Genomic DNA, 144,179 nt, shown 5'->3' with positions numbered 1-144,179 from the left:
GAGAGAGAGAGAGAGAGAGATGGTTGCAGCTATAGAAGGAGAAGAAGCAGCATGGAATAGCATGGATTATATCAGATAACAGGAATACAAAGCTGGGCTTCACAAGCCATGGTGAGGGTTTTTTTTCTCTTTAAAGCTCCACCTTCCTGTGAGCAGCATGCAAGTACTGCAGGGTTAGTGATGAAAAAGTAATGTCTTGGGCAGGTGAGAGCTGAGCTAAACAGCAGGGTTGGAGACACGCTGGGAACAGATGAGATCAGATCAGAGAAAAGAAGTCTTGTCCACCTGTATGAAAGTCAATCACAAGAGGCAGCTGCTGCAGAAACAGTTATTCCCTAAATAATCAATATTTACACATGATATGACTGTTTACCTGCAGTTAAGCAAAGCCTGCTTGAGCCTAATTGGTCAATACTACTCAGACTAGAAAAGGAAACCAGAGCATTTCTGATACCAAAATCTTGTCACTTGCATACAGGTTCTATATTTATATGCAGATGTCTGTTTTAAATGATTAAAAGTTCAAACTACCTCCACAAGCATCATTAATCCAGTATCAAAATACAATAGGGGTAAAAATAAAGTGGGATTTGCATCGTAAAAGTTAAACAGTCGGATTACATTTTCAAATTGACCTACAACAAATAGACATGCGACCTTAAATGCCGAAAAATAAACTCATGTATTTGTGTTTAGCGAAATAATTACACTTATTATTTTGCTGGGTGATTAATGTTAGTAGTGGGGGTATGGAGCTGAAGGTTAAATGTCTGAAAGGATACAGAACTGTGAAAAGTTTGGGAACACAGTCATGATCGATGATAAAACTCTGAAATGGGCCATCCTGCTGCATAAAACTTTTACTTTTTAGTTTAAGACTTTACCCTCTGGAGCTGCAGATCACACCGGTGAAACTCCATGACAGTTTTTGTTAATGATGATAGGCCAAGTAAAACCGGAGGTAAGGTCAAATAATATAATAAATAATATAATATTTAGCATAAAAGTATAGAATGCTATCCTCATTTTACTTCTTATATGATATATTTGCAACCTGTGGTCACATTTGCAACATTTAAAATTCTTCATTGAGCATGATTGTGTTTTGCCAGTAAAAAAATCCCTTTATTTTGAAAATCTGATTTTATGGTTTTTTTTGGGGGTCAAAATTAATAAAATAATTATCTGGTCATATAGGTGAGGTTGGGCTAAAAATGATACCAACATGGTGTGGTACACTTTTTATTTAAGTGGTATAAACAGGCAGAATCAAAAGTATTCAAAGATGCCTGAATGGGCCAAAACTCACAGAGAGCTACAGCTGCACTAATCAATATTTACATATTAAAAATGGGAAAAGTACACGGAAAAGTACACGGTTGCTCATAAAGTTGGATTATTATTATTATTATTATTATTATTATTTTTTTTTTTTTACCTCTTTCCATGACATGAAAGTGACAATGTGATTTATTCTTGACAGATAAAGTGTATATCTTCTCAAAACTTTATTAATCAATCTCTTTCAAACATATCACAATGAAAATGAAACTAGTTAACTGAGGATTGTGTCTAAAAACAACATTATTCCAACTTTATGGGCGGCCGTGTATCATGTGAAAGGGGTCAGTTGTAGCGATGAACCCTCTGAGAATTATCACCCAAATCTGCAGCAGCCACTCATTTCTATGGAGCATTTCAGAGTCTCTCAGCTTCTTCTTGTTTTTTTTTGCCCCACAACTTTACTGTCACAGACAGTCTCTTCAACTTTTAGACAATGTTGTCTTTAGAGTTTTTGGGTGGTCTCAAAATTTAAGATCTCTTTGTTAAATGATTTGTGCCTTTGTAACAAATCTGAAGAATTGCTCCAGGTTATCACTATTGATGCAATTGAAATTACTCATGTGATCTAAAATATCAAACTTCTGTTAGATACTTGCCCAAAGTATGCCTCTAACAGATGTCAAGACTTTGGACCAATCAAAACAAATGTGGCATTTTTCCTTAATGTACTAACTTTCACAAAACTTTCACAATAACATCTAAAAACTACACTGAACTAATATACTGAAACATTTCACTTATTGCCCATTGCAGATATATTTTTCCCGTGCTGACACTACTAGTTTTTTAGTTTTAGATTGGTCTTGGTTGTTTTTGTATTTTTTACTCTATACTGTTTTTATACTTTATTTTTATTTTTAATCTTTATTCCATTTTATGTTTATTATTCTATTTTATTTTTATTGCCTTAACATGTTTTTACTCTGTACTTGTGCTGCTGCAACACCTGAATTTACCCCATGGGGAATCAATAAAGGAATATCTTATCTTATCTTAAATAGTCTTTGGGCACAAGTGGTTTCTGCATATTTTGCTGATTATTATTATTTACTTTAACTTAAAGGTGCAGTGTGTAGGATGTCAGGCTCATTCTGAGCTAACAAAAACACAACAACTATTTTTTTCAGGTGATTATACACTAACCAAAACATAGGTATGAATATTATATTCCATTTTGCATGCAGGACTTCTGCTTGTGGTGCTGTGTTGTTGCACTGTGGCATTGCTACTTTAACTCAAAAAGAGATTAGATGGAAAAAGCGGAGAAAAGAGGCTCTCTCCACCTGCACAGGCCTCCTCCTCAAGAGGCAGCCGGTAATAGAGACATTTAGTCCCATTAACTGAAGTTATCGGAAATAATCGCTGGAGTCATTCTTCATGAGCAATGACTCAGATTAAAGCTCATTTCGGACTAATCTGGATCATCAAATGCCAGTTTAGGCAGTCGGTGTCCTTTATTCTCTCTGCTGCACTGTATGGCCAACATGCAAATACAAACACTCACACTAAATCTCACACACACTCCTTCTCCTCCTCACCCTCCCTCCTTACACTCCCTCTCCCCAACCCCATGCTGAAGCAATTATGTCCAGTGTGTGAGTCTTCTACAGGCAGTGTGAGGGTGATTGATGATGCTGTCAGCACAGGGAACATGTTTTAACGTCAGAATAATCTCCCTGCTAATATATTACATCCACTGGATAGGGTTCAATCATTACTAATAGCGCTGCTAAGTTGGTGAGAGGGGAGCTGGTGTTGTGAGCACGTGCCTTCATGTGTGTGTGTGTGTGTGTGTGTGTGTGTGTATCTCATTAATCAGAGCAGAAGTAGAGGCAGGGAAATCTAGTAAGGCCAACCAATAAACAAGTGTGCCCGTGCAAGGTGGAATAAGCAGCCAGCGAGAAGTGTTTACTTCTTACATAATTACTCACACATATCCTATAGTCAGTGAATCGACTGAGACGCTGTTATTGTGAATGCGAGAGTCTTACCACCACTTGATATAATATCGTCTTTTGAAATGAAAGAAGTGGAAAGAATGGAGCACAAAGGCATCTGACGCTTCAAAAAGAGGCAGCCTTGTGGTGTCTAATCCGCGCTGTCTAATCTCTCAAATTGCTGTGACGTTTGATGAAGGGGATCGAGGCTGGTGTGAGGAGAGAAACAGGCCCAGTCAGAGAGAGAGAGAGGGAGTGTGTGTGTGTGTATTTTTTTTGCTGATGTACAGTACATATCCAGCTGCGCCCTCCGCGTCTGAACAAATCCTTCTTTAAATACGAGCTGTGTTGTTTACAGCAGTTCTCTGCCTCCAGACACCATCCTCTCTCTGCCTACACTGCCTCTGTTCATTTGACACTGCCTCCTCTCTTATCTGCTTTACGTACTGCTGATCAGATGCACCATCCCCCCGCTTTCTATAGCTGGCTAGAATATGCATGTTGTTGCATGTTGCATGCACATGCGTACACATGCATATACACATCTGGGAACACGGGAGAAAGAGGAAAAAAGAGGGAGAAAGAAAAAAGAAAGACTGTGTGTGTGCAGGAGAGAGAGTCTGTGGGGATTGGTGTTATATTCTGCTGGTGTCAGCTGGCTCGTGGCCTGCAGATTAATGTGTGTGTATGTATGTGTGCATATGTGCAAACAAAGGCGCCCTCACAAACACCCGTAAACAGATTAGCTCGTCTGCTGAGAAACAAAGGGTTAAGAGAGAATGCAGATTTCACAGGGAAGGGGAGGGAGCCGAGGCTGTGCGTCTAGTTTTTTTTTGGGGTGTGTGTGTGTGAGGGGGCGAGCGGGGGCCAGCGCGGCGGTGGAGCGTCGTGATCCCTCTCCCTAATACTGTGTGGAGAATCTCCTCGCTGGGCTCAGCTGCCAATTCTCTCCACTGTAACAGTTCCATTCTCCTCCTCAGCCGGTGAAACAATACGGCCATGCCTTTCTGTGCATCTCCACACAAAGAGCCCAGCGCTGAGACAGACGCTCAGAGTGAACTGAGACACAGCACCAGGACAATAGACTGAGAATGGTTTTGTTCGGCATTGTGTTGTGTGTTTGTGGAGACAAACAATAAAGAAAGTTCCAAGGGACGAGCAACTTTTCCCCCCATTGTTGAGACTTTAAGAGGATGCACAGTTTACAGAAGTGGGAGCTGGGGATTTGCTTCTGTTGGTGAAACTTGTATCAATCGTAGCTCAAAGGACGTTTAGGTAACTCCACTTTGAGTCACACTAGGGGAAAAAAACTTGCTTTTCCCGCCTGAAATATAACCCAGGTATCTTTTCTATTGCAAGGCCTGTATCACTCAAACACTCCTCTAAAAGCAACAGAAAAAGACACACACTTACAGGGACACACACACTGGACATCACAGTGGCACACACAGGAAGTTCCCCCTCTACTGGTGGCGGCGGATGCTCAGGCGTACTGCCCCAGAGGACCACCTCCCTGGGACCTTGAGCCAATCACGACAGCCGAAACAAGCCCTTTATCTACAGGGGCTTATTAAGCTAATTGAATTAGCATGTTGTGGTTTCTGAACCCAAATACGATTAGCCTGTTATTACTGTGTTATCAGGGTCCCTTGTTACAGTAACAGCAGGTTACTTTTGGCTGCTTCATTGGCTCTTTTTCTCTCTGTGTCTCTCTCTGTGCCTGCATAACACCGCAGCTTCTCACATATTCAAATATCAGCCTCCTTATCTGCTAGCTACCTGGCACAGTTACAGCGTCAGAAAAAAGCAAAGATAAAGAGCTTCTCATAGCAGTTAATGCTCCACCTGTGTTCATGTGTGTTTGATTTATTGACTCGGGCAGACACTACAGGGTCCTTAAAGCACTAAAGAGCAGGCAGACATAGCTAGTATCCAGCTAGTGAACACAGTCGAGCAGATGTTTCCTTTAGGAGTTGGTAGAGACCAAAAACAGAGCTAAAAGGACTGACTATTGGTCTTACATTCATCAGGTGGATAGATATAGACTTCAAATTAATGCTGATATAATATGTGTTGACAGCTTGCTGCACTGCCTCCAAATACTCTCTGGTAACAGATACACTATATGGACAAAAGTATTGGGACGCCTGACCATTATACCAACAGGGACTTCAATGACATTGTATTCAAATTCATAAACTTTAATATGGAGTTAGTCCCCCTTTTGCATCTATAAGAGCTTCCACTCTTCTTGGAAAGCTTTCCACAAGATTTCAGATTGTGTCTGTGGGAATTGGTGCCCATTCATGCTGTAGAGCATTTATGAGGTCAGGCACTGATGTCGGATGAGAAGGCCTGGTTCGTGACTTTTACACACCATGAGTCTTAGCAGTCACTGATCCAGTTCTGTAATTTTACGTTGTCTTCTGCTTTTTGTGGCCGAGATGCTTTTGTTCCTAAACGCTCCTACTTTCTGATAGTATCACTTACAGTTGACCGTGGAATATCCATCAGGAATGAAATTTCCCAAACCGTCTTATTGCAGAGGTAGCATCCTGTCACAGTACCACGCTTGAAGTCACTGAGCTCTTCAGAACAACCCATTTTGCATCACATATGTTTGCATATGGAGACTGCATGGCTAGGTGCTTGACTTTATACACCTGTGGCAAGAGGTCTGATTGAAACAACTGAATTAAGTAATTAACAGGTGTGGCCAAATACTTTTGTCCATATAGTGTATCTGCATGATATAGGCAACAGGGCAAGGGTTTGGTAGCGAAACATTCTGGTTTCTGTTTGTATTCCAAGTACTAATGACCAGTGATGGGCAGTAACGTGTTAGAAGTAACGCGTTACTGTAATTTCATTACTTTCTTCAAGTCATGAGTAAAGTAAGGGATTACAATTGCAAAAACAGTAATCAGATTACTGTTACTTTTCCACAAGCAGGCTGCGTTACCAAATCGTGATTTTGTTTGTGAGAGTGTCTCATGACAGTCACATAGAGAAAACACATAGAAAACTTTTCTCTACAACGAAAAATTCCACCTTAAATCTGAGCAAGCACCTAGTAAGCCGGCACAGGAATGTGAAACTCGTTGAGACAGCCCTGGATCCCCCCAATGACATGACAACTGCAGCTACCACATCCAATTCAACTGGGCAAACAGCTGAAAATAGACTTAAGAGTGACTTGGTGCCGCTGAACTGAAGAAGCTTGTCGCTGGCTATATTGTCAAAGACATATTATTATTATTATTTCCACTGTAGACTTTGAATCATTCCGACGCATCGTAGAAAAAATGTGCAGAAATATAAGTTGACAGAAGAAAGATTTGCTTAATTTTATTAAAATATGCTGGAATGTGCAGAAAAAAGATTTAAATGTTCAACAATTTTCTTCAAGTCACAGATACTGCATTTAATGTATTTGTTGAAAAGAGACTGTTTCATTTGATTCAATTTTACATAATGGAAAGCGTATTCAGGATTTGCATCGTGTTTTTTGAAAAGTAACTAAGTAAAGTAATTAAAGTAACTTATTACTTTTGAAAATAAGTAATCAGTAAAGTAACTGGATTACTTTCTTGGAGAAGTAATCAGTAAGTAACTTGACCAACACTGGTAATGACCAATAAGTGGGCTTTTCTTGCATGTAGGTCAATCTTTGAACCCATCGGATTGAATTTATTTGTTCTTTTTTTTAAAAGAAGAAAGCTTTTACCCTTCTAAGATAATTGGCTTCTATATTAATTTATTTTATAGTGGACAACTTATTTTGGAATTACACTTTTCTGTCATTAACATTAATGTCTCATCATTGTTTTTCATTTACTGTGGATGATATTACAACACCAATAAAACAAATAATGTCTTGGAGAAGCAAAAACATATGACATTTAAAGTAAGATTAAGATTAAGATTAAGATTTCCTTTATTAATCCCACACCAGGTAAATTTCCAGTTACATCAGCAATAGTAGCAGTGTAAACTAGAAATATAAGAAAGGTATTAGCAAACAAACATGTAAAAAATATTAGTACAAACAACAATTTACAACTAACAATTTAAACAAGTAAAATATAAAAAGTATTAACAATTTTAACAAGAATAAAATTTAGGAACATTATATAAAATGCAGACATAGTCAGCAGTTGGATATGGACCATTGCACAGAGAATATATTGCACATTAAATCAAATTAGTTAAAATTAAAAGAGGAAATACATTAACTGGGTAAATATAAGCCTTGTATATGTTCTAGTGTATGGACCTAAAGTAAAGGTTTTGAGAGAAAAAAGAAAAACGTCAGTGTTTAGTATCAATGAACCTGTGTGAACACAGCGCTCCTTGTGCACCGAAGCTCCCTTTAACCAGCTGGGAGAGGAGTCATAGAGGCCGGCTTCAGTGGGAGAGTAGGAGGTGGGCAGACTGGGTGGAGGGAGGTGCAGGGGTGAGGGGAGGGGCGCGGGGAGCTGGGTGAGGGGGCTGAGAGACCAGGTTGGGGAGTCAGCTGGTGTCTCAGAGCCTGTGATTAATACACTGGGGCTGCTCTGCACCACCTCCACACCACACTGTCCTCACCTCCAATTAGCATGCTAATGAACCTGCACATGTGTGACTGTGTGTGTGTTTAAGTGCGTGTGTGTGTGTGTGTGTGTGTGTCACCTGAGGGCTCTTTCTCACTGTGCAGCATAAACAGAAACAGGCTGGCATTCAGAGGAATGACTGCTGCTCTGCTAATTGAGACTGTGTGTGTGTGTGTGTGTGTGTGTGTGTGTGTGTGTGTGTGTGTGTGTGTGTGTGTGTATGAATGTGTGTGTGTGATGGGCTGACCTCAGTCTTACTCGCTGCTGTTATGGTAACCGGTTGAATAGGAATGTTTTCTCTGTCTAGTTATACCTGTCATGGTGACCTTTGTTCTCTGTGAGTGCTGAGAGGTGGACATGAGCAGTCACAGCTCGTTCTCCACGGGTAACATGATTTACAGGTCCACCATGAAACAGGAGGCGTGTGCAAATACACACACAATACACAGTCAACAGTTACATGCAATATCAAAGTATCTGTCAAGGAAATCCTTTGACACCATTTAAAAATAATTGACTTAAAGGTGCAGTGTTTTTCATTTAAATCAATTAAATACAATGTCCCAGTTTAGTTTCTTAAAGGGACAGTCACCCTTAAATAAAAATACATATTTTTCCTCTCACCTGTAGTGCTGTTTATCAGTCTAGATTGTTTAGGTGTTGGTTGTTGAGTGTTGGAGTTATCTGCTGTGGAGATTATTTTTTTAAAAACTCAACAGCAATGTCTTTTTCCACAATCATGACCCTGTTACTCATGATAATCCACAGACTTTGTTGGAAGCAGTTTCATGTAAGAATTAAAAAAAATATATATATGGTTCCTACATAAAAAACAGCTAAATAAACAGACTGATAGATGGGACTATAGCTAAGAAGACATTTTTTTGTGTGTTAGGGCACTTTCACAACCCAAGTCCGTTGGGTACGTCTGAATCAGAGTGAAATTGATACATTTGGTTCATTCTGTATTTAGTCTGGTTTGCTTTCACAGTGCAGAAAAAATAAATAAATAAAAAGTTTTGAAGAGGGACGTGTAGGAAGGTGAGCCTTGATGCTCCTACCACAATCTGCTTCTACCACGAAGGTAAGTATTAAGTTATTTTGAGCAATGTGTTGATAATTCTGCAATGACAAATTAGCTTTAGCTCACTGGTAGCCTACAGAGTGAAACTGACTGACAAATTTCACCTTTGTAATATAATCTGTGTACATCTCACCACGCCGGTAGCCCACAATCCACTTCATTTTGGTTAATTTCCTGTAATTTGGTTGGATTATGTTCACAGTGGAATTAAACCGCACTAGGGTTAGTTTGGAAACAGACCGAGACCCTCTCTGCTAGTGGTCTGGGACTGGTTGTTTTGGTGCACACCAGAATACGATTGGAATGTTCAAGGACTAAACCACACGAGTTCGATTAAAACTTTAGTAAACTTTGGGTTGTGAATGCACCCTTTTGTTGAGCAGATCTGTTTGTTATTGTGTCTAACAAAGTCTCACTAAAGGAGAAGTCTTGCTATGAAATCTTGTGTGGCCTCTTAGCTAAATATTCAGCCATGACATTGAAAATATTTTAGGTAACACTATGTTATGCTTTAGCACAACAAACTCTTTCCACCACTCTACAACTCTCTCATCATTTCACATGTTGTCTTCAGGCATCAGGTCAAGACTTCTCCTTGAGCAAGATTTGGTCAGAGACAGTAACAAACAGATCATTCATTCATCTTAACCATGTATCCGGCTCGGGTCGAAGGGGGCTGGAGCTGATCCCAGCTGACTATCACAGGGCAGACACACAGAACAAACACATCAGATCAAGTGGAAGGTAAAGAACAATTTTTTATTTCTCTTTGAGCCCGTCAGTGCAAAAATAACCACGTTTAGTGGATGTACACTGACAAAAGATAAGATTGCAGACTGTTTCAGCGCCCTCTCTCACCATTAGACCAATTTATAAAATAATTTTCTGTATTTGTCACTTAGACACAAAAGCCTGGCAAAACAGCAGAAGTTTCCCTTCACATTATAAGGTCACTGTGCATTGAAAATTACATTATTACATTATTTTAAGCCAAAAGATTTACATAAAAGCTACGTAGAAATAACTTTTAACATCTTTGTAACTACACTGAAATGGCATACAGCGCAGCTTTTCTTATTCTTGTTTTTACAGATAACCAGGGGTTTTATCGGAAACATGGTCTCTATATATTTAGGCAAACACAAGCACTTGTGTGTTTGACTTCCTTGTGCTTTTGTTAGTGGTGCTGAACCAAAACCATAATTTCACAGTGCAGCATCCAGCATGCAAAAGGTGGAAGCCACACATTTCATCAGCTCAAAATACACACATCTCCAGTTCACCAGTTTATTTTTTGCAGTGCAAAAAACAAACAAACAAAAAACAATCCTTCTGCCTTTTGTCACTAGAATAAGGACAAATTCACATGCTTCAGGGTCAGTTACTCCTCTGTGTTTCCATTTGGGCCCATTGGGTTCACATGTATGTCCAGGAATGTGCATTTAAGTGCCTGAGTGTGTGTGCAGGCATACTGCTTGTGTGTGTGTACACACACAGGCTGGGAAACAGTGAGCAGCAGTGCTACAGTAACCTTTGCAATAATCAGTTCTGTCTGATGGGCCTCTTTAATTAACCTTGTAGGAAATTAATCCCAGTGTTAAATGGACAAGAAAAAGATGTTTGATTACCACCGTGAGCCAACTGGGACTTCTCCCTCTGTCTAATTGCCCAGGAAGAGAGAACAAGAGAAAAAAGTAGCAAGAATGAGGAAGGGAGAAACAGATAGGGAGAGAGAGGAGAGAGGGGAGAGCGGAGAGCGGAGAGCCTCCAATCCTGTGGTGTCATTAGCGTCTGTGTGAATGTCAGTTAGTCCCTGGAGCACTGATAAGGCTTCACCAAGAAGAGAGAGCAGAGAGAAACAGAGAGGACAGGGAAGAGAAGGACACTGAGGAAAAAGAAGGAAACATTTTGTTACACTGAGTGGGACAAAACACTTTACATAATGTACAGAAATTCTTGAGTAGTTACTGGGGAATAAGTGAGGAACTAACTGTTCATTAGGCCAGGCTAAGAGGCAAACACGTAGTAAAATAAAGGCCTCAGTGTGGCTTCAAACTGTGCAGCATGTCGTCTGAATGTGCTCTAAATGGCCACACTCAGAAATGGGGTGAAAAGCTTGCTATCATAGCCTCCTCCTGGCTGCATGTACTCTGTATCATCCTGGTTTCTTTGTAACAGGATGATCTTACTAATAGGAATAATCTTCTCCGAGGCATTCATTGCATTTTTCACTCAGTTACATGAATAGTGGTATAGATTTTGTGTGAAATTCTTTGAGAGAGAGTAGTTTGCACACCTGACCCCTCTTGTAAGGTGGCTTTGGTTATGCATATCCTCAGAAGCTCATGAGGACTTCGTAGCATACTGAGGACCTGGAATCAAGGAGCATATGGTACATTATAAGTCACTTGAGAACAGACACATATATTATTAGTTCATGCAAAGTTACAAATGTATTAGAATTAGAATTACAATTACAATCTGATTCATTAAGATAATATCTAGAAGTTGATTCTCATTATTTATATATAAACTCTGGAGTAAGTTTATTTCTTTGCGGAGCATCAGAGCTGTGAGAATGTGATAGCTTGACACAGAAATAAATGCTGTGTGTGGAGAAAAGACATCTATAGCATCAGGCAGTGATTATGTTGCAAGTGGTTTGATCAGTTTTTATGGGCGTTTAATACATTTGTAGGAGAGTATTACATGCACATCACGCACAGGTGCAATGCAGCCCAAAAGCATCAATGAAAAAATAAAAGAGAAAATGCATGCACACTGACTCACAGGTACAAGTTTATTGCTGACAACGTTTTGATCTACATGGATCCTCATCAGGCGAGAATGTTTGAAAGAGAGGATCACACCCATATCTCGCAAATCATTGTACAGATGCTGGTACCAAGAGTGACAACTGAATTAGGTAAGAAAGCTTTTAGTTACGCCCCTTTATCATGGAACAATCTGCAAAAGGAAATGAAATTGTCTGAGTTGATCACAACTGGTGAATTTAAATCGATTCTAAAGGATAAAGAAATAATTTTCCTTGGTCAGTGTGACTGCTCCGTATGAGTCTCTACTTGAGGCTCTTTCACTGATGTTGTGATGGCTGTATTTGTATTAAATTGTATTTAATTGTTTATAACTGTGTTTAAATGTTTTAAACTTTTTATGCTGCTTTCTTGGCCAGGTCTCTCTTGAAAAAGAGATTTTTTAAATCTCAACGAGACTTTTTACCTGGTTAAAATGGTTAAATAAAGGATATATATATATCACACCAGTAGGCAGGTTCTATGGTGGCAGGTGTGGAACATCATCTAAAAAACTGGAAGGTGATTAACATGAGAAAGAATAATACTAAACAATTCCATAACAAAACAATAGTTATATAAACATTTAATAGAGAGATACAGAAAAATACAAAACTACATAATTACTTAGGACCCCAACCTGAACATGTCATACTCAAACATTATCATACAGAAACAAACCCTAAAAAACAAATGAGGTGGGTTTTCTGAAGGTTAGAAATGTGGAAGCTCTCCCTTTGCAGCTGAGGCCCCGTTTACACGAGGACGCTTGCGGGTAAAAACAACAAAATATTTTATCGGAAGTGCCTTTTTTTTAGACGGTGACGGCGTTTTGGGGGCTTAAAAACGCAAAAATCTGAAACCACCTTCCAGAGTGTAAAACTGTAATCCGCTCCGCTGTAGCGTGTCCGTCTACACTGCCAAGACACAAAACTCTGCTCAGATCTGCTCACGTCACGTACGCGTTTACGTCACATACATGTGCCAGTACAGGGAAATAAACAAACATGTGGGATTATTATCAGACCTTCAAGCTGCTCTGGCAGCTCTAATAAACTTACAGGAGTCTTTCCACCAAATGTACAGGATATGTACAGATAGTATTAGTGAACAGAGAAGGATCTGTAATTACCTCTATCACATTTTGGATGCACCAATTGGTGGGAGGCGAGCCAGACAGCTTTGGATGAGACCTGGGAGATCTAGTGGATGGTGGAGAACTTTGTGGAAGGAGTAGCTGATGAAAATGTGTGGCGCAAAAACTTCCACATGCCCAAAGATGCTCTTGTCGCTTTAAGTGATGCCGCCTGGCATGCATACCCAATCCAATCCACACACTTTTGAATCACAGTATGCACGCAAATTTCCTCCCGAAAATGCTCGTCTAAACGCGGAATAAAATGTGAAGACGTGACGCCACTTTTGCGTCTTCTGTTCAGACCGTCATCATGTAAATGAGCCTGAGTCTATTTGAACCACCACCCCCCGGTGGTTTTACATGCTCAATGCCAATGTATCTCAAAGAGGCCACTGGGTGATTGTTCTCTCTGTTTACTACATAGCTATTGTCCTACTATTTATAAAATGTCAATTTCTGGCGGAGCTTTCTGTAATTCGACGCATTTTCCTACACACTAAGAACAGAGCTGTTCCTTAAACGAGCTATGTTTCTCTTATAACACAATTGTTGAGAAATTCTGAACCATTAAAAAAAAAATTCTAAACAATTTCAAAAAAATTCACACTAGAAACAAACAGACTCATCGAGACTTTATCAGACCAAGGTTCGGCTGTTTCGTCTCATACAAATGTAATTTTGTTGGTGATCAAACTGGAAAGTCAGAAGGTCCAGACCAAACCATGTACAGGTTCATCTCAATACATTAGAATATGATGGAAAAGTCCATTTCCAAGTATTGAGTCATATAGACGGACATACTTTTCAGAGGCCATTTTTTGAGACGCTGAATTTTAGGTCTTCATTCAATGTAAGCCATAATCATTATAATTAGAAGAAATTAGATAAATGAAGACATGAAATGTTTCATTCTGTGTGTAATGGATCTATATAATGTGTTATTTCCACTTTATGAATTGAATTACTGACATAAATAAACTTTTGTTTGATATTCTAAGTTATTGAGATGCACCTGCAGGTGTGAATGACACTCAGACACTGAGAGGTTTAACTGATGTAATACAGATCACACTTGCAATATAAAGGAAACTTTACCACCTAAAAGTTTTAAATCTCACCTCCATCCTTGTTCTAATCTACATCCCTCTAGTTTCCTCACAGCTGCTAATCCCCCCTCCGTCTCTGATGATCCCTATGAGGCCTGTCGAAGCAGGTGCTTCCCTTCTCTCCTCACTAATGTCTCCAGATCTTTGCACTGACCTCAGCTATCCATGACTCATCCCGCAGCACGCCGGCTGCGTGTGTCAGTGCATGTGTGTTGGCTGTGTTCATCGGTGTGTGTCGACTTCCCGGATCCCTGCAGGTGTCTGTATCAATAATCCACAGGGCAGAGTGAAGGGAACCAGCGGAGGCTACGTCCGCTGTTTTCACTTTGGGCTGTTTAGTCTGTCCATCAAGATATGTCTCTCTCAATGTTATGTCACACAGTTTGGCATAGTGGTCTCCTCATTTTAGACACTTTATGATAAATTATAGGGGAAAATAAGTTGCCTAGCTTTAGCTCTCTGTTCCTTTTACATCTATGAGTTAGATTTTATTCAAGGGAATGAACCAAGAAAGATAAAATGACTAAATTAAGATTACTATCGATGCACAATTTCTTACATGACTTTATTTACCAACAAGTGCTCCAACCTAAACGACAAGTGGTCGTGTGTCAGTACCACAAATTATGGTATTTATCTACGTATCGCGGCTCCCGTTTCACGGGTCACGGTACAGCGGCGCATTCTAAAAATAGCACACACGTTTGCGGTTGATAAAAAGGCTGCAGTTTCTGTGGATTTATGTTATAAAACAACAAGTGTAGGGCAAAAAACTTCCTAGTAAGGCGTTATAAAAGACAGTTTAAACAGTAAAAAAAAGTACGTAAATGCCAGAAAGTGAAATAGTTACAAGGGTCATGTGACTTTTGCAAGTTAAGTTACGTTCAAAAACATGACTCGAGTAACTTAAGTTAAAATGAATTTACTTTTGATTTCACACGGGACATATACCCTGATCTCCTGGGTGAAAGCCTGCTGTTTGTTCCACCCATCCACCACCCCAACCTCCAATCTACTTGGGAATCCACTGTTTAAAACTTTGCTTGGCTGTCGATCACTACTACGTCAGCAAGATGGAGGCGGATGCTTTACAGCGGACGGTGAAATACGTCAATATTGCTCGTTTTTTGCTGCCTGTACACACAGGGAGAACAGTTTTTTACTCAGCCCAGTTTGCAACAGCTCTGAAGCCTCCACACATGCCCACTTGTCGTATCTTCAGTACACACATGGAGCAATAGAAAATAAGACAATGTGGCCTACTTTCTGGATATATTTTATGGTCTTGAGCAGATAACCTTGGCTCAGCCCTGGTAACTACACATCATGCTCAAGGAATTCTGTTCTAACTCTGAACAAAACCAGGTAAAACCACCTAACGAAGGCTCATCAGTGGCTACTTAGCACACAGAGAAGACAGAACGTATTAAACGCCACCACCCACCGTCCTCTAGGTCCTGCACCAAACTAACGTCCTTTAATAATACATGGACTGAGACACAATTCATATTCAAGCCCACAAACCTATGGGTGACATCATAGTCATGATCAGAGTGAATACAACATGAGGCGTGACCAGTGGTGGAAAAAGTATTCAGATCCCTTACTTAAGTAAAAGTACTATGGTAGTACTTTTTCTCAAGCCAGGGCTCATTTTAACTACTAAATATACTGTTATGTGGTTAAATCAGAATAAAATAAAGTTTCTAGTCACTTAAATGTATCATGTTTTTTATGTTACCTGTAACTAAAGCTGTCAGCTAAATGTAGTGGAGTAAAAAGTACAACATTAGCCTCAAAATGTAGTGAAGTAGAAGTATAAAGTTTCACAAACTGGAAATACTTACAAGTAAGTAAGTACAAGTACCTAAAAAATTGTACTTGAGTAAATGAATTTAGTTACATTCCACCACTAAGTGTGACACATAATTTGAGTTTCCTCCTCAACTATTGTCTAGTCCCGAAGGGTTGCTTCAGTTCTAATAAGACATTGCGTTTAATTGATGGAGCACCATGGTTGGGTAGTCACAAATTATGTGTAATCTGGATTCCGTAATCAGATTACAAAAGTCGGTAACGTAGTAGAAGTAAAAAGTAGAGGAAAAAAAAATAAAAAATTGTATGTGTCCATTTTTTCAGTTAAATATTTTAAAGTAATGCAAAGGTAAGCCAAAATGATACCAGTTATTACATGTTTTTATAATCCAATGAATTATGTTACTTTTTGTTTGTTGTTTTGACTCAATACTGACATTTAAATAATCTGTATAAATCAATAGTGTGAGAGAGTCAAACTTCTCCTTTCAGACAGTGACAAATACAGTGGCAGGAAAAAGTATGTGAACCCTTTGAACTTAGTTTTCTATTATATTGTAACTATTTGTGTGGTATTAGGTTAAGCACATTAGATGCAGATCAGATCACATTTTATGACAAATTAATGCAGAAAACCAGGTAATTTTAAAGGGTTCTCTTATTTTTTTCTTGCCACTACATCTAAAATATTGATCTAATATGTATCTAATTAAAAGGTAGAAATTATCTTTCTCAAGTCTTGGTAACTTATTCACTGATTATCAATAAAAAAAGTATTATTTAAAAAAATACTGACCATTACCTGACTTGGTAGACTTCAGATCTGCATTTAAAGGTAAGTAAATTTGAATAGCGTCAGTGGAGCATCCACAGCTCACCTTGCCTTCTCCTCTTTAGCAGCTCGTTAGTGTTAACTCATCAGCAGGGTCAAACACTGAAAACACACATTACAACAGCCAAAAGATCACATTACACTATTTGAATAAATACAAGGCAATTTGTCACTGTCATGTCAGAGTTTCCCCTTTCTCTGTGTGCCCTCGCTGGCTCTCTCATCCCGCTCCTCCCCACCCTCGGCCTCCTCTGCCCCGGCACAGCAGCAGGAAGCCGTAATGGTGATTGTATTAACCCCTCGTAGAGAATGTGACCTTCGCTTCTGTTCAGCTGGAGGTAATCGTCCAGGAGCACACACACACACACACACACACACACACACACACACACACACAGACACAGACGTAGGTTGAATGCATACACACACTCACAAAAAGATTCATGCAAACTTTTAACGATTGAAAGATGAAATGGACATGAATTGATAAATGATTGATGATATCTGTCTTGATCACAGTCTCTTCATTTCTGAATTTCTTTAGCTTGCACAGTGCTCCAAAGGATTATGCTAAATGTCACTCACCATATTCGTAATCAAAGATTAGTAAACTAATCATTACTAAAAAAAAGTTATGAAAAAAAAAAAGATAAATTTAAAGTGATTAGACATTTTTGAATTAAACCTTATAACAGTATATTAAGTAGTTAAAATGAGCCCTATCTTGAGAAAAGTAAACACTGCTTACATAAAAACATCAAAAGATAATAATCCAATAATAAATTGGAATATATAATACAATGTAAGTGGGCCATTCTGCATAACGAGTACTTTTACTTTTAATATTTGAAGTACATTTTGATGCTGATACTGTTGTACATTTACTTCAGTAAGTTTTGAATGCAGGGCTTAACTTGTAGTGGAGTAATTTCCCAGTGTGGTATCAGTACTTTTACTGAAGTAAGGGGTCTGAATACTTCTTCCACCACTGACCATGCACCACCTATATGGGTTTTGACAAATGGTCATTTGGGTTGTTATGAGTGATATTCACAAATTGAATAGAGATCTTATTACTTAATTCATACCTGTTTAGGTCGGAATGACCATTTTCTCTGTAAAGGAAGAAACATGACCCTGATTAGAAGAAACCAACCTTTGGGAAATTAAAAATGAACAGCATGTTATATTAAAGTCTGACACGTTTTTGAACAATCCATCCACCAGTGATGGGGTAACGATGGAGCATCTACTTGCTAACCGCAGTGGCTGTTCGGCTATGCTTCCTCCGCTGCACTTGGTCGCACCCCACTGGCTATGGAGAGCTGCACTTCTAATTCAGTAAGCCTCGCCACCAACACAACTACTGCACTAAACATTTGACACACTGCCCAGGAGAGAGAGAAGCTATTGCTAGCTGCTGAGCTAAGTGGCTAACAGAACTGAGTAACATTAACAATTGAGGTTATCGATAAAGTCTCTACAAGAAGGAGAGAGATATAAATGCTGAAGCAAAACTAGCGTAGGTGTAAATACAGCGGACAACAATCTGATATAATGTGTAACTTTAACAGAGTTAACTGTACAGTCATTAAAAAAAATTACACCATTGTTTTCTTCAATTTATGTTAATTTTAATGCCCAGTACAACTAAAGGTACATTTGTTTGGACAAATATAAAACTCATAAGAGTTTAATTTAAGAGCTGATATCTAGACATTTTCCATGGTTAACTTTAACTTAATAACCAAAATCATTATCAAGAAAACCATAGAAAATATCTAGATATCAGCTCTTAAATTAAAGTCTTATGAGCTATTTTTGTTGTTGAAACAAATGTACCTTTAGTTGTACCAGGCATTAAAATAACAAGAAATTGAAGAAAACAAGGATGGTCTAATATTTTTTTTCATGACTGTATTTAGCAATGTGCGCTTGACAATGTGGCAGATAAGAAACGTTTTTGTATGTTTAACTTTTCTTTTGATAAGAGTTGTAGTGTGGGTTTTTCTTTACTGAGAATTTATTTTTGAATAAGAAACGTTGAAAGAACTTTATTCGTTACTTTCAATTATGAGTAACGTAGTAATGTAACTAGTTACTCTTTTAAGGGAGTAACTAGGTAAAGTAACTAGTTTGTCTTAAAAGTAACTTTCCCCAACATTACCATCCACACAGGACATTTTATAATAACCTCTTTTTCTCCTGATGGACAAGAGTCTCCTACAACTGGTAGAGGGTCAGTAGACCGTGACAACAACTTTTGTTTCTCTTGTGAAGACAGTCTCTGGACGTCAGCTACTTTGCTGTCCCTTGTTGGTCTGCACACTGAGATTGTTACATACCGAATTTCCTCAAATAGTAGCCGGGGCTTCTATTAATAAAAAATCAGTTTGGGACCTGGCTAATAATAAGGGCAGGCTATTATTTGAAGGAGGCTTTTATTAAAAAAAGAAAATCAGAGCAGCTCTGACCGGCACCTTTTAGATTGTTTTACACAGCGCATTGTAGCCAGTTACCCGGATGTCAGCCATATTGGAAGTACTGGGATGTAAACAAACAATGAACAGCACGCTGAATGTTAATTTTAAGCAGGATTTAAAATGTCTAAACTACTAAAAAGCACAGAAGAACTTACCTAAATGGCTCGACAGTGAATGACTAGGACAGCGGGAGAAACAACGATATTTACCTACAGTACTAACTCGTGTGGCGAAACTTCAAAATACAGGTGTTGTGTGGAAATCTGTTACCCGTCAAATGATGTTTCCTGAATGGTGTTCTCCGTAGCATCACCTCCACGGTTGGAGTTAGGATTTAAGTTTAAGGTTAGGCCTTGTAGAGAGAACTGTTTGGGGTTAAGGTAAACTTGGGCTCATGTTAACAACTTAAAGGAGGACTGGTTGGGGTCAGGGGTCAGGTTGGTGCAGGTTAAGGTAAGGGGGACACATATTGACGGGGGAACAGACTTTGACATAACACCGGTAAGACACCCGGCTTATAAAAGAGGCCGGCTTTTATTTACTAAAAATTGTTCTTACACCTGGTTACTAAATGAGGCCGGTCATTAATAGGGGCCCGGCTTTAAATTGAGGAAATACGGTATGTGCTGTTCACACACACACACACACACAAACACACACACACACACACACACACACACACACACACGTTCCGTATTTTAGACTGAATCACCTTTCCTGCCAGGTGTGTGTTTGTATTAAAAGCCCATGCAGAAGATCTTATGTTGCTTGTTGTATTTTTTTTCTCCCATGTTTTGCGTTTAAGCTCCTCTGTAATTGGCTTTAATAATTAGCTAGATAAGGAACACTGTGGGCTTATGTAGGCTGTTTTCGTATGACACAGATAAGAGTGGTGTGTAAGTCATGGTGATACACGGCAGATACTGAACTCAACATTTAATTATTATCTGTAAATTAATATTGAGTGGTTCGTTGTACTCCGCTACGCTATTATCTGTACTTTGTATCTGAGTATATGTTTTGGAGTACTGTCTTGTAATAAGAGTATTTCAGATGTGAAGTACAGTTGTTCACAAAGCAATCTTTAACACTTTGAACTGACTGGCTCATTCATGTAGCTTTTACCATTAAAACTGCTGTCACTGATGCTGATGTTGGCTCAACTATGACACACTGTATGTTACTGCCTGATTAGAAGCTTATAATTATACTTAAATTATTATAATGTAACTAGAAAATTTCTAAAGAAATTTTGATTGTGTGCTTGCCTCTGGACCGTGACTCTCGTGGCTTATCAAAAGGGGTAGGGATTAAACAGGGACTTTCTGCTGAGTGCACTGACACCTCATACAAGTCTCTAGGACAAACGGTTCATTGGTTATGAAAGGGGGCGTGGCTAATCAAAAAGGGCGGGAATTTATGAAATATTGTTATGTATAAGTGGTCAGTGATGAACCATCATCATGCTTGACAAGTTTGAGGAAGATTGGACAATGTATGGTCAAGTTATAAGGTCTCATGTTTTATGAAGAACAACATGTCTGTTTACTTAGAGTAAACTGACAGTTATCAGTTAGAATGTCTGTGTTGGAGGAGGGAGGGGGGAGGGGGGGAGGCTTTGGTAGCTAAGCAACCAGGTGGCCAGGTGGAGTCGACCAATAAGAGCAGAGCAATCAACTGAAATTAACTGACAGTTCCTTCACAGTGAGCAGACAGAAGTCGACAAACTGAAAATTCTGGCCTCGAACAGAAAGCATTTTTGGCAAAACCATAATAGCTATCATTGATCCGACTTCACTTTGAGCGTCCTGAGTTCTTCCTGAACATCTACATATATTTTTTTTAAAGAAAGATGAAAAAATAGCTTTGTTAGAGCGATTTTAAAAAACTGTAAAAAAAATTTTGGGGAGAAATCTTCCTGCATTTTTAATATGGGAGCCAATGAGGCAGTTGATGTGTTTTGTTTGTGCATCTGTGCGTCCTGCGCCAAAACTATAACTCTGACAGCTTTACCAGAGGATTGTGAGTGAGAGGACAAATTTTCCTACGTTTCTATGTATAAATTATTTCTGTAGAGTGAAATTTGCGGCCTGGAGCGCAGTTTTCAAATTTATTTTTTGACAATTCGTTCTCTCCCTCTCCACTCTGTTTGATTACATCACCACTCTAGAGTCTCCATAGGGTTACATTGGGGGGATTTTTTGACGTGTTTTTGCCCAATAATTTGAAAACCGTTTGTCGAAACCCTTATAAAAGTCATAGCACACTTGTCATGGGCGAGCCGGTCGATTTGATACCTTTTTTGTATATGTGTGACCAAAACTCTGGGAGGAGTAGTCGACCGAAAAAACACCACGGAAGAAACGGAAGAATAACTAGAAAATTTCTAAAGAAATTTTGATTGTGTGCTTGCCTCTGGACCATCATTCTCGTGGCTCAAATCAACAGTCAAACAGTGACTCTGTCCTGAGTTCACAGACACCTCATACAAGTCTGTAGGACAAACGGTTCACAAGTTAGTAAAAGGGGGCGTGGTCACTCAAAGGGGGCGTGGCTTGAATCAGCAGTTAAACAGGGACTCTGTCCTAAGTTCACAGACACCTCATACAAGTCTCTAGGACAAACGGTTCATTAGTTATGAAAGGGGGCGTGGCTAATCAAAAAGGGCGGGAATTTATGAAACATTATTATGTATAAGTGGTAAGTGATGAACCATCATCATGCTTGGCAAGTTTGAGGAAGATTGGACAATGTATGGTCAAGTTATTAGGTCTGTTCACTTAGAGTAAACTGACAGTTATCAGTTAGAATGTCTGTGTTGGAGGAGGGAGGGGGGAGGGGGGAGGCTTTGGTAGCTAAGCAACCACGTGGCCAGGTGGAGTCGACCAATAAGAGCAGAGCAATCAACTGAAATTAACTGACAGTTCCATCACAGTGAGCAGACAGAGGTCGACAAACTGAAAATTCTGGCCTCGAACAGAAAGCATTTTTGGCAAAACCATAATACCTATCATTGATCCGACTTCACTTTGAGCGTCCTGAGTTCTTCCTGAACGTCTACATATATTTTTTTTAAAGAAAGATGAAAAAATAGCTTCGTTAGAGCGATTTTAAAAAACTGTAAAAAAAATTTTGGGGAGAAATCTTCCTGCATTTTTAATATTGGAGCCAATGAGGCAGTTGATGTGTTTTGTTTGTGCATCTGTGCGTCCTGCGCCCAAACTATAACTCTGACAGCTTTACCAGAGGATTGTGAGTGAGAGGACAAATTTTCCTACGTTTCTATGTATAAATTATTTCTGTAGAGTGAAATTTGCGGCCTGGAGCGCAGTTTTCAAATTTATTTTTTGACAATTCTTTCTCTCCCTCTACACTCTGTTTGATTACATCCCCACTCTAGACTCTCCATAGGGTTACATTGGGGGGATTTTTTGACGTGTTTTTGCCCAATAATTTGAAAACCGTTTGTCGAAACCCTTATAAAAGTCATAGCACACTGGTCATGGGCGAGCCGGTCGGTTTGATACCTTTTTTGTGTATGTGCGACCAAAACTCTGGGAGGAGTAGTCGACGGAAAAACAACACGGAAGAAACGGAAGAATAACTAGAAAATTCCTAAAGAAATTTTGATTGTGTGCTTGCCTCTGGACCGTGACTCTCGTGGCTTATCAAAAGGGGCACGGATTAAACAGGGACTTTCTGCTGAGTGCACTGACACCTCATACAAGTCTCTAGGACAAACGGTTCACTAGTTAGTAAAAGGGGCGTGGCTTATCAAAAGGGGCGGGGTTATCAATCACCAGTTAAACAGGGACTCTATGCTGAGTAATCTGACATCTTATACAAGTTTCTAGGACAAACGGTTCAATAGTTAGTAAAAGGGGGCGTGGCTAATAAAAAGGGCAGGAATTTATGAATTATTGTTATGTAGAACTGAAAAGTGATGAACCATCATCATGCATGACAAGTTTGAGGCAGATTGGACAATGTATGGTCAAGTTATAAGGTCTCGTGTTTTATGAAGAAAGCCATGTCTGTTTACTTAGAGTAAACTGACAGTTATCAGTTAGAATGTCTGTGTTGGAGGAGGGGGGGGGGCTTTGGTAGCTAAGCAACCACGTGGCCAGGTGGAGTCGACCAATCAGAGCAGAGCAATCAACTGAAATTAACTGACGATGGAGACAGTTCCATCAAAGTGAGCAGACAGAGGTCGACAAACTTGAAATTCTGGCCTCGAACAGAAAGCATTTTCGGCAAAACCATAATACCTATCATTGATCCGACTTTACTTTGAGCGTCCTGAGTTCTTCCTGAACATCTCCATATGTTTTTTTTTAAGAAAAATGAAAAAATAGCTTTGTTAGAGCGATTTTAAAAAACTGTTAAATTTTTTTTTTGAGAAATCTTCCTTCATTTTTAATATGGGAGCCGATGCGGCAGTTGGTGCATTTTGTTTGAGCATCTGTGCGTCCTGCGCCAAAACTATAACTCTGACAGCTTTACCAGAGGATTGTGAGTGAGAGGACAAATTTTCCTACGTTTCTATGTATAAATTATTTCTGTAGAGTGAAATTTGCGGCCTGGAGCGCAGTTTTCAAATTTATTTTTTGACAATTCTTTCTCTCCCTCTACACTCTGTTTGATGACTTCCCCACTCTAGACTCTCCATAGGGTTACATTGGGGGGATTTTTTGACGTGTTTTTGCCCAATAATTTGAAAACCGTATGTCGAAACCCTTAGAAAAGTCATAGCACACTTGTCATGGGCGAGCCGGTCGATTTGATACCTTTTTTGTGTATGTGCGGCCAAAACTCTGGGAGGAGTAGTCGACCGAAAAATGACACGGAAGAAACGGAAGATTAAAAATAATAAAAATAGTCCCGGTGAAGAGTAGTTAGTGTGCTTTTGCAAGCAAGCACACAAAATAATAAAAATAGACACGGTGAATAGTAGTTAGTGTGCTTTTGCAAGCAAGCACACAAAACTAGAAAATTTCTAAAGAAATTTTGATTGTGTGCTTGCCTCTGGTCTCATTTTCGTGGCTCAAATCAACAGTCAAACAGTGACTCTGTCCTGAGTTCACAGATACCTCATACAAGTCTGTAGGACAAACGGTTCACAAGTTAGTAAAAGGGGGCGTGGTCACTCAAAGGGGGCGTGGCTTGAATCAGCAGTTAAACAGGGACTCTGTCCTGAGTTCACAGACACCTCATACAAGTCTCTAGGACAAACGGTTCATTAGTTATGAAAGGGGGCGTGGCTAATCAAAAGGGGCGGGGTTATCAATCACCAGTTAAACAGGGACTTCATGCCGAGTAATCTGACACCTTATACAAGTTTCTAGGACAAACGGTTCATTAGTTATGAAAGGGGGCGTGGCTAATCAAAAAGGGCGGGAATTTATGAAACATTATTATGTATAAGTGGTCAGTGATGAACTATCATCATGCTTGGCAAGTTTGAGGAAGATTGGACAATGTATGGTCAAGTTATTAGCTCTGTTCACTTAGAGTAAACTGACAGTTATCAGTTAAAATGTCTGTGTTGGAGGAGGGAGGGGGGAGGGGGGAGGCTTTGGTAGCTAAGCAACCAGGTGGCCAGGTGGAGTCGACCAATAAGAGCAGAGCAATCAACTGAAATTAACTGCTGTTGGAGAGAGTTCCGCAGACAGAGGTGGACAAACTGAAAATTCTGGCCTCGAACAGAAAGCATTTTTGGCAAAACCATAATACCTATCATTGATCCGACTTCACTTTGAGCGTCCTGAGTTCTTCCTCAACGTCTACATATATTTTTTTTTAAGAAAAATGAAAAAATAGCTTTGTTAGAGCGAATTTAAAAAACTCTTACATCTCCTTTTTTGAGATATCATCCTGCGTTTTTAATATGGGAGCCAATGAGGCTGTTTTGGGGTTTTGGTGGTGCATCTCTGCATCTCACGCCTAAACTATAACTCTGACAGCTTTACCAGAGGATTGTGAGTGAGAGGACAAATTTTCCTACGTTTCTATGTATAAATTATTTCTTTAGAGTGAAATTTGCGGCCTGGAGCGCAGTTTTCAAATTTATTTTTGGACAATTCGTTCTCTCCCTCTACACTCTGTTTGATGACATCCCCACTCTAGACTCTCCATAGGGTTACATTGGGGGGATTTTTTGACGTGTTTTTTCCCAATAATTTGAAAACCGTTTGTCGAAACCCTTATAAAAGTCATAGCACACTTGTCATGGGCGAGCCGGTCGATTTGATACCTTTTTTGTGTATGTGCGACCAAAACTCTGGGAGGAGTAGTCGACGGAAAAACAACACGGAAGAAACGGAAGAAGAACTAGAAAATTCCTAAAGAAATTTTGATTGTGTGCTTGCCTCTGGACCGTGACTCTCGTGGCTTATCAAAAGGGGCACGGATTAAACAGGGACTTTCTGCTGAGTGCACTCACACCTCATACAAGTCTCTAGGACAAACGGTTCACTAGTTAGTAAAATGGGCGTGGCTTATCAAAAGGGGCGGGGTTATCAATCACCAGTTAAACGGACTCTATGCTGAGTAATCTGACATTTTATACAAGTTTCTAGGACAAACGGTTCATTAGTTAGTAAAAGGGGGCGTGGCTAATAAAAAGGGCGGGAATTTATGAATTATTGTTATGTAGAACTGAAAAGTGATGAACCATCATCATGCATGACAAGTTTGAGGCAGATTGGACAATGTATGGTCAAGTTATAAGGTCTCATGTTTTATGAAGAAAGCCATGTCTGTTTACTGAGAGTAAACTGACAGTTATCAGTTAGAATGTCTGTGTTGGAGGGGGGGGGGGGGGGGAGGCTTTGGTAGCTAAGCAACCACATGGCCAGGTGGAGTCGACCAATCAGAGCAGAGCAATCAACTGAAATTAACTGACGATGGAGACAGTTCCATCAAAGTGAGCAGACAGAGGTCAACAAACTTGAAATTCTGGCCTCGAACAAAAAGCATTTTCGGCAAAACCATAATACCTATCATTGATCCGACTTCACTTTGAGCGTCCTGAGTTCTTCCTGAACATCTACATATGTTTTTTTTTAAGAAAAATGAAAAAATAGCTTCGTTAGAGCGATTTTAAAAAACTGTTAAATTTTTTTTTTGAGAAATCTTCCTTCATTTTTAATATGGGAGCCGATGCGGCAGTTGGTGCATTTTGTTTGTGCATCTGTGCGTCCTACGCCCAAACTATAACTCTGACAGCTTTACCAGAGGATTGTGAGTGAGAGGACAAATTTTCCTACGTTTCTATGTATAAATTATTTCTGTAGAGTGAAATTTGCGGCCTGGAGCGCAGTTTTCAAATTTATTTTTTGACAATTCTTTCTCTCCCTCTACACTCTGTTTGATGACTTCTCCACTCTAGACTCTCCATAGGGTTACATTGGAGGGATTTTTTGACGTGTTTTTGCCCAATAATTTGAAAACCGTTTGTCGAAACCCTTAGAAAAGTCATAGCACACTGGTCATGGGCGAGCCGGTCGGTTTGATACCTTTTTTGTGTATGTGCGACCAAAACTCTGGGAGGAGTAGTCGACGGAAAAACAACACGGAAGAAACGGAAGAATAACTAGAAAATTTCTAAAGAAATTTTGATTGTGTGCTTGCCTCTGGACCGTGACTCTCGTGGCTTATCAAAAGGGGCAGGGATTAAACAGGGACTTTCTGCTGAGTACACTCACACCTCATACAAGTCTCTAGGACAAACGGTTCACTAGTTAGTAAAAGGGGGCGTGGCTAATAAAAAGGGGCGGGGTTATCAATCACCAGTTAAACAGGGACTCTATGCCGAGTAATCTGACACCTTACACAAGTTTCTAGGACAAACGGTTCATTGGTTATGAAAGGGGGCGTGGCTAATCAAAAAGGGCGGGAATTTATGAAATATTGTTATGTATAAGTGGTCAGTGATGAACCATCATCATGCTTGACAAGTTTGAGGAAGATTGGACAATGTATGGTCAAGTTATAAGGTCTCATGTTTTATGAAGAACAACATGTCTGTTTACTTAGAGTAAACTGACAGTTATCAGTTAGAATGTCTGTGTTGGAGGAGGGAGGGGGGAGGGGGGAGGCTTTGGTAGCTAAGCAACCACGTGGCCAGGTGGAGTCGACCAATAAGAGCAGAGCAATCAACTGAAATTAACTGCTGTTGGAGAAAGTTCCGCAGACAGAGGTGGACAAACTGACAATTCTGGCCTTGAACAGAAAGCATTTTTGGCAAAACCATAATACCTATCATTGATCCGACTTCACTTTGAGCGTCCTGAGTTCTTCCTGAACATCTACATATGTTTTTTTTTAAGAAAGATGAAAAAATAGCTTTGTTAGAGCGATTTTAAAAAACTGTTACATTTTTTTTTGGGAGAAATCTTCCTGCATTTTTAATATGGGAGCCAATGAGGCAGTTGGTGCGTTTTGTTTGAGCATCTGTGCGTCCTGCGCCAAAACTATAACTCTGACAGCTTTACCAGAGGATTGTGAGTGAGAGGACAAATTTTCCTACGTTTCTATGTATAAATCATTTCTGTAGAGTGAAATTTGCAGCCTGGAGCGCAGTTTTCAAATTTATTTTTTGACAATTCGTTCTCTCCCTCTACACTCTGTTTGATGACATCACCGCTCTAGACTCTCCATAGGGTTACATTGGGGGGATTTTTTGACGTGTCTTTGCCCAATAATTTGAAAACCGTTTGTCGAAACCCTTATAAAAGTCATAGCACACTTGTCATGAGCGAGCCAGTCGATTTGATACCTTTTTTGTGTATGTGCGGCCAAAACTCTGGGAGGAGTAGTCGACCGAAAAAAGACCACGGAAGAAACGGAAGAATAACTAGAAAATTCCTAAAGAAATTTTGATTGTGTGCTTGCCTCTGGACCGTGACTCTCGTGGCTTATCAAAAGGGGCGGGGATTAAACAGGGACTTTCTGCTGAGTGCACTCACACCTCATACAAGTCTCTAGGACAAACGGTTCACTAGTTAGTAAAATGGGCGTGGCTTATCAAAAGGGGCGGGGTTATCAATCACCAGTTAAACAGGGACTCTATGCTGAGTAATCTGACATCTTATACAAGTTTCTAGGACAAACGGTTCATTAGTTAGTAAAAGGGGGCGTGGCTAATAAAAAGGGCGGGAATTTATGAATTATTGTTATGTAGAACTGAAAAGTGATTAACCATCATCATGCATGACAAGTTTGAGGCAGATTGGACAATGTATGGTCAAGTTATAAGGTCTCGTGTTTTATGAAGAAAGCCATGTCTGTTTACTTAGAGTAAACTGACAGTTATCAGTTAGAATGTCTGTGTTGGAGGAGGGGGGGGGGCTTTGGTAGCTAAGCAACCACGTGGCCAGGTGGAGTCAACCAATCAGAGCAGAGCAATCAACTGAAATTAACTGACGATGGAGACAGTTCCATCAAAGTGAGCAGACAGAGGTCGACCAACTTGAAATTCTGGCCTCGAACAGAAAGCATTTTCGGCAAAACCATAATACCTATCATTGATCCGACTTCACTTTGAGCGTCCTGAGTTCTTCCTGAACATCTCCATATGTTTTTTTTTTTAAGAAAAATGAAAAAATAGCTTTGTTAGAGCGATTTTAAAAAACTGTTAAATTTTTTTTTTGAGAAATCTTCCTTCATTTTTAATATGGGAGCCGATGCGGCAGTTGGTGCATTTTGTTTGAGCATCTGTGCGTCCTGCGCCCAAACTATAACTCTGACAGCTTTACCAGAGGATTGTGAGTGAGAGGACAAATTTTCCTACGTTTCTATGTATAAATTATTTCTGTAGAGTTAAATTTGCGGCCTGGAGCGCAGTTTTCAAATTTATTTTTTGACAATTCTTTCTCTCCCTCTACACTCTGTTTGATGACTTCCCCACTCTAGACTCTCCATAGGGTTACATTGGGGGGATTTTTTGACGTGTTTTTGCCCAATAATTTGAAAACCGTATGTCGAAACCCTTAGAAAAGTCATAGCACACTTGTCATGGGCGAGCCGGTCGATTTGATACCTTTTTTGTGTATGTGCGACCAAAACTCTGGGAGGAGTAGTCGGCCGAAAAACAACACGGAAGAAACGGAAGAATAACTAGAAAATTTCTAAAGAAATTTTGATTGTGTGCTTGCCTCTGGACCGTCATTCTCGTGGCTCAAATCAACAGTCAAACTGGGACTCTGTCCTGAGTTCACAGACACCTCATACAAGTCTGTAGGACAAACGGTTCACAAGTTAGTAAAAGGGGGCGTGGTCACTCAAAGGGGGCGTGGCTTGAATCAGCAGTTAAACAGGGACTCTGTCCTGAGTTCACAGACACCTCATACAAGTCTCTAGGAGAAACGGTTCATTAGTTATGAAAGGGGGCGTGGCTAATCAAAAAGGACGGGAATTTATGAAACATTGTTATGTATAAGTGGTCAGTGATGAACCATCATCATGCTTGGCAAGTTTGAGGAAGATTGGACAATGTATGGTCAAGTTATAAGGTCTGTTTACTTAGAGTAAACTGACAGTTATCAGTTAGAATGTCTGTGTTGGAGGAGGGAGGGGGGAGGGGGGAGGCTTTGGTAGCTAAGCAACCACGTGGCCAGGTGGAGTCGACCAATAAGAGCAGAGCAATCAACTGAAATTAACTGCTGTTGGAGAAAGTTCCGCAGACAGAGGTGGACAAACTGAAATTTCTGGCCTCGAACAGAAAGCATTTTTGACAAAACCATAATACCAATCATTGATCTGACTTCACTTTGAGCGTCCTGAGTTCTTCCTGAACATCTACATATGTTTTTTTTTAAGAAAGATGAAAAAATAGCTTTGTTAGAGCGATTTTAAAAAACGGTTAAATTTTTTTTTTTGAGAAATCTTCCTGCATTTTTAATATGGGAGCCGATGAGGCAGTTGGTGCGTTTTGTTTGTGCATCTGTGCGTCCTGCGCCAAAACTATAACTCTGACAGCTTTACCAGAGGATTGTGAGTGAGAGGACAAATTTTCCTACGTTTCTATGTATAAATTATTTCTGTAGAGTGAAATTTGCGGCCTGGAGCGCAGTTTTCAAATTTATTTTTTGACAATTCGTTCTCTCCCTCTACACTCTGTTTGATTACATCACCACTCTAGAGTCTCCATAGGGTTACTTTGGGGGGATTTTTTGACGTGTTTTTGCCCAATAATTTGAAAACCATTTGTCGAAACCCTTAGAAAAGTCATAGCACACTTGTCATGGGCGAGCCGGTCGATTTGATACCTTTTTTGTGTATGTGCGACCAAAACTCTGGGAGGAGTAGTCGACCAAAAAATGACACGGAAGAAACGGAAGAAAAATAATAATAAAAATAGTCCCGGTGAATAGTAGTTAGTGTGCTTTTGCAAGCAAGCACACAAAATAATAAAAATAAGCCCGGTGAAGAGTAGTTAGTGTGCTTTTGCAAGCAAGCACACAAAATAAAATTAAGCCCGGTGAATAGTAGTTAGTGTGCTTTTGCAAGCAAGCACACAAAATAATAAAAATAGACACGGTGAATAGTAGTTAGTGTGCTTTTGCAAGCAAGCACACAAAATAAGCCCGGTGAATAGTAGTTAGTGTGCTTTTGCAAGCAAGCACACAAAATAATAAAGAGACATAAGCCCACGGAATAACAATTAGTGTGCTTTTGCAAGCAAGCACACAAAATAACTGCTAATGTTGCCAAATAGCTGTGTGCTGAGCTATCAACCTTATAAACCCTTCTTGTATCATTTTGTAAGGAACTGAATGTAACAGCTTGAACCTTTAACAGGCTGAAACTGAGAACTATCACAACTTTAAACCACAACTTATAAGAGAAGTGAACATAGTCAACGGGACTTCACCTGATGGTCTTTGGACTACTGTTTGATTTCCATCTGGTACTTTTGGAGCCAATATTTGACCATATTTGGACAAAGTGGAACTGACTAAGAAACTGAGGACAGTATGCATGCCCGTCTATACTGGTTGTTGGTTCCATAATTCAAATAAACTAAAAGAAGTTCACACCCATTGCTGCGGTTTATTCTGATTGATCACCATAAAGACACTCTTCAATCACAAAGTATCCCCACCCTAAAACATACCCTGCTTTATCATCTTTTTTTTTTTTTTACTCTGAATAGGCCATGATTTACAAAATAAACATCATGCTGTGAAAAAAGAAGACTTGGAATTAGTGACTGAGAACATAAACTCATTATGAAAATATTTATTGAGGTAATAAATTAGGTGAGAAGTATGGCCATTTTCTCATAGACTTCTATACAATCTGACTTCTTTTTGCAACCAGTGGAGTCGCCCCCTGCTGGACGTTTGATAGAATGTTGGTTTAAGGAACTTCACTTCTTTTATCCAGTCTACTGTCACAATCAGGGCTGAAGGTCGTATATGGGGTATACATGGTGATGCATTCACTGCCTGATGTTCCCACTGAAGTGTATTATAACACTGATGTGACCACTTTGAATAGAAAAAAATCTATTGTAGAATATATATATAAAATCTAAATAGAATCAGGACAGTCAATCATAATTTATACTTTTAACCTGAAAGTGTTACATTTCCTTCTAAAAACCACCAGCAGTGTCATTTTCAGCTCTTATTTTCCTTCAAGGGCTGTCTCACTTGGCTTATTCACATGTTTTCCCACATCACACTCCTGCAGTGCCAAGGACAGTGCTCTCACTAGTTTCAGAGTTAATATGACTGGCCAGGTTGACAGAAGATCAGTGTATCTGTCACCAGTGACTCCCTGTCCATGTGATATCTTGCCAACACATCACTCACATTAACCCTCGGCACTTTTTCCTCTTCAGACCTGCAGTCTTTTAATGGACAAAAACAGAGAAAAGGGCTGTTGAAACAGTGTAAATCACTTTTGGTCTGGAACAAACTGTCTGAAAGGAAGTTCTTTAATAAAAGAATTTCTCAGAGATGTGTGTGGGTCGGAAGTTACGCGGGGCACCTCCGAGTGTACGGGGGTTAGCACAACAGCTCAGACCTCCTGCACACTTTCATGTGGCTGTTTCAACATCCCTCCATCCCCTCCACCCTTCCCCACTCCACTCTCTTAAACAAATCCTCTTCTTTATGACAAGCTCACACACACACACACACACACACACACACACACACACACACACACACACACACACACACACACACACACACATTCTTGTACTTCTATCTTTGTGAGGACCCTCATTGGAATAGTGAATTCCCTAGCAAGGTTATAATAGTTTTGGATTTTTCATTAGTTTTAGTTTTAATTTTTTTTGTGAATTTTTGTTTTCAAATTCAGTTAGATTTTTTTAGAGTGAGTTTGCTAGTTTTAGTTTAGTATTTATTTATTTATTTTTTAAGTGCTTCAGTTTTAATTTAGTATTTGTTAATTGTAGTTTTTTGTAATGGGGTATTTGTTGGGTGGGAGTTTAAAAGAGGTCACAGTAAATTTTGCCTTGATTTCCTTTGCCTTATCCATCTTCATTATGTATGAAAAAAGTTGACAAAGACAAAAACGAAAGACATTTTCACTATAATTTTAGTTAGTTTTGTAACCACACAAAACAGTTTCAGTTAATTATCATTTTTTGTAACCTTAACCCTAAAACAAAGTCTGAAATCTCAAAAAAGCCTTTAAAGAAGTGAGGACCGCCGAAATGTCCTCACTTTGCAAAAATGTCCTCACTCTGTTGGTTAAAAACCTGTTCTGGTCCTCACTATGTAGGAAGTACAAGAACACACACACACACACACACACACACACACACACACACACACACACAGAGAGCCCCGGGGCAGAGCTGTGACCTCTCCAGACTTTGACCCTGTGTGGGTGAAACAGTCAAAGTCCTCTTGGACCCAGATGTCCTCTTGGCTTTTAAAAGCTCACAGTCTCTCTTTTTACTTTCTTTTCTCCCCTTCTCTTCCTCGCTCGCTCTCCTTTCCCTGCAGCCCCTCTGGAGACTCAGTGATAACCAGGGTAGACGGGAGGAGGAAGGGAGCGGAGGAAAGAGGGATGGAGGGAGGGGGGCGGCGGTGGTGAGAGGGAGTTGTGATGTCCCGACTCAGGGATATTTAATCCTCTCTGTGAGGGGCGAGCGTCTCTCTCCCTCTGTTTGGCTTTGGGAGATCAAAGAGGCAGTTCAGATCCTGGCGAGATCGCTCGCTCTCTCCTCCTGAGTGGACCAGACACACACACACACACGCTTAAGTACTTGGGGTGACTGGCGAGGACGTTGGTGGTGGTGGTGGTGGTAATGAGGCAGTGATTGATGGGACTTTATGCTTCTTTACTGCACTGTCTTAAACCACCAGTATATGACTGCGCTCCAAGTAAAATCAAATCTGTGTGCAGAAGAAAAATGGCTGGTTGAGACAGAGAAGAAGACCCACACTTGGCTTCTATCAACAATATCATGTGATTTCGTTTCGGGTTGAATTTTAGCTTCATCTCCGTAGATTTAGTTAAAAAGTTAACTTTGTGCTCCAGCCGGCTCCCCCTGTGACTCAGAGGCTTCTTCTTTTGGCACTGACACAATCAAACAAACCTGCAATTAGTCAGTAAGTGGTATTTGCATTCATCTGCACCAAATACAGTTTTGTTTTAGAGTATACTGTTGGCGTCTGGCCATAATGTTAATGTGGAGAATGCATCCTTTTTTCTGCTTTGGCCCTCCACCCACACCAAGTTCATAATTCATCCAGCAGAGACACATTGTTCTCCAAAATGAAAATATTAAAACATTCTGGTCCCACATTGTCAAAAGGGAAAGGTGAGTTTTTTAAGAACACAGATGTCTGACTGTCAGATGTCAGATCACTTGGTCCTTTTTTTTAAGAAACCTGACATTTTGGTCCACTACATTTCTTTTTACAAGAATAGGTCAAAACCTGGTAAATGGCTGGCTGCATTTGGTCATTGTGATTTTGTTGCATTGTGTTACAGGAATAGTTAATGGTAATGTCTATGATATGAATGTTTTGGATATAAGTAGTTAGCTTTTGTCCCGGTGATACAAACAAGTAATAATATGCTTGATGATATAATAAACCTTTGAGGAACAATAGCACTTTTTCACCACCCTGTGCTAATAATAACCTTCAAAATGAAATAAATGAAGTAAAAGCACTTGAGCAGCCCCACCAGCCCGAACATAGTGCGACCTGTCTCTCACTCACTCAGTCAGTCACATACATAACCTTGTGTAGGACTGACCTCAACAGTCAGCCAAAAACTCCATAAAGCAGAGGTGTGCCTTTGGCCTAGTGGTAGCATGTAATCAATTGTTTCATTCTGGTTGGCATCCTCTGTTGCATATCGCCGCATGAACGACTCTATATCAGACAATGTATATAATTTACAAATGTGTGTGTTATTTCAGCACAGCAGACAGCACTGTAGATTTATCAATAGACAGCACAGTTCAGCTCCTGATGTTTACGATGTGGCCAGAGATTATAACAACACAAACCTCAGTTAAAGGCTCAATGACTCAGGCAGACTAAACCCAACAGCTGGTTTTGCTGCTACTAGGGGATGGAGAGGTTGGATGATAGGTCAACAAGAGTGATGCATTCTGGTCATTTTAATGCTAACTTTCTAAACTAAAGTTGTGTTTCCATGTAAGTCGAAGCTAATTTTGAAAAGTCGCATGAAAGAAAATTCAAATTAGTGACGTTTCCATCAACTGCATTACATTTACATTTACATTTAGTCATTTAGCAGACGCCTTTATCCAAAGCGACTTACAGGAAGAGTAAAAGCAAACAATCAAGGTATAGTGCAATAAGAGCTATTAGTGCATCAATAAGTGCTAGTGACAATTCTTTGAGGAGTAGAATTATCGTGTGGAGCTAGGAGAGAAGATGCTCTCTGAAGAGCTGGGTCTTCAGGAGTTTTTTAAAGGTAGAGAGGGACGCCCCTGCTCTGGTTGGAACTGGTAGTGTGTTCCACCAGCAGGGAGCAAGAAGTGCAAAGAGTCTGGATTGCCTTGGACCAACGGGGGGTAGAGCCAGGCGCCGTTCATTGGAAGAGCGCAACGGTCGTGAGGTAGCATATGTCTGAATCAAGGTTTATAGCAAATAAACAAAGCTGCACAAACGTACTTTCATCAGAAGGTGGCGGTGTACTGTATTGCTGTAGGTTAATCCGTCAGTAGAAGAAGAATTGGGCAACCTATATTTGTTTTTCATGTCAGCTCGTCTTGACCAGCAGAGAGGAAACAGCTGATAAGTCATGTGAGCTAAATGTGAGTTAAAATTTTTATATGTTAGAACTTATTCAGAAAAGTTTCCATCTCCTGTTTAGAGCATTAACTATTTAAAAAGAGAAGACAAAAACACCTTAAGCCAGCGTAAAAAAAATGTATGCGCATTTTCTAAAGTTTGATTGAATTTTTGTGTTTCCATCAAGCTTTTCTCATGCAAATCTTCAAAATGCGCAGAGAAATTATTTTATGGAAACACGACAAATGATGGTTGACATGTTAAATATTATACCTGCTGAACATCAGTGTTTTAGCTTTGTCACTGTGAGCACATTAGTCAGGTGTCAGTTCCTTTTCTCTCTTCCACTGCAGAATGTGCCGTCTCAGCTGAAGCCTTTCATTGGTTTCCAAAAAGAGGATTGTCTGCAATTCTAGTAAAGGCTCAGCTCACTTGGAACCTCGACCAAGGTGGGACAAGAAAAGTACCAGGTACTATCCACAAGTTTTGCTAATAGAAAACCCCCCAAAAAGTGTTAGTCTGCATTTGTCTTTCTTGAAAAGTAACAAAAACACTGGGAAATTGTTAAAAAACCCAATGTGGATTTAGGAATTCATAGCTGATCTGTATAGTTGGTGGTCTATAGGATCAGGTGTTATCCCTGGTAAATCCTAAGAACTTGGCTCAGAATTAATCATGTTAAACAACTCTGTGAATGTACTCATCAAAGGCGAAGCGCTTTATTGTTGAATGCAATAATGTTTCTTCAAATCTAATGCCTTAAAACGAGTTTCACACCCATCACAGTCCTGCCAAGTGTTTATAATATTACTTAAAAGATATTCTCTGAGTCATGAAGTGAGTACATTTCAGCGCTTTCTGTTTCATCACCCTGGAGGAGTTTGTTAACAGTGGGAGCTATAAACCGTATAGCTGGCGATAACAAAAGTGATGATTCCAATGTTTCCTTTCTATTTGTATTTTAATTTTATACCAATCCCCTGAAACTCTCTCTCTCTCTCTCTCTCTCTCTCTCTCTCTCTCTCACACACACACACACACACACACACACACGAATGTAAACCCACGGCTCCCCTGCCACTCGGCTTCTGAGGTTTGCAGGTCTCTGATAGGAAGCCTCTGAAATGGAAAAGAGATAAGAGTAAATAAACAAACAAATACAATAAAACCGAATTTGTGCTGGTTCAGTGCACACAGAGGGAGAGGGGGAGAGGGAAGTGGAGGGAGTGTGCCGTGCAAGGCCCGACGACGAACCCCACAAAGATGCATTCTCTATAAAGCAAAGCAAGGTAAATACCTAAGTGAATTCATGCAACTTCCATTTATTCAGTGGAATCTGTTGAGACTGTGCACTGATAGAGGGAGACACCATTTGGCTCTCTAACAATGGAGCTATCAGTTACTGCCTCTGTGTTCCCTCGATATGATCTCCGTCCATTTTATACAACTGAATCGCTCCAGAGAAAAAAAGAAGAAGCATTTGATTTCCATCACAATAATGTTATATGGTGTTGTCAGCTAATTCTCAATGGCACAACAAGCTTCCTTTCTCTCCTTGTCGATACGTTAGCGGAGGAAACCAAATGTTCTGCACAGCCAGTCTGCCTTTAAAGCAGTGCCACGGGCTTTGATGTGCGCCCACACCAACACGCCACTCCAACAGCCTTTCTTCTCAGATGTTGCTTAATTACACTATCATAGTCTGTTAATTACCTTATCAGTGGTGCATAATCCCATGGTCAGTGTGTGAACACCATGTATCAAAGCAAAGCGAGTGGCTTTCATGTGGTTTTTTGGTCCTGATTAGTGAATTATGTGGCTCCAAACTGAAATGTAAAGAATGATAAGATATGGTGGTTTAGGCTTCATATTGAACATGATTTTTGATTAACAGTTAAGTGCAGAGAGTGTTGTCTGCAATTCCAAATGAATAATCTTGATAATTGAACTCAACACGCAAATAAACATCTCTCTGGCCCAGTGGTGGAAAAAGTATTCAGATCCCGTACCTAACTAAAAGTACTAATACCACACTGTAAATTACTCCACTAAAACTAAAAGTCCTACATTCAGAACTTAAAGTATCAATAGTAAAATGGCTCGTTATGCAGAATGGACCCACTCAGATTGTTTATTACTACATTATTCATATTGATGCTTTTATGTAAGCAGTGTTTTAATTTTGTAAAGACAGGGCTCATTTCATTACTTAATATACTGCTATAAGATTTATTTCTTAAAATGTCTAATCGCCATACATTGATGATATGGTTTATGATATATTCTACCTGAAAAGTAACTAAAGCTGCAGCTAAATGTAGTGGAGTAAAAAGTACATTATTTGCCTCAAAATTGCACACAAGTACAGTACTGGAGTAAATGTACTTAGTTACTTTCCACCACTACCTCTTGTCAGTGCTCTTTCTTAACGTTAGCATGTGTCAGATTTACCTTTTCTCTCCCATGGTCTTTCCTCTGTCCTGTGCATGAGGAGGAACACGTTTGAGTCATTTTATTTTTCCTCACTTACAGAGCCAGGGCAGTGTATGAACACTGAATTGTTTTCAGCACACACAGAACGGACAGCTTGCGGTGTGTGAAGGGATATTTGCTCGATTTGACAAACAGTGTATCTGATTCGAATCACTGACTCCACCTTAAAGGGCAGCATCTTTGGTGTCAGTAGGGAAGGCTGGCATTGTACGTTCCTGCAAATCACAGAATTTTTTAACCTGCTGTAACTGCTTCTCATTCCCTCTTGTGATGGTAATAAAGCATTGAAAAAGATTGAGACCATTAACTCATTAGCAAAATGTTTACTGAGGTAATAAATCGAGTGAGAAGTAGACTCATTTTCTCATACACTTCTTTTTTCAGCCAGTGGAGTCGCTCCCTGCTGGCCATTTGAAAGAATGCAGGTCCAAGGACCTTAATTTAATTAAATTCATATTTGTGAATTCAAAGCAACAACTACTTGATTATATTAAGGCACCAAAACAACACTACAACTACTAATTTAGTTTTTTGTCTCCCTATAGGCCAGCCTGTACAAACCACAGTGTCTAAATATATAACACTTTCTTAGTATTGCACAGCAGCAGCAGAAACTGACACGTTTCAGCCCTCGGCTTTCCTCAGTGTATCTGTAAAATAATATTATAATAATCAAATATTTAAAAGTGTTATATATCCATCTGTGAGTGCTGACGACCTCTTTTTCCACTGAGTTTCGGGTCGGCGCCAGTTTCATTGTTTGAACCTGGTTAACCCTTCTGTGCTCCGTTTTTAAACCAAAACTGTTTAAACAGTCACTGAGATGCTGCTCGTTTCCCTGTTGATTAGCCAAGCAACAAAACTAAACAATGGACCTCTGCAGGAAATTACAAACAAACAAATGTCCTCTTATTTATGATTGTATCCATAATTTGTTCTTATTTTTTTCTGCACACATTTATGAGTGTTCATGAGCACTCAGAGATGAGAAGATGCACCAAAAGTGCAACAATATCATATAATGACAAATAGACTGTTATATATAAGATATTATACTATTACCCTATCCTCTACTGTGGTCTTTTAATTGACACTGATTCCAGTTACATCAGCTCTCTTTACATATAGACGATTTCTGCTGCCTCATGTTAATGTTTCAGTAGAGATATACTGCACAGTCATGGATAGAGCTAAAAAACAGTAAACCTTTAAATACTAATTTAGCAATTTTTTTTTACATTTTAGGTACTGAATTTGTAACAGCAGCAGTACAAATTGTAGTCATGATAGTAGCAGTATAGATTTATAGTACACAGTCGCCCATGCAGTTGGAATAATTTTGTTTTCAGACACAATTCTCTGTTAATTGTGGTTTCATTTTCATTGTGATATGTTTGGAAGAGATTGATTAATAAAGTTTTGAGAAGATTACACTTTATCTGTCAAGAAAAAAATCACATGGTCACAATCATTTCATGGAAAGAGGTAAAAAATATTTAATTACAACTTTATGGGTGGCCATGTATTTAAGATAATTATGTTGTACCCGGCTTTTAAAAAATATATTATTATTATTGTCGTTATTATTATCATTCTTCTTCTTCTTCTTCTTCTTCTTCTTCTTCTTCTTCTTCTTCTTCTTCTTCTTCTTCTTCTTCTTCTTCTTCTTCTTATTATTATTATTATTATTATTGTTGTTGTTGTTGTTGTTGTTGTTGTTGTTGCTGTTGTTGTTATTATTGTCATCATTACCGAATTTCCCTTCGGGGATGAATAAAGTAATCTATCTATCTATCTATCTATCTATCTATCTATCTATCTATCTATCTATCTATCTATCTATCTATCTATCTATCTATCTATCTATCTATCTATCTATTATTATTATTATTATTATTATTGTAATGCCACCACAGATGCTCTTGAAAATATTCTTTATTTTTATTGATTAACAGAAACTTCAAGTTCTTCTTACAGTCTGTTTTGGTGGCATCTTTCTCTAAAGTAGGATTCATCTTTCAGTCAACCTCATGCGGTCCAGTGTGTCCAACAGTCAAAGAGCAGAGTAGTCCTTGTGAGAAAATCAACTCCAAGCAGTGATATTATCATTTCAATTTATGATGTGTTCCCACAAACTCATAATATTGTTCTTAGTTGACTGCAAACACGCCTCTGCTGGCATCTGTATGTTTACACTGAGTGCATGTGATGTGTTGCACGTGTGTCGATTTGATCTCCACGCAACTCTCCACGTTTGGATGTGGAGACGATAATTAAGAAATAATTGAAGGGGCTAGAGAAATGTTTCTCAAGCGTGGAAGATGCATGCCTAAATGTTAATTCCACTCAGAATATGTTAACGTATGCACAGATGTTAATGTAGACTCCACGTTGGGCTCTTGTGTTGTGCACCTCAGTGCTTCCCCAGCGCGCATGTGTTCTTCCCCTCAGCTCTGCCAGCAGCCTACTGGATCTGTCAACTTGGGGAAAATTTCCATTTTGCAGCTAACTCTGCAGCCTTTTGATGGATATGTCTTGCCGACTTTTATCTCTCGGTGCGTCTGCAAACTAATTAATATTTTTTTTCTCTCAGTCTCTCTCTCTCCCCTTCAGGCAAATATTTGTTTCCTCAGAAGTGAGCGTGGGCAAACCTTCCTCGCAGCTCCATATGCTGCCAGCTGCCAATCAAGTGGGCTGGAACCCTGAAACTAATCGCAACCCCCTCCTCTCTCCTCTGTCTCCTCTTCCTCTCCTTCAGCAGAAATGAAAGAAGTTGGGGGGAGGAATGGTTTGTGTGTGTGCACGAGTGTGTGTGTGTGTGTGTGTGTGTGTGTGTGTGTAGAGGGATGTTAAAAGAAAATAAAGACATACAGTTGAAAAGAGAAGAAGGGATGGTTGAGACACAAGCCTCTGTTCTGTCTGTCCACACAGTCGTCTCCCTGCCTGTCTCTGTGCAAACCTCTTTGTTTTTTATTTAAATTTATTGTATTTCTTTATCTGTTGTTCAAATGGATTGTACTGTATCTGTACTGGGTTTGGTTTGTTTACCAGACAGCTCCAAGAGTGAACACTGCATGTAAACAGTGATTTGAGTCTGTGTGTGTGTTTGTGTGTGTGTGTGTGTGTGTGTGTGTGTGTGTGTGTGTGTGTCAGGGCCAAATCACAAACACACAGACTGGGCAAAAACAGCTTTAAATCCCCCCACAGATCAGCAGCAGGTGAATGAACAAAAAATGATTCATGTTGTGTGGTAAGTCAGTCACACTGCTGTATTTACTGGAGACAGCTTTGTCACAGCAGCTGACCTCTGAACCCCAACACAAACACGCAGACGTTAACGTACCAAACCCAAACACAGCTGATTCAAGGCTAATTTTACATAACGTCTGCATTGTGCCAAGTTCTGGCTGGGCTGATTCTCAGACATTCAATTGCCCTAAACACACTGCAAAAAAGGTGTGTCTAAAAACAAGATAAAAACACTAAATCTGAGGGAAATAATCTTGCTGCATGGACAGATAATTTCACTTGACAAGAATATTGAATTAAGATTGTTAAATCTAGAAATAAGCATGTTGAACACGAAGAAATGAACTCTTAAAACAAGATAAGTAAGAAGAATTATCTAACACTTCTAAATCTAAGTTTCTTTTTATCTTGGAAAGAAATTTTTTTGCAGTGCATCATGTTGTTGCTTTATCATTGCTGTGAATGAATCACAGAGGAGGTCAAAATGCTCCTTTTGGGGATAAATATTTGCCTTTATTAGATAGTGTCAGTCAAGAGCTGGGGCAGGAAATGAGAAGATGTATCAGGGACAACATGCAACTAACATCCGCACTTGAACTGCAGCCAGTGTCTTAAACAGCAGGCTCATCGAGATCCCCCAGCAAAACACCTTAGGGTGACATTTTGGTCATGGCTAAATTTCGATTAGTATCATACGTCTTGAAATATTGGTCTACAGCTTGTTCGTGTTTGTTTTGTATTCAAAAAGAGACTGATACAAATATTAAAAGGCTCCCTTTGCTTCTAACGAACTGGATTGCACAATGGAGTCTGAAAAGTGAAGCCAATGTGGAATTGTCTCAAACCTGCATTCTTTTTAATGGCCAGCAGGGGGCGACTCTACTGGTTGCAAAAAGAAGTCTGATTGTATAGAAGTTTATGAGAAAACGACCCTACTTCTCTCTTGATTTATTACCTCAGTAAGCATTTTCCTAATGAGTTTATGGTCTTAATAGTTAGTTTCAAGTCTTCTTCAATACAACATGTTCAAAATAGACATTGAAGCAGGGTGTGCATTGTGTGTTTGTGTCCTAGAACTTTTACACTCTCACAGTGTGTTTTCAGTTCATAAACCTGAATTGTAACATTTTGGTTGCCTGAAAATGTTTTGTTCACTGTTCTGTTCTACTGAAAGACACTTTAAGGAGCCAGTTAAAGCCAAAGTTAGAGCCAAAGTTAAGGTAAAGTTAATATGATTTACTAATGCACCTTACTAACCAAGCAAGGTGGTATGGTCACCTCTGGGTCACACAAACAAGATGGTGATACTCAAAATACCAAACTTGAGGCTTCAAAACAAGCCCACAAACCAATGGGTGATATCATTGTGCCTACAGCCACTTATTTTATACAATTGTTTGTCCAAAAGCAAAAGTGTTTTTCAATGTTTACAGTAAAACAGTTAAGATTCAGTTTTGCACACACACACACACACACACACACACACACACACACACACACTGAAACAGCAACCTGTGAATTTTTCCTCTGCATTTACCCGCCATGCTAGGAGCAGTGGGAGGGCTGGGTGCCTTGCTCAAGGGTACTTAAGTCCTGGCATTCAAACCAGCAACCCCCCAGTAACAAGCCCGGATCCTGACCTCTAGGCCACAAAACTGCCCAAACTGCCTCAAACCGTGATTTGAACCTTCTGATCTGGAGTCAGAAGTGCTACCAATGGGCTACGGAGTCAGTAAGTTGCTGCCTCATTGTGGCACCATCCCATCTACCTAAACTCTCTCCAAGAACTCTGTCTTTTGCGTGCTTTTTCTCTCTTGTCATGATGAACTGTACAAATAGGAATCATGGCGAACACTTTCGGACAGTCCCTCCTCAAACACAGTTATGGTGTTGTACTTTTTTGTATGTTAGAAAGTACAAACAAAACTATACTGTTTTCCGTTATTCTGGTTCAAAACTAGTATTGAAATGACAGCAATTCCTCTCAGTGTGCTGAGTGCCAATAAATCCAAACACAGAGCAGCACCTTGCCAGAGCTTTAGTAGCATTACTGCTATCTGAACCTCACCTCACCAGTCTGTAGAAATCCACTGCCAAACGTCAAGACAAGCTGCTTTCATTTACTTTACCTTCAGTATTAATCTTCTTAAGACTATATTCAACAGTACAGAAATAATATCAGGTGAGTGTGGTTATATTCAGCAGTTTACACAAAGGTGGGCAATACACTGGAATGTGTGCACCTTCTTTCAGAAGACAGAATAAATGATATAATGTCCTTCACTAATGAGTTGACTATTGTATCATGCCTTGCCATGTAGTAGAGCTACACACACACACACACACGCACATGCACACACTCAAACTCTTTACTGTTTCCCTCCTGCTATCATCAAATGTGTGTGTAAGTGATCCTGTCTTTGTGAGGTTAATTGAAGGCAGGAGCTCTGACTGTCTGAGACATAATCTGTCTGCATGAACACTGTGTATGCATGCATGAGTGTGTGTGTGTGTGTGTGTGTGTGTGTGTGTGTGTGTGTGTGTGAGTGTTGGGGGGAGGGGGGGTGTTTGAGGGGAGGGACGTCTTTAATAAGACTGCACTAGTTATTTATACAAAAATAGAAAAAGAAACACACAGAAACTCTTCTTTATTCTTCCACCTGCTCCCTCTCTACCTCAACCAGCCCCAGTACAGATTAGCACTGTGTGTGTGTGTGTGTGTGTGTGTGTGTGTGTGTGTGTGTGTGTGTGTGTGTGTGTTATGGGGGTGTTGGGGCTGTTCCTGGGGATTTGGGGTGTACAAAAGAAAAAAAAAAAGCAAGAGTGATGCCATAAGGCTTGCTATTCTCTCATATCAGCTCTTATTATCAGTCATTTTTTTGACAGGAGAAAAACCTTTATCTGGGAGAAACTGTGTCCGTCTGGCTGTCTCACCAGCACACGCACACACACCATGCTCGGGGCCTAGGAGACTGGGGCTCACACACACACAGAGCAGGTAATCGGCTCACTGGTAGAGTTAGGGGGTTAAAGAAAGGAAGGAAAAAGCTCTCACCAAGTGTATCCCCCTCTTTGACTGGATTAGAGCCCACCAGTATTCAGTCCAGGTGCTCTGGAGGACAGAGGGGTGAGGGGTCCGCATAGGGTTAATTTTCCTTACCTAGTGTGAGACCACATCCCGCTTTTTGCTGTCTGACACATCACATACATGGGACCTTTTTCAAACACTGGAAATTAGCAGCGAATAATGCTGCCATGTCTGGAAATACAGATCTATGCATTATACATCTATACATACATTACCCTCATTACCCCTAATCAACAAGACGTATGCTCTTTGGGTTCCTCGGGTCTGTTGAGGTTAATTTGCGATCCATTTATTACTTTATTATCATGTCATGTCTTTATTCACGTGATACTCACCATGCCATATGCATAATATTATAACGCCATAATTGCTGACACTTCAAGTGCAAGATTATTTCTTCCTTAAATGAAGTGATAGTGTGTTTCCATTGTTGTGGATGACAGGGGAGGAGACATAAGAGTTAATTAACTATGATTAGGAAGAGCTACAGTCACTGAACAAGCCGGGCTTCAGTAATTGCTTCCTTTCCTTTGCTTTGCTTTCCTTTCCACTCATATTTTTCCTCTTCTGTCCATCCATGCATGGGTGATGTTCCTTTTGAAGAGGAGAGCTGGAGAGCCCTCTGCTGGCTGGTTGCGATAATTCAGCCACAGCTGTGAATGAAGCAAAGTGGACCACCAGCTATTTATCAGCTGCTGCTGAATGTTTGGGAAAGCACAATTTGAATTGATTACAAGTCATTTGTCATCTTCCAGATTTGAGAGGGTGTGGGTTTGATTCAGCAGAGTTACCCAGATAACTCAGTGAAGCATGATGGTGGCCTGGACCGTGACCTCCTCAGACTGGCATCAGATAATGGCCACATTCAAAACAAGACAGTCAGACACAGAAACACTGTCTTCATTTTTGTAATGAGAATGAGAATGGAACCCAACAACAAAACAACAAATATTGTCAGACATTTGCTATTTGCTATGGTGTGTTTAACCCCTGATACGAAGCAAATTCTTTTGCACAATTGCATACAGTTGCATGCCAAAAACATGCAATTTGCACTATTTGAAATCTTCAGCTTGAGTAAGAAATTCAGATGATGCTGTGCCTATCATTGTTGAGAATCTCCTGCAGAGTGAAGCCATGACCGATCCGAGCTATGTTCAGAAAACAAGCATTTTAAAACGGTTTATTTGCTTGTTGTCTTGTAGACAAACATTTTTTTAACATCTTTAACATTTTACAGTTATTTCATTCTCCTTCTCTTTCTCCGCTTATCAGCACTCTGGTCGTGGGGGGCTGGAGCCGATCTCAGCTGACATTGAGCGAGAGGCAGGGTACATCCTGGACAGGTCTCCAGGCTGACACATGGAGACAAACAACGGACAATTTAGAGTCACCAATTAAACCTAAGCGCATGTTTTTGGACTGTGGGAGGAACCACAGTGAGAACACACACTGACACAGAGAAGAGCCACAGGCCAGAGTTGAACCAGCAACCCTCTTGCTGTGAGGCAAGAGTGCTAACCACTACACCACTGTGTATCCCGCAGTTATTTCAGAATACTTTTAATTCATTCATTCACTTTAATTCATTTTCAGCTTCTCTCTCGATAGCAGCAGCAGTTATTCAGATGAAGTGAAATCCACTAAGTTGTGTGCAACTTTGGATTCATGTTATGAACCAGGACATGATGGTGTTTGGCTCTCCCATGTATATGGGACTTCAACAACAGGTACATAACAGGGTGACCAGAGCCCAACAAACCAGTGCTCTGCAGTTCCACATAGAGTGGGACACCTGGTCACTATAAAAGAACGACATAGCATCGTTGTTTACACTGGCACATCTCAAGTATTCAGATCTCTTACTTCAGTAAAAGTACTAATACCACACTGTGAAATTACTCCACTACAAGTAAATGTCCTGCATTCAAAACTTACTGAAGTAAAAGTTCAAAATGTACTTAAAGTATCAAAAGTAAAAGTACTCGTTGTGCAGAATAAACCCACTCATTTTTTTATATATTCCAAATATATTTTTGGATTATTATTTTTGATGTTTTTATGTAAGCAGTGTTAACTTTTTTCAAGGTAGGACTCATTTAAACTACTTAATATACTGTTATGAGGTTAAATAAATAAAAAAGGTCCAAAACACTTTAAATGTATCATGTTTTTCATGTTAAATCTCAACCTGTAAAGTAACTAAAGCTGTCAGATAAATGTAGAGGCGTAAAAAGCACAATATTTGGATCAGAATGTAGTGGAGTAGAAGTATAAAGTTACATAAAATCTAGTATATGTACTTTACTCTAGTAAAGTACATATACCTCAAAATTGTACTTAAGTCCAGTACTTGAGTAAATGTACTTAGTTGATCCTGTGATCAAACTTGTCACTTTGTGTCCGGTGTGAATGTGCACTTCATTCATACTGAGATAATAGATTTGGGTTAAATATGACGCTGTTCAAAGCTGTCTATCTTTCATATAAAGAGACATGTATGAACATCCGTGTGCCAAATTTTTGTTAAACTTGCTCTAAATAGTAAGAACCCCAAATAATATTTAAAAGATGAAAACCTGATATTTCCACCACAAACTTATATTTCCACAAGTTAAAAAAATCTATACAGAAATAACAATTTTTCCTATTTGTTAAGGACTTCAATTCAATTTTATTTTATTTATATAGCCGAGAATCACAGATGGCTTTACAGACTGTACATGGTACAACATCCTCTGTCCTTTGACCCTTGCATCGGCCAGGGAAAAACTCCTCAAAAAAACCTTTTTAACCCTCTGTGGTCTATGATCGTGCCGTCCTGATCAGATCATGTGACGTTTAACAAAAAAACTAGGTCACATGGAATTTCTCTCCAAGTACAGACTTGATTCCTAGGTCATGTAAAAACCAGCGATATGATAGTTTTAATTTGATAGTACAGAAATATTTGACCGTTGGTGTAGCTCTCTGTGTAATTTAGGACAAAGTCTGTTTTTGAGTTGCAGCTAACAAGGAAAAAAACGCCTATAAACACACATGTTTTATTGTTTTTAAATGTTTACCTTTTTATATGTTCATATTTGTATCCTATGTTTACATTTTCACGTTCCAAAACAGTTCATTGAGCATATTTGTGGTTTTTATTGTAGTAAATGGTATAATTTTTCAACTCGGATTTCATTATTTCTGTGTATTTTTGGGCTCAATATGTTGATCAAGTAGGTTAAAGTGAGAAAATAATTGTCAGATCATATTAGTGAAGAAAAAATGGATACCAAATATGGGTATAGTAAACATTTTTATGTGGTACATGAAGGGCAAAATCAAAAGTATTCAAAAATGGCCAAAATAGGCTCAGACCCCAGAGGATTAACAGGGAAAAAAGGAGAAACCTCAGGGAGAGTGACAGAGGAGGGATCCCTTTCCCAGGACGGACAGACTTGCAATATATGCTATTGTACAGGACAGATTAACAGAGTAGATAGAGTGCTCCTTTGAGAATGAACACTCATGACCTTAATGACCGTTGATTACTTCTCATCCAGTGCGACCTTAACGGCAAACCTCTCCTTGTGGCCTCATTAGTGGTAAGGCTCTGTAGTTAAATCAGAAATGCAACTTTGGTTCTCGACAAATCCGAGAGCCAACATTGCTTTGGCAGTTGAACGCCAATAAATAATATCCCATCTCCATTACAGAGCAACGCACAGCTGCTTTCTTATACTCTGCGATGGGAAGCATCCAGCCTGCGTGCCAAGCAATGGATAAAACAGTCTCAAACTAGACTGAGTTACTACGAGTGTCTGTGACGAGCACGTCACTGGTGTCTCATTTACCTCTGTTGGCCTATCAGAGACTGTATGTCATAGTGTTTGACTAAGCTGCTGCCAGCCGCTGTCAGTAGTCTTATTTTGGCCTAAAGAGAACAAGTAAACTCTACTCAGACAGGGCTGAGGCTCATGTAACATGTCCTCTGTGAGAAGCAAACCACTGAGCCACTCATGACTAGTATGTGTTGCACTAGTACCACCTGCAGTTTATTGCTTATTGCCTTTTTATTCCACTGTTACACTTCTACTGCTGCCTCAAATTCTCTCAGTGCTGAAATTTCCCAATTCAATTTTATTGTTTTCACAGCAACTGACACCACAACTCCTTTCAGTTCGTTTACTCCCAATGACATGTTTAGGTCCTTTAAGGACTTCAACCTTGACTGTTACTCCCATACCCAATAAAGGTGTGTTTACTCAATCAGAAAATGGAGCCTTTTCCTAATTGTTTTTACTTAATTTCTTCCTTTTTTTAAGTAATATGTATGATCCTCAGTAGTGGAAAAAGTATTCAGATCTCTTACTTCAGTAAAAGTACTAATACAACACTGTGAAACTAGTGCAAAAGTATCAGCATCAAAGTATACTTAAAGTATCAAAGGTAAAAGTACTCATTATGCAGAATGAACCTCAGATTGTTTTATTAATTATTGTATTATTATTTTTGATGCATCTATGTAAGCAGCATTTGAATTTTTGTCAAGATAGGGTTTATTTAAACTACCTAATATACTTTTATGGGGTTAAATTAAAGTCTAATCACTTTAAATTATCATGATTTTTATGTTAAATGTTGACCTGAAAAGTAACTAAAGCTGTCAGCTAAATGTAGTGGAGTAGAAGTATAAAGTAACATAAAATGGAAATACTCGAGTAAAGTACAAGTACCTCAAAAAAGTACTATCTACAATTTGAAAATGGTGAAACATCTTTCCAGAAACAATGTTGTGGTTCATAATGAGGTCAGTGAATTAATAACTGTTGCATTGTTTAGGGGAAGCTGTTGCTGTTGTTTTTTAAAGATATCCTTAAAATAACCTACAACCACATTTCATTTACCTCCATTGTTTCAGGATTGTGGAAAAAAAATCTCGGAGACAGATATAGAGAAAATGATCTCTCTCCTTGTTTTGTATGCTGATTTTTATACCATATTTCTATATCTTCAATTTGTACAGATTCATCTCTTTATCCACTCTGCTACTATTTGAACTATTATTAACTATTATTACTATTTGAATTATTATTCTACTATTTTCTTTCTCCCTTTCTTCTTTTGTTCCTTCGTTCTTTCTTTCCTTCCTTTTCTCCTTTCTTTCTTTCTTTCTTTCTTTCTTTCTTTCTTTCTTTCTAAAAGCTTTCTAAAGCCACAGAGGAGCTGATATGTCATACTTTTAGAGGTTCATATACCTTTATTCAGTTTTGTTTTATTGAAACATTTTAATTGAAACTCTTACAAACAATGAAAGCAGATTTTACCATGAAAGGTTATTGAGACTCAAACTGTTCTCCCAATGTGTCATAGCAGAGCAAGTTAGCAATCATGCTGTTGGAGACAAATCAAACAAAATATTATGTGTGTGTGTGTATATATATATATATATAAAAACACATGTAAAAGACCACAATATACCAAAGTTACAGGGTATCCTCTGACGTCACAGTCTCAGAGTAGACTCAGTTGAACTTTTTCATTTGTTGGCTGCGGTGCAATATTACAGCATCACACTCTGAAGTCTACTGTCTAACATACACGTCAGATCTACAATATATTTCAATGATTAACAATGGTGTGTTCGGGAGAGTTTGATCACAGCATGTGTGTGTGTGTGTGTGTGTGTGTGTGTGTTTGATCAGTGAGGTCTTTGAAGCGAACATGCCCTCCCTCCACCACTCGTGCTGCACAGCAGAGCAGATGAAAGCTGATACGTGTGATTGGGAGTCCACCCGCTTGTTTCTACACGCTGCCCATTCAGGCCAAGGAGAAAGCAGGATGATCTAATATTGTAGCAGTAAGGATGCTTTCCATTTGGACAACACTGAAGTAAATAAAGAAGGGCCATAAGGGTTCGGGGTCATTTTGTCTATGTGCAGTGGATGTGTGTCCATAGATGGGCAGGGGTTTCTGTACCCCTGCAGGCTGGGACAGAGGAGGATGAGGATTTCAGTGAGGGAGTGAAATGTGATTGGGGTGAAGGAGGCAGGTGGCTGGCCTGCTGTACACCAACCAAACCCACAAACAGCTGTTCATTTCTCAAAGCCCCCTTGTGCCCCCCTACAAGCATCAATTCTCTCTCTATATGCATCGCTTTCCTGCTCCACCGCCCACCCCCACCCTCGATCCAAGCACACCATTTCTGTCTCCAGTCCATCCAGCCGTCCCTCCCTCCCACTTCACTTCTTGCTCCAGCTAGCCTACTTTGATCGTGTGCCAAAATCAGAACAGGGGACACAGCTGGTTCACGGATACATTTCTCACCTTCGGCTGCTCTATGGACTCATCATTTGCAGATTAAATATATATATATTATGTCATGCCGTTCAGGAAATTATTATATATATGGAATGAAAGTTTGAGAATATATACTGAAATCTGAGAATATATATTGAAGGTTTTAACAGAAGGTTTTAATATATATTTTCAAGTTTCAATATATATTCGCAAGGTAGCAACCATGCTGTTGGAGGCAAACAAAATTTAAATTATTTAAATTTAAATGAAATATATTTCAATTTGAAGTAAAGTGGCATTAGCTGGTGAAGATCTGGTGTTGATTGTGTCCTAAAGTTAGCTGATAAAGTAACTTACAAATGGCAAGTTAGCACGGCTTAACATGTTGATACATGAACATGAATATGATATCAACATAACGATGGTCAGCTGCTTCAGTCTTGTGGATGTTTGTCACTGTACTTGTTCTCACTAGCGCTTAGTCTAAGCCTGAGTAACAGGATGCTGACTACAGCTCACTGGTGTCGTTAATAACAAGGATTTTCTGAAGATTGCACATAGTATCTTTAATGCCAGTATCATATCCATAACATGCCACAACAATATCTGTAATATTATTATTACATAGTTGTGAGTGATTTTTATAGAAATCAAGCAAAGCTAGTTATAGAAGACTGAAAATATGTGTCTCTGAGTGCATGACATCCAAAGGGTGCTGCTGTAATATTGATCACGTCCTTCCAGCCAGTATTTACATCCCACAAGTGTGCTGCTGAGTCCCAGTGCAGGATATAAAAAGGTCAGTCCTTCCCTCCCTTACAGGCCAGTTGGAAGGCTCACTTGCTGGCACGCAGCGCGCGGCCCACAAGCATGAAGATCATACCAGAGATGAGCTCCAGAGGAACGCCAGCGGCCGCCACCATGAATGACAGGCCATACTGTACCGAGACCTGTACTTGTTTACATCTCTCTGCGCTCTCCTGCAGGATGTAGCTCCTCACATCCATCACCTCCATCCACAGGACGTAGAGCACCAGCACGAACAGGAACAAGCAGGCTGGGGGGTGATATAAAGAGTATCAGGGAGGAACAGATATCACCACTGTAAATAACACCAGAGGAATGCAGCTCCTACTCATCTCTACTGTTACCACGGTAGCAGTGTTTAAACCCGCTGTTGTTATAGTGACAGGCCTGCAGAGGGACATCTGCTGCTCTGTGTGTTTGTCGTGTGACAGGTACGAACAGCTGACATTAAACATGTGTTGTGTCTGTGCATTCACCTCGCCCCCTGGCTGCATGTATCACGCTGCAGATAAATACCACAGTTATGAACTCCACACATGCACACAGACTATATTTTACCAGCAGTGATGAGGAGAGCTCCGCCCAGCTTGTACAGTTTGTGGCTGAAGAAGGGGACACCGCAGACCAGAAGGAAGCCTCCGGTTAGAGCAGCGACCAGGCCGAGGATTATCAGCACGGTCCAGAAACCCCGAAGCACTGCAAGAATACAACCAGACCATCAGAGCAGGGACTTATATTATGTGTACAGCATGGTGCGTGGGTGTTCGCATTCATTGAGGACACTGAGGTCATGTTTTTCTGTTTTTTGTGCAAAACTAAGAAGAGTAACGTTCTACGATTAAAGGAATAGTTTTCTGTTTTTTGAAATTGCTTAAAGTAAAATCAGAGATTTGTATGAAAACATATTTTACAAGGTACAAGAAATAGCTGAAAACATAAAAAGACTTAAAACTATATGACTATATAAACTATCTATGAATTTTGGAGTTAGACCATAAAACAGATTTTCCTCATTCCCATGTTTTACTAGGATTTTTTGTGTGTTTCTAAAATTATGACTCGATGACGCTCTGGAGCTTCCTCATCATAACTCCGCCCCCAACACTATATAAGTATCTTCACCGATGGTGGCTACCGTTGATAGATTTACTGATAATGTTTGCTGAAGCTAATATTAACTTGTGTCAGCAGTCATATCAAGGGAAGAGTACAGTGTCTGAGTGCACACTGTCTTTTATTCTATACGTGCTAATTCTGGAGTATGTTATGAACCTAAAAATAAACTGTTATTTGGGTGGTTGCGAGGACTTCCGGCCAAAGACAACAAGTCTGTGTGCACAGAGACCAGACATGAGAGCAGATCTCTGCACTGCAGAAGACCTGAACAGAAACACAGGATCTTTTCTCCATAGTTTATTTGGCATGAACATTTTGAGAAAGACTTGAGTGTTAAAGCAGCAGAAAGTCAGCGGAGAAGTAAGATATCACATATCAGGTGTGTTTCACCAGTGTTTCAGAGCATAATACTGCTCATTTTTTCACTATTATAAAACCACATTTTTTACACTTAGCGATTTTGCTTGCAGGCACAGATGCCTTAAGTGAGCTTGCAAGCCTGTGTCTGATTGCACAGACTTGAAAAAATGGAATTAGCAAGCAGAAAACAAATTGTACACCTCTACAAAACTAAGCTTGCAGATAAAAACATGAATGTACAAGTTTACAAAGATACATTTACAAGAACGTTCTATTTGAATGAAATAATACTCCATAGTTACTGAGCTTAGGGGTGCTGATTTGCTGACTTTTTGTCCTAACTTTTGGACAGAGCTGGTCTCGCTGTTTCCTAACTCTCACTTGCAGTCTTCATGCTAAACTTAATCTAAGAAGTGAGTTAATCTTCTCATTAGGAAACTTTAACTTATGACCTCAGTATTTCAAAAATCCTTGCAATTACTCTGATTTCATGTGTAATCAAATTAAATGTGAATACCATTTTTGCACTTATTGTATTCCTTTTCTTCCAGTCACTTATGTGCTCCTTCTTCAGTTGAAGCCATGAACCTTAATCTTCTCAGTGTTACTGGGTAGTGTTGATTTAAGTTTAATTTTGAGGTTATTTTACTGTTTTTCTAACCGTTGATGGCCTATTTTGTCTTCATGTGTGCTAGGAACCGATTAGAAAAGTCTGTGGATCTACTTGAGGGATGAAACACATTTTTGTAAAGGATATGAAATCATTTTAAGATTGTGTCCTACAAGTTAGTTCACTTTCATACAACATCAAACCGTCGTTGATCCCACATGTACCCTGCATGATCACAGTTACATTTTCACTAGTTTGTCTGTAAGAATGTGAGTGACTGTTACCTGCTGCATCATCATATCTTGGATGAGACACCTGTCCAACTGCAACAGGCAGAGGGAAGAGGTAACCATGGATACAGATCTTTTCTTCTGGCTGGTTTGCTTCATGAAAAAGAAAAGGTAAAAAGGAAATTCTTTGACCACACAAGCGACATTTTGAGGAGCCAAAAACACCCGACAAACTGAAATAAATGCCGACACATTCTTCTTGCTCTCCTCCTTCTGTCAAATATCCAAATTATAGACATTTTTCTTCCCTGCACTTGTCACGCAGACCACACTGCTGAGTGCGAGACATGCAAACCACATTGGACAGACCCCAACAAAAACTTTTTTTGCAGCTTTAGAAGGCGTACATACTGAAGAGCGTGGCCAGGACTGCATGTGCTGTGGGCTCCACGTCAAACACACATTTCCAGAAGAAGCCCTCGTGGTGCAGAAAGAGAGATGGGGGAGATTCAGTGACAGCTTCCCCTAACTGGATCTAAGTGAGAAGAAGAGACAGACTGACATCAGTGCACAAACAGAGAGAGGGACACCCAAATGTCTGAAGATGGATGAACCTTAATGTGTGTCAGCTTTGTCGACACGTCTGTCCTCGCAGCTCTGTGTGATTCTACTGATACTTCAGCGGTGCCACGGCATCAAACGTGGTTCTGATTATGGCCTGCTCGTCTGTGAGGTTTTCAAGGGGAACTTATGAAACACGCATGAGTGATACTCTCCATTTGCTTGTCAGAAACATGATTGATGGCGCTGAATAGCACACAGCAACTTTAATCATCCTCTTTTATTGGAAATGAAAGACTTTGTTGTGCTGCTGTGGCGTTCGGGAGGAGTTCACCGGGGGATTAGCTTTTATAAATATATCCCTTACTTTGCATTTTGGGAACTTTCTCACAAATGTGGCATGGAAGAATGAACTGGGAAATTAAAGGGGAACTCCACTGAGTTTACACATGGATATCAGTTGACGTTTGCAGTATTAAACAGCCTGTGAAAACAGTTGTATCACGGCTCCAGAGGAGCTTTAATGCTGCGTTCAAGACAACTCCGAACTCGAAATTTTCGAACGTCCTACGAGAAAAGTACAACAGAACACCACTCAAAGTTTCTACTTGTGAACTCATTTCACTCACATTATAAATGATAAACACTCAGGTAAAAAGCAAGTATATCTGCCTCTATTTAAATAAAATGATACAAACCATCATGGAGTAAAACATGTTCTGCATGTAAACTAACATCTGTCTATGTTAGGAGTCTGCACAGCTGAGAGTTTAATTGTAGCCTGCTACTGCCAAGGAAACATTTCTTTGTCACAGTTGTGCAACTGGAACACTCTGAGATTGGAAGTTGGACATTTCAACTTCTGACTTTTACTAGAGTGCAGCAGAGAAAACAACCCCGATGATGTCATCAAACTAGTGACAATCCCGTCAGCCTTAGCTGTGCTTTGTGTTTAATGCTACTTAGAAAGTGCTACCATGCTAACACACTTACTGAACAAATATAGGCTATATCTTCTTAACGTTGGTGTGTTTGCATTTCATCAACAACATGTTAGCATGCTAATATTTCCCTCAAAGCTGTGGCTAAGTGAAGCTACATAGCCCCAAGAACAAGAGCATGGCTGTAAACTCCTTGTCTTGCATTCAAAAAATATGTTTGAAAAAAATATTGGTGTTTAACAGACATAGCGGTTCTGACAAAAAGATTCTTTTGGATACAGTGGTGGAATGTAACTAAGCAAATTTACTCAAGTACTGTACTGAAGCACAGTTTTGAGGTACTATAACTTTACTTGAGTATTTCCAGATTTGTAACTTTATACTTCTACTCCACTACATTTTAAGGGCAAATATTGTACTTTTTACTCCGCTACATTGAGCTGACAGCTTTAGTTACTTTTCAGGTTGAGATTTAACATGTTTATAAATTTAACCACATAAAGTATATTAAATAGTTAAGATGAGTCCTACATTTACAGAAGTAAAACGCTGCTTACACAAATGCATCAATAATAATAATACTCCAATAATATATTTGAGATATATAAAACAATCTGAGTGGGTCCATTCTGCATGACGAGTACTTTTACTTTTGATACTTTAAGTACACGTTGATGCTGACACTTATGTACTTTTACTTCAGTAAGTTTTGAATGCTGGACTTTTACTTGTAGTGGAGTCATTTCACAGTGTGGTATTAGTACTTTTACTGAAGTAAGGGATCTGACTACTTCTTCAACCATTGATTTGATGCATTATGAGAAGTGTAGGATCCAATGTGTCTGGAGCTTGACCCTCAGTAAAACTTATTTAAGTCAAACTATGATTAAGGATGTTTTGATCCCTGCTGCACTGATTTGATCCATTATCTTTAAAAATCTGTTTACTATTTAAAAGAGAACTGTGCCCATTTTCAAAAATGCATAGGTTTTTCTAATGGTCTAAGAAAGTCCAAAAATATTGGTAAACATGAACAACTCTCTCCCAAATCCATAAACTTTAATGCTTAAAATTAAAATGTGTGATGTCATCAAGTATAAAGCCTAGAACTGCTCTACAGACAATTAATTGGGAATGATATTATAGATTACACTGAAACAGTGGTGCAAAAAGTATTCAGATCCATTACTTAAGTAAAAGTACTAATACCACACTGTAAAATGACTCCACTACAAGTAAAAGTCCTGCATTCAAAGTACAAAAGTATCAGCATCAAAATGTACTTAAAGTATCAAAAGTAAAAGTACTCTTTATGCAGAATGCAGAATATAATATTAGATTATTATTATTATTATTATTATTATTATTGATGCATTTATGTAGGCAGTGTTTTCATTCTCAAGGTGGGGCTCATTTAATTACTTAATATACTGTTATACTTTTTTTTTTTAATGTTAAATCTCGACCTGAAAAGTAACTAAAGCAGTCAGCTAAATGTAGTGGAGTAAAAAGTACAATATTTACCTAAAAATGTAGTGGAGTAGAAGTAAAAAGTTACATAAAATGGAACTACTCAAGTAAAGTACAAGTACCTCAAAATTGTACTTTAGTACAGTATTTGATTAAATGTACTTTTTTTATCACTGCACTGAGAAGACCCAGGGGAATGTCCTGATCACAGTATTTGTTTCAAAATAGAATACCCTGCGTCGTACATACAATGTAAAGCAAACAGGGGGCCAAACAGCGCTCAAGGTGTTATTCATTTAAAAATCCATGCTGGAAGCTTTTGTGACTCATTTATAACAACATTTTCACAAACCTTAACCAGACTAAAAAAGTGACAGCTTGACTTTACCTCAAACTGGCACAAAGTCTGACTGTCGCTGTAGATTTTGTTTATCAAAGATGTTAACATGCATACAGTAATGTTAGGCCTACATACAAATAAGCACAGCAGAAACCTCTGGTAGGTTGGTCATATGTTTTAACACAAATACACAAGTTTTTGGATTAAATATCAAATCAACTGCCAGTTGTCTAGCTGTACATGATATTAATGATAAGTTTTATTTCAGAATAGAGATCAATACCACAGAATAAAGCTCAAATGGGTATATAAAAGGAAACAAACACCATGTAGCTCCACAAAATCAGCCTCCCATTCATGTTTCTGGAGCTGCTCCAGACTTTATGATATCACAAGTGTAAGACTTTGAAAGACAGTATCTGATGTACAGTGCACAAATATTGTGAACTTTTTTTGGTCATTTAAATATCATGCAGGGATTCTTAATTTATGTGTTGTTCCCTTTTTTAACTCCCATAACTTTACAAAACTCAGGACTAAATTACTTCAGTACTTCTTTAAATATCCCATAGTGACATAGCGTGCACACCACAGTCTCCACAGCATCTGATCAGATTCCACTTTGGGCTTTTTGTGGTTCTCACATGTGATGTCGTGACTATTATCATAAACGTTTGTTGAGTTTGAGCTGACAAAATGTGACAGCATAAGCTTTGCATTTATTTATTTATTTTGCACAGTTAGACAAAGGTAACAAATAGTGTAAAGTGCAGGGAGAGGCAGAAAACCCAGATGGGCTTATTTAAAGCCTCCACCTAAAATTTCATAGTTATAAGAAAGTAATAACAAACTGATAATAGAAAAAAAACATATGTATAATATCAACAACAAGTTATAATGACAATAACAAAAATAACAATATAAAAATATGAAAATGATTTAAAAGTGTATTTGTGTGTGAATTAGAATTTTAAAACAGCCGTTAAATTTTAGACATCTTTTGAAAACATTTTATAAAGATGGAGTTCTTTGCCAGATAGGAAAAGGTATTCCATAATTCAGTGCCCCTAACTTGAACAATAAATTGACCTCTGCATGTCAGAAATCTTGGAGGATGAAGATATAAAAGATTGATGTGTTGGATAAGAGTGAACCTGAGAATTAAATTTAAAATAACTCTTAAAGTACTTTGGAAAGTTTTCATGATCTGAATATACCTTATAAATAAAAACACATATTTGAGATGTATTGATGTCATGAACACTAAGTGTCTGAAGTTTCTTAAAAAGTTCCACTGTATTCACTGTATGTATTTGTGTTAGTGGACACACAATGTTAGCACACAGGGGTCTGTCCTACCTCAGTCTCATTGGCATCTTTTAGTGTTGTTTCTGTCGGCCATGTATACGCTTCACAGTCCTCACTGGCCACCAGCCAGTAGTCTGTCCCGAAGGCGAGGAAGAAACACAGAGTCCCTAATAACCCAAATATCCCCCCAGCCAGTGTCGCAGCTCCCACCCTCATAACTCCAGCCTAAAACCTGCTTCACCCACTGCACTCTTTCTCCTCAGCTGTCAGTGTGCAGGTCAGTACGCTCCTCTCTGGTGTCCACTGTGCAGCCGTCTGCCCAGCCCCAGTCCTAAAGACAACAGTCGGGCTCTCCCAGCCACTCCCTGGCATGCTGGGAGCTGTGGGGAAAAGAAGCTCCAGTAACTGGAGGGGGTCAGGCAGGGGGACAGGAGTTATTTTAGGAAGCAGTAAGCCTGTCCTTGTCAAATTACTGGTGGGTGTGCTGTGCATTTAGAAAGGAAACAAGGAGAGGCAGGATTGGTTTGTGTGTGGACGGTGAGTATCAGCATTTATGACTGCGAGGTATTTCTAAGGAAGGTGTTACACTTGGAGCGCCACTTCGAAAATGAATTAGACTCGAGACGCAAATGACCCTCAAACCCCCAGCAGAGGTGAAACACGGAGCGCAGGAAAGCTTTAAAAAAACACATAAAAAATGATAAAACCAGGAGCTGAATTATTTAAACCATTAAAAAGTTTTAATTGGAAGATATCCATGAAATTGCAAAAAAAACTTTCATCAACCCAGTCTGGAAACCCACAACTCTATGGCTAAATAAATATGAGGTACTTATCACTTTACGTTTTAAAAATGACTGAATTCACTGGTTTACATTTCCTCTCTTGCTGTTTGTCTCACAGTCGGCCTTCACGGCTGCTTCTCGCTCTCCAGAACAAAGCTGAGCTGTTTCTTCGGGGCTCTTCCCACAGGTGCTGCATGCTGCGGAGAGATCTGCTGCTCTCTGGCAGGTGGGGTTGTCGGAACCACCGGCCCTCTGCTCTGAGCCGACGAGTCCTGGAGGAAGGGCCTCGGGCTGCTGGAGCACACTGCCGACAGAAGAGAGGCTGCAGTGAGCTCAAGGCCAACAGAGTGAGAATAGTCCCACCGTAGCTGTCAGGGTCAAAGGTCAGGACGTGGAGAGACACAATCTGGTGATACTTCTCTATATTCTTAGTCTGTGTATTGAAAGCTTGAGAGAAAACAATCGACTGGAGGGTCAAAACTGTATATCAAGTCTAATATGTGTTCTTTCATATTTTTGTGTTTCTCACCTGTGTGAGACCTGCTGAGTCCTGCTCTCACTCTGCGTGAGCCGTTGAACTCTGCGTCCTCGCCCTGTTACAACAAAAGCACACAGTAAAACATACTTCATACTGCAGAAGTCTAAATGTAATGCGAGGCAGCTCACTTTTATTCATATTCACACTTCTGCTACTAATTTGTTTTCCACCCCAAAATCCTCATCTGTCATTTAACTACGACTATAAGCTCAAAAGCGGGTTTTTTTTTATGTCAAAATCCAACTGATGCTGTTGATTTGTTGTGAGCACCATAAAGAAATGTTGTCATTGGTTACTTTTCCAGCAGGAGTTTAAAAAAGAAAAAGAAAAAATAGAACATTTAGATCTTAAGATCACATTTTCTTGTGTAAAACATCAAAGAGTTTCTTGGTTGGTAAACATCATATATACATCTTTTTAAGAAGAGGTAATGGTTGTATTCAACAGTGGTGGAATAAGTATTCAGATCCCTTACTTAGGTAAAAGTACTAATATCACACTGTGAAATTACTCCACTACGAGTAAAAGTCCTTTATTCAAAACTTACTGAAGTAAAAGTACAAAAGTATCAGCATCAAAATGCACTTAAAGTATCAAAAGTAAAAGTACTTGTTATGCAGAATGGAACCACTCAGGCTGTTTTATATTTTCTTGATATATTATTACATTATTTGTATTGATGTTTTATGTAAGCAGTGAGTGTAAGAAAACCCTAACATTTACTGTTCAGAATAAAATGTGTGGAAAAACAACAGTGGCATTATATAAACACTTTTCATTATTTTATGTGTTCATTCATCAGTCAATTAAAGGGTTAAAATTCTGAATGAATGAACAAATGTATGACTGAAATATATGGTAGTTATAATCAGGACTAACTCAGTGAAAGTGGACAATAATATAGACAATTTTATTGCAAATTTCAGTCCTCTAAGGCCATCAGAACAACTTTTTTAAGGGTTAAGATATTTGCTTATAAAACATTTAGATTTTCTTGTAGCCTTTTCACAGAAGCGTGTAGAATTTTTGAAGAATTATTTATTTTTAACTTGCTGCCTTTTTTTTTAACCCTCTGGAGACACCAAAAGCTCCAAAGCATGACTTCTTCATCGCATCCAGACTAGAAAACAAAGCAGCGTGGAGCCCTACTGTAAATTTACCTCTAAAGTTCTGGCTGTAAACTCCATGAGGCCAGTTTCAGTTTGATGATGATATACCAAGTAAAACTGGAGACAAGGTCAAATATATTTTGTATAAAATGATAGAACTGGATGTAACCCTCTTATATGTTAGATTTGCAACCTTTGTTCACATTTGCAACATTTCAAATTCTTTATTGAGCATGATAGTGTTTTGAAAGTAAAAAAAAATCACAATTTATGTTGGACTAAAGGACTAAAAAAGACACAAAATGACCAAAAAAAGGCAGAAAATGACAACAAAAAAAAGACACAAACAGACACAAAATTACTAAAAAAGATACAAAATGACCAAAAATGACACAAAATGAGAAGACAAAGTTACCACAAAAAAACACAGAAGAAGACACAAAATGACCAAAAAAAAGACACAAAAAAACACAAAAGACACAAAATGACCAAAAAAGACACAAAATGGCTAAAAAATACACAAAATGACCAAAATTGTTACGCTAAACAGACAAGACAAAAATGAAATAGAGTCCCACTAGAATAAAAACCAGAGTTGGATGACAGGATCACACACAATCACAAGATCACAATTATGTTGGTTTTTCTTTTTTTTTGGTTCAAAATGTTGATCCAGTAAGTCAGAATAGAAAAACAATTATTATTAGGTCATATAGGTGAGGTTGTGCTGGGAAAAAAATATATACCAAAATGGCATTTAAACATTTTAAGTGGTGTATACAGGCAGGATGAAAAGGATTAAAAAATAGACAAAATAGCCCAAGACTCCCTAGAGTTAACGGCTTAACAAAAAAGAGAATCTGACTAAATGAGACTGTATGAAGGTGTGTTTTTATGGATGCAGTACCTGTGTATTATAGGTGTATCTCTCTCCCAGACTCTGGTGTCTGTGAAGAGGCTTCCTGGTTCTGTCCAGGGTGGCGTCCTGGTGCAGAGTGTGTCTGCTGTATGCTGGTGTCTGCTGGAGTGATGACAAATGCATGAACCCAAACAGTAGAATAAAAGTACATTACATATAGTGTACGTTCAGTTATTTCTTTATCAGTGCAGAGGTGCATGAACCAAAGCTGTGAATTACCTTGTTGTTGAAGTTCTGAAGGTTTCTGGAGAGAATCCGCCTGATGCTGTCCATCTCCTCTGGCAGCAGGGGACGGCTGTGGGAGCGAGGGTCCACTCTACAGGTGAGAGGTGAACATTACCATCCATTTAAACAAACTGTGCTGTGAACAGTGGTGGAATGTAACCAAGTACATTCACTCAAGTTTCATATTTAAGTAAAATTTTGAGGGAATTTTACTTTAAGTGAGTATTTCAATTTTATGTAACTTTATACTTCTACTCCACTAGATTTTGAGGCAAATATTGTACTTTTTACTCCACTACATTTAGTTGACAGCTTTATGTCACACCACGATGAGGTGGTGTTTTATTTTGTGTTTTGGTCTTGTTATTTCCTATTTTATTTTGGAATAGTAACTCTCCTCTTGTTTCAGGTCACTTGTCCTTCCCTGCGTGTCATCTGTCTGATTGTCTCCCCTAATTACCGATTGTGTTCACCAGGTGCTCCCTTCCCTCCATTAGTTCCAATAGTCTGTGTTTTACCTTGTCTTGGTCCAGTGTGTTTGACCCCGTCACCAGTTATTTCGTTCTTGCCACAGCTTGTCTTGTTTTCGCCTTTTTGGATTCCTCGCAAGAGTGATTTTTCTTTGTAATTTATTAGTTAAGCACAGTTCTTAGTTTCATAGCTTTTTGAGTCAGCCATTTTGTTTTTCCTCCTTTTGGAGTGATTTTGTGTTCTTTATTAATTTTCCCCCTTTAGTCCTGATCCAGTTTTTCATAGTGTTTTAGTAGTATCTTTTATTTTTCCTATCAGGTTTTCTTCCGCCCTTTTGGAGGGTTTTTTGTTTGTAGGTGTTATTATTTAATAGTTTTCCTCTTGAGAGTTTAGTTAGTTTTTACCCCTTATCTTAGATTAGGATTTATATATTTAGTTTTTAACGTAGATGGGTTCAGTGTTATTCCTCCTTTGGAGTGACTTTTCTTTGTTTAGTTTTTACTCAGAGCCCTACCTTTACAAAATGAAAATGCTGCTTACATAAATGCATCAAGACAAATAATCCAATAATATATTTAGAATATATAAAACAAGGCTGCATAACGAGTACTTTTACTTTTGATACTTTAAGTACATTTTGATGCTGATACTTTTGTACTTTTACTTGAATGCAAAACTTTTACTTGTAGTGGAGTAATTTCACAGTGTGGTATTAGTACTTTTACTTAAGTAAATGATCTGAATACTTTTTCCACCACTGGTTGTGAAGACTGATACTTAATCAATTTTTAGTGGCATGACAGGATTTTAAGTTAGAAACATCCAGGGAATTGAAAGGCTAGGTAGCAAATATTGCTGCTTCTTCAGTGAAGTCCTGGAGCTCTTTACTTTACATAAAGTAAAACCATGTTTTCTCACAGTGCTGGCGCCTCCTCGTCTCCCCTCTGATCTCTTCTCTCCAGCTCCTGGTAAACTCTCAGGATGCTGGAGCGAGCCTGGTGGTCCTCACGGATCAGGAAACGGCGAAGGTACTTCTTGTTGAACTGCTCAAACCTCACACACACAAACACAGACATAAATTACATTTCAGTCACCAGTTGATCATTAGAAGTCCTCACTGTGAAAACTGACCAGGAACCTTTGCATGCGGTATATGCTGCCACCTACTGGTCCCTTTAGGTCCTATTTTTATGGGCATTCAAACACTTTGAGAGGAAACACAAGCACACAAGTTAAAGTAAAGGTAAAACAAGAAGAAACTAACTTGTCCTTCCAGTAGTGCTGTCCCCAGTAGCCGACCACATCCTCTATTCCTGCCAGCAGGTGATCGATGAGCTAAAAGGAGACATGATGAGAGCTCAGCATTCATAGATTTATTTTACTGTATAGTGGGTGTCCATCCCTGCATGCTGCATAAATATAATAAGAAAGTATCATCAGAAATTGCACTTTCTGTGAACTATCACTGTTATTTTCATTTTCACAGATGAAAGGGGAAAGCAGAGGAGTTCTGTGTTCACATACAGAGGCCATGACACCAATGCATTATGAAAGAGTGAATAAATTATTAATTTATTATAAATACAAAAAAATGGAGAACTCAAGCTTACAAGGAGGATATACTGTAATGTTGCATTTAGATTGTGTATGATGATCTAAAACAGCAAGATAATTATTCTTATACTTTTGAAGATCCTGTTTGAAGTTCAAACGCATACCATATTAACACCAAATGAATAATTCTTCTTTTGTGAGATCATTTGCTTTGATACATAATTGTGTGACAGCATGGTTCCAAAAGTATGAACATTTAACATGAAGTTAAGGTCTAAAGGTAACTATTAAGAACTTTCTAATTAATTTATAGCAAGTTTTTTGGTGTTGGTTTGTTTAAAATACGTCACATCTGAAGATGTTGATATATATGTCACGAAGACTCACCCTGCGTTATCTTGAATTCTTAAGAAAGATAACTTTGTTTTTCTTGCATGGCAAAATAAAATTTCCGTTTAAAAACAGGAAAACTGAGGTCAACAAGTCCTCCAAACCATAAGACCACAATGTAACAGTTTATGCTTTTAAAAAAAGTGGTTAACATTATGAAAAGGTCACTGTTTGGCAGTGGTGGAATGTAACTAAGTAAATTTACTAGTACTGTACTATACTTAAGTACAATTTTGAGGTACTTGTACTTTACTTAAGTATTTCCATTTTATGTAACTTTATACTTCTACTCCACTACATTTAGCTGACTAAAAAAACATAATACATTTAGAATGAGTATGGATTTTTATTAATTAAACCGTGTAAAAGTATATTAAGTAATTAAAATAAGCCCTACATTGACAACAGTAAATTAAAGCTTACATAAATGCATTTTTTTTTTTAATTCAATAATATATTTGGACAATCTGAGTGGGTCCATGGTGCATAACGAGTACTTTTACTTTTGATACTTTCAGTACATTTTGATGCTGATACTTTTGTACTTTTACTTCAGTAAGTTTTGAATGCAGGACTTTTGCTTGCAATGGGGTAATTTAACAGTGTTATTAGTACTTTTACTGAAGTAAGAGATCATAATACTAGGTTTAGGAAAAGTTCATTTGATGTAAAATATGTTAGTTAGTTACACAGGCAACATAAAATGTGACATAGATCATGACATAGCTACGTGTGAAAGTAAAGTAACTTAAATAATATGTAATATGTTGCCTTTTGTCCGGTTTGTCACCTTCCCATCATAATAACTACGGCCACTAGAGGGCACCGCCTAACAAATAGAGTAAATTTTCTTTATCTAGGAACATATGACTGGATAAATGAATCTTATATTATATTATTTGGGTCCTGACTTCCTGTCTAAGGAAGAAGAAGCACCCCAGTGTATGTGCTGTTACCCTCACCCTGCTGTGGATCTCCTCACTGACAGTAGGCAGAGCTCTCTTCTTCCTCTTCACATCCAGCAGCTCGACTAGAGGCTTAATAGTCATCCCCTGGAAACCAGATGAAACCAAACCCCATAAACACAACAATAAAACACCTCACAGAGCCAAAAAAGAAAAGTAAAGAGGAAAAAGCTGTTCATCAACGTGATTCTACCACCTGTACAAAGACGGTGAAGAGGATGACCACGATGGTAGTTGTGATGAAGAGTCTTTTCTTTGGGAAGTCATCAATCAGGAAGACGAGGGAGAAGCAGATTGCCCCTCTCAGGCCTCCGTACGCGATAATGAACTGATCTCGAAAGGTCACCGTGTTCCTCCGCAGCTTGTTAACCACGGCAGTCAGCAGGAGCACACCTTCACAGGAGGGGAAATGTGTTGATTCCTTTGCTTTGACAAGTGTTTATCAGGCTCCATTGGTACATTCATTAGTCTGTGTGTACCTGTGGCCCTCCACACGAGGCAGAGCAGCAGTGTGGAGCACACGAAGGGCCAGCTCCACATATGGACGTCCTGTATTGTGGACACGCCCAGGAAGATGAAGATGAGGGTCTCACTCACGCTGCTCCACATCTTCAGGAAGTACTGGATGCTGGTGTTGCTGCGCTCCGACACGTTGGCCTCCACGTACTGCTTCATGGTCACAGCACAGGCCACTATGCTGCAGAAAGGGGGGAAATACAGGAGCATCTCAATAAATTAGAATATGATGGAAAAGTCCATTTCCAGGAGTTCAAGTCAAATAGCCCCAACCAAGTATTGAGTCATATAGATGAGCATACTTTTCCACGGTGGCATTGAAGTGCAAACCACACCAGCAATTCACCACATTTTCTTTCATTTTTAAATGTGTTTTTACAAGAACAGGTGGCTGCGACTTCTGCAACCAATCAGGAGGATGATCAGAGTCCAATATGTACCTACCCTTTCCATTTTGATGAAATGCTGGCATGTTGTGTGAGTTGCTGGCGTGTTGTGGCAAATTGCTGGCGTGTTGTGGTGAATTGCTGGTGTGGTTTGCACTTCAGGGCCACCGTACTTTTCAGAGGCCAACATTTCCATATTAAATATACTTTTTGGTCTTTTTTTAATATTATATTTTTTTGAGACATTGAATTTTAGGTCTTCATTAAAAGTAAGCCATAATCATTATAATTAGAAGAAATTTAATAATGAAATGTTTTATTCTGTGTGTAATGAATCTATATAATGTGTTATTTCCACTTTCTGAATTGAATTACTGACATAAATAAACTTTCTATGATATTCTAATTTATTGAGGTGCACCTGTATAATCAGATTTTATCAAGCTAACTGTTTACAAAAGGACGTCTTTGAGGTGAAGTTGCACTCACGCCATGATACCAGAGAGGTGAAGCATCTCTGAAGTCAGGTAGGACAGGTAGGAGTAGAGGAAGACAAAGAGCGGGGCAATGACCTGGGCTCTGGAGGTGAACCTGGAGGTGAGGGCCGCAACCAGCCCGAAAAAGAGGCCTACAAAGAGGCCGCCGAGGCCCACCACCACCACCCTGCACCCACCCAGCAACACATCCAGCCCCGACACTGACGGCAGGCGAAGGAAGGACTCAAACAGCTTGTAGAGAACCTGAAGAGAAGAGAGGTGTATCATGCACAGAGTAAGATATTCTACTTAACAGAGGTGTGGACTCGAGTCACATGACTTGGACTCAAGTCATGAATTTGATGACTTTTGATTCGACTTGACAAAATGTAAAGAGACTCGCAACTCGACTTAATAACTTGTGACTTGTGACTTTACTTGGACTTCCCGAAAACCCAAAGATTAAAAAGTCTGTTACTAAGGACCACTCTATCTCTCTTTGTGTAAATGTGTGCGTCTCTCGCTGTCTGTCTGTGTGTGTCTGACATGTGCTGTCGGCACAACATCCAATCAAATACGATCCACTTATTTTGATCCGACAGCATCCATCCAATCAAATTGCAGGACAACCAATATCAATGAAGAAGAACCGTCAACAAACAGCATTTTGTTCGGGTCAACAAAAAACGGATTGCAGTATGCAGAACATGCAGGTCGAACAACAACAACTTCCAACTTCGTCCGACATTTAAAGTTGCACAAAGAATAATAATTTTTGAATGAACGCTAGCGCTAGCTTCTCGGCTAATTAACTTTGTTAGCAGCATTGTTAAATTAGTGAGAGAAAAAACACAAACAGAGACAATATGGGATGAGACAAGATAGGACAGAAACTGCTGTGGAACTCGTTATAGTGCAATATGTTCTAGTTATGTACTTGTTTTTTTTTTCAAATGTGTTTGAAGAATGTTCTTGCAAAAAAAAGTTTTGATACATAAATACAGATTTTTAAAAGCATACACGACCCATGTAAATGTTATTAATCTGTTGCTAAAAGGACTCGAAAGGACTAAAAACTCAAACTGTAGGACTTGGGACTTGACTTGAGACTAGTCAGTCTTGACTCAGGACTTGAGGGCAAAGACTTGAGACTTATTTGTGACTTGCAAAACAATGACACCTCTGCTACTTTGTGGCGACTGGTGACCGTTTCTTAACTCACCACGGTAACGGCGTCGTTGAGCAGCGACTCTCCGAAAACCAGGATGTGAAGCTGTTCGTTAACGTGCATCTCCTGGAAGACGGAGAGCACGGCCACGGGGTCAACAGCAGCGATCAGAGAGCCAAACAGCAGGCAGTGGAGCAGAGACACGTCTCCCAGAGAGCTCTGGGCCAGCAGACACACGCCGTACAGAGACAGGCCGATGCCCAACACGTTCCACAGGGTTCCCAGCACCGCATACCTGGAGACGTTTACAATCAGCAGCTTTACAGGAAACCAGGGTGAGTGGCAAAATGCTCAAACAACACCAATAAGAGCTGTGAGGCTCAACCAAAACAAAACAATGATATGAAAGATGCAAAAAAGTTCCATGACAATGTTAACATTCTGGTGTTTAGCAAGCATCAGGTTAATCGTCTTCGTAGTTAGTAAGTGAGATAGCATGCTTACATTGGATAATTAGCCTTAAACAAGTTTTTTCAAATATCTGGTCATAAACCAGAGTAATAGACACATTTAGACCTGATGGTGGCACTAAATGTCAAATCAGCAGATCCAAAGTCTTTAGAAATTATCCTCTGGCATATTTAATGTCTGCACAAATGTTCCTGGCAATTCACCCAACAGTCTCAGTCTGGACCAAAGTAGCCTGGCAGCATCCATTATTATTCAGGAATAAGGGGAAAAAAATCTGTATCTTTGTATTTCTTTAAACCAATCACAGTCCTCTTGGGCGTCTAGGACCAAAGTAAAATAATGACCCAAGACAGTACCATCCTTGAGTCACTCTGCCAACATGGCTGAATAATATTTTTCTTAGCAGCTCGAGGGCACAGTCACAAAATTACTATTGGTAATATTTGTGCTTATTAGCACTCTTGCCTCACAGCAAGAGGGTCACCGGTTTGACTCTGGCCTGCGTCTCTTCTGTGTGGATTCCCCCCATACCAGCATGGGTTCTCCCTGGGCACATTTCAAAAACATGCATTTAGGTTTATGGTGACTCTAAATTGCCCGTAGATGTGAATGAGTGATTGTCTGTCTCTATGTGCCAGCCTGGGCCGTAAAGTATACCCCCGCAGCCCGCGCGAGGCGGGGGGCCCCCCCATACCATAGGGCCCCGCCCCTGCCTGTAAAACAAATATCTTTTTTTAACTTTTTTTTTTTTTTACCCGAAACATATAGGGTTCAGGTCATGATATTGTCTGTATTTTGAGCGTAAAATAAAACGAATATTTAAAATAAAAACAGTGATACAGGGTAAAATTCTGGAAACTATTGTTTCACAAAGTCTACAAAAACAAAACATTGATATTTTGCAGGCAAGCAAATATCTAGCAAGTGCATCTGAGACCCTTGTGTCACTCAAAGGGGAGTTTCAAAGCCTTAAAGAAACTGCGCAAAATCTTGTCCAGTCATGGGGTATTCCACCTTCATTTCCACAAAAACGCGCAAGGCGCAACAAAAGACACTTTGATGAGTTATGCAAGGATGAAAGGCTATCGAATGCAGAGGAGCACTTCAAAGAGTCAGTATTTTACGCAGCTCTAGACATTGCAATTGCGCAGGTGACACACAGGTTTCAGGGCATGCAAGAGGTGACACGGAGGTTTGGGTTTTTACGCCCACAGGAACTTTTGTCAAAATCCAGTGATGAACTGTATAAATCAGCAAGTGCTTTAGCAGACCAATACAAAGATGACTTGTCTGCGGATTTTCCAGAACAAGTGCTTTCATTTAGAACTGCATTCATGTCCACCATAAAAGAAATCGAGCGTGGCTCAGTTCAAGATTTGGCACACACTCTATTCATAAAGCACCACTCCATATTACCAAGTGTGCCTGATGTTGCCACGGCTATTAAACGATTTCTCACTCTACCTGTAACTGTCGCAATCGCTGAAAGATCATTCTCAAAACTTAAATTAATTAAGACTTATCTAAGAAGCACCATGGCACAAGAGAGACTGTCGGGGCTGGCCATACTGAGTATCGAAAATAAACGTGCGCGCAGTCTGGACTTGAAGAGGGTGTTATGGGAAATTGTTCATCAATACGCCAAAAGACACGCCAATAAAAAAAATATGACCGCGGGGGGGCCCCGCACGTTTGCGTTATGGTAGTGGTGCCAGCCCTAGGATAGTCTGGCGATCTGAACAGGTGAATAAAACATTCGCTAAGTGCTCACTTTGTTCATAGTAAAGTACAACTGATTCCTTCTCCATGAAATCTCCTTTATGATCTCTGAACATATATGAGGTACCATCATAGAGCTCTGGTTGCTCACTTACAACTTTAATGATCTTTTCCTCTACTTCTGATTAAAATGTCAAGACAATGTTAGCGACATCAGGAGTGTATCAGCGCTGAAAAATTAAGTAATTATCATGTATTTGCATCGTGCTTGTCACTTCATTCACAAGATCAATTTGCATCCTTCCATTGACTTTGTACGTAATCGGCCAAAAAAAGCCAAACATTTTTTTGTGTTGAGTGTGAACACACCATTTAACATATGAAATACATTTTTGATGACTTGGATATGTTTTTTTTTCAGGGATTCAGTTTTGGTATGTCTTGTGGCTTTTATACAATGATAAATATCAGTCTGTGGCCTAGAGGTTAGGAATCAGGCTTGTAGCAGGTTCGAATCCTAAGACAGGTCAAAGACTGAAGTGCCCTTGAGCAAGGTTCCTAACCCAGCCACACAGCTCCCAGGGCACAGTACTTTGCAGCCCACTCCCAGTTGTGGGATTAGTAAAATGGATAAATCTTAAATATATTCCATGCACATTTGAAAAAAAACTTAAAAAGTCAACAGCTTTTGCTCACAGACCCACACAAGCATTCACACAAAACTCAAAACATTGAAGGAGTACCAACCAGAGGATGGTGCCAAGGTTTTCAAAGAACAGCCTCCCTGGCAGGAAGTATCCTGCATCCAAGACGATGGGCGGGAGCAGAAAGAGGAAGAAGGCATCAGCGCTCAGAGTGGGAGGAGCGGAGTGGCGTACGCCGTAGATCACTCCTCCAACCAGGAGGCCCACCATGATGAGGAGACAGCTCTCTGGGACGACTGCTGGGACTCGACCTGACCAGTGGAAACCTGGAGGTTAGAGACAGAGAAGATAAAAGGACATCATGCTAAATGTATTCAGCCATGTTTTGACTTTTCCCTGAAGCATTTTCAGTCAACTCTAACATCATCTAACCACATCCACGAGCATCTTGTGGCTTTTCATACATGAGCAGAATAATAATAATAATAATAATACATTTTATTTGGAGGCGCCTTTCTTGGCACTCAAGGACACCGTACAAAAGGATAGAAAAGAAACAGCAATAAAATACAATAAAATACACAGAATTAATAACAATACAATACAATAGATATATTGGGCAGGGTAAAAGTAATCAGACGGAATAAGCAGTTTTAAACAGATGTGTTTTGAGTTTTGATTTGAAATTGGGGAGTGAGTCAATGTTCCTGAGTTGGGGTGGTAGTGAGAAGACAGTCTGAAGCTTACCCAGCTTGGCCAGTGAGGCCAGCATGATCCACAATACGATCTCAAAGGGAGCCTGCACGTGGTGATAGTCCACGCTGAAAACCCTCAGCGCCATGGGCAGATCCACAGACAGGCCGCCATCGCTGCTGTTGAAGCCCAGCGAGGGGGGCAGGTTGTGGGTCTGCGGGAGCTCAGCTGGGGGAGTCAGGGCCAGACAGGCCGGCCAAAACAGGCAGGCAGAGAGCAGCAGAGAGAGAGTCCACAGGACAGCCATCCTGCAGCCATGCTGGGACAACAGAGAGAGAGACGGGGAGAGAATAGGACCAGGGTTATGGAGATAAAGGGAGGGCGAGCAGCACACTCACACATACACACACACACACACATACACACACACACACACACACACACACACGTGCATACACAAAACAAGCTAAACCCAACTCATGCAGCCACTAATGTGCACAGGAATCCCTGAGCTAGCAATGATAGCCAACCAGCAGTCCAGAGCTCAACACACATAAACACACACACACACACACACACACACACACACATTGTCACATTTCACAATTCTAACTCTAACTCTTAACCTAACCCTCCATTTAAATCCAGTCCTTATTCCAACATGTGTTACATTATTATATTTTGTCCTCATAAAGAAGACGAGTCCCCACAACGTGACTATGTAAAAAGATGTATGTCCCCACAATACAACCCTACATGAGCTCCCAGTCCAGCAGTCCAGAGCTCAACACACATAAACACACACACACACACACACACACACACACACACTTGCTAAGGGGGGGACCTGAAGTTGTGTTTAAGAAGCACCATGCCACTATCAACAGATTATAAATGACACCCATATAAAATACACTTCATATTTCAGATATCTTTTGTGCCATGTGAAATCATTCCATCAGTTTTAGGACTATTTTTTAACCAACCTTTTTGGTGTCATGGCACACTCAGTTCTTAACAAGCCTATTTGAGGGGACTTGGAAAAGGCCTTCTCTGTTGTTGTTGTTTTAGTTTGTTTGTTTTTACAACAAAAGGCTCTCATTTGCTTTGCTAATAATGGTTCATCAGTTAGTCTGTGATTATTTTCAGTTAGTCTTTGATTATTTTGATATGTCAGCCCTGCGATAGTCCGGTCATGTCCAGGATGGACCCCGCCCAGTGTCAGCAGTGTCAGTTGGGATCTGCTCCAGCCCCTCCCGACCCAAGTTTGGATAAGCTGTTAAGGATAATGAATGAATGTAACTGATTATGACTTTAGTCCTTGAAATGTAAATGCTGATCACACGTCCACAAAGCCCAATATGATGTCTTTCAATTGCTTATTAAGATAAATAATGACATATCTCTGTAAAGATAATCAAAGACAAATACAACCAAAATTCCTATAAAAAATACCCAATGTTGGTGATATTACAAATAAGCATTCATTTTCTTGTTAAAATAATTTATTTGGATCGTTTTTTGTTTTTGTTTTGTTAAAGCTGTCGTGTGATGCTACTCTATATTATGACATGACATATGTTTATGAAGCTATATTTTTGTCACAATCCATTCCTCTGCTGCACTGCCAGTCATTTTTCACTTTTCTACCCTCTGCTCACTCTCCCTGCTGGCCACTCCCACCTCATCAGCCAACTCTGTTCACCTGTGCACTCAGGTGCTCATCAGTAATCAAGCCACTATTTAAGCCTCTCTGGTTCACACACTCACTGCCAGATTGTTCTTATCCTCCAAGCACTTTCCTTTGGACTGATCGCCTGTTGTCGACCCTGCCTGCCTCTGACTAACATGCCCTGTCGTTCTCCTAGGAAATTATTCAGCTTTCTGTCTCTAACCAGGATCTCTGTCCTAACCCTTCCTGGTGTGGCGTCCTGCTGCTACACCGCTGGATTGCATCAACTTGCTGGACTTATACGAAAGGTCGGACATCTGAGTCTCAAGAGATTCTGTGATTAAACCTGTTTTTGGACTGCATACCTATTGCCTGTTTGCTGTAAAGACCATTCTAGAAGAGATTAGACTCTTTACTAAACGATCCTGTGGTTTGGGTTACTGCAATTGGGTCCTCACACACCTGTTACCATTTGATTATTACACTAAACATTTCACATTTTATTTTCACAGCAAGAGGGTTCCCGGTTTGAGTCCGGCTTTATGTTCTTCTGTGTAGAGTTTTCATGTTCTCCCCGTGTCAGTGTGGGTTCTCTCCGAGTCCTCCGGCTTCCTCCCACATAAAAAAAAAATAAATTTAATATTCTAATGTGGCGTGATTGTCTGTCCCTATGTGTCAGCCCTGTGATAGTCTTTAGACCTGTCCAGGGTGTACCCGCCTCTCACCTAATGTCAGCTGGGATCGGCTCCAGCACCCCACGACCCGAGTGCAGATAAGCGGATAAGGATAATGATTGAATATGCTTATGTATTTTTGTTTTAATTTTTTTTGCAAAAACTTTGAAAACTACACTCCTTTTATCGAAAAGTGACTCTGCCAACCCTGCCAGTACCACTTTATTTTATTGAAAATATAAACTGCTAGATTTAAACTTCCCAACCATCCAGGTAAAAAAAAATCACATCACACCAGCAAATATCAAGCCATCTACCTTTCTCACATCTCAAATTTGTGTTCACTTGTTGGAATTTGGAACAATACTTTGTGACTTTGTGTCCTTGAAACCTTGTAATGACGTTTATGTAAGCAGTATTTCAATTTTCTCAAGGTAGGATTAATTTTATCTTAACATACTGTTATGAGGTTTTAATTTCAACAAATGTCTAATCACTTTGAATTGAAATCTCCACCTGAAAAGTAACTAAAGCTGTCAGCTAAATGTAGTGGAGTAAAAAGTACACTATTTACCTCAAAATGTAGTGAGTAGAAGTATAAAGTGGGGATACTCAAGTAAAGTACAACTTCATCAAAATTGTACTTGAGTACAGTAGTTGAGTAAATGTACTTTATTACATTCCACCACTGTATAAAAGTGTGGACCTTTTTCCTCTGTTGTGTGCATCAACAAACAAATTGCATTCCCATGTGAGTAGACTGAGGAAACAAGTACATTTTAGAAATTTACGTTTACATGAAATACTTATAACAAAAGGGAGAAGAGACAACCGATGAAGTAATGAAATGAAACAAACACCACACATGCAATAGTAGTTATATTGAACTATTACAGTATAGAGAGGGAGAGATGTGTTGACATGAGGGTGAATACAGTCGTCACTCTGCGTCCTCAGACAGGAGGGGACGGTGCTCTTCAAGGCAGTTTGATTGGAGGGAGAAACTCCAATTTCTCTTTTGCTCTGAAACATAGAAAAACACTTAAGAGAGACATCAATATGATATAATGTTAACATGCTGAGGAAGCTATGTATAGAGACTGTATGCCAAATCGGACACATCTGCAATGCCGCACTTTCTGGTGTTTCACGGTTATTTCAAATAAGATCGCCACCACCAGTGTAGGTATAATTGATTTATACATATTTAACAAGGTGTGAAACTTTATGTACATGGAGATTTACATGTCTAATTACAGTACGAAAGTAACTGATGAGAGAAAGCAGTAAGAACACCCGGTGGCCATCTTAAAAGTACACCTTTCAGGTGGCCATCTTAAAAGTACACCTTTATTTTTACTGTACTATATTTTATTGTGAAGGACAAAAGTACGGTCCGGGTGTGTTAACGATGGTTGATAACTGTTATTTGGCTTACCCAGAAACATCCAATATCCCCCGAAAAACTCATCAGCCCCCATTGTTTTACATTGAGGAGATCCAAGTGTTTGATTTGGGATACAGTTAGCACACGGCTAATTCACCGGCGTTAGCATCCCTTTGCCAACTCTGGTAAACCCAAGCCTAACGTACACGGTTAAAACAATATGTGGTTCGAAAGATAATAAATTACACTCTAATTTCACACCATTTAATTGATTGGGAGCATAACATGGTCATTTATTAGTAGTTAATGTGAAATTTTGATAGAATTTTAGCCGAACGGTATCCGATTTGGGATAGAGTTACGTGTACAGCTAGTTAGTGTATCTCACAAATCCTCTGAGACTAACACACACTCATATGAAGCTGTCTGACGGTGACTCACCTTGAGAATCTCTTCTCCCACTTGCTCGTCCTTTTCTCGGGCTGCTCTGGTGAAGAGGCGGGAAGGCTCAGCCCATGTTCTGCCATCCATTTCTCATGGCGTCTCCGCCGGTGAGCATCCAGAAGCTTCTCCACACTCTGAATCTGCTCGTCCACAAGGATCAACTGCTCTCTCTCAGCTCGGGCCATCATTGGGCGGGCATGAAGCAGTTCAGAAAGCGTCTATGAATACTTTTATCTTTCTTGGACTCCAAGAGCATCATGTCCTCAGTGAGACATGCCGTAAGTCTTCAGTCTCCACGGAGAGCCCAGTGGGTCTGATCTTCGTCTCCTGTTGTGGGGAAGGCAAAAACTTCAATGGCCTTCTGGTCTCGGCCACTGAATGTCTGCTGAGACAATAGTCGTCTCTCACATGAACCTTCTGGTTGTGGAAGCTGTCACTGTGGAACAGATTAACTTTTTTGGTGGAGTTTTTTGGAAGAATCTCCTGGATTCTACTCTTGGCTGAGTGGCGTGTTTCTTCTTCCTAGATTGTCCAGACAAAAGCAGCCAGAGGTTTCTCTTTTTATAAGACTGCTGAATACCAAACTGCAGACTCATAACTTACCACGGTCACCCATAAAGTTGGAATAAAATATTTTTTACATCTCTCCATGAAATGATTGTGACCACCTAGTTTATTTATTTTATCTTCTCAAAAATTTATAAATCCAGCTCTTCCAAACATATCACAGTGAAAATGAAACCACGATTAACAGTGGATTGTGTCTGAAAACACGGGCGGTAAGGGCGTTCGTCCAGTAACCGGTGGTTCCATCCCCGACCATGGCAGCTACATGTTGAAGTATCCTTGAGCAAGATACTGAACCCCAAAATGCTCCAGATGCTGCGTTCATCGGTGTGTGTGAATGAATTCCCAATGTTGGCAGCCTCGGCCACCAGTATGGGTATGGGTGAATGAGCGCAGTCTGTAGTGTAAAGCGAAAATTATTCCAGCTGTATGGGCGAATAGAATAATAGCAATAGAATAATATAATTCTATATTGTAATTATCAATCAACTCATCATGTCCATCAGCGAATCTAACTTGCAATTATCTGCTCATCAAAAGCTCATTTACTGAGGTTTAAGAAGGATCGAACAAACTGTTTTACTATTATTTTATATAAACATAGAAAATTCGTTACAGAAAAATGTCAAGATTTCAGTAAGGACTTGTATCTAGTTGAATAACATTACACATTTTTCAGGGTTTTAGCATTGTTGGAAACATTTGTCAACATAGGTCTAGTTGTTTTTGATGTGAAAATGACATATTATACCTTTAACTCTAATTTAGCTGGGTCATGTTTATATAAGGGCTACACGGTGGTGTAGTGGTTAGCGCTTTCGCCTCACAGCTAGAGGGTCTGTTCTGTTTTTTTCGGCCGTCCCATTCACTTCAATGCAAAATTCATATTCTGTAGAGAAAAGTAATAGCACACCGATCCCGATCAAACTGCACGTTTTGATATATAATTTGTCTAGTCACGGGACGAAATTGTGTCCGGAAAAGGAAGAAGAAAAAATCCACTGTATAACAATAGGCTTTGCCCCGAGCACTGGCCCCTACAGCTATTGCTGTAGGGGCCAGTGCTCGCTGCGATTGCCCTGTGGCCCTAATAAAAAGCTGCAACTGAAGTTCAAGTTTCACTTTTTTTTTTAATACTTACCATTTTCCTGCAGCACTACTGACCTGCCAGAGACCTGCCAGAAATGTAATTAATCTTTTGCTCCAGTGTTTATTGTACTTTATTTATTTAAAAAAATAGGAACAAAATTTTACACTGCAGGAAAAAATTATATACTTAGAGACACAGCTTCCCTGTACCAGTATGGAGGCAGTGTTGGCTCCAACATAAGGACCAGTATCAGAATATGGCTGTATAATTGACCTTCTTGTACTGGCCGTACACACACACACACACACACACACACACATTCTGGTTAAACTAAGCATAAGCTCTTGCAAGCTTTTCCAAAATTTCAAACAGATGGCATGTGAAAATATTCCTTTTTCTTCCATTTTAAAAGCTGTTGCTGATTTTGAAAACTTGTTGCATGTTTTGTTCTGGTCCAAGAGAACAGATTGATCCTGTGCTGGTCTAGAATCTGTTTTATAGCCCGATCATCATAATTCATGAATGAACCAATGACCTGCTAAGAATGAACCAGTTTGCTGGCGCACCACAGTGATCTCAGATTGGAAAACTGGAAACAAACATTTGGGATGCCAGAGTGTGAAAAGTCCATGCATCCTACTGAAGCATTAGTTGCTTCTTGATACTTATTTTTATTGTGCTTATGTCTTTCTTTCTATTTTATTTCTTAAGGTCTCTGTAACGCCTGGATTCCACTGGATGCGTAACGACTCCGACAGGGGTCTGTCCGCAACGGCTGCGTATCTACGCAGTCCGTCAACACCCACCGGATCCGTCTGTGTCGGAGCTGTTGCGGACAGCAGAGTCCCGAGGACGCACGAGATCTCGCGAATTCACGCCTAATAAATTGATATAACTGGAAGATAATCAACATCTCCTCGTTAATGGCTGGAGACAAATCCAGCGACTCCGTCTCAACGAGCGCTAACGAGGTCGGCCGGCTTGTTAACGAGCCGGCCGACCTCGTTAGCGAACCCGAGGTATTTTATTTTGAAAATATACCGGTGTTTTATTTTGTGTCTGTGCAAGACTTCCTGTCCCGAACGATCTGCTCTGTGCTGAATTTATGCGTAGTGCTCCGTCGTCCGACAAAAATAGAAGCTCTGCGCAAGTGTTGTGAGGGCTGTCGGATGGCCCTGCGTTGTCGGACTCATTACGCAGCGGATCTGCAGTCGGTGGAATCTCACACATTGATTATAATGGGTGCGTAACGGCTCCGACGACGGATCTGCAGCCGTTACGCATCCAGTGGAATCCAGGCGTAAAGCTAACATTAAATCAGTTCAGCTTTCTGCAGATCCTTCAGTGTTAAATGCAAGTGGTAGCGCTGATCTCTTAAATTGATGCTGAGGCTCTTACACCTGGATTCCACTGGATGCGTAACGGCTGCAGATCTGAGCAGAGTTTTGCGTCTTGGCAGTGTAGACGGACACGCTACGGCGGAGCGTATTTAACTTTTCCACTTTGGAAGGTGGTTTCAGATTTTTGCGTCTTTAAGCCCCCAAAACGCCGTCACCGTCTAAACGAAAGGCACTTCCGATAAAATATTTTGTCGTTTTTACCTGCGAGCGTCCTCGTGCGAACGGGGCCTTAGTGGGGTTTTTGTTGCGTCATTTTGTGCTGTGTATCTCGTTTAGTTACCTAATGTGTTTTTTATTCAATCATTTAGCTTTTAAATTACATTAAAATTATTTTAGCTTGTAAATTACTTTTTTGCTTTGTTTTTTAAGTTTTTCGACTTGTACAAACTGTGTTAATTTAATTGCACCACAATGTGAAGTAATATTGTAATACATAGACTTTAGTGACCCAACCAACATGTTACATATTTACGTTTGTAGCATGCGCAAACCTCCCAGTTTGAGCAGTGAAGCAAACCTGGAAGTGCCTTAAGCCTGCATTCTTTAAAAAATCCAACAGGGGTCGCCAACAGTGGTTGAAAAAGAGCTCCGGTCCTATCTATCTCAGTGGAAAATGACAATAATTCTCACTTGATTTATTAAGTTTTTTATTAAGATTATGTTCTCAATGGCTAGTTTCAAATCTTCAAGACAAAGGTGTTAATTGTGAAAATAATACTCCCATTTAGAAAGCAGGATATGATTTGGGACGTGGCTACCTTTGATTGACACATTGCTAACACGACGAGCCGCCATCAGAAGAGAAGCAAAAAAAATGCTTATCCACGGCACTGCGTATCTAAACAGCAGTGAAATTGTTTGTTGTGTCAGAATTTTGACCCTTTCTTGGTGTTTTTTCATTTCATCAAAGTTTATTTGAACATTTTGTTCATTTAAAAATGTCTTGTTCAGCGTTCGGTTGTACTAAAAGACAATCCAAGGAGTCAGCAGTTACATTTTTCTGGCAAGTAACATCCATTTTGTTTTAGCATTAACAATTTATTTTTTAGATACATCTGTCACATTCAGTCCACAAACTAATGGGTGATGTCACAGTGACTACATCCATTATTTATATACAATCTATGATTTGAAGCTAGCAGTGCCCTCTAGTGGCCATATGAATTACAGCAAAGTGGAAATGATGTTATGGAGTTTTACGTCACCAATATAACTACTAAACTATATCTTCTAAATCTTTTAGTTTGCCAAAACATGTAGTTTTTAGCCCTAACCTAACAGAAGAAATGCAAAGAAGCACTCCTATTGGTCGCATTTGAGGTAACAAACAACATATGGCATATTGTATGGTTTGGAGGATTTGTTGATTTTTTTTTTTTGGCGCGTTGAACACCACAAGTAGTGCCTCATAGTTGCATTATATTTGAGAGAAGGCTGACATCTGTATGGCTGATGTCTCCAACACTAGGCACCAAAACAATTGATAAATATCTCTACAGGTAAGAGGAAAAACATGTATTTTAAATTTAGGGTAAACTGTCACTATGACTCAGAAATTATTGAGTCCTCCATAATGCACTTATGTTTTCAATGTTCAAAAGCAGCTTTTCACCATGAAAAATACAAAATAATAGTTTTCCTGTAGTCCCACTGTGTTCCAGCTTTGATTTATTCATCTCCTAGGGATAAAATCTATTCTCCTCCTTCTTTGTTTGTACTTAATTTTTACATTTGCAGCTGCAAATTACTTGGAAATTAGAAAATAAATGTAATAATCTCTGGATGGAGGCTGTTTGTGGCAAAGCCTGATTAGAAACTGTCGACTCAAATCTGTTAATGAGTAAAAACTTGCATATATATCAGTGAATTAGCCTCCAAGAAGCCCAGTGTGTTGATGGATCACCATTACCTTCACTGTGGGTACAAAGGAGCCCAGCTGCGAGGATTTGTGCTTCACAGGTTACAAATCAACCTAAAGTAGGCAAATAAATCTTTAGGTTATTGCTCTGTGGGTTCATGCTGGATCTCACTGTGACGTGCAGGTGCCTGCTGACCACACACAGCTACTGAGTCAGCAGGATGGAGCCTTACAGGTTATAATGCACTGCTCCTCACTGAAGCACAGTGTTATAATTAGATAATTAAAAGAAGGCTGATAGCCAATGTGTTTTTTCTCCACTCTAGCTTTCATCTTTCCCATAGGCAGACCAGAGACAATGCAGTTTGGGTTGTCTTCCCATCCCATGTCTTCACCTTTGTAGTATGGAAGAAATATCCTATCTTAATTCAAGAGCGTAGATTTTCAGTTTGAGAGCATGATTTTATTCCTTTTCAATGACACAGTTCCTTCTCGTACTCAGATTTATTCTCCTCATGCTCACATTTTGTGCTTGCACTCAGATTTCTGCTGCTTTCTTTCAAAATGTTTGCTTGAACTCAAAAAAATCACATTCTTGTGCTCACATTTCTTGTTCTTGGACACAAACATTTCACTCGCATTCAAATATGTCCTGTGCGCAACTGCGCGCTCAGATCTAAAGTCCATGCGCTCAAAACGTATGTGCACGCACTCAGAACAAGCACTCCTTCACTTAAAATAATGTGTTTCAACAGCCAATAGGGGGACAGCTAGAGCGTGGACCAATCAAATGACGGATGCCGTGTATTGGGTATGTTCCTTCGCCCTTTTTAAGCGATCCGTAGGGGCAGGTATCGTCTGTTTGTAAAACTGCTTCTCTCTTAAAATACACCAATTTTCCATATAAGCCAGCTATTTATATTCATATTCGTCACCTATTTAAGACGCCAGCAGATTTATGTATAATTTATCTTAAGTAATCCTAAAAAGAGTTATTATAGTTTTTTTTTTTCTCCAAATTTTATACTAGTGGGATAGATATTAGCTCATAGATACATGCCTGTAAGAATAACACACATTGTGTATCAGAATCATCTAACGAGACTTGAACAGCTGCTGGCCTGTCCAGGTCATTGGTAACTGGCCAATAGAATTCGGTTGCGTGTAAGTCCAACTTCTGTAGAAGATGAAATGTGAAATGTGAATGTGAATTATTAAAGAAATCTCATTCTCACAGGGATGCTGTCAGAGTGATGTCAGTCTGAGTCCAGCACTGCATAACTTTACCTGTGACCTAAATAAAGGCCTGCTGCATTGAGACCAGTTTGTTTGCTCTGGTTGTGTTTTTCTTGGAACTTTTACAATACCATAATTTCACACCCTTGGATATTTAAGCAGAAATGTATCGGTTTAGAACAATTTTTTATTCCATTATAATCTCTACTATTTACAGTTTTTATAGTCTTCTCGCAGTATTACAGTGGTGTGGATACCTGAGACATCAGGTTCACATTTTCAACTGTTTTTGTAGATTTATAACATTCTTTTTTCATTATTATCAATATATTAACCACTCTGCTATGACATCACCACTATAACAGTTATTCTTATCTTTAAGGATTATTTTTTAGGGCTTTTATTATTTGATAGGGCAGCAGAATTAGAAAAAAGAGAAGTGTATGGGCCACAGGGAGATCTTCTGTCATTATGTTGTGAGTCTAACAGCACAGAGTACTGAGTAATACAATACTTTTACCATGCTTTCTTTACATCATAATGTTCCAAATCTGTCTGTTTTTATATTTCAATAATACACACAAACCCTCATTACAACATAGCAAAGCCCAAGAATAAAGATAAGACAATAATAAAACTACATTCTAAAGAAAATGCTAAAATTACACTCAAATTATTAGTACTGTAGTATTCCCATGTTATGTAAGTAATAATACTCCACTCCAATACTCCACTACATTTAGTTCACAGCTTTAGTTACTTTTCAGGTCGAGATTTAACATGAAAAACATGATGAATTTATAGTTAGACATTTTTTTTTTTTATGAAACCTCATCAACAGTATAGTTAATATTTGCACTTATATATCTTGAGAAAATCAAAACACTGCTTACATACATCAATAATAATAATAATCCAATACTATATTTGGAATATATAAAACAATCTGAGTAGGTCAATTCCAACCTCATAACAGTATATTAAGTAGTTTAATTGAGCCCTATCTTGAGAAAATCAAAACACTGCTTACATAAATGCATCAATACAAATCTAATAATATATGTAGAATATATAAAACAATCTGAGTGGGGTCATTCTGTATAACAGAGTAATTTCACAGTGTGGCATTAGTACTTCTTCTTAAGTAAGAGATCTGAATACTTCTTCCACCACTGAGGATATAAAAAGAAAAAAGAATTAGACATTCTTAAGTCATGTAGGAAATGAAAATGAAATAATATTTTAAGCAAGTAAATTGTATTCATTGTAAATCTGTGTGCTTTTATCACATCACAATAAAGTTGACAGTTCCATTTTACTAAAACATTTATTTATTTATTTATTTTTTATATTAAATGTCATGCATTTAAAAAATATCATGAGAGACTATATATCACTTAATAAGACGACATGGCTGAACAATATTGAATCTTAACACTTATTTCTCTTGCCAACAAAGAAAATAAAGCAGAATTAAATCCAAATGTCCTCCAAAGTTTTTTTAATAAATGTTATTTTACTTCAGTTTATACATTTTTTTACAGGGCAACTTCAATGTGCAGTAACAATGTAAATAATGTTAGGCTGGATTGCTTCAAAAATTATAAATACCTTAAACATACCCATATGATATGTCAATACAATAAATTCCAATGCTTATCAGGTAAATACAGCATGGTGTAGTTCTAAAACCTGACAGCAGGTGGCACATGAGCGCAGTAAATGTGAGGCATCATTTTGTCAAGCAAGTAAACAAAGACATTGCTTTAATATAGGTAAACAAAAATAAAAAACAAGCATTTGTTTACTCCTTTGCACATGTTTTTATATCGCAGTTGCATGTGCGTTTGTGAAAACCTGGAGGTGAAAAAAAATGCAGAAGCAAAAGAAGCCAAGCTGAACATCACACTGAGGACTTTTGCAGGATGCGGGCATGGTTACATTCACTGCGGATAGATAGTGTCAGCATCTGAAATCCTCAGCACAGGGGAGCTGAAGTGAGAAGAGTAGGGGACTAAGTTCTGGGTGCTTAGATAACTAATCTTCTTGTTGCTGTCCCCTCCTGATCCCTGTTCCACAATGGACCCCAGATAGTCGGGCTCCTGCGGCTGGCTGCTGGGAACTGGAGGCACCAGGCCGTGCAAGAGGCTGTTCCCCAGGTGGGAGTTGCATCGAGCCAGGTCAGTCAGATGCTGCATGTACACCTCCTCCAGCTTTTTGTCCAGCAGCCCGTTCAGCACCGAGTTAGACATCGGCTCCAGCCCTGATCCAGGCAGATCCAAGCTGATGTTAACACTGTCCCCCATAACCAGATACCCCTGATCTGGTATGGATGGGATGGTCTCGCCGTGTTGGGGCACCCAGTCTGGGTTGCGGCAGGCTTCAGGGGCAGGAGGCTTGGTGGTATAAAGGTGCTGGGGGGCGATGGCTCTCAGGAGGTTGTTGGAGATGCGGCCTGAGTCGGCCACCTGCAGGTCTGGGTACTGATCCAGGAGGCTACAATCGTCTAAGTCCAGAGGGAGGACAGGTGGACAGCCAGGGATTAAGAGACCTGCAGGACCTTGAGGTGACACTTTCAGTCCCTTGACTTCGGTGGAGTTTAGTTCTTCCTGGTTTGGACCTGATTACAGAAAATAAACAAGTTATTTAGACATTTTAATTTGGTTGCATTTCCATTTCCCTTTCCATTTAGTCATTTAGCAGATGCTTTTATCCGAAGCGACTTACAGAAAAAGGGAAACAATCAAGGTGTAGTGCGATAAGAGCCGTTAGTGCAGCAATAAGTGTTAGTGATGATTCTTTAAGGAGCAGAGTTGTGGTGTGGTGCTAGGAGAGAAGGTCCTCTCTGTAGAGCTGGGTCTTCAGGAGGTTTTTAAAGGTAGAGAGGGACGGCCCTGCTCTGGTAGGAACTGGTAGTGTGTTCCACCAACGGGGAACAACAAACGCAAAGAGTTTGAACTGCCTTGGACGAACAGGTGGCAGAGCCAGACGTCGTTTATTTGAAGAGCTCAGCAGTCGTGAGGTAGCATATGTCTGAATCAGGGCGTTCAGGTAGGTAGGAGCAGTACCAGAGACAACTTTGTAGGCCAGCATTAGAGATTTTCATTTGATGCGGGCCACAACAGGTAGCCAGTGGAGCTGGATGAGCAGCGGTGTGACATGTGACCTTTTTGGCTGGTTGTAGACCAGACGCGCCGCTACGTTCTGGATCATCTAAAGCGGTTTTACTGTGCAGTCTGGAAGGCCCGTCAAAAGGGCGTTGCAGTAGTCAAGTTTAGAGATGACGACAGCTTGTGTCAGGAGTTGAGTAGCATGTTGAGTTAGGTTTTTCTGATTTCTTTCTCACTTTCTGATTGGTTGGACAGTTGTAGTATGAAAGCTTTGGACTATATCTGACAAAGGAAGAACATTTTCATAAAAGGGAAGCAGCCGAACCAGACAGTATAAAAGATAACACTAGAAATCAAAGGTGAAAGTTACAACATCTCTACATTTTATAAGTTTACCTGCATCGGCTGAGTCAGTCTGTATCTCTGGAGAGTTTGAGTCGGAGAGAAAACAGCTCGACTGATCCGTACAATGAGCGTGTGCCTTCGATCTCTTTATCTTTGAAGCAGTGGCAAACTTCCTCTCCTCCCTGTAACGCAGCACTCTGAGAAAACCTTCGGCCAACATGGCACAGGGTGATCGTCCTCGTCTCTTCTGCCTTCGCCTCTTATGATTTCCTCGTCTTAAAGGCAAATGGCACACTGTTGATGTGCATGTAAATTCTAATGTTATACAAGCTTGTTTCACTTCTGCAACTGAGAAGTGGCCCCCCCGCCCCTACCACACACTTCCTTTATTACTGTGTCACTGAAAATAATAGTTAGGAGAAAAGAGAGCAGTACATTAATACACAAGCCCAGAAAGTTAAACTGGTAAGACGAGGGGCAGAAGTAACAGAACCAGCACACATTTAAAAATACTACATTATAAGTTAAAGTAGAGCACTAAATGTCCTATTTAAGTTCAGAAACTTGTAAAATGTCCCGTCTGACTGAAACACAGTAATATGATACCAGCCACTTTATTAGGCACAGCTATGAGACCCTCTAACCTTCAATCCGACTGCCTCATTTATTGTGTTTTCCAACTGGAGTTTAACTGCATTTTGCAGCATCTTTTTGAAAGTTCAACTATATTCCCATTTACATAGTGAGTAGTTAAATTACATGTATTATTTTTGGATAGTTATGGATTTTTTTTTGTAGTTAAGTACAAAAACTACAAAGTTGCCTTCACATCACATTAACCTGTTTTGGCCCTAAATTGTTAAAGGATTCTATTCATCAGGCTAACTTGACCTTTCACCTTTGCACAAGCCTGAACAGTCCAAAACAGTTGGGGCGCTTTGTAAAACATAAATAAAAGAAAACAAACAATGCATAAAATTCAGAAATATAATACATATAGAAATATACTGTCTTTGTACAGTTTTGTAATTGAGTATATACAGTGGTGGAATGTGACTAAGTACATTTATTCACGTTTAAATTTCAGTCACTTGTACTTTACTTGAGTATTCCCATTTTATCTAACTTTATACTTCTACTTCACTACATTTTGAGGCAAATATTGTACTTTTTACTCCCAAAACCAAAACAGTCTGAGTGGGTCCATTCTGCATAATGAAGTACTTTTACTTTTGATACTTTTAGTACATTTTGATGCTGATACTTTTGTACTTTTACTTCAGTAAGTTTTGAATGCAGGCCTTTTGTAGTGGAGTAATTTCACAGTGTGGTATTAGTACTTTTACTTAAGTAAGAGATCTGAATACTTTTTCCACCACTGAATATAAATGTGAATTAGGCTAACTGGGCACACATTATATTTTCTTAATGAGAAAAGTCTGGCACTCACAGTGTCTGCTTAAAAAAAGTCTGGCCCTTGGACAAATGTAGCTGATTAACCCCTTTCTAAAGGCTTTTTGGCTGATGGGTGTGTATCCTGTAAACTGGCAGAAACAGAGATAGGTATACCTCATATATGTGTGTATACCCTCCACTACTGGCTTGTGTTCATGGAACTGTTTTTCCCTGTAGTTCAGCTTCTTCCAGTGTGAAGTCATTAGCCCCTTTCATAGTGCGGTCCCACAAATGTCCCGCTATATGAAAGATCTGTGTCGGCTTTTCGCCTTAGGGCGTTCATAGTGATCTCGCAAAGGCGAGATATTCGTGGACATTCATACTGCAATGATGGGAGGATAATGGGCGGCGACGATAGTGTGTGGCGACTATAGTGACGTGTGACACAGTGCTAACAGGCTAACAGTTAGCTCTGTAGCAGTACAGTGTGTATGTGCTGCTGCTGCAGGAGGTGTTCACTTAGCGATCTCCGTTTGTTTACAACAAGCACCGGACACCACATGTACAGTTAGCATGCCAGTTTGTTTGCAAAAAGCGGCGGGCGCTGTGCCAATTTGCCGATAGCGGCTGCAGTTGTTGTGCAGCTGTTGAACAATGATTCGATGACTGTTGGACCAAGTGGGAGGTGTATATTAGACATCACGTGCAACGTCAAATATTCCGCCTGGCTGATTCATAGTGGTCCCGCTTCTAACAGTCCCACCAATTTTCCGCCTCTGTGACCTAAAATTGGTGGGATCACTAGATCCCGCTTCTGGCGCATTCATAGTTAAGGTGAGACGTTACAGAGCCGTAAATGTCCTGGCATGAAACGAAACTATGAAAGGGGCTATTGGCAGTGTACAAAGCAATGTTTTCAAAGCAGCTTCTCCAACAATGCTTCATGGCAAAGCTTCAACAAGGTGCTGGAAACATTCCTCAGAGTTTTTGGTCCATATTGACATGAGGGCATCATGCTGCAGTGGCTGCAGATTTGTTGGCTTCGCATCTATGATGAGAATCTCCCATTCCACCACATCCCAAAGCTGCTCTGCTGGATTGAGATCTGGTGACTGTGGAGGCCGTTGGAGTACAGTGAACTCATTGTCATGTTCAAGAAACCAGTTTGAGATGATTCGAGCTTTGTGACATGGCGTGTTATTCTGTTGGAAGTAGACATTATCCATAAAGGGATGGACATGGTTAGCAACAATACTCAGGTAGGCTGTGACATTTAAACACTGCTGAGTTGGTATCAAGGGGCCCAAAGTGTGTAAAGAAAACATCCTTTGCAGCCTAACACCACCAGCAGCAGGCTAAAATGTTGATACAAGGCCGGATGGATCCATGCTTTCAGGTTATTTCCGCCAAATTCTGACCCTACCATCTAAATGTCACAGCAGAAATCAAGACTTATCGGGCCATGCAAGATTTTTCCAGTCTCCTATTGTCCAATTTTGGTGAGCACGTGGCAATAGAAGCTAATTTTCCTGTTCTTAGCTGAGTTACAGTTTCTATCAGTACAAAGTCTGACTATCTCCTCTGCTCTGACTTCTACCATCAACAAGGCATTTTCACCCACTTTTTTAATATCTCTTTCTCTGACCTTTTTTTTGTAAAACCACAGAAATGGTTGTGCATGAAAATCCCAGTAGATCAGCAGTTCCTAAAATACTCAAACCAGCCCGTCTGTTAAACCACACACTTCAAACTCAGTTAAATCAACTTTTTTCCAGCGGGGGGATTCTGAGACAATGAGACGTGCATAAATGCCTCATCGCCTCTCATAGAGAGACTTTAGCATGGTTTAGCCTCTTTTTGATGTTGTCTTCTCTCTCACACATCTTTCTGTGGTTTTGTGTCTTTGTACTAATTTTGTTTTATGCCATTGAAATTGTTTTGTGTCTCTGTGGTTGCTTTGCTCCTTTTCATGGTCATTGTAGCTCTCTTTGTGTGTCCTTGTAGCTGTTTTATGTTTCTTTTTGGTTATTTTGAGTCTTCCTGAATGAAACAAGGAGGGTAAAAAGAGAAGTCACAGGGTTAAATGGCATCACATCAGTTAAATCTAGTCTGCATTCAATATAGGTGATGCACAACAAAAGACCACCTTGTTTCTGTCAGGCCAAGTGCACCAAAAGAGCCCTGGGCGGAAACCTTATTTCTTGCACCGTCTGCTGCAACCCTTCAACATCACAGCTCCAGTTACACTGCACACGTGTTGTACCCCAATGATATGTGTTAACCTCAGTGCATACGTGTCTCTGAGTGACATGGAGCTGAAGGCCATAGGGCCCCTGACACTTAATCGACTTGAACATCAGCAGGACACTGTAAACATCTTGACCTCAGCTGCCACGTGATTGGCTGATTAGATATTTGCATGTCCAAGCAGTCGAACATTTAGTTCAATTCCTCAAGTACTGTACTTAAATACAATTATGAGGTATTAAACTTGAGTATTTCAATTTTCTGTAGCATTTTACTTCTACTTTCCAACATTTGGGGGCAAATATTGTACTTTTTACTCCATTACATTTAGCTGACAGCTTTAGTTACTTTCAGGTCGAGATTTCATTTAAAAACATGACAAATTTAAAGTGATTAGACAGTTTTTTTTCTATTAAACCTGATAACCCTACTTCGAGAAAAATATAATGCTGCTTACATAAATGCATCAATAATAATCCAGTATTATGTTTGGAATATATATATAGAGAGAGTGGGTCCATTCTGCATGAAGAGTACTTTTACTTTTGATACATTTTGATGATGATACTTTTGTACTTTTACTTTTGAATGCAGGACTTTTACTTGTAGAGGAGTAATGTCAGATTATTAGTACTTTTACTTAGATAGCTTATTGGTTCTCAACCTAGGGGTCCAGCGCCTCCAAAGGGTCGGAAGATAACGGTTCTGCTACACAAAAAACACACATATATACTTTTTTTAAAGAGATTTTGGAGAGATTAAAACAAACCATCTGAGAAGAACAAAGAGTCTTTGGTGGAACTGATAACTGCAGGTCTTTCTCTTTCAGTATCACACAGGAACACTCATCTTCACTATGTTTAAAGATCTTTCCGAAAGCAGACTAGCATTGCTGGCCATGGTGTCAATATGAGGAGTCAGGCAAGGAGGGTTAACAAAATTTTTTAGAAAATGTTTGAGTAGTAAGTGCACAACCACTAAAGCTGAGTGTGATAGGTGCTATATATGAAGTGAGCTGTGATTCCAGTGTGCAGGTACAGCTTGTATTACAATATTATATATAATAATATCTTCTAAACATATCCTTTGTTTTATGCAACTTCCTTATCGGAAAAGTACGTAGCAACTGTGACAAAGATTAAGTGAAGTGCGGAAATATTAAAAATTGATTGCATCATATGGAAATACTCAAGAAAATGACAAAGACCTAAAAACTGACGAGAAGCCCTTTCATTGGTTGGATAATATTCCTGGGAATATTATCCAACATTCCAATATTATATTATTATATAAAGGTCAGTTCACTGAATGTTTACTTCTCCAAAACACTTTCTACTTTCTCTTTCACAACATTCAGAACGGCTGATTGTCTGTTTATCAAGTCAAGGCAAAGTTCGGTCAAATCCTCTAAACTTTAATGAATTTATTGTACATACAAATAAAAGTATCTATGTTGTCGGTGGTGGAATGTGGTAAGGTGCATTTTCTTGTGTACTTGAATACAGATTTGAGGCACTTAAATCTTTTTACTCCACTACATTTATCTGAGAGCTTTAGTTACTTTACAAATTAAAAATTTTGCACAAAAACTCATGGTTATAATGAAATGTTAATTGTCATTGTTAATGTAAAAACATTTTATGGTTTTATGTGAATTGTCCCCTTAGTTACTGTTGCTATGCCCGTCAAGCTTCCAGGACCCTCAGCAGCCATGGAGTGGACCTGCAATGTGTTAGCGAGTGATTGTGGAGTAATACCTCGAACAGGTAGGCTGCCCATTCATAAAATGCTACAAAGATTAAAATGAAATAGGTTGATAAAGACATGTTGGGACCTTAAGTTCAACACTGATATATACATAGCAGGGCTGTACATTAGCTTCTTTTGCTTACAGCACTGTTGCTACAGAGGTTGATAGTTTTGTAGCACAATCCACAAAATCTCTATCACTGGTATGTAACTATAGTTACAAACACCTCATCTGTAGGTTATACTCTAGAAAACATGTAAAATAAGACGTCACTGGTGCCAAGATGGTAATCATCCATAGCACATCCATAATGTATTACTTATAATGTTGACGTTTGGACTGTTGTTATGTTATGTTATGTTATGAAGGTGTCACGTTGGGCTCTGGGTAATTGTGAGGGCAGTAAATCAAACAATCCATCGATTAATGGAGAAAATAATCAGTTGATTAAATTCAAAATGAAAATAATTAGTTAATAATATACACTACACTTCAACAAACAACATCAGTAAAATCCTGCTTTTACATGAATGCACAAGTGATAATAATCTAGAATAGTATAAAAAATAACAGGGGACATTTTATCACAATGCTTTTACTTTTAATACTTTAAGTACATTTCGTGATTATACTTACATCAGGCATGTCCGAACTATTCCATAAAGGGCCATACTGCTGCAGATTTTTGTTCCAACCAATCAAGAACACACCTGATTGGACTGATCAGCTGTTTGAACCCTGAGATCAGTTGATTAAATGACTAATGCCTGTTGTGCTTCTGCTTGGTTGGAAGGAAATCCTGCAGCCACAAGGCCCTTTCTGGAATAGTCTAGACATACCTGCCTTACATAGTTAGTACTTTCCCTTAAGTAAAGGATCAGGATGCTTCCTCCACCACTGTGTGTTATAAGAAGGCAGAATTTATTTGTCTGACAAGGAGCACTGAGAGTCCGGCTTGCAGTTTTATTTGCAGTCTTATTTTTATTTTTATTTTAGGGAAGATTATGTAAAACAGGAATTACAAACACAAAGTGAAACAGGATGCTTATAGCTAAACGAAACAGCCATCCAACTCCCCTAAAAACAAAAAAAACAGCAAATAAAAAAAAAATTTCACATCCGTCTGTGTACTTGTAATTTTGGCATGTGTTATCATTTTTTAAACATATATCATCTCGTAGAAAACAGTTTGCTATTAAAACAGCATTAAGACAATATAAAGTAAATAAAAACACAGAGAGTGGGATTGTAATAGGTCAACGTTTACAGAAGGTGCAGCAGGTTTGGTGATGATGTAATTGGCAGGAGCTCAACATTTGACTCAGAGTTTCCAGGATTCAACAGATGAGACTAATTAAACCCGCCGAGAAAAATGAACGAGGCGATTGTTTCATGGATGATGTTCTGTTGGCCGAATGACGAATCTGTGTTACAGTTCTCAAAGTGCGTACATGTTGTCATGTGTGTGTGTGTGATGATGTTAAAGCTACACATTCGTGCTAACGGTTGATTGACATGGCATTAGGGCCAATAGGCTTAGCAGGCTGAGGTTAACGGGAGGAAGCCGAGCTGTTTGTAGATACCCATAATGCTCTGCTTTAGCACCTCCTTTCACTACAGCTGACAAGGCACAGCTGAACACAGATTAATAAAAAAACATACTGAAAAAAGTAAATCAAAACATATTTTATAAGCAGAGTGAAATGTTGCTTCTGATTTTTTTCCTGGATCAGCTCCAGGTCCGTCTGGGTCCAGATCAGGTAGAAACGGTGTAAAGCTGCTACTGCTGCGCTTGCTTTGCTAGAGCCTCGGCCTCCTGCAGAGAGAAAATCAGAGGAGGGGAAAAGGAGGAGAAGAGGGAGAGTGTGTTATATTAAAATGGAGGATATTGGTTTATATCTCCCGTGCCACAGCACACAGGAAAACCCCTCTGTTTCTATGGTAACTGGCACACCTCCCTGCAGTTCCCATTGTGGCACGGAGGAGGCGCCAGTGTGCAGGAGTGAGAGGGAAAAAAAGGAGAAGAGAGGCCTGCCTGGGTGTAAGGATATCATGAACAGATGTATTATGTAATATGTGTGTGTTTTCTGTATGGAAATCACACTGCGAGGATAAATATATATCTAGGCACATAAGCCGGTGTTACAGGAAGTATGGCTGCGGGAATGCGGTTCAATGAAGGGACAGTGTTTGTGATGATAAGCTTACCTTTGAGCCCGGGGGAGCCGTCAGACCCAGGAACGCATACACGGCGTTGTCCTCTCTGGCATCGAAGAAGGCCTCGTAGTTCTGAGAAAAGAGGAAGACACACGGAGAGAAGAGAAGTTGAGATGCACATCGATCAGAGGATCTGAACTCCAACCTGAGGAATGATAATTTGGAACAGGCTTTGGATCAGCGCCTGAGGCCAACAATCTGCAAGGCCACATTATTACAAAGTTGTGTTATTTGTCCAAGGAATGGCCGGGTAGTCGATCAGATAGGAGGGCATTGTCTCTCTCAGAATGTAACCCAGTGTAAACAAGCAAACACATTCACCCGTTTGCTGTTTAGTTGCCTGCAGTCTTTCTCTCTCATTCTTGATCCCTCGCTCCTTCTCATTCCTTTGTTTTCACTCCTTTTGCTCCCACACACACATGCCGGTACACACACAAACAGATTTTTATAAAAGGGGCCGTACAGCTGCAAGTATCCTGGGAAATGCTGTTCTCTTTGTCTGTGACATTCAATACAGCCCATCCTGCAACTTCACTTCCAGCCATCCATTAGCTGCACAGCAGGACTGAAGACTGCCTAATGTATCTGCTAGCACAGGAGATAAGGCTGTGGTATATCCATTTTATTTTCACTTATTTTTTATTTAATTTAGAAACTGTCTACACGAGTGATGTTCAATGGAACAGTCTGACATTTCGAGAAATATACTTATTCACTTTCTAGCGAGAATAATATTGATACCAGTCTGATATCTGTCTGTTCAATATGAAGCTTGAGAAAGGTGACGGCTAACTATCTTTCCAAACGTGAAGAAATCTGTCTCACAGCGACTCTTGAGCTCATTACTTTACTTTTACTTTACATTTACTTTACTTACTTTTCAGGAACAAACTTAGATTCAACCATTTATTGCAACAAATGGAAATACAGTGATGCTTGGCGCTGAATACTCAACTCTTAAAATGCTCCTGGGTTAGCCTCACCCCCAGTGGTAGGGCTGGGCAATATGACCTCAAATCAATATCATGATTAAGTGAACATTTTACCTCGATTATGAATAATAAATTATTACATTGTTTTTGTTTGTTGCCCTCATAGTTCACTGAAATAGTCTCTACTGTAAATATGCTATTAAAGCTGGGTTATTTTTGCTAATTAAAGAATGCATATCTTTGTGATTTCAAGGAAATGAAGGAAACACACAGATGAACTATTTTGTGGTTATTTACTGAATTGATTTCAAACTGAAATCAAAGCATCGCTTGATATGAAAAAGTCACATTAGTCAATAGAAAGTAGAAATCAACTTCTCTAAAAACAGCTGAAAATAAAAAAAAATTGTATTTCTTGCACACAGTGTTTACATTTGACTTCTTTTTGTTGGGTGTCGTCAAAAATTTGTCCAAATTACCGACGTGGCATTTTTCTTGGGTACAACCCGCTCGAGTTGCTTAGTTGGCTCGGTGTTTGAGTTCTCCTTCAGGTTCCAGATTGGGCGGAGTCCCGAAAATTATTTAAATCATCGTCATGGGCAAGATTACGTTGGTTAGAGGTTCTGAATGTCAGTTTTGATACATTTTCAATTAATTACCCAGCCCTACTAAATTGGTATACAAGAGTTGGTAAAAAGCTGACTTTGACCTTTAAGTCATTTTAGGATTAAAATAGGCCAGACTAAAAATAATACTTCAATAGGCCGCCTTGTGTTGATAATGGGATTAGTTTATGACTGATCAGAAGCGATGATTCTATCAGCCTGCTGTCAGCTGATTACAACTGTGGTGTATGACGTCTGTGTGCAGCAAGAACTAATCTATTATTATTTATAACATGTTTGCTGTATCCGGACAACAACCAAATTGAGAAAGGTCAGGTTCTGTTACATTTAAATAGAGCTAGGCAAGCTGTTTCCTCCGTTTCCAGTCATTATGCAAAGCTAAGCTACCTAGCTTTGGCTCCAGCTTCATATTCATTCATTAATTATCCTTAACCACACTCGGGTCGCGGGGGGCTGGATCCCAGCTGACATTGGACGAGAGGAGGGGTACACCCTGGACAGGTCTCCAGACTATCACAGGACTGACACATAGAGACAGACAACCATTCACGCTCTCATTCACTCCTACGGACAGTTTAGAGTCATCAATTAAACCTAAGTGCATGTTTTTGGACTGTGGGAGGAAGCCGGAGTACCCGGTTCATATTTAATGGAACGATATAAAAATTATTGATTTTCACATCCACCTCTCAACTGCTTATCCTTCTCTGTTCATTTAAATGCTTCTTTGCAGAGCAACATTGTTATTATGATTCTATCCACCTGTTGAATGTAAATCCAGTATTCACTCTGTCCTTTTAGCTCTGTTTATGTCTCCGCCAGCTAGGAAAATGAACAGTGGGTTTGTTTATCTAGTTTTTTTCTCTGGTAGCAAAAAAAGGTCAGATTGTATAGAGGTCTATGAGAAAATTACCCTACTTCTCACTTGATCTATTACCTTAATATACATTTTCCTCATATGTTTATGGTTAGGAAAGACAGAGTTTGGGTCTGTGTGTGACTACAGGACACAAGTATGTAGGAGACATAGGATGGGGCAAGTTTACCTAAAGAAGATCATTTACAGGTTTACTTAATATAATAGCTTTGATTTCACAATAAGTTAGTTAGTTTCAAGTCTTCTTTGATAAAGACTGTTTATTTGGAAAATTAATTTCCCTTTTAGATTACACTAGCCCTTAAAGCAGGAAATGCTTTAGGGTGGGTAACCTTGTGATTGACAAGTGGCTACCATGTTTCTGTGTTTTCTTCTTAAAACTTTTCTTTTTTTGAGATATTAAAGAGAAGCCTTTTTTACAGTGTGGTTTCAGTTCACAAATATGAATTGGGTTGCCTTAAAATGTCATGTTCAGCATTCAGTTGTGCTAAAAGACACTAAGCTTTTAATTTTTGCCTCAACCGAAACCAAACTAGCTCGCATTAGCGCTAGCTGATAACTTTCCACAGTCACTTCTGGTTCCAAAATTACCAAGATTGCGATTAAGTTGGTAATGACCAAAATGTCAAAAAAATTAAAGCTTCAAAACTGATGTCCCGAAACCAATGGGTGGCATCACAGTGGTTACACCCACTTCTTTATAGAAAGTATTCTCAGCAAGACATCTTTCACATTTAACATTTAATCTATTCAGTTAGTGGAGGAAGTATTCAGATCCCTTACTGAAGTAAAAGTACAAATATTCAAAATGTACTTAAAGTATCAAAAGTAAAAGTACTTGTTATGCAGAATGGACCCACTCAGACTGTTTTATATATTCTAAATATATTATTGCATTATTTGTATTGATACTTTTATGTAATCAGTGATTTAATTTTGTTAAGATAGGGCTGTTATATACTGTTATAAGATTTAATTTTTAAAAAGTCTAACTACTTTAAATTGATCTCGACCTGAAAAATAACTTAAGCTGTTGGCATGTAGTTGAGTAAAACGTACAATATTTGCCTAAAAAAGTAGTGGAGCAAAAGTAAAAAGTTACATAAAAAGGAAATACTCAAGTAAAGTACAAATACCTCAAAATTGTACTTAAGTACAGTACTTGGGTAAATGTACTTAGTGACTTTCCACCACTGGATCTATTGTATATATAAAAATGTTGATTAGTGGAGTTTTAAGCATATTTATTCTAAAAACATCAGAATCAGTGTTCAAACCCCACCATGCATGCTTTGTGTATCCTGAGATAAGCTGCAGCTCTTTGTGTGATCTACCACAGTATTTCTGTGTCTGCATGAATAATCATGTGCCAATAATTCAGAGCATCCGTGTGCATGATTGCCTCACCCCGCAATATTTGCTTTCGTTAAATATCTGAGGGGGGAGAGGGTTCCCCGTGGCCGGCCTGGACCCCTCCGGAACATTCTCCCTCATCCACTTCCTGTTGTCCTCGTTGGCCGCGATGTCGCACTCCTCGAATTCGATCTTATTGGCCGCTAGGAAGCCCATCACATCCTGCTGCTGCTTTTTAATCTGCGTGTGGGGGAGACGAGAGAGGAAGTTGTCAGTTAGAAGATACGTGTTAACTTTCAGATTAATGAGGAAACATAAGGGCCCCGGTTCACCATACTGGTACCAGTCTGCTGCAGAAATAAAGACACCTCTTCTCTGCTGAGAGAAATTACACTTCAGGGATAGTGGCTGCTCTGTTACTAAGTTACCACTTGTTGGCTGACAAGTGAATGAAGTGATACAGTAGAGTAATGAAGAGGGTGACCTCGGCAAGGCTGAGCAGGGACGGGACTGCGTTTTATCTGCATGAAAAATGCCTGAGAGTGAAGAGGGCAGCAACTCCCAATACTGGATCCCACCATCCTCCTCACTTTATTGTTTAAAACTGAACCCTTTCAAAGGCATTTATGACTTGTTGCATTCTTCAAAGCCTATCATTTAAAAAAAATAAAAATAATATTTCCCTCAAAGAAGACTGTCCACTGTCCTTTTTACTAACTGGGATTTTACTGCAGAAGTAATTATTTTTCTTCACATCATAGCCCAACAGATTTTTGTGACAAATTTTGATTTTTCGGCAGGAAAGTTCACTGATAACCAGTATGATGTCTGTGTGGATGGTGCATCCATATTGCATCAATATGACAATGCAAAGGTACTGCAAAGGCTGCTTTCTTAAACAGATAACTTTATTAGAACCTGACTGATATATCCATTGACTAATATCATTGGCCAGTATTTGCTCATCAAATACATATTGGTATTTATTGGTATCGGCATATATTATGTTTTTTTTTATTTATTTATTTTTTATTGTACAATAATACAATACAGTGACATGGACAAACAGACAAATAGTGCAATAATACAATACAGTGACATAGACAGACAGGGAGTGAATATTAAACAACCACAATAATGGTACCCCTGTGTTTGTGTGTGTGTGTGTGTGTGTGTGTGTGTGTGTACGTGCGTGCGTGTGTGCGTGTTTCAGTTATAGATCTAGCAGTTAAGTATTAATATATGATAATAAATATTATGTATCATTATTAGGCAGAGAAAGCGGTACTACTAAAATGTAAATAGAATAAATAAATAAATAAATATATATAAATATCATTTTAAAAAAGGGAGCATGCATGAGTAACAATAATACTGATAATGATGATTACAGGAGAGAGGAGGAAAATAAAACTAAAAAACTAACAACATATATTATGTCTGAAATACAACATTATTAAACTTTTTTTACACAGTGTATGATGCGGAAAACAATGGTTGGGGTTAAGAAGTGCTGTAAGTTATTGTATTTATTATTTATTTAAACTGTGACTAGAATTGGTTGACAATATAATACATTGCATATATAATATACAATCTTTAATTAAGTCGTTTTTTTTAAAGAATTCACTATATCGGTTATCCGTAAATTTTAAAATCAGCATCAATATCAGTCTAAAAAATCTCTACATACAATGTATAACATTGTCAACCAATCCTAGCTTAAAGACATCAGTGGTGTATGTTCAATGTCAGTCAATTACTGAACATTTAACACCATTTCTGCATTATATACTGTGTAAAAAAAAGTTTTCATATCAGCACATATGGGATAACATATATGCTGAAACCGAAAGGCATATCGGCCCATAATATCGGTCGACCATTATATATCAGTCAGGCTCTATTCCACTTGCTCACAAAAGCCCATTGTGTTGCATTAGCAGCGCCATATCTAACACCAGTCTCATTTGTGACATTTAAAGCAGTCCATTTAACTTAATGCAAAACTGAGAGGATGCAAATAACCAACTCCCACCAACTGGGATCTCACCTCTGTCAAAGTGTACTAACAGGTGTGTTAGTTTTTCTGTCACAGAGGAAACCAAATACAGTCACACACAGCAAAGTAAAAGAGAAGCTACATGAATAGAAATGTGTGCTTGTGTGGATGTGTTGTTCCTGTTTTGCCTCGATCTATATGGATGTGTGTGTGATTTAGTGTAAGAACCTGTGGTCCAATGAGGCCTCAGTGGGAGTGTGTTAGAGGGAGGATGGCCCTACAAGGCCAGACGGAAACAAGAGCTCCTCTGGGACTTGAGAGGAGGTAACTGGTCAAACACGAGCCAAATAAGGCCTGCTGCAAGGAGACACACACATCCAGCCTCAGCTGCACACACACACACATTCACACACCTAAAATCAAACTAAGCCAACTTCCTGGGTAAAAACCCTCTATGTATGATTATTAACTTATTGTCCTTCCTGTCAGTCCAGACACCTCCATGTGAGGGCTCCTCCCAGCTTTATGGTGCACAGACGAGACAGGTGGATTATTTATTATTCAGCCATCTGCTGAAACAACACTGAGACATGGAAATGAGGGAGCTGACAATGCTGGCAGATTAGCCGTGGTGCAGTTGGAATCATTTAATGGCGGTTGCACTCCCGAGGACAAAGTCCTAAAACCAGCTCTTTGCCCACCTGCTCTGGAAACGAGCACTGGACGAAGCAACCGACTGGAACGCCATGAGCTCAGACTTGCTCTAACTCACTCTGTCTCTAAACACAGGCGATCCTCTCTCTGATGGAAGAATCTGCACAGCCTGCTCTTTCTCCCTTTTGACTTACATTAGCATAATACACATTAGGCTGCTACTCTTACCAAAAACAAGATAATAAACTATCCTAAATTGTTAAAATGACAAGTTCAGCGCAAGGATCCAAGGCTTTCTCTTTTCTTTTGGTGCACTTTGGCCATTACCCAAGCAGCCTGTATTGTACTGTTGCCAAGCAAAATTAATTTGTAGGCCAAGCTGGCCTCATGCCATCTGCCCCTACCTCTAATTGCACAGTGAGAGTTCCCGGCTTTGCCCCCTTTAGCCCTTTTCATTGCTCTCTGGTGTCTTTAGTGGAGCTTCTGGTGAGTTTAACATGGTAGAAAACAGGTTGCCCCTGCCGTTGGGTGTGGTAATAAACAACTGCTCTTCTGCTGTTGCCCTATATCAGTCACTCCTTATCTATCTCTCTGGAATGCTAGAAAATTGCTCCTCAGTCCTTATAAGATAGACAAGAGAGGTGAGTCAGTGTCAGACCTGCAGACAATGAACAGACAGGGCCTTCAGGCTTTGGGTTTTGATTTCCTTAATCCCTGCTTTCTATGCTTGCCTTGGCTGCAAATATAAACTGCCACTGAGTACAACATTATCTGGGTTTTTAGCCACGCCAGCAGCATGGCACTGTGGATGCTGGCCATTCCACCACTTTGGTCCAGACAATAACATCTCAATAACTACAGAATAGATGGCCATGAAATTTAGAACAGACATTCATGGTCCAAAGATGATGATTCCGACTGGGGTTTTGAGTTTTTTTGTCATTGCTACACCATTGTGTCCAAGATCCATTTGTTATATTTTTGGTGACCAGCAAGACTACTGGTCTAGCGCCACCACCAGGTTAAGTTTTATGTTGTCCAATTCTTTGGTTCCTGACCAAATACCTGCAAAGCTAATGACATCCTCTTCAGCCTCAGCTGAAGAACAGAAAAAAGGCTTTTCTCATAGACCCCTTTTCGACCAACATGAACCTCGTTCTCTTGCTGGTTCTGGTTCGCAGTTGGTTTAGTGAACCATCTCAGAACCTGCCACGTCATTACATCACTATATACATCTCTGCTCTCCACGGCTATAATAACAACAATGGTGGACTACATCGTCTCTTTAAAGTTGCTCCTGGCTTTGCCAGCCTACATTGGCATCCAAACACAACATTGTTCTGCTCGTCTTGAATGCTACGGACGGAGATTATGTTCTTATTAAAACTTAATGTAAGATGTTAATGTTAGACTTTGATGTAAGTTAATGCTAGCCAGCTAACACAGGCCTATAGCAATCATATTGCAGTTAAACAAATCACATAAAAGTAATGATGCACGTTTTATTTGGTCTTGTTGGTCGTGGTTCAAGACCAGCGAAAAGTTGGTGTCACTCTGGGACCAGAATTCCTGGATGAGAGCCGGTTCTTGGCTGGGGAAAAGCGAGGAACTTGTTCAAGATTAGGCACCGGCTCCGCCTTGTAAATGCCTTGGTAAATGGAGTGCACTTATATAGCGCTTTTATCCAAAGCGCTTTACACTACAGACTACGCTCATTCCCCCAGTCACACATACATTCATACTGGTGGCAGAGGCTACCCTAAACGGTGCCACCTGCCACCATTGGGAATTCATTCACACACCGATGAACGCAGCATTGGGAGCAATTTGGGGTTCAGTATCTTGTCCAAGGATACTTCGACATGTAGGCTGCCATGGTCAGGGATCGAACCACCAAGCCTTGGTGGAAAAGTGGCATTAGACTTCTATACAAACAGGCTTCTGTTTGTGCAGCCCATAGACTGTATATAAATAATGGACGTAGTCACCGTGACATCACCCATTGGTTTGTGGACTGCCCGTTGGAAGCATCGAGTTCAGCGTTACACTTTTCGCCATCTTGTGTCGCCATCTTGGTTCCGATACGGGGAGCAGACCATATTTGGACTGTGGAGGAGCGAGAGGGATCTGATCACTGACTACAGCCTCTCTACACCTCAACCTGACTGAGAGAAGCTGCTGCTAATTCATGTTAGCATTAACTGGAGCATTAACTGGGATGTTAGTTTTGGCTAGCAAAAAACAAAAACAGAATGTACATTACTTACCTCAGAAAACTGAACAGCGACTCCTTGGAGTGTCTGTTAGTCCAACCAAACGCTGAACAAGACATTTTTACTGAACAAAACGTTCAAATAAACTGTCATTAAGTGAAAATACAGTGAAAGGGTCAAAGTTATGAGACCAAATCGGTAAACATCCTCTTTTCTATCTATATAACGTTTTATATAACTTTATTGACACGTTGCCGTGGATATGCATTGTTCTGCTTCTCTCCTGATGACAGCTCTCCTTGTTAGTGACCTGTCAATCAAAGGTAGCCACGCCCCAAATGATACAATTCTTTATCTTCTATTTTCTTCTACATGGGGCCATTATAAGAACTATTGACATCAAATTGTCTTGAAGGAGATTTTTTACTAGCAATTGAGACCATAGTGTTGTCCTGAAAATTTTTTCCGAAGTAATAAATCAAGTGAGAAGTTTTCAAATTTTGCACTAAAATTAATTGGCAGATTTTTTTTGCAGCCAAACTTCGTGCCCCCTGCTGGAATTTTCGGTAGAATGCAGCTTAAGTCACTTCCTGGTTTGCCTCCACGCTCAGACACAGAAGCTGTATCCCAATGTCAAGGAAGGATGCTCAAACGGCTGGATTTGAAGGACACTACGTCATCGACATCCGCCGAAGGACTGTCCCAATGTCGAGGATGCTCCGGAGGACAGAGTCCTTCTTTTGCCCAAATTCCGAGGATGCATGTGTGTATCCTCCGTGCGCTCCAACTACCCATAAAGCATTGCGCACACCGGTCTACCGGGAGATTTAAAAATGGCGAGCGTAGAAACAGCGACGCCGGCGGCACAATATGCATTTAAATAAGTATTTTCAGTTTACACTGAATGTTGTTACATAACTTACAAAACGTGTGTTTAAAGTCAAGCAAAAACATATAGATAAACAAATGCCAGAATATTTAGCTAAAGATAATAAACGTCATCTTGATACATTGCCGGTTAAGTTAATTAATGCCGTCTCAGTCGCTAAAGTTATTGTTAATTAATTTATATGCGTCCGATGATGATGTACTATGTGCAACTATGCCATTCAGAATAATTTCTTTATTGTGTTTACAGGGACCGAAAGTCCGCTATTATCCGTTATTGTTATTTAACTGTTATTGTACTGTACTGTAAAATAAAAAGAACACAGAACATATTTCCATGATGAATTATGCTCCGCTGCTTTTATGAAACTAAGTAGCGGCCAAGTTCAGCCAGGATCAGTTTAATATTCAGGTTTAATCCACTTTGTGGCTTTTACTTGCTAAATCGTGGAGATTCAACCTTAAAGCATCTTCTTCCATTTTTACAAATATGTGTCAGAGTGCTGATGCCAAAGTCACATCCATGTCGTGAACTGATTTTGAAATTGCGGCGCTGAATTTATTTATTTATGTATTTATTTATTTTTATTAAACTGATAAGAACAGATACTACACTTGATACGCTGAATTTAAGCAGGACGTCCAATTACGCAATGACGTACAGCTGCACACTCCGAAGGCTGTCCCATTTATGCGTTACACCAGTGAAAGGAAGGACTCTGGCCTCGCCTCCGGAGGACCCGACTCCGAAGGAAGGAACCTACCAAGGAAGGATCCTTGACTTTGGGATACAGCCAGAGATTGCCGCCTGGTGCAACCAGTGGTGTCACCCCCTGCTGGCCATTAGAAGAGATGCATGTTTAGCACACTTCTGCAATGACTTCAGTTTTCAGAGCTAGAGATTATTACTTCCTTGATTTCAGTGCACAGATACAGAAACTGCATGAGACAAACATGCACACTGATACTAATTTTATCAGCACTGACCTGGCACTCTACCTATGTGTTATCACATTCCCAGGACAGTCCATGGACACACCCATGGAATAACTAATCATTAGATGATTCAGCATGCAAAAGTCTGAATTATCAAAGTGACAGTATATTTGGGTACACAACTTGAGTGGCCTGTTTCTGATTAATCTGTTATTGTTTAAAAGTACATTTCCATGACTTACTGTGATGACTATAAGTAGGCAAACAAACAAAAAACAGAGATGTGGAGAGGAAATCTGCAACATATGCTCTCTGGTTTACATTCCACATTGTCACCATCATCATCATCATCATCATCATGTGAGAGTGGAAACCAGGCCATGAGATCAGATTCAGAGCTCATCAATCCCTGAAAAAGGGCAGTAACAGCTGCCAGACAATGGAAGGCATTGATTGGATTCACTGTATCAACAACACAGGCTTGGATCAATACGGTGGAGACTGATTCAATCAGTTAAGGTCAATTTGGGTGCAGTTCACTCACATGTAAAACAGAACGCATTTAAACTGCCTTCATAGAAAAGACTAATGGCTCAGTAGTCCAACATTTGAATGCAGGAAAATACAATGTCTTGGCTAAAGGAAACACAAATCCACCCCTGCCCCATGTGTTGGTTTGGGATAAAGGTTTTGTCTTGATTAGATCTGACCAAGTGAGTGGAATTTTAGCAGCAGTAGTAGCCTCCACCCAATCTTGAGCTCAGTCAGCATTACAACACTGTTACAAAACAGCCTTACACTGCTGCTCTGGCTGGGTTCCCTCACTCCTGCTTGAAGGTGAAACAACAGCAAAAAGCCAGAAAATAACCTTTTGTACAGACTATCTGAGTCACTGTGCAACTCAAGCTAGACCAACAGGCCCTAATGTCAAATCTACAGAGGAATCTGGAGAACAGATCAGAAGCCTTGGACGGGAACAATGCTGCACACACTGAAAAAACATTCCCAAGTTGTTACTGATTCTTAGTACATTTATAGTGGCAATGAGGAAACTGTACAATAGTGTGGCAGCAGTGCATAAAGGGAAATGGGGCAGTAAATGTGGTCTGGAGCTGGACAATGTTTTTGGCTCTTTCCACAGACAGTTTTTTTCAGTTGGTGCTGCACAGTCTAAATGCACTGCTACAGGTGTGTATTTACATATGTGAATTTGAAACAAAGTGCTAGTTTGTTATTCAAATGTGGCCTCAATATAACCTAAGAAGCAGGTAAAACCATGGTCGGATTATGAATAACAGAATTATAATAATTTATTGTAAATATTGCTTTCCTTATCTTTTTATCTTTTTTCTGATGGTTGCTTTGGCAATATATACATTGTTACGCCATGCCAATAAAGCCAATTGAATTTAATTGAATTTAATTGAATTATGACACAATGGGCCCCTGGGCACAGGCTTGCAAAAGGCCCCACCACATCTCCCACAGAGGAAGACACAAGCTTTAGAGTTGTTTAGTTTTTCTTGTTGTCATTTTGTGTCTTTGTTTTACTTCAAAATTGTTTTCAGTTTATTTGTAGTTGTTTTTCTAGTTCGTCTTTGTAGTAATTTTGTGTCTTCGTAGTTGTTTTGTCTCACTTTGCTGTTTTGTGTTCATTTTGTGTCATGTTGTGGTCACTTTGTGTCTCTTTTTAGTCATGTTGAGTCCCTCTGTAGTTGTCTTGTGCATCTTTGTTGTCATTTTGTGTCACTTTGTAGCTGTTTTGTGGTAATTTTGTGTCATTTTGTGTCACTTTGTGTTAGTGGTCGGCTGATACAGGTTTTTTTATCAGTCTTAACCGATTCCGGATATGTGCTGCCGAAATTTTTGTGCTGATTCTTGAAGCCGATATTGCCTTTTCTCCCTCCATTTACATGATAAAAATGACACAATGGTAAGAAATGTTACACAAGTCTCAATTTAAACAAAAAAAGAAACATTTATTAACAAAACAAACAAAACATATTAACAGTTGGATAGCAAACAATGTGTATGTTGTTCTAGGCCTCGAGGTGGTGGGGCCTCAGATGATCCACATATTTGATGTTTTTCTTTTTTCCGGTATCAGCAGCAGCTCACCAGAGAATGGCAGATGTTGCACTGAGCCTTGCCTGCTGTTGACTCAGTGAAATGGGATCATTGATCGGTGAACGCACGCACATATTGGCCGACACCGATACAAGTAAAAAACGCAAATATCAGCCGATATATCGGCCGGCCAATATATTGGTCGTCCTCTACTTTGTGTTCATTTTGTGTCACTTTGTAGCTGTTTTGTGGTCTTATTGTGTCTCTTTGGGGTCATTTTGTGTCTCTTTATCGTCATTTTGAATGTCTTTGTAGTAATTTTAAGTCGTAGTCTTTGTAGTTGTATTGTGATCATTTTTTTGTCACTTTATGTTAATTTTGTGCCTCCTTGTAGTTATTTTGTGTCACTTTGAGCCTCATTGTAGTCATTTTAAGTCCTGCTGTAGTTGCCTTGTGCCTCTTTGTAGTCATTCTGTGTCTTTGTGATTGTCGTTACCCTTTTCATAGATGCTGTGGTTGGTACATATCTTTGAGCGGGATATATTTCATATTTCATAGGGAACTAGCAGGGGGGGGGGGGCAACCATGGGTAAAGCAAGAATTACCACTACTATTCTCTCAAAGATACTGCACGTACAAATATCAGAATGTATAAATATTCTGCAGGGTTTAGTCACAACTGAGGTCAACATCAGGATACGGGTACATAGCATGACCTAATCCTTACAAAGCCATTGACGGTAACACAAGAAGTCTCTCTGGAGAATTCACACCGACTCACAACACCATTCTTCAGGTGACTCAAACCTTCTGCTTCTCATTACTGGGTGGAAATACGATGAAGTCAGCTCACATTCAGTTTGCAGGGATACCACCCTCTATAAGGGACTAGCACAGGTCATGGGTCAGGGGAGAACTAAGCTGGCAATAAGTGCTTTACTCAGGGACAATAACCAACACTAACTGTGGCAAGGAGCTGACCTCAAATAATCCTTTCCTGTAGCTTATTATGTTCCTTTCTATGTCAGAAAGTTGTTGATTCCACACAATGGTAATATGTGAACTGTGGTATTTTGCAAAATAACATTATATTATAAGGCATTTATATTCTTTTTTCCTCACACTACAGCATCAAAACTTCACAAAGACAGCATTTACTCCCTTAAACTGGATTGCAAAAAGTATATGCTGGTATGTGGAAGCCAGTAGACACACACAGCATAATGCATTAACTGTTCATGCAGATAGGGATTGTTGAGGAACAATCATGTTGACACAACCAGCCCAAGCTCTTCATTTTCTGTTATTTCCAGACTGTACTTCTCTCTTTCTAGCTTTTGTGGTGGTTTTCTCATATTAGAAATAAAGTGTTCAGTCCATTAAACCTTAAAACACATGTCTATAGAGATGTTGACCAGCCTTGGCGCTACAGAAAAACATTTCTGATAACTTGTATGGATCAGATTCTGCATAAAATCAATATGCATTAATAGCTATAAATATGCACTGCCAAGGAACAGAACTTTATGTCTTCAGAAAATAAATCCGTGTGAATAATGCTGACTGTTGTAGCTTGTCAAGCGCTGAATCTGATACACCCCTCTGGCTAATTTTACTCAGTCTCTTTCGCTGACCTGCAATCGTTTCCTCAGTGGAGCGAAAGCTTTAAACGTAGTTTTTTTTAAATACTCCTACTTGTCTCTCTCTATTTGGGCTGTTGCTCCATTCACACGCTGAACTAGATTTGAGTGATTCATGTAGCAGCAGACACTGCCGGTTAGTGGAATGCAATCACATTGTTTTGTAGTCAATGATGCAATCAAACTGCAAACTTCAACCCCAGTTTGTCACTCAGAAGCATATTACTAGCCTGAATGTCTCTTTTAATGGATTATATTTGTATTTCATTAAAGAAAGGCATCACATAAAGAGATTCTAGCATTAACATAGGATAGATCTAACTATAAACTATGTGATGTGACAGCATATCCTATAAAAAAATAGCAACCATAGCAGACAATGCAAGATAAAACAGATTTAATGTTTGTGGGGCTTTACTTAAGTCAGTAATGCTGTTGTTTTTCTTCCAACTCTGAAAGATGAAGTAGAATGGAGATGTGTTTGTGCTGCATTTAAGGGAGCATAAGCTTGTCCACTTGTTTGAGCAGGCTCTATATAGACAGATCAATGAGAGCTAATGTATTTTTCCCAGACTGGCTGTAGCACATTGATGGCATCACTGGCTCTGAACTCACCCTCGCTCACTTTACAGGAAGCTACCGTCCAGCTATAGAATGCTGCTGAGCTTTTGCAAATGTCATTTACTGTATTGGCAATAAAGTTACTTCAACTGAAAGGGAGGCTCTGTGTTTGATCACTTCCTCTGTGCTGCAAAGACAAGCTGCTCATTAAGAGTAAATCATCCTAAATGTGACCTAAACCATATGATGTGACAAGGCAATTTCATGCAAGTGACTTTGGTGTCAGATTTTGTTTTGAGGGCTGGTAAATTGGTGTCCTGTGGAATATTTTAGCACTATCCCAGACTGTGACAGGCACAACAGGGTTGGAATCTAAGCAAATTAGCACATTATAGGCCAAATTGAAGTTTCACAGCTGTTTTAGGGTACTAAAGTGCAACTTTCCTCCAAATCAAGACCTCCAGCAAGTCCTAAACAGAGCATAAGTGTTTCTGTGCTGCAGCTGCACGTCTAAAAAGGGGCCCTGGAGAATTGCATCACCATCATTCCTCTCCACTCTGGAAGAAACTGGCAAGAATGAAGCTGGTGGTCCTCTGAGGTGCAGGACAGTAAAGGGAACACTCAAGACTCTGTCCCTCCTGGGCTGGGAAGCAACCCTATTCTGTTATCAGGTGACAAAACAGGTACACTCATTGATTTTCTTTACTGCATGCCTTTCCTGTTTTGTCAGGTTTCAGTTGCAAAAAACTACGAATTCAGGAAGCCCTGTGTCAAACCACAGCTGAGCTGAAACTTCCTCTCTGACTCTGAGACAAAGTTAAAGAAGGGTAAGAGAGGGAGTAAAGACATTGACAGACTCCATCTGTGTCCAAAGTCTTGAGGAGGGCTGAGCAGCATGTTTACTGATGAGTCAGACCACTCCAGACTGAGAGGATGACAGCCGGGTGGACATCAGTTAGAGAGTTCAATAAAAGTTCAGCTGTTTTTTTAGTGTCTAACGCATCTAATGAATCAAACTAAAACATCATAGAGATGCAAAAAAACATGCTTTACGGCTTACCGAAGTGGATCCGGAGGACGATGCTATGTACACTTTGATCACCATGGTAAATCCCTGGTGCTGACACGAGTCCGGTATCAGCGGTTGGTCGCCCTGCTCCTTGCAGACACTTTGCAGGCGGATTGCTCGGCAGCTGGACAAAAAAAACACAACAACAACAACAACAAAGTTCCCCGGCTGAAAAGCTGTGTGTCTGGTGAAGGCAGCGCAGACTATCTGCGCAAATGCTCCTGTTCTCAGCACTGGATGGAGGTTTGCATTCCTCCTCCGCCTCTACTCTGCCTCCCCGCCCCTTCTAGTCCCTCTCTCTCTCTCTCTCCCTCTCTTTTTGTCTGTCTGTGCGTGTGTACGTGCGTGCGTGTGTAGCGGCAGTACACACTCTGAGACACGTTCACGCACGCACAGAGGGAGAATTGGCCTATCATGATGGCAAGACAACAGGGTTATATTGTCTGAATATTTCAGCACCGACCCCATTGTCTGCTAGGCGGGCCACTCTTTGCCTATTGTCCCTTTTTAACCGTGCACATGTGCACACTTGCAGGTGTTATACTAAATGCTGGTGTGGTAGGTGAATAATATGTGGATAAGAAATAAAAAATGTGCAGTGATTTTGATACTTCTGGGCGCCTTTCTGTGTAACAGCACAGTGTTGTAGAGCAGCCACATCATTAGACGGGCTCTGTGGGCCCCCTGCAGGCGTCTGGGGCAGACGACGCAAGGCTTTTCTCTGAAACGAATTTAGGAAAGCCGACGGACAAACAAAAAAAAAATGTGTCGGAGTGGAGTGGGCGCCATATTGGACTCAAACACGAAGTGAATTTATGGTGAGATTTCTCCTCGCTGGTCGCTGCAGATGTGAGATGTGAGCTTTTAGACAAGCCCAGCGACAATGCATGGCTTTACAGCGGGGCCGTGGAGCCGGCCGCCGGGCCCCGTTACACGGTGCACGGAGCCTCGCCGTGCGGCCTCTTTCCCACTGTGATTAAACACACTCATAAGAAGGCAACACGTCCTCGATGGCAGTCCTTTCATTCTTGCAGGCTTCCTCCCATCTCTCCCTGCAAGAAGCCATTCGCGCAGACCTCAGAACATCACCGGCTCCAAAATTCCAAGTGTTCTGCAGCCCCGAATGGCGTCACCTGATTGGCTCAGAGCCTATCAATCATGCCTTTAGCCGCACCCCTCCCCCCATTCAACCACTCGCCTCTCTGTTCCAGTGTGTTTACTACACTGCCGAGCATAAGGGAGACACTCGTCTTCACATGCACTGAACCCGCTAAGAAAAACAGTTTTTAGTTGTATTTGTAAGAAAACCTCCAAGAGATCATCATGCCCAAGAGAAAGGTAAGTATTCTGAAAATAATAAAAATACTTTGAGGGGGATATCAGCTATTAATGCATTGCAAATGATTGTGAAGACATCCCTCTGAGACATTACTTAATTATAACGGAACGCAAATCGGATTTTCATCGCTGGGAATTTTTGCCCATTTTCTAGATATAATGTACATTTTTTATGCGTTAGAATGAATATTTTCCCGCTCGGACACGGCCTGTAAAATGCGTTTTCTTGCAAGAGCCGCTGTCCTTTGGGGAGTCAGAAGTCTCTTTCGGTCTCCATGCAGTTAAAGCACAAGCAGCAGCCATGCTTTGCAGCTCTTGTCCACCTTCGTCGCCGACCTACCGAGAACAAACGCTTCACTTATCGCGAATTCGCCACCAAACCGGCGAAAAGTGCAACCAGAAAATGCATTAGGGCCTTTACTTTGCATTTTGGCCGTAAAAACAAACACTCGCAGGCGCGTTTCGATAAAATTGTATATTTTCTCTCTTTGTTCATAGTCCCAAATGGCTGCGATGGCGTGGCTCTGCCGCCAGGGGGCGAGCTGGAGGCGTAGCAGGTCCCTCCCCCTTCTCAAAGTCTCCCGCGCCAGCTTTCAAATCTGAGCTTCATGCATTGAATGAGAGAAAGAGATGGGGGAGTGAAAGGGAAGAGCAGGGCCTGGGCCCTCACAATATGGCTCCACAGGTCCACATGGCTGAGCTCTCACAGCCTATTACTGAAATCATGCATTACCTCAACGTTTCTGGGCTGTAATCCTTTAAAATTACCTGTATTTGATGTAAAATTTTGTTTTCGCGCGAAACCAAAAAGTTTTTTCAACAGGTCTATAATTATCCGTAATATGCACCTGAAGCATTTATTGACAGTTTCTTGTTTGTTTAAACACCATTTATACTCTTAGTGATGTTATTTTTAATTTTTTCAATTTTAACATGTTATATTTGTGTTTTTCAGAATAATACTGAAGAGAAGGAGGAGGTAAGACGGGGGCATGTCAAACACACACCTCATACATGTGATTAAAATGACATTTTCATCAGCATGTGGGACATGTGAGGGTATTATCAGTGAGAAAATGTATTGAATTCAAATGTGGGTTTTCTGAATACAGTCCCAATCAAAATAAAAGCCCTGTGATAACAGTCTTTGTTTTGTTTCAGCCCCAGAGGAGATCTCTTCGGTTATCAGCGGTAAGAAGACACACATACAAACTCAACTAAGTTATTTAGATGGACAAATTCACTCTCAAAACATGTTGCTGATGGTAGAATGTTAACAGTAGTTGCATACGTATATTACTAACTAAATAATAGCAATATTTTTAAATATTACTCTCAATATATATGAATAAAGTGTCTAAATTCTTTAATTTGCCCAGCTAAGAGCAGTCATATTAATCTTATAAATGTTCTGTTTTAAAATAAGTAATTTGTTAATAAGGAGATTGATTAGAGTTAGTTTGATTGGCACACATGTAGAAAAGTGTCTAATTGGAGCTAAAGTCTTCATAAAAACAATGAAAAACAGCAAATTAACAAAGAAAATCCCAAAATATGTGATGCTGTGTCTTGAAGTTGTCCCCTTTCTCTCCATCACAGAAACCGGCCGCTCCCAAGCCAGAACCAAAGGTGAAGAAGGCAGCAAAGGTAAGTAAGAGAGGCTAAGCATGTGCACCACAAAGCCTGACTCAGGTAGTGTGTGCATACATACCCAGCCTGCTAACCACATCTTGTTGCCATTGCAGAAAGAAAAGGCTGTGAATGACAAGAAAGAGGACAAGAAGACCAAGAAGGCAAAGGAGAACGCAGAAGCGGAGGCAAACGAGGAAAACCACTCTGAGAACGGAGAGGCCAAGACCAACGAGGTGGGTAGACTCCAGAAAACGTTGTTTATTCTCCACTCACATACACCGTATAGACTTAAAACGGCTCAAAGTTTTTACCTTGACCTGTCCTCTCCGTCCCACAGGTGGAGGCAGCCCCCGAGGAGGCCAAGGAGGAGGCCAAGTCAGAGTAGCACCACTGCCCAAGCTTCCTCCTCCTCTACAATCCCTCCCCACCCTGAACCCCCCAACCAGCCAGCCAGCTCCCCCAAGTCTCTCACATGGTTTCCCTCCAAGGCGTATTGTTAACAGAGGAATATTTTTATCAATGATTTTATAAGTATCCGTACAGATTTTTAGCACAAAAAGCAAAGCTGATTATGGAGCGCCTTGCAGATTTGCAGTGGTCATATCAAGTGTCTGCAAGCAAGATGAACACACTAAAATCTTTTTTAAATGGCATTTCATGATTATTGAAGGCTTGTTTGGTGTAGAAAGTGCGTCCCTGCCGGATTGGCTATGTTGTGAGTTGTGTATTCCTGTGTTTTCCCTCCTTCCCCTGATCTTCCCCGCTCTCCTCCTCCTCCCCTCTTCTTCCTCCACAGATTAGACCTTCCTCCCCCTCTATAGTTCAGCCTTTATCCATGTTTTATTAACGGTTCAGCCATGTTAATGTGGGTGATTCTTTTAGACCTCTAAATGTGCAGTGAGTTCCCTTTAGCTTCTGTCTCTCTTCTTGTTCTTTTTTTTTTTTTTTTTTTTTTTCATTGAAATCGTGTTTTAAGAAAAAAAAAAGCGTGTTGAAGCGTGTTGTCCATAAGAAAGAGGAAGACGAACATGTGAAACATTCCGGGAACAGCGATTGCCTCCGACCTGTCTCCTAGACGACCCTGCGTGTGAAACAGCTCCTGCTCCATCCACGCTGTCACGTCAGCTTTTCTAAACACTCTGGTTTTTTTAAAACGATTAAATTTGGAAACCCTCTCTGACAAATGCAGGTGTCTGGTCCCTCTCTTATGTTCTGAAATTCTCTTAATAAAAACAAGTCCTGGGAATTTTCCTCGATATCACGTGTCTCGAGTTTGTGTCTTTAAGAGATGTAGAGCAATAGAAATTGTAGCATCACATTCACATAATAGTCAATAATTACAAGTAAAACAACATTTTTGTTACCTCTTATATGCATGAGTCTGAAAGAAGTGGTCGTTTTGCAAGTAAATGAAAATTTAAAGCTACATTGTCACATTTAAACCTACTTCGTTGTAATGCAGTCTCCATTATTAACCATGTGAAAGCTTTTCTGTGTTTGTCTGCATGTAGGGATGCAAAGACAGGCCTTTAATGCATTCATTTTAATACATCCAGGGCATTAAACAGGATGCACACAGCTGCTATGACCTCTGAAGAATTGAAACACGCCTATAATGTAATTTCACTTGAGCCTGCTGCTGCACAACTCTTAACAGGCATTTCTTCTGTCTAATTAAACAGTGGAAGTTAGCTCAGCTTCCAAACTCACTGTAGGTTGATACTTTTAAGCTGCAGGGTTTACCCCACAGATCTGTTGCTACAGATGCACAGTGAGGAGGCCAGGTCAACAGAAGGTCAGCCACAGTTTAGGTTATATTCAAAGAATCCCTGATAAGGAGTGTACTGGGAGATGTTTGCTTCTTCTCCTGAAAAAATAATTCATCCTCGTTGTGAATGATTGACACAAGTAAAGGATATTACGCTCAATAAGGCCCCGACTGAAGCCTGCACCTTTTATGTCCCCCGTCACAAGAAGGACGTTTCAGTGCAGAGGCCTCCATCCACTGAAGGAGCAGACAGTGTCTTAACTCCCCTTTAGGCATCATACGTTCACATTTAACTCTACATGAACTCAAGCATGAGTGCTGTGACCCAATTCAACTCAACCCTCACACAAAATATCACAGCAGCATCACATAAAGAGAGCTCCATGTTAAGTGTATGCACACAGGCAGCAGCAGGCATGAGTAAATGCATGTAGTCTGCTAAGCAAACACAGATGAATGGGGTCTACTTTCTGGGCTTTGTGCGTGTGCACTTGCCCCCAGCATGTGAATGCATGTTTGCTGTTTTCTTAAAGCCCAAGCATCACTTAAAATATGCAAGTGAGCATTTTTACAGGACACTTGCAATGCTGTTTCCATAAAAGCAAAACAGCAATAATATTTGAGTATCCCAACTGGCTGCAGCAGGTTTTTATATGCTAAAGACGAGTGCTTGTGAGTGTTCCTTAGACTGTGAATCACTGCCGGTATTTTCCACAGAAAATGACGCGCCGTTGGTTCTCTTCCGCTATTCTGTGCAGCAGTTGCAGCCCCTCTGACCTGCATTGTCATGGCCGAGCCACGGGCTCCATTTTGTCGATATTTTCTGGTGTGCAGAGCGTTATTGCGTCGCGCCGCCACTAGATGGCATCCTTTACTTTATCTTTACTCCTGCAGAACACAGCTGAGCTTTGCTAAATGCTCATGGCAGCCAGGCAAGTTTTCAATTACCCTCACATTTTTATTAACTGGTACATTAAAACTATAAATATTTTTCTTGAGGCATATTTCATGTCTCATAATGAATAAAAGGAGACAGATCATAGGTTTCATCATGGAAAAACACTTCAAAAGTGGATCCCTGAAGGCTTAAAAAAAAAAAAATCCCATTTCCTCTTTCATTCACATCTCTCCTCATACTTTCCTTTAATCCTCAGTCAGCATCATCTGTTTGATTTGCCCTGTATTCAACCAGACGTTTCAATTAAAGTCTCAAGCCCGGCCTATAAATTCAGCATCTGTGTGAGATCTATTGACGAAGTGCAGTGATGTGAGGGCAAAATAAAGGAAATATGTTATTGATCAGACAGAAAGTTTCTGATCTCAGACGCGGTGGTTTCTCTTTTTCCACACCGCCTCCTTTTATCTGTGCAGCCCTCCTCCTTCTCCTACACCTTCATTGATCCGTCCATTCACCCTGTCTCCTGTGATCAGCCCTCTGACTTGTTAACGGCTTTGATACTGAGACGCAGACATACAGCCCTCTCCTGAGGCATCCTGACATCAAAGAGCTAATTACTCCAATGTTATTTTATTTGCATGCTTTGCTGCCTGAGCTGAAACTGCCTGCTTTAGCTGTCTGTCTGACCATCTGCCAGTCTGCCTGCTTGTCTGCACTTTTCACTGTCTAGTAATCACAAGGGAGTTGTACCCCCCACCCCTCCCCAGAGGGTGCACTCTCATTCTGTCCTCTCTAACTCTCTGATGGGTTATGATATGTTGACTAAAATAGCCCCTTTTCCCTTTTTAAACATGCGCATATCCTATTCTGTCATCCCACGCATTTCCAGCCTCTGTCTCCTCCCCACACGCTCATCCATTCACATCCACTGTCCACATCACTCTGGTCAGGGTCTTGCACGCAGGGTGGAGCGAGTGTGTGAGTGCGTGTTTGCACACACCCTCCCATGGCAGTGTGTAGTATGATGAGGGGGAGGGGGGGATTCTCTGCGTAAAAGATGAGGGTGACCTTTTACGAGGAAGTGATTTAAATGATGTCCTGTCGTCACCAGGGATACCAGCGTGTGAATGTGGATGAGCATTTTATTGTGGAAAAAAAACGTCACACTTTGAAACCTGTTTACACACACACAATGGCAAGAGGACAACATGCACACACAAGTTGCCAACAGGTAACAACATATTGTATGTAGAAAAAAAGCCTGAGTCCACTGCCCTCCCTGCAGACCGGACCTTAGTGATGCTTGAAATGAACAGATGTTTAGTGGCAAGGTTCTCTAGTATGCCACTCTGAGAGGATGTTGCTGTCTGGCTGTCTTAAATTGTTTGTGTTCGACTGTCTTGTTTATCTGCGAGGCTGGCTGCACCCTACGGGGGTGGGATGTACAAGAGCGAGTGAATGGGAAGAGGCAGGGTGAGAAGGAGAGGAAGAGAAAGTACCGGGAGGTGAGGAAGAAGAGGGAGGAGGAGGGGGAGGGTGCAGGGGAGAAGAGCTGGATGCAGATGGGGATCTATTCTCTCCGCGCACGCAGACAAGATGGAAATGAGTGGGCGTCTGTGACGTCAATCAGTGTAGACACACAGACACACACACACTCCCCTCCTCCTCCAGTCCCATGCTAATACATGCTTCACTGCAAACAGCAGCAGTGCCACGGATCACAGGCATAAACATCAGCACACACAAACAGCCCCCCCACCTAATACAAACATGAGCATAAAGCACACAGACACGCAGATCTGAGTTTTATCTCTGACCTGGCTGATGATGTCACACTCCCTGCCTGTCATTCATAGTAGAGAAAGAAAGAAAGAAAGAAAGAAAGAAAGAAAGAAAGAAAGAAAGAAAGAAAGAAAGAAAGAAAGAAAGAAAGAAAGGAAGGAAGGAAGAAAGAAAGAAAATCATTAATGTGCCATAGTGATCAATGAATGGTTGTTTTAAAAGTTTTCATGTTGCATCATTTATCATGATAAACGCCAATAGTCAGAAGGATCTATTGTTATCTTATGTGTTTAACCCCCAGTAGTGTGTTTTATTTGAATAATTATAAGAAGGCTGATAGCCAATGTGTTTTTCTCCACTGAAGCTTTCGTCTTTCCCACAGAAAGACCTGAGGCAGCGCAGTTTGGTTCGTCCTCCAACAGAAGTTATCATGTTATCATAGCTCATAGATATTGATTGATGACCAGTCTTTTTCAGTCTTTTGTTGTGTTAATTCTTGGGCTTCCAATCTACGAACCTGATACCTTTACAAGTGTGAGATATACTCAGGTCCTGTACTTTACTACTACTTCACTAGTAGTGGTCACTGTTTTAAACTTTATGTCACAGTTTGATAAGCTTAAGGAAAACCATGGAAAAACATGGTCGCTGTCTTTCTGCAGAAGCTGGCTTAGCAAGGTATTCCTGACGCCCCTCTCCCCAGCAGCGTTTTCAAGCTCTTTTTGGGAGCCCCAAGGCTTCCTCTGGCCAGAAGAGATATATAATCTCTCCAGTGTGTTCTGGGTCTGCCTCCTGGCCTCTTACCAGTTGGACACCTCTACTGGTCCGATGCCCAAACCACCTCAAGTGGCCCCTTTCAAACCTAATCAGCAGTGGCTGTACTCCATTCAGAGTGTGTGTTGCATGTTTATCTGAACTTAACCTAGAATAACTCAATGTTGAATTTTGGCTTCACGCTGGACACAAACAGCAGTCTCCTGGGTCAAAGTCCTGTGTTTGTTTGACCCGTCCATCCACTGCAACTTTCTGCCTATGTGGACTTTGTCACTCTTTACACTACACCCAACTGGTCGTTTGCTTTCATTAAAATGAACCAGCCACTTTGTTAGCGAGAAAGGTGTGGCTAACTAAGTGGCAGTGTGGTCTTCTGCTGCTGTAGACCATCTGCTTCAAGGTTGGACGTGTTGTGCGTTCATAAATAGTCTTCTGCAGACAAACCCTGAGTGGTTATTTGAGTTACTGTTGCCTTTCTATCATCTTGAACCAGTCTGACCATTCTCCTCTGACATCAGCAAGGCATTTTGGCCCAGAGAACTGCTGCTCACTGGATATTTTCTCCTTTTTGGACCATTCTCTGTAAACCCTAGAGATGGTTGTTAGATCAGCAGTTTGTGAAATACTGAGACCGACAACCATGCTACGTTGAAAGTCACTTAAATCACCTTTCTTCCCCATTCTGATGTTCACTTTGAACTTCAGCAGCTTGTCTTTACCATGTCTACATGTCTAAATACATTGAGTTGCTGCCATGTGATTGGCTGATTGGATATTTGTAATAAGCAGTTAAACAGGTCTTATAAAGTGGGCGGTGAGTGAAAATATATTGTATGCTGTATATATGATATATATATATATATATATTACAGTGGCACATGTGCTGCTGTGTGAGGTAAAATAATTGGTAAACTCCTCCACCAGCCAGCTGCATGTACAGCTGTGCTGCCTCAGTAAATTGTGCTGCTCGCTAAATTGTAAATCTGCCTCTCTGTCTGCCTGATTGATCACTTGTTATGTAAGCTCATCTCTTTGTCACATGGCTAACGATATGATCCATTATGCTGCATTTATTTTGAATAATTAACAAAGTAAGGTAGATGTGATCCACAGGTTCCTGAATGGATTTAATAGCAAAGAGACAAGCAGGAATGAGGCAGAGAAACCATTCAGGAAATATACTCGCCTCCCACTTTATTCTGCATCACTGCACAATTTGGATTGATGTAAGAGGAGTTTATAAGTAATGATGCTACAATCTGAGTCTGAAAATAGTACAGATGGGTTGAAGTTGTGAGTGGAATAACAAAGTGATATGATCGACAGATTCAATTCCTCAAGGTTTACTGATTCAGTCTCCATGTATGGCACGTATTTGGCAAGTTCGCCTTTAAGAAATCATTCATCCATGTTACTGAGTTGTGACGACACAGACTTCTATCTAGAGAAATGAAAAACTATTTTTGAAACACTCCTCACTGCCTTCCAAATTTTGCTGTTAAGGATGATTTAGCAGATAAAGTAAGAGTGCATCAATTTCAACGTGGAGGCAGCGTTTTGAGAATGTGTATATTTCTGATGAGATATATTGGAGGTGTCTGTGTGTATGTGGTGGGTGGCTTTAGAATTAAAGATGCAGCAGCCACTTGCCTCTTCAATTGTCATATTTCTATGAGTAAAACGGTTTTCTTGGCTTTTTTCATCAAGGTTTTAATCCTTTTGTACCCTCAGTTGGATGAGAACTGAGTCATAGCAGTCATGGAAGCAGGTGGGAGGGAGGCACACAGTGGGTAGGGGGGTGAGGAGAAAGGTGGAGGACGTGGGTGGTCCGGGTTAAGGAGGGTGAGGAGGAGGTTGTAGTGAATGGAAAAAAAACCATGAATGGTGAATACTATGGATCTATTTTATTACCTTGTGCTCATCCGTCACATAAAGAGAAATCCTTTCTGCAAAGGAGCATAAAACCCTCACAAATAATTATAGTTTCTGTTCATTGTGTGTCACTAAGTGCTTTCTAATCGCAGGTTCAGTGGAGTCTATCTTGGCATTGAATAAACATTGCTCTCATGTGAGACTTTAAAAGGGACTCATAATTGACAGAAAGTTACAGAGGAATTCATTTGGATGACAAGATGAAGGGGAATTGGCCTGCAGCCATAATTATTTTGATTCACACTTTATACGATAGAGCGGGGGACAGTGGGGATGTATTTTTTCCTCCTACATGTAGTTCTATCTATCAAGCTAAATCATTTTGGTGTGTGTTGCAGAGTGTTGGAGATATCGGCTGTAGAGATGTCTGCCTTCTCTCTAATGTAATAATACTAAATGGTACTGAGGCTTACTTCTTTAGAAACTTCTGTACAAAGGTTTGGTTTTGCAGTGACAACCAAACTAGCAGTGGATTTGTACGAATCGTTAAAAGTGTAAAATTTGACATCTTAATGCTTCATCATATGGCAGAAATAGCAAGCTAGCAAACTAGCCAGCTTTGTGCTAGTTGGCTCCACAATGACTTCACGTTACACTGGTTCAGAGGTGGAATGTAACTAAGTACATTTACTCAAATACAGTACTAAAGTACAATTTGGAGGCACTTTACTTGGGTATTTCCAGTTTATGTAACTTTATAGTTCTACTTCAATACATTTAAGGGGCAAATATTGTACTTTTTACTCCACTACATATAGCTGACAGCTTTAGTTACTAGTTACATTTCAGGTAAAGATCTAACATGAAAAATATATTAATTTATGATGTGTATACATGTTTATAAATAAAACCACATAAAAGTATATTAAGTAGTTACAATAAGCCGTAACTTGACAATATTAAAATACTGCTAACATAATCAACATCTATAATAATAATCCAATAATATACAGTCACAGAAAAAATGATTAGACCACCCTTTTTCTTCTTGTTCATTTTCATGCCTGGTACAGCTAAAGGTATTTGTTTGGACAAATACAATGATAACAACAAAAAAGCTCATAAGAGTTTAATTTAAGAGCTGATATCTGGACATTTGCCATGGTTTTCTTGATTATCATTATTTTCTTGGTTATTATCAAGAAGACCATGGGAAATGGCTAGATATCAGCTCTTAAAATTAAATCATTTAATCATTTCCTTTACATGGCTGTATATTTAGAAATAGCAAAATAACAATCTGAGTGGGTCCCTTCTGCATAACGAGTAATTTTACTTTAGATACTTTAAGTACATTTCGATGCTGATAATTTTACCTAAGTAAGTTTTGAATGCAGGACTTTTACTTTTAGTGGTTATTTCACAGTGTAGTATTGTTACTTTTACTTAAGTAAGTGATCTGAATACCACCACTGCACTGGTTACAGAAAATGAGCCAAACAGCAGGCTGGTGGTCCCTCTGCCTCACTCCTCGCTGCTAAGAGACTTATCTTTCCCCGGAAAGACAGCGGACAGCAGCTCCACCATCCGTCACTGAGCTTCCAACAGACTTTATGGCCCCACTGACATGTGCTGTCACCATAACTAACCAGCTAACAAAAATTGGTATTTTGTTGTGTACCCGCCAAATGGCAATGGCAAACAGTTAAATGTCCATTCTACTGACATTCTATCTCTACATTGATAAATATCACTACAGGTAAGAGGATAAATATGTGTTTGGTTATGGAGTGAACTGTCCCTTTAAGCCTGTGCAAACCTAAACTTGATGCTTTTCTTTTCATTTATACTGCAGAGGCTGTATATGCCCACAAACCATGCCTATTTTAACTCAGAGTTATAAAAAGATTTGGAAATCTGAACAATTAAAATATACTTTTATTTGTTTGTTAAATCTGTCGATGATGATTCTGCGAGTACAATCAGATGAAACGTATTGGTCAGAGCATGTGAGAGACAGAAAGAGAGAAGGCCAGATGTGTGGGTGATGTTCTCTTTTTGTCTCACTGTGTCTGAAACTGTTTGTTGAGGGTGGACGGGTGGGCAGGCCATTAGGAAAATTGATGTGCATGCAGCTGTGTGTATGTGCACACGCTCATACATGTGTGCTCCTGCTCTAACATCAGTGCTGCCGTCACTGCAGCCACCTCACAGTGACTCCCCTGTGACTGAAGGCCTGACAACCTCCCACGCTCTCCCCATAAACTCCCCTGCTCCTCTTGCTTCATCCATAACCTCGCCCCTCTCTCACTGCCTGTCCTTAGCTTTCTGTCTCCCCCTCAACTCTATTTTCTAATCCATCCATCTCTCTTTTCTTTCATTTCACCCACCTCTTTTTTTTCTTCATTTTACTTGTTTTTATCTCTCACCCCCTCATTTGGTGTGTGGGTCTTCCCTGTCTTCCGTCATGCTCTCTGCGCCCACCGTGCTGCCCGTCTCTGTCTCTATGGAAACCCCGAGTGGACAAGAGTGGCTCAGAGGTCTGTGAGACGCTGATACAGACCCTATTAGATCACATGCTTTCTTTCTCCCCGGGAGAGCCACATGCTTTCCAACCTTGCGCACAAAAGTGCAAGCCTATAGTGTGTGTAAATAGATGATGTGTGACTGTGCCACTAACTGCCATCACACGAGTCACCCCCCCGTGGGAAGAGACACCCCCATCTCCCCGTGTGCCTGTGACTTATCAGTGGTGTGAAGTGGGAGGATGGAGGCAATGTGGGAGTAAGGAGGGAGCCCAATTGTTTCATTATACTAGGTCTCTTCAATTACTCAGTGGAGAAGGGGACCACCTGATGCACATATATTCCCATCTGAAGCACACACACATGTACACACACACACACACTCTGTGCCCCCACCCCCCTCCCCTTCCAGTCTCACACCTTACAAACCATATTCTCCTCACATTTACACATTGTTGAGGCTGCTGTGTTGCGTAGATCGTGCGTCATTCGGGCTCCAAACGCATCTGAAGGACAGGTGATTTGTGATAAGAGGCCTCACACAGACAGAATTTCACAGCTTTGGGTCGCTCTCCTGGGCACCATCGTGATTTGACGGTCACGCTTAAGTGGATCATTGCAGAGCGCAATCATGGGGAAGATACGTAAGCTGTACAGCATGTCATTTCAGAGAAAAGTGAGTATGAGAATGTGGCAAAAAGAAAAAAAGACAAAAAAGTGTTGGAATTCTTTTCTCTTTAAATTCCCTTTTGAAAGAAATCAATTTCTGAAGGTTTGTTGAGTTTCCCCTTTATTTTATCAAAATGTACATGAATAAATTACAACAAAGGACTACATTAAAGAAGACATCAAAACAGGCAGCAATAACAGGGGTCAACAACTGAACACACACCCAACCCAGCCCCAGGCCCACCCCCATTAACACCCCCAGTGCAGTGAGATAAAGACATGCCAATGATGTCTCACATTTAGGCACTTGATTTCCCTACCGAACCATCTTTGGTCATAGTTGCTGTTGCTTTGAACTTAGATTCAAACAGGTTTGAGGTGGATTCGAACTTGTTGATTCTGACTGTGTGAATTAGAGGATTTATGCTGAAAGGAATCACATGAGTTTAAGATGTAATTCCTTGGGTTTTAGACAGATCTGTCTGTCGTGTTTAGAGATGACCCAAAGATGGTTATAACCTGACCACCTCCATAGAGTAAACTTTAGCATTAAATAAATCAACACTAGATGGTACAGTACTTCACATGATTACAGAATGGACTCCACAAGGGAAAGGAATCAAGCACTACATCTTAACACAATTTACCTGAAAACAATGCAGTGTATCCGCACACGATATACTGTAATCAATACGCTGTACAGTCTATTGCAAAGGCATTGTTGTTGGCATTTTTCTATAGGAACTAACCGGTCTGATACCGCTGAGTATTATCTTGGAAAGTCTTGCAAAAATAGATCCATTTTTATTAAATTATAAGCCTTTGCTTTGACCTCAGGATGTGATTTATATATTTAGCTACTCATGCATTGTCTAACTTGTGTGCATGTTTGTTTGTGTCTATGTATGTATTGTGTCTATGTATGTGTGTATGTTATTTGTGTGCATGTGTTGTGCATGCAGGTGTGTGTTCTAATTAAAGTACTGTACACACTGGTAGACCTGTCCCTCAGTATTTTTTTTCTTCAGAATACACCCCTTCAGTTAAGGATTAACAAAGTTACATTAAACTGTTTAAGAAGCATAGTAGTCACACAGTATTTGGCAGTGAAAGAACAGTCCTAATTTATCCATGCACAATATCAACCACAGGCAAGGTCCACATTCTGAACAAACCCATTAAGAACAACACAGTAAGAACATGAAAAGAGTGTACAAGAATTCAAGAACCTGGAAGTGTGAGTTTCGTGTGTGTGTGTGTGTGTGTGTGTGTGTGTGTGTGTGTGTGTGTGTGAATGTCAACAGCACAGCTGGTTTCCCAGGGAGACCAAAGGGCTATGACTCATGCAGTGCATAAAGCATTTTCTGGAATTTTAACAATATCGGAAGAATTATTATTTTCCCACAAAGCCCAGATAATTACATATAATCATATTAGAACCTTACAGAGTACTCTGGGAGTTTACTGTAAAAACCCACTCAATCCCACCCCCATAGGTCTATTATAGACCAAACAGTTTATCCCTGGATTATATTTCCATTCTCCAACTCTTTCCACATGGAAAGCACCATCCCCTTGCTTGAGTGTGTGTTCTGTGTAATTACTTGTGTGCGTGTTTCAGACTAGTCCAGTCTGTGTGTGCAGGTGTAAGGGGTACGGTTGATACAGCAGAGTTGATCCCCCTTGGGGTATGTAGTAGCTGCAGTAGCTTGGTTCTGCCATATATGGGGCACTGTGATCGGCGAGGTATGGGGCGGGCTGGTAGAAGCATGTCACATGGTCTGTGTTGGGGATAATGTTCTGCTCTCCTAGAACCTTCAGTGCCAGCACTGTGATCATGTTCAGTGTCTGACGCCTCTCGTGTCCCATCAGACACACTGTGCTGTCATCCACCACGCGACGCAGCGTCATCAGGTACTGGTACTTGCTTCTCTCCTCGCCGATAAAGTGGTTCTTCAAGTAGGACAGGATCTTCCTCTGCTGCTCCTGCACATCAGGGAAGTCGATGAAAAAGCGAGAGCACATGTAGCGCTCCAATGTCTTTATCTGAGTCTCGCTGGCCGGCCGGTAGTCCCTGACCAACAGGTTGCTGTATTTCAGCAAGCCCCCGCCTCGGATCTCTTCAGGGTTCCTGGTAGCGATTAGGCGGTAGCGCAGGTGGTCCATGGCTGCCTCAAAGTCACCGTACATACTCTCTGCCAGGACCTCGACAGCAGGGACCGAGCCAGATGCCTGAGGAGCGTTGCTCTGTCCAGGCATGTCTGCAGTTACCTCAGGGACCTCTTTGTTCTCAGGCACAGAGCTGGGTGCCTCCTCGGCTCTTGGAGGGGCCGATTCCTCTGGGCCTTCAGACTGAGAGTGAGGCAGCACATGTGAGGTGGAGCTCGGGATTGTGATTGGAAAAGAGACAGGCTCTGCGACCCGAGGCGACGATGAGATGTAATCTTGTTCCTTTTTATCCTCCAACTGTAGGAGAGGAATTCCTGGCTGAGGGGAGGACTCTTTAATCTGCTCCTCGCTGTCTGTGCTCAGTATCAAAGGCTCCATGTCTGAAGATACCTGAGGTACAAGGTCCTCTGACTCCACTGGTGGAGTGAGACAGAGGAGAGGTGGGCTGAGGCATGGGGAAGGGGGGCTAAGACAGAGTGGAGGTGGGCTGAGGCTAAGCATAGGAGGGGTGAGGTAAGGAGGTGAGCTGAGGCAGGAGGAGGTTGGGCTGAAACTCAGGGGGGGAGAGCTGAAGCTGGTGGCAGGGCTGATGGTGTTTAACAGTGGAGATGAGAGGCCGTGGGAGGGAGGGGTCAGGCATGGGGGAGGGCTGAGGCTGGGGGGTGAGGGAGTGAAGCAGGGAGGCGAAAGACTTAGTACAGGAGGGGTGAGACAGGCAACAGGGGGGGTGACACAGTGGGAAGAGGGGGAACTAAGTGTGGCCTCTTGTGGGCTGCTGTTCGGCTGATTCAAGTCCATCTTTTGTGTCTGTGGTTTTCTATTTTCATCTTCATCACTGAGCTCAACTTCTGAGGTATGTACAGGTTCTTGGGTGTTTGAGCTGGACGTATCAGTGTGTGAGACTAACGTGTCCACTGAGTCAAGAGGCTCTGATTGTTTGGCTGCAGGGAGAGTTTCGATAAGGGGGGGCTGGCTTTCCTCATCACAAGCCTCATGCGTAGATGGTGTCTCTTTTTGGCTTCGGATACTTGTCTCACATGAACTCTCTGTGATTGGCTGAGAGGATGATGGCTCTTGAGGTAAAGCAGACATGGGATCCACAGCAGGGGTGGACATTGTATCAGGGGCTGGATCAGGAGCTGGGGTAAGGTCTAGGTTTGAAGCTAGGTTACTGGAAGGGTTGGGTTCAGACCCAGGGGTGGTTTTAGTAGATATACTGGTTGTTGGTGTAGTTGTAGGGTCTGAACTGGGAGTTGGTGGCTTTGGGTCAAAAGCTACTTCAGGTTCAGGGCTCGGGCAGGGGTTTGGATCTATAGCAGGTTCGCTTTCAGAGACTGGGCTTGGGTAAGGACTGGGGGTTACCTTCCTACACATCCTCCGAGGGGGTTTTGGGGACGAGTGTTTGAGCACCACCATGTGAGACAGTCTCTCTGAGGCCTTTGAGGAGGGAGAAGAGGAGGTCTTTTTGTCAGAAACAAGGCTGGGTGGTGCAGGTAAAATATCCTGAGTATCTGGAGGGCTGACGGCATCAAGTGTGTTTGGTGTTTTATCTGAGTTATCTGTGTGTAGTGTGCTGTGAATCTCCAGTGTATCCTGTGTGCCAGCAGGCTCTGTGTTGTGAGGTGTAAGGGATATGGAAGAGGTGGAGCAGGAACAATCGATACCCTGTGTGTCTTCTAGGTTTTTTGCTTCTGATGCTAAAATCTCTTCTGCCACTTCACTTATTTCTGTCTCAGTGTTTTTCTCCGCTTGCTCATCTGTCTCTGTTTCTACTTTTATATCATCTGCTAACTGTGTCTCTATCTTTGCATGTGAAGCTGTGCTAGAGTCTGGAGCAGTCACATGTTGTGTTTCATCTTTCTCATCGCTTCTCTGATCCTCAGAAAAGTCAGCACTGTGACATTCTTGTGCCAGGTTTAGAGACTCTGTTTGGGTTTTGTTTGAGGTTTTTGGCGGCTCGGACTGCCCCATCTGCTCTGTGAGTTCTTTCTGTTCATCAGGGGGTTTAGTGTGATTGGATTGTTCTTTCTGGACAGAGAGTTCCTTGTGATTTGAATGTGCTGGTTGTTGGTCATTACAGGGCTCGGTTTTCTCCTCGGGCTCTTCCACCTTTGTTGAGCATTCGGTGCTGTCTGAGAGCTCTGGCTCGTCTCTGAGTTCAATCTGAGATGGTGGTTCAGCCTTCTCAGAGGTTTGTTTCTCTTCTGACGAAAGGTCTGGAGATGTCTGCTCAGAGCAGTCTGTCTCGTTGATGGTTCCTCTGGGTTCTGACTCTTCTTTCAGCTCCACAGGTGTTTTTTCTTTATTGTCTTTCTCAACTTTGGAGTGGTTTGAATGTTCAGCTTGTTGTTCTGTCTGGGACTCCTTTTCAGGCACCTCATCCCTCTGTTGTGTCTGTGCCCCCTCTTTGCTGGATAAGTCTCTACCAGAGGACTTCTCTGTTTCTGGAGCGGTGGCCTGTTTGCGCAGAGACTGAGAGTCCTTATTCTGATTCTCTGCAGGCTGCTCCTTAAGAACAACAGTATTATTTCGGTGCTGTGAGTCCTGCTGCATGTAGGACTCCAGGAGACGATCCAGAATGATCTGGAAAGAGTCGACACTGAACTCAAACTGCCGCCTCAGCGTGCTCACAAATTTGAGCTCCAGGTTCTTGCCGCTGTTGTTTGAGAGTGAGATGAGGCTCCAGCGGTCGTGCTCGTTGAAGACCTTGACCATTTTCTGGACGTAGGCCTCCTTCATTGTGGCGCTGCTGATCCGCTCCCTGTTGACCCCAGCAGGTAGGCAGTCCAGCAAGCAGCCCAGCACGGACTCTTTGATCACCTAGGGGGAGAAGAGGTCAACAACATGACAGCTACAACTAATGGCCACAATATAAGTGCAATTTTGCTTGTGTTGTTGAAATGAATATTGTTGTTTACTTTACTGGATAATGCATATTAAAGCCAGTAGTATTGATTCACCAGAATGGTAAAATGTTTCACAATAGAATTACGGTTACAATAACAAAATTATTAATATAACAACATAAAAATCAATACTGCAACACCCCAGAGACAGTAGATATCCAGAGTTGTGCTCAAGAATTATAAAGCAGAATGAATGCTGGATAATGAAGGGGATTGATCCCAATATCCAGCTCTTATTACATTGACCTGCTTCTTTAAACCAACCAGAACAGTAATCATACCTGGAACTCCTCCTGACTGGGCAACTCCACTCCAAAGATGATGTCCAGGTCCTTGTAGCTGGTTCCGTTGTCTCGGACGAGGACGTGGCTGGCCGTGGAGCCGTTCAGACGGACATCTCTCACTGTGATGCCCTGTCTCTGCAGCCTGGCCCGCACAGCTATGATGATGTCTCGAGGACGCAGCTCCAACGTGGGAAAGTTCCCGCGGCCGTGGATTGGAACCACGTCTGACAGAACCTGGTGTAGAACTTCAACCTGCTCAGCGTTCAGGCTGTGGAACCGCTGGCTGGGTTTAGTTTCAGACATGCTGCTGCCCTGAAGGGAGGTAAGGAGGACCACATTGAGTTTATAACAACAACTCCCCAACAACTGGTGCTATGTGTTTCACTCTCTCATTCTGTCTGTCTCATAAACAGACACGCACACTTAGAGCTCACTCACACTCATGTGCACACTCCCTGCCAGTCTGCTGTCTGCAAGTCACAGCTTGGCTGACAGCTTTTCCACAATGCTAATGTAACTGCTGTGTTGACAAACTGACACATGGAGCGATCTACGTAGATGTGCTTTGCATAAATATTCTTCCACTGCTCAACCAGATCACAACAAATTATGAGGAAGGGTTTGGCTTGAATCACAGAATCTGAAACATATTACATTATTCACTACCCAAGACTTATATCGCATCACTTATTCCCTTTATTTGCACTTCATTTCAGTCTGATACAATATATGATTCAGTCCTTTTAAAAAACATTGCACAGACTAACAAAAAAAGTATTAAATTATTATATCATATAATAATAAAACCAATACAAAGTATTATTAAATAACTAAAATAATGATAATAATTATGAAGACATGTAAAGGCAGAGTTAATCTTTATTTATTGATTGTTTCTACCAGAGGAGCAAGGGTTAAGCTGAATGAGTCATCACCAGCAGACTGCATTAATCACACCAACGTCACTAATTAAAGACACACATCTGTTTTTGTGTCCGTGTGTGCAGCACATGATTTGTATACATTACAAACAATGACTCCCACACGCATTCATGTGAGTGCACACAAGCCTTTATATAACACTTTTGCAAACTGTAACACAAATTGGAACAAAGTGGGATTTAATATCAGCCAATTATATTTGTTTGGCTTTTGCATGTGTAATCCTCCTGGCAGTTACACGCAAGTCCGGACTCCATCAATCAATCACTACAAACCAGACAAATTTTCTAATAAACTAAACAATATTTGCCTAACCGAGTCAGTCAGAAGAGTCTCTGTTCTGTGATTTGAGTGTGTGTCTGTGGGCGCATTTAAAAGTGTTTCAGGGAGCGAGTGCTTGGGTCTAAGTGTGCAACTGTGGTTCATAGCAGCCCATTATGATCTATTGTTTGCTTTAATCAATAGATGTCAGTCAGTGCTGCAGCTAAATGCTACTGATTGCTATGATTTGTCAATACCAACAGGGTAAACATTGGGATACTAATGAGCAGTAATGGGAAGCTTTCTGGTAGCAGTTTGTCAGACATCAGAAAGCTATAGTCTGTAATAACCACAAACAATCTATTATAGGGAGTGTTTGTAAATCTTCTAATCCCCACTGCACACATTGTAACAAAAACTAGAGCACAGCACTTTACTCCATAGCATCTGAAATGCAACAAAAGGCACCCTTTCTGCTTAATGAAAAAGAACTAAGTGTGCTTACCAAAGGACAAAGAAGTTGAGTCTGAGAACACAAAAAACTCTTGCAGATGAGACATCTCTCGGTACCACACTTGAACAACTTCAAGTTGCACAAAAAAACTGTAATCATACATCCAGAGGCAATAAATATAGTCCCAGGTGTTGACACCGGTCATAAATACAATGAAACAATGTGTTGAGGAGGCAGAGAGGCACTGCGGGACTGTTTTCCAGCTACCCCCTGTATCTCCCCCTCCCCTTTCCCACTCTTCTGCAAACTTGCAGCCTGAGTGACTCATCCAGGCGTATCGGCTCAGCTCGCACATAATCTATGGCCATTGAAAACCCAACAAATACGGTAGGTCTCATATACACCAGACTTAATCTAAAACATACACAAACAAAGATGCTCTGTAAACTGCTGTCTCTAGTATAAAGTATATTAAGCAGTTTAAAGGAAAACAAGCAATACTGTTCTGTGTATAGAAAACTCTACATAAAGCCAAATAGCCCTATGTGTCCCTGGCTTTTTAAAAATTACACACTGATATTGTGTGTTAGTTTCCTTTTTTCTCTTGCATTCACTTAAACAGCTACGGTCCCATTATTATGGTTAATGCTGAGATAGAAGGGAACCACTCAGTATGCGTTGTGTTACATTAAGAAATGTAGTGGCAATGTCTGCTGACCAGAAATGCTGTATAAAACATGTACACATAACAATAATTTACGCAATAGGATATTTTAAATGTTAAACTTTTGCCCTGGCAATACCTCTATAGAAATAAGGGGAGTTTTTTTCTCACCATTAAATACCAAGAAACTGTAATTACAATGACTAATAACCATAAATATTGCAGAAAAACATGCATGTATGATAAGGCAATAGGATATTTTAAATGTTTAACTTGTGCCCTAGCAATACTTCTATAAAGATAATGAGTTTTTTTCAGCAAAAACACCAACAAAATGTAATTGCAATATCTCCCAAACCATAAAATATGTATATGTTTATAAGTATATGATATTTAATATGTTATTACTAAGCTTGTGCCCTGACAATACTTCAATAAAAATAAGTTACTTTGCAATAAAATACCTACAAAATGTTATTGCAATGCCTGCTGACATGTTTGATTAAATATGTATGTATAAAAGTAAACATGTGCCTGAACAGTAGGCTACTTTTATATATATAAAATTATAATGGGAGTTGTTTTCCTTTTCAAAATAACAACTAACTGGATGCTATAGTTCAGTAGCTTCTATTTCATAGTCCACCACTGCCTAAAATGTATTGGAAGTGATCCAGAGCCCTGCTGAATTTCACTCTGCCCTGCTGGTCTTCACTTTAATCGCCTAATCACGCACTTACTTACTCCTGAGATACCAGGTGAGAGCAATTAACCGCAATTAAGTGCCTGGCAGGATAAAGGGCAGATGTACTTCTGAGCGCCCGGATTAAAAACACATTAAATACCGGTATGTAAGCTCTGAGCAGCCACACAGACAAAAAAAAGTGAATTAACTTTAGAGAACTGATGGTTCTTACCTGTTGCTGTGGCATTTGAGGGAGCGACAGGCTCCTGGTGTGACAGCAGAAGGAGACCTTGAGTATCCAGCGAGCTTCAGGTCCGGAGAGTGTGTGTCTCTTGTACGTGGGTTTGTTTTTCTTGTGAAGTCCCTACCCACCCCGGTGAGGCTCGGTGCTGATGCGACTCTGTCCCTTATAAGGCATGCGAGGCTAGAATCTGTGCGCGAGTTCATTCGGGCGCTGTCCAGGAGCTCGCGTGGTGCTGAAACGAAGACTGAAATGAGTCCTCGCGCTCTTGTTTTCTCCTCCGGCCGCCCGGAGCGTAACGCAGTTTCCATAGCGACCTGCCGTCATTCAGTTATGACTGGGGAGTGTGTGTGTGTGTGTGTGTGTGTGTGTGTGTGTGTGTGTGTGCGCGCGCGCGCGCAGAAGTACAACAATTAACTCTATGGAGTCTTGGGCTATTTTGTCCATTTTTGAATCCTTTTCATCCTGCCTGTATACACCACTTGTTTCAACAACATGTTTAAATGCCGTATTGGTATATTTTTTTCAGCACAACCTCACCTATATGACCTAATAATAATTGATTTTTATTCTGACATACTGGATCAACACTTTGAACCAAAAAGAAACAAAGAAAAAACAACATAAATGTGATCTTGTGATTGTGTGATCCTGTCATCCAACTCTGGTTTTTATTCTAGTGTGACTCTATTTTATTTGTGTCTTGTGTGTTTATCGTAACAATTTTGGTCATTTTGTGTCTTTTTTAAGTTATTTTGTGTCTTTTCTGCTTTGTTTTTACATCTGGATGTGATGAAGAAGTCATGCTTTGGCACTTTTGGAGAGGCTATGGGGAAGTTGTGTGTTGTTGTGGTGGCTAATCTAATTAGAATATGTGAACCAATTCTCTGTATTTTCTTATTAAAATAAAACTTTTTAAACGAAATGCAGCACCAAGAGTATGAACTTTAAGCTGAAGCCCCTGGTTTGAACTGTCTGAAAAAAAATTAAATAATGCCTGACTGTGCAAAAGGGAGACAGCCGAATGCAAAAGCACTTTTATTGTGCACCTGCCCTGGTGTTTGCTGTATAAACAGAAGCCAAAATGGACTTCGTCACCTTAAAAGCTACATGGCTACATGGCTGTTTTGGGGGTTGAGGCCTGGACTTGTATGTTCATTATTCGGGTAGTTCAAACCTCAGGGAGTCGACCTCCTGCAGGCTGAACTAATATGTGTGCTAGTTTTGGGGGAACATTCCCATTCACTTCTTCCCTCTCACTCACGTACACATCATTATATCCAGTGCTGTGTCCATACAGAGTATCAGCACATACAGTATGACTCATCCATGCTGCTCCCTCCCCCTGACCCAGCCGTTAATCCCCCCCAGCCCCCTTCGGCTGGCCGGTGCACACACACGAACACACATACACACACACGCACACACACACATACATACACACACACCGGAACCTTTTTTCTTTCTGGACAACCGATGATCCCTTTTCTCCTCATGCTGCATTTTCTTCCTGTTCCCTCTCTTCAACAACAACAACTAGCCCTAAATCTCTTGATATTCCTGCTCACAGGCCAGCTCAGACTACCATTCAGAACTAATAAAAAAACAGCAATGTTCACAGATGTTACATGCTCGTTAACGTAATAAAGTGAAAGAAACGTGATTTAAAAAGCGTGGAGGCAAACAGCGAGTGGCTCGGCAGAAAAGGTCATTTTAACCCTCACAAAAAAAGCACAGATGACGTCACTAGACGTGTACCACAACCTGCCGGTACCGGGTACAACTATTTATAGCCTGGATGGAACTTGTCTGCTTCGGACACGCGCGCCCGTCCACCTCTCAAACGGTCGTGACGTAGGAAGCGCGCGCACGCCATGCAAAATCGTGACCGTGTGACGACGGTGAAAGGTAGACAGAAGTTGTATTCAAAGATGATGATGACTCAAGATGTTTCTGTGACGTGGTGTGGCCACGACTACTAGGTCAGCCATCGTCATCACCCAGTACGGACGACAAATCACATCGCATGGACCTATCTGTTTAACATCATGATATTTAACTATAATTAACCCACAGGTGGATATATAATGCAAAACGCATAAATATGAAGGGAAATTCGTGAATAGTCATTACTGTTGTAACGACACTAGGTTGCGCATGCGTCATACGAGCGAGCCTAATTTTTAACGTTTTACAAGCGGTTAACAAACTAATTTCTTACCTGATTACACGCGAAAGCTGTCTCAAAGGAAAACAGTATGTTATTAAAGAGTCATTTTGACTGCAAAACAAATGCCATACTGCAGCTCTGAGTAACTGACTTTAAGCAAATGCGGAAGTACGCATAAGTGTAGCCTCTTGCCTCACTACAGTGCCAAAGATGCGCTAGCTTAACAAAATCAAAACAAACAACTGTGGGAAATAAGTGAGGGACTGGATACCACACTGTGTTTGTGCGTAGCCAGACTGAGAGTCTGTCTCAGAAACAGACGTTCACCATGTCGAATATGGAGAGTATCCTTTCCTGTATAGTCTGACATGTATAACGGTATACAGTTAATTTACCAGCAGTGATAGAAACGTTAGCTTGACAAATGTAAGATGGGTTTGCTAGCTAACTTCTGCCCAGTCATTCAGAGATGAAAGAATAAATGAAACAGTACTTGGCTTGCTAGCTTGCCTAATTTGATTAGTCTTTGGTTACATTTTCACAATTTCTCTTGCCTGCACTGACTTAGATTGGGTTAGCTCAATGTCTTTAGGTTCTGGTCTTCAGTTTATATTCAGTATGCATTTTTTTTTATCATTCAAACGTAATGCTATGACTAAAATAAGCCCTTGACTAGCCAAACAGAGCACTTGTTCAACCTCAAGTTTGCTGCCAAGGAGCTACAACGCAACTCCAAGAAATGTGACAAAGATGAAAGAGCAGAGAAGTCTAAAGTGAAGCAGGTTGGCTTGTTAAATTGTGTATTTACCAGAATCCAGGATCCAGGGACCAGCTGGGCTACAGTGCAGCTATACTTTGTGTAATGTGTGTGTATGCACTCCTGTTTCCTCTGATTTTCAGGCTATCCAGAAGGGAAACACAGAGGCAGCCAGGATCCATGCAGAGAATGCAATTCGTCAGAGGCATCAGTCCATTAACTTCTTGAGGATGAGTGCACGTGTTGACGCTGTGGCTTCCAGGGTCCAGACTGCTGTCACTATGAACCAGGTCAGGATTGCAGGTCAAAGGTATTTTAAAGACTTGCCTTGTTTTCTGATGTTATGCAAAGAATCACATGTTAACCAGTGGAAAACAAACCAAATTTACTGCAGTCACACATACATACATTTGTTGACATATCATTTCAAGTAGAGAAAAATGTGCACAAGCCTGTGCTGCAGTAGTAAAACATAACCAACCCAAATGACTATTCCATCATGTTTTTGACTTATACAGGAGTAATTCACCCCCAAGATGACCACTTGTATTTTCTGTGTTTTCTTGAATTCTTGAAGAAAGCATTTTTTTGGACAAGTAACACACCTACACAAGTGCAAGATGTTTTGTGCAGAAGTGTTTTAAAAAGTGCGGTTTAGCAGAAATGCACAAGTTTAGGATGTAGTGAGCATACGCCTGGATTAATTGGACTTGGATTATATTGCATGAGTCGTTTGAGAGTTTATAAAAGCATGTTTTGATATAGTTTTGCTGTTGTTACAAGCCGTCCCCATTTACTTCAATTCATCAAGAATTTACTCCATATTTAGATTTGTCTTTGACCGTGGAGGCATATGAGAAAAACTAAATTTTCTTCAAGAATTCAAGGTAATATGAGGTTAATAATTAAAATACAAATGGTCATTTTTGGGGTGACGTATCCCTTTAAGGTAGTTATTTTACATTCTATATAACTTGCCTGATTGTTCCATTGTAACCTCGTTTTATTTTCATTATTACTTTGTGGGGTATTTTCTGCCTTTACTTGATTGCAATCACAGCAAGAGATTAATAAATTAGTCAGCATCTTAAGACCTAAGCCACCCCAACAGTGTAACCTGAGAAAAACACCAGACCCATTAGCTGACCATTTCATTAACACAACTGTCTTCCACCTCCTTGCAAAGCAATGACAAATATGTAGAATTCACATGGCTTTAATCGGATACAACTGTATGAGATATTTAATTCATATTTAACACATATTTTGCATGTAGTTTTCAAAATTTAGATTAAAAAAAAACAACTAACCATTTGAGGATAAAAAGTCTAAAAAGTAAAAAGTTTAGTGCTAAAAGTCCAAAGTCGTCCTTGTCTCAGTCAAAAGTCTTACACAAAGGAGACAGGGGGAGGCAGAGTGAACAAAAAGGCTTGCCGACATGCAAACAAAAAGCCACCAATTACATAATGTCATTAAATGTGCCTCAGACTTTAGGCTATTAGCTTCTTGCTCATATGACAGTGACAGCCTCTTTAAATGACTTTAATTCAGCTTCACTATAGAACAAGCATCATTTCATAGAATAGAAGTTAATAGCCTCTATAGAAAAGGAAGCACAGTATGAGATGATACGGCTGAAAAACACCTCTTTATGTTGTTGTAATACCACTGCCTGTCTCATAAAACACGGACACAATAGAACTGATAATAAACCCCTCTACTATAATTTAACCAAGTATTGGTAAATTGCTTTTCATAGTTAATCCTCAATCAGCATCAACTTTGAAATATTATAGATGCTCTTAGGATGAGCCGTATCATGACAGAGTATGTGGTTAAAAAGCTAAAAGTGACACCTAGTGGATTTATGACGAAACAGCACTTCTAGCTTTGACATGTTAACAGCCATCTCCCTGTTTGACTTCAAATACCCTTTTGAAGAAAAAAAAGAGACCAGTATAAAGTGAAAAGACCACAGAGGCTTTAGCACTTTTAAAATGACTTTTTTCCATTCCCAGGTATCCAAATCCATGTCTGGAGTGGTCAAATCTATGGATGCTACACTGAAGAGTATGAACTTGGAGAAGGTAAAGAGCTAACTCACATACATGAGCACAGATGAGCACAAAAAAATGTTGATTGAGATTTTTAGAATGTTTTCTGTGTCTTTCTCCACAGATCTCCGCATTAATGGACAAGTTTGAAAACCAATTTGAAACTCTTGATGTGCAGACTGCTCAGATGGAAGACACGATGGGCAACACCACCACTCTGACAACACCTCAGGTAATAAGCACTGTCCTCTCACGAGCAGGGAAACTAGGCTCATGTGATGAAGACAGACACAGCCAGTATTAATTCATTGAATCCTCTAAACACATTTTATTGTTCACTTCATTGGTCCCTAGAATGAAGTGGATACGCTGTTGCATGAGATGGCTGATGAAGCAGGGTGAGTATATCTCCAAACAATTTGAAACCATAATTGAATAACAGTAATGACATCCACATAAAAACTTGATAGAGAAGAAACATAAATGAGCAAATTAAAAAACATAATGAATCCACTTGTTAAAATGGACACATAACCTTTAAAAACAGAAGACTAAAAGCCTTAGTTAAAAGACTTACTATAATGACTACATTATAATATATTAACATACCTCTTTCCCTGTCTACAAGGTTCTCTTGTGCCATAAAAAGCCCATTAAGATGAATTGTACAAGCTGTGCTGTGAATTCAGAGTGACTTTATAATTTCATTTTGTTGATTATATTTAAACATCCAGTCAGACATTATGGTGAAAGTGTTGTTGTGTTGTTTTTAGGTTGGATCTTAACCTGGAGCTTCCTGCAGGCCAGACTTCCTCACTGGCTTCATCTGTGGCATCAACAGAGCAGGTAACACATCCACTGTTATCACTGTGCCAATGCTATTTTTGGTGTTTTTCATCCCATTTAGCAGTCTCATTGGTACAAGTGAATTAGTAACACCTGAATCTAAATTTAAAGTTATACTCCACTGAAACTCCAGTTTCCACTATTGTAAGGTGTCTATTGGGTAGTCCTTTGCCTAGAGGTTAGGAATTGGTCTTGTAACTGGAGAGTCGCCGGTTCGAATCCCGGTACTGACAGGTCTAGGACTGAAGTGCCCTTGAGCAAGGCACATAACCTCCACAGCTCCCTGGGCGCAGTAATGTGCTGCCCACTGCTCCTTGCATGATGTGTTCACTTGTGTATAAAAAAAGGATGGGTTAAAGAGCAGAGGTTGAATTTCCCCATTGTGGGATATATAAAGTAATCATCATCTTCTTCTTCTTCTTCTTCTTCTTGTCAGCATCAGCTAAGGTTCTAATGATTAAAAGGTTTCCCAATGAACAAAAGTATTAAAATATCCTTTTTTACACTTTTCAAAACACTTCTCCCCTGTTGATTGCCCAGAGTGTTTCCACAACACGTAGTTTTAGTTGTTCCACAATCAGTACTTGCTTGGCAACGAGCAAAGGAAAAGGATTAGGTGAGCCTTGAAGTATTTTCTTAGAGTTTTTGTTTCGACTTGATGGAGCGTTGAATTTTCTGTCATAGGCTAATTATTTTTAGATTATTCTTACACTTGTGAAACAATGTGAAAGCAACTGCAAGGTACTTTCATTTTGTCAGTGGCTCAGATGGTAGAGTGGTCACCCTCTGATCGTAACGTCATTTCAGCCCCTGGACATGGCAATCTACATGTTGTAGTATCTTTGGGCAAGATACAAGTTGCTCCTGATGCTGCATCAGTGTGTGAATGGTTATTTACTGGTGAGCAGCTGGCCCAGGGTCGCCTCAGCCGGCAGTGTGTGAATGGGTGAATGATGATCTGTAGTGTTCAAGCCACTTTCAGTGGTCGCTATGACTATAAATGCCATACAAGTACAGTACATTTACCATAACCAGTTAAAATCCCCTTGAAATACATTTATTTCATGAAAAATGATTTGGGTATCCACCCCATGGTTTGGAACTGCTCCAGTGGGTTCTTCGGCACATGCTACTCCCTTCCACCGTGTTTCATAAAAATCTGGCCTGTAGTGTCTCTAGAATTCTGCTGAGACAGACACACCGAGCTGGAAACATGACCTTCAGAATCAGAATAGTTTTTTTATTGTTATTGCACAGAAGTAGAGCGAAATTGAAAAAAGAGCAGCTCTCGTTTTAGTGCAAATGGATAACAATACTTTAAACATAATGAAAAATATGAACCCTATTAAAAAAAGCTTAAGAAGAAAAATAAAAAGGGGGGGGGGGGGGTATTTACAGGGCCAGAATGGGAGATATTCCACATAAATAAATATATTGTACTGTTGTTCCACATTATTGAAATGTTTTATGTTTTTGTAGACCTTCTTAGTGGAGGTAACAAGAACAAGAAGTTCCACCAGAAATGGCGGAGCTCTGGTGGAACTTTGGAATCCAATCCAATCCACTTTATTTATATAGCACGATTTTAGCAAACACAAGGTTTCCAAAGTGCTGCACATAAAGAAACACAATAAATAGATTCTACAATAAAAGCACAATGAAAAAGACAAGTAGACAATGGAATGATAAAATACAATAAGATAGAATAAAGTACAATGAAATAAAAATAAAATAAATAACATGCACTGCCCGCACAAAATAAAATATGCATTTATACACATAAAATCATAAAATCAACACTCTATGTGGTGTCAAAAGCCTTTGGAACGTTATGGATCGTGATAGTGTGATACAGAGCTGTTCACTGTTCAGCCTTATTCAGCTAAACAATGACTGTGGAACATTGTTTTAATACGAATCAGCAGCAGAAACATGGAATATGTGGCAGGAAGTGTTTGAGTTCTTCCTGAAGATGTTTTGATGTGTTTTACATGATGACCACGCACCATTGGAATCCATTGTAACCAACATGATTCCAGCAGACCACAGCCGCTGTTTGTGAAAGACATAACTACACAATATTACTTTACGTTTTTCTTTTTAAATTTTAGAGCTGCTCCATTGAGAATTTTCTTCTTCTGAACTGAGGCACCCCGACTTACTATTTTATCTTTTTTTGTGTTGTTATCAGGATGAGCTCTCCCAGAGGCTGTCCAGACTGCGAGACCAGGTGTCGTAATGATGCCGAAAATAACACGGTCAGGAGGAAGGAGAAGAGCAGGAGAAGCAGGAAGAGACAGGGAGTGAAAAAGTGGAGAATAAACAAAAAAAGGTGCCATGTGCCTGAGAGCTGTGTGTTCCAGGTTTGTTCTGTTGTGAGAAGTAAAGGAGCTGTCTAACAGCAGAAACAGACCAAGAGGCATTAAGTTAAATCCTTCCATAATAGTGTTTTTTTGCACACTCATATTTAACATGTATGGTGATTATTTAGCTCAGCAATAGGACACTACTGTTGTGGCATATTTCTTTATTTTAAGGTGGACACATTTGTGAATGGGATTTTTGTGCAAATCGTTGAAAAAAAAAAAACCCTGTGTGCTGCTGAAAGGGATAGTTCAGATGTTTTAATAGTAGGGTTATTAGACTGCTATCTGCTGTAGGTAAAGACATGATCTTATTGGTGGCTTCAATAAATCTGAACGATCCCTTCAATAGCTATTACCTCATTCCAAAGTGACTATACACGATTATATGTATAAAATGCAGGAGCAATATTGATTTATTTGTGTAATTTTTTATTTATTGGCTGCTTTACTGACTGATTGCTAAGAGCATGCTTGTACAGTAACTGTTATCTCCTACCTACAAGACTGAGGATGTTGGGGACCTCTGCAGGTTTCTGTTTGGGCTTTTATGCTGAAACTGAAACTTATTTAATTTTTTATATATTTTAAGATAGGGCTCGTTGTAAATGTTGACCTGATCACACTTTGGAGAAAGCTGCAATAATTGTGATTTTCTGCATGTAGCGGTAACAACTCGTGGCTTGCCGTGCACTGATGCAATGACAGAGTCATTAAAAGAGTTTTCAACATGTTTCACTTGTCATGTTTTCTATCAGTTAATAGCTGTTTGGGGCAGTAAAGTATGCATCCCTGCTTGCCTCTCTGTCCCTCCTTTTTCCACCTTACCCCTCCTCTTTCTCTCCACCAACAGGGAACAGATGAGAGGTCAAAGGTGTCACCTGTAGAGGAAGCGGCCCTCTGCCGCTCGCATGCCAGTGCCTCATTACACACACACACACATACACACATAGTTCAGCATATCCCAGGGGGGAGGCGAGACTCAGCTGGGAGCCATTTCAGGTGCCGTCCAAGCACACACAAGTATCTATACATGAGCTGATGGGAGTCCTCCAGAGTGACACTCAGCCACCTCTGACCCTTTTTGTGTCCTTCCTAATCATCATCAGCACACTTAACTACATTCACAATCATCACCAGTGCCCCCACACTGACACAAGTCTCTATTTTTGCCTATTACACACATACTTCTTCAAGTCCTCGGTCATTGGGAGTAATCCGAAAACACACGGACCCCAGTGATTCAACAGCTGTCAGTCATTTCTGCCAGGAATTAGATCACCTGAAATTAAAATTCCATGTCCCACCGCTGTCAGAGCCACAAAATCTATTTGGTAAGTTTTATTTTAAATCTATTTATAACCTTCATTGGCCGACTCTTTCAGTATGATTAAAGTGAGAGTCTGTCATGCCCTATTTTTCTCTCCGCTGTGTATCTCAACATGTGTGCTGGATGCGTCCTCCAGATGTGCTGGACACGGCTCCTGTACGAGCACTGCTCTGGGAGAGGCCTGTGTTTGTATATATGTGTGTGTCAGGTGGTGATACCAAGTGGCTTTCCTCCAGTGCCGTCAACACCTCCATGTCTCAGTTCCTCGAGGAGTGGTGCTTGCTGACAGGGAGGGATCCGGTGATCCCGTCTCCGTGGTCGACCTGTTTGCACAGAGGGGGAGAGGTGCCTAGAGCCACACACACGCTGGCTCGGTGAAAAAGCTCTAATTGCAACAAAGGGGATTGGACTCTCACATGATTCACACACAGGAAATGAAGAGGTATGTCCAGACAGTTAGTCATGAGCTGGGATTCAGCAGGAAAATAACATGTTGCACAAGCCCACATTTTTATCTTGAGAATAAAAATGAATGGAACAATATTTTACAGGTCTGTCATTTCTGTATATTTTCCAACTGCATTATGTTATAAAGCTGAATACACTAAAATAGATTTAAAATGTATTGATGCATAACATACTGTATTTTAGTCATGAAACAACATCAATAATAGATGCATAATAAAGGACTTCACTGTTTTGAGCTAAAAGAAAAAAAATGACTTGACAGCAGTGGTGTAATAAGTACATGTACTCAAGTATGTACTTAAGTAAAATTTTGAGGTACTTGTACTTTACTTGAGTATTTGCATTTTATGTAACTTTATACTTCAACTTGACTACATTTTAGGGTATTTAATGGTAAATCATAATACATTTCAAGTGATCAGATGTTGTTGTTTTTTTTAAATAAACCTCATAGCAATATACTAAGTACTTAAAACAAGCACATCAATACAAATAATCCTATAATATATTTAGAATATATAAAACAGTGGTTCCATTCTGTATAATGAGTACTTTTACTTTTGATACTTTAAGTACATTCTGATGCTGATACTTTTGTACTTTTACTTCAGTAAGTTTTGAATGCAGGACTTTTACTTGTAGTGAAGTAATTTCACAGTGTGGTATTAGTACTTTTACAGAGGTAAGAGATGTGAATACTTCTTCCACCACTGGTTGACAGACAGAAAAGTCATTGGTTACTAGTGTCGCAATATACCCCAGGCAAAATATTATTTATATTGGCAAAATCTGTAATATTTAAAAGTGATATGTAAATATGTGTCATTAATAATACACATGGTAATATTGTTAAGTAGTCCAGATCCTCTTAAATAATTTCTGTTTCTTTCCATTCTCACTTTGTTGTGTAGTTATGGTAACAGACTCTCCATCTCCCTACACTCATAGTTTGAGTAAAATTAATTTCTACCAAAAGAAACAAAATGCACAATAAATTAAGTTAAAGATGAATTTGACTGATGTGTCTTTTTTTTTCTCTTTTTTTTTTTTTTTTTTTTTTTTTTTACAATTATTGCAATAGTATTGATATTGTGAATTATTTTGGCCACAATAATCATGCACTGAACATCTGATACCATGACAGCCCCAATTGGGCTGTTAAATCTGATTAGTTAATTGTATTAGAATATTTATTAAAATACCTTACCAATATATTTTTAAAAAATAAAACTTTTCACATGAGATGATTGGCTGCTTTTTTGTCATGTGCCATTATAAACAGAATATCGTCCCTTTAATCTAAAAAAAATAATTACACATTTATAATTAAAAGCATCATTTGTTGCAGCTCCAAATTTCCCTGTAATTAGTACCAAATTACATAGTTATTTCCAGGAAACTTCATAAGACATTATTCTGATTTTTCTGACCTAAAAAATACACCAAATGTTCTTCTGTGGACTTAAATTTCACAGAGAGCTTAGAAATATCTCCTACCAGAAGATGTAAAATGAAGCTCCTGCTTTCACCTCTGTGCCTAAAATATAAAATCTTAGTAAGGACTCACTGTGTCTGGTCCTGTCCTAAAATACAAGTATACTGAATGGATATTTTGCAAGAAATGGAAACAATATTTGATGTGGTTTCTGCATATGAACCCTTCTTTGCTCCTCGGTCATCAGAGTCAAGAAGCAGTTAACGGTGCTAGTTCTGCTCTAGTTTAGGGACAGTTTATAATGGCATGGACTTCTTATGTTCATTTATTTTTTAATTCCATATTGGCTTCAACACTCGCAAGCATTGAATTAATATGGATTTCCCTTCTATACGTTGTACTGTAATCAGTGGTGGAAACTAACTAAGTACATTTACTCAGGTAATGTATGGAAGTACAACTGTGAATTACTTGAGTATTTCCATTTTATGTAACTTTATACTTCTACTCCGCTACATTTTGAGGCAAATATTGTACTTTTTACTCCATTACATTTAGCTGACAGCTTTGGTTACTTTACAGGTCGAGATTTAACATAAAATATATGATCAATTTAAAATTATTAGATTTTTTTGCTTACAAAAAGATTTAAATTTAAGAGCTAATATCCAGCCATTTTCCAGGGTTTTCTTGATAATGATTTTGGTTATTATCCAAAAAAACATGGAAAATGTCTAGATATCAGCTCTTAAATTAAACCCATATGAGCTATTTTTGTTGTTATCATTATATTTGTCCAAACAAATGTACCTTTAGTTGAACCAGGCATTAAAATGAACAAGAAATTGAACAAATAGGGTGGTCTAATATTTTTTTCCATGACTGTATATTTGCTTGTTCTATATTCTTGTTGTAACGACCGAAAAAGCTTGTTTTGTGGCCACAGTTAACCCCTCAGTTCATCACCAGTGATGAGTGTAGACAGGAAAAAGACTCATCATGTATTTAAGGTGGCGTTTGAGATGGAAAAGTTTCATACAGTGAGGTAGCACGGGCTCCTTTTTCCTCTTTTCTTCTCCTTGTCGTCTTTCTCCTCCTCAGCCTCCCACTTGAAATATTCAATTACTACGCGTGAAGGGTCAGGTCAAACACAGGAAGCCGAGCTGATTGGTTCTACTCGGATATCGATGGGCATGTGTGACCAATCGCTGCTGCCCAGGGCTTTCCCCAGCCTCCATCTGCTGCTGCTGCTGCTGCTAGGTGTGTGTCTAATCGTTCCAGCCCAAGGCTTTCCCCAGTTTCCACTCACCTCTTGACCATTGCTTCCTGTCAGATGTGTTAACGCTGCTTTTAATCAGTTTTACTGTCTCATGCACACACATACACACACACGTCGACACAGCTGGCCCTATCCATCCCCACTCTCCAGAGCACGCTTCATTAAGATTTAACCAATCTCCTGCTCACACCACCACAACCTCTGTCACACACAAACACACACCTGATCTAGCAGCCCTCCACTTGACCCTCCCCTCACCCCATCACCCACCCTGATATCTCTTACAGTCAAACAAGCCGTGAACACGGACATGTACTCTTGTCTTTTGCCCTTTATTGAGGCTATCTGCCAGTCTTTGTGTCTACGCACATGAATGCAGCGTGGAATGTGTGCCACGCTGCATTATTACATTATAGTTCATCGTTCCACATAGGCAACTGTTGCCTCAGGTTAAATCAGACAAACAAGAGTTCTCATTTATCCCATGTGCTTCAGAACATTTCTTTATTTTAACTTGTTTGACTCTCTGGAGTGCTCTTTTAGGTTCTTTTGGAGTTGTCCTGACACTTATTGGGTGGATTGTTATAAAACTTGGTGCATTCATTTGTCCAGGATACACTGTAATAACGTTGGTGTTTTCTTAATGTTTCTTGTTCCCTTATTTTATCAAGTATCTTTGTGTTATGACTAAATACTAGAGGTGTGAATCAGCAGAGGTCCCACGATATAATTGTATCCTGATACTTGAGTCACAATACGATATTAGTGTGATATTAAGCATTTTGCGATATGGTGAGTATTGCGATAAAATATTTTGCGATTTAAGTGTTTAACTGCATTTTGTGTCCCCAAAATTAAATTCAATCAAGAATTGTTTTGTCAAATAAGAGAACATTCTCGGTCTAATCATCTCACTTCAGTCTTTTTATTTCTCCACAATGAGAGTCAAACCCACAGACTGACCAACAAAGTATTCAGTCAAACTGAACTCAAATCAAACATATATGGGCGACAACAACTGCAGCATTTTATCAAACTTCAAAAACTTTAAGCTTCACTGCTCTCAATTTTTTAACTTTGTAGCATTATTTCAACAACTTCCCGATACGA

General features: G+C 40.1%; 7 protein-coding genes across 7 annotated transcripts; 2 read left to right on the top strand and 5 right to left on the bottom strand.

Moving 5' to 3' along the window:
• Positions 1-51,357: 51,357 nt before the first annotated feature.
• Positions 51,358-58,480, bottom strand: LOC131981259 (transmembrane protein 182-like). Its single transcript, XM_059345475.1, has 5 exons — positions 58,316-58,480; positions 54,056-54,179; positions 53,699-53,797; positions 51,887-52,024; positions 51,358-51,578 (listed from the first exon to the last, which is right to left on the bottom strand). The coding sequence occupies exons 1-5, from the start codon at positions 58,478-58,480 to the stop codon at positions 51,358-51,360; spliced, it is 747 nt and encodes a 248-aa protein (XP_059201458.1).
• A 502-nt stretch (positions 58,481-58,982) lies between these two features.
• On the bottom strand, positions 58,983-71,673 carry LOC131981763 (sodium/hydrogen exchanger 2-like). The gene is made up of 13 exons (XM_059346212.1): positions 71,348-71,673; positions 70,704-70,926; positions 67,821-68,061; positions 66,612-66,862; positions 65,700-65,917; positions 65,417-65,613; positions 65,218-65,307; positions 63,576-63,646; positions 63,230-63,364; positions 61,835-61,931; positions 61,604-61,717; positions 59,579-59,642; positions 58,983-59,353 (listed from the first exon to the last, which is right to left on the bottom strand). Exons 1-13 carry the CDS (start codon positions 71,598-71,600, stop codon positions 59,175-59,177), a joined length of 2,133 nt encoding a protein of 710 aa, XP_059202195.1. The 5' UTR covers positions 71,601-71,673; the 3' UTR covers positions 58,983-59,174.
• Positions 71,674-82,484: 10,811 nt separating this feature from the next.
• si:dkey-237j10.2 (uncharacterized protein LOC568721 homolog) lies at positions 82,485-85,296 on the bottom strand. Its single transcript, XM_059345670.1, has 2 exons — positions 85,128-85,296; positions 82,485-84,241 (listed from the first exon to the last, which is right to left on the bottom strand). Exons 1-2 carry the CDS (start codon positions 85,294-85,296, stop codon positions 83,565-83,567), a joined length of 846 nt encoding a protein of 281 aa, XP_059201653.1. The 3' UTR covers positions 82,485-83,564.
• Positions 85,297-91,423: 6,127 nt separating this feature from the next.
• sh3bgrl (SH3 domain binding glutamate-rich protein like) lies at positions 91,424-108,740 on the bottom strand. The gene is made up of 4 exons (XM_059346702.1): positions 108,495-108,740; positions 96,528-96,713; positions 92,677-92,757; positions 91,424-92,284 (listed from the first exon to the last, which is right to left on the bottom strand). Exons 1-4 carry the CDS (start codon positions 108,537-108,539, stop codon positions 92,249-92,251), a joined length of 348 nt encoding a protein of 115 aa, XP_059202685.1. The 5' UTR covers positions 108,540-108,740; the 3' UTR covers positions 91,424-92,248.
• Positions 108,741-109,612: 872 nt separating this feature from the next.
• On the top strand, positions 109,613-112,729 carry LOC131982381 (non-histone chromosomal protein HMG-14A-like). Its single transcript, XM_059347010.1, has 6 exons — positions 109,613-109,841; positions 110,797-110,820; positions 111,003-111,032; positions 111,441-111,488; positions 111,587-111,706; positions 111,811-112,729. The coding sequence occupies exons 1-6, from the start codon at positions 109,827-109,829 to the stop codon at positions 111,856-111,858; spliced, it is 285 nt and encodes a 94-aa protein (XP_059202993.1). The 5' UTR covers positions 109,613-109,826; the 3' UTR covers positions 111,859-112,729.
• A 9,171-nt stretch (positions 112,730-121,900) lies between these two features.
• LOC131981942 (mucin-2) lies at positions 121,901-130,487 on the bottom strand. Its single transcript, XM_059346479.1, has 3 exons — positions 130,359-130,487; positions 127,118-127,432; positions 121,901-126,750 (listed from the first exon to the last, which is right to left on the bottom strand). The coding sequence occupies exons 1-3, from the start codon at positions 130,371-130,373 to the stop codon at positions 123,379-123,381; spliced, it is 3,702 nt and encodes a 1,233-aa protein (XP_059202462.1). The 5' UTR covers positions 130,374-130,487; the 3' UTR covers positions 121,901-123,378.
• Positions 130,488-132,320: 1,833 nt separating this feature from the next.
• LOC131981943 (charged multivesicular body protein 1B2-like) lies at positions 132,321-139,290 on the top strand. The gene is made up of 8 exons (XM_059346480.1): positions 132,321-132,881; positions 133,222-133,319; positions 133,438-133,584; positions 135,313-135,381; positions 135,473-135,580; positions 135,703-135,746; positions 136,122-136,194; positions 138,386-139,290. The coding sequence occupies exons 1-8, from the start codon at positions 132,866-132,868 to the stop codon at positions 138,431-138,433; spliced, it is 603 nt and encodes a 200-aa protein (XP_059202463.1). The 5' UTR covers positions 132,321-132,865; the 3' UTR covers positions 138,434-139,290.
• Positions 139,291-144,179: the final 4,889 nt, after the last annotated feature.

The sequence above is a fragment of the Centropristis striata genome, chromosome 12 (genome assembly GCF_030273125.1).
Source record: "Centropristis striata isolate RG_2023a ecotype Rhode Island chromosome 12, C.striata_1.0, whole genome shotgun sequence".
Classification (NCBI taxonomy): domain Eukaryota; kingdom Metazoa; phylum Chordata; class Actinopteri; order Perciformes; family Serranidae; genus Centropristis; species Centropristis striata.
The sequence above is the reverse complement of the archived record's forward strand: the minus strand, read 5'-3'. Positions and strand labels throughout refer to the sequence as shown.

What these genes read in the sequence shown, in the direction of transcription:
- sh3bgrl (XM_059346702.1), bottom strand. Translation starts at nt 108,539, where the DNA reads ATGGTGATCAAAGTGTACATAGCATCGTCCTCCGGATCCACTTCG. An exon ending in ACGAAAGCAAATATTGCGGG is followed by an intron (nt 92,758 to 96,527) that starts GTGAGGCAATCA and finishes CTCTTTTCTCAG; the next exon opens with AACTACGAGGCCTTCTTCGA. An exon ending in CGGCTCCCCCGGGCTCAAAG is followed by an intron (nt 92,285 to 92,676) that starts GTAAGCTTATCA and finishes TTCTCTCTGCAG; the next exon opens with GAGGCCGAGGCTCTAGCAAA.
- si:dkey-237j10.2 (XM_059345670.1), bottom strand. Translation starts at nt 85,296, where the DNA reads ATGTTGGCCGAAGGTTTTCTCAGAGTGCTGCGTTACAGGGAGGAGAGG. An exon ending in GACTGACTCAGCCGATGCAG is followed by an intron (nt 84,242 to 85,127) that starts GTAAACTTATAA and finishes TTCTGTAATCAG; the next exon opens with GTCCAAACCAGGAAGAACTA.
- LOC131982381 (XM_059347010.1), top strand. An exon ending in ATACTGAAGAGAAGGAGGAG is followed by an intron (nt 110,821 to 111,002) that starts GTAAGACGGGGG and finishes GTTTTGTTTCAG; the next exon opens with CCCCAGAGGAGATCTCTTCG. An exon ending in GAGAGGCCAAGACCAACGAG is followed by an intron (nt 111,707 to 111,810) that starts GTGGGTAGACTC and finishes TCCGTCCCACAG; the next exon opens with GTGGAGGCAGCCCCCGAGGA.
- LOC131981942 (XM_059346479.1), bottom strand. An exon ending in CCAGTCAGGAGGAGTTCCAG is followed by an intron (nt 126,751 to 127,117) that starts GTATGATTACTG and finishes TTCTCCCCCTAG; the next exon opens with GTGATCAAAGAGTCCGTGCT.
- LOC131981763 (XM_059346212.1), bottom strand. Translation starts at nt 71,600, where the DNA reads ATGGCTGTCCTGTGGACTCTCTCTCTGCTGCTCTCTGCCTGCCTGTTT. An exon ending in AACCTTGGCACCATCCTCTG is followed by an intron (nt 68,062 to 70,703) that starts GTTGGTACTCCT and finishes AAACGTCTCCAG; the next exon opens with GTATGCGGTGCTGGGAACCC. An exon ending in GACGAGGAGGCGCCAGCACT is followed by an intron (nt 61,932 to 63,229) that starts GTGAGAAAACAT and finishes TCTCACCTGTAG; the next exon opens with AGTGGACCCTCGCTCCCACA.
- LOC131981259 (XM_059345475.1), bottom strand. Translation starts at nt 58,480, where the DNA reads ATGAGGGTGGGAGCTGCGACACTGGCTGGGGGGATATTTGGGTTATTA. An exon ending in AAGATGCCAATGAGACTGAG is followed by an intron (nt 54,180 to 58,315) that starts GTAGGACAGACC and finishes CTTCTCACTTAG; the next exon opens with ATCCAGTTAGGGGAAGCTGT. An exon ending in AGTCCTGGCCACGCTCTTCA is followed by an intron (nt 53,798 to 54,055) that starts GTATGTACGCCT and finishes TTTTTCATGAAG; the next exon opens with CAAACCAGCCAGAAGAAAAG.
- LOC131981943 (XM_059346480.1), top strand. An exon ending in GAGATGGCTGATGAAGCAGG is followed by an intron (nt 135,747 to 136,121) that starts GTGAGTATATCT and finishes TGTTGTTTTTAG; the next exon opens with GTTGGATCTTAACCTGGAGC. An exon ending in CTGTGGCATCAACAGAGCAG is followed by an intron (nt 136,195 to 138,385) that starts GTAACACATCCA and finishes TGTTGTTATCAG; the next exon opens with GATGAGCTCTCCCAGAGGCT.